The 144,179-nt window shown below is 35.8% G+C and overlaps 2 protein-coding genes across 10 annotated transcripts in view; one reads left to right on the top strand and one right to left on the bottom strand.

Moving 5' to 3' along the window:
• MAPK10 (mitogen-activated protein kinase 10) overlaps window positions 1-13,595 on the top strand; it is a 184,695-nt gene extending 171,100 nt beyond the window's left edge. For 5 of the 6 annotated variants that reach the window (XM_074228604.1, XM_074228605.1, XM_074228602.1 and 2 more), the window contains 2 exons: window positions 7,475-7,613; window positions 10,420-13,595. In XM_074228604.1, coding sequence (XP_074084705.1) covers window positions 7,475-7,613; window positions 10,420-10,435 — 155 coding nt within the window. In that variant the 3' untranslated portion in view covers window positions 10,436-13,595. Of the gene's footprint in view, window positions 1-7,469; window positions 7,614-10,419 lie in introns of those variants that run through there. The other variant, XM_074228607.1, reaches the window with a different exon arrangement.
• A 25,020-nt stretch (window positions 13,596-38,615) lies between these two features.
• On the bottom strand, window positions 38,616-142,109 carry ARHGAP24 (Rho GTPase activating protein 24). Of its 4 annotated transcripts, XM_074228588.1 has the most exons (10): window positions 141,528-142,109; window positions 135,943-136,142; window positions 124,327-124,414; window positions 68,642-68,764; window positions 58,464-58,671; window positions 54,317-54,449; window positions 51,582-51,655; window positions 48,715-48,836; window positions 42,817-43,795; window positions 38,617-39,517 (listed from the first exon to the last, which is right to left on the bottom strand). In XM_074228588.1, exons 2-10 carry the CDS (start codon window positions 136,117-136,119, stop codon window positions 39,274-39,276), a joined length of 2,148 nt encoding a protein of 715 aa, XP_074084689.1. In that variant the 5' UTR covers window positions 136,120-136,142; window positions 141,528-142,109; the 3' UTR covers window positions 38,617-39,273. The 4 variants fall into 4 exon arrangements, with proteins under 4 accessions (XP_074084690.1, XP_074084691.1, XP_074084692.1 ...); XM_074228589.1 differs by lacking the exons at window positions 135,943-136,142; window positions 141,528-142,109 and adding an exon at window positions 125,523-126,138 and having other exon boundaries at window positions 38,616-39,517; XM_074228590.1 differs by lacking the exons at window positions 135,943-136,142; window positions 141,528-142,109 and adding an exon at window positions 124,695-125,502 and having other exon boundaries at window positions 38,616-39,517.
• Between the last annotated feature and the right edge of the window lie 2,070 nt (window positions 142,110-144,179).

The following is a 144,179-nucleotide window of genomic DNA, read 5'->3' as shown; positions in this document are numbered from 1 at the left end:
TCTTTACATTTCCACAAAATAGAAGATAAAAATACTGAAAATAAACTGGGTTTACATGAAATATTCTGTGGGAAACAATGCCTGGATTCAGAATAACAAATTATTTTATTTTATTATTATTTTTATTTATTATCATTTATTTTCTATATTATTTATTATTATTAATTTTCTCATATTATTAATTATTATTTAATTTTATTTTTTTAGGGTTTTTTTTTGCAAGGCAATTGGGGTTAAGTGACTTGCCCAAGCCCACACAGCTAGGTAATTATTAAGTGTCTGGGGCTGGATTTGAACTCAGGTACTCCTGACAAGGTCAGTGTTCTATTCACTGTGCCACCTAGCCGCCCTAAATTATTTTATTTTTCTAATTTTATTATTAATTATACATATGTCATTAATAATAAAATTATAACAACAAAATAAAATAAAATAAAATTAGAAAAAGTTCAACAAAAATCTTAGGGCCAAATGCCTTCACTCAGGCTAAAAAATTTTTACTTCAATATTGCCCTTTAAAAAATTACCTGTTAATAAAGCCACATCAGGACTCTTTCTATTGTACTACATTGCCACTAACAATCTAGCAATATGCAAAAAGTTGCAAAACTAATTTTACTTATTTTTTGGCTTTGCAAGGCAATGGGTACTTGTCCAAGGATACACAGCTAGGCAATTATTGAATGTCAGAGTTCATATTTGAACTCAGATCCTCCTGACTCCAGGGCCAGTGTTTTATCCACTGTGCCACCTAGCTGCCCCTGCAAAAACAATTGATGGAAATAAACCATAGACTTGTTTTATCAAAAATAAAAAGGAAGGGTTGTTCAATAATTTTCATAGTGTCATTATATATAAAATACAAGATTGTAGTGACCCTAATTTCCAAGAAGAGAAGAAAGGTTTAATACTGTCACATTAGTATAATGAATCACTATAATGCATTGAGAATATATAAGAAATACAAAGAAATATAGAAAGACTTCTATGAAACAATTTGAAGAGAAAAAAACAGAAGAGGAAGAATGCCATACACAATGGTTATATGAGTAAAATGAATGATAATGGACAAAGGATCTTGATGGACTTAGACTTAAATGAAACTTATAGACTTAGTAACTGAAAAAGTGTTACTATAATTTATTAATTTAAATATAAATATTAAACCAGTATAGTTACTTGTACTAATCTTCAGTATTGTTTCTAATTAAAATAATTTTTAAAAATCTTGTGTTGACATATCTTAAATGGACTGCAACAGAAATTCTACTTAGATGTCTCATTGTGGAAGGGAGGTAATCATAGATTCTTAAAAACTGGACCAGCAGTGTGCAGATCATGGAGGTTTACTACCAAATGGGAAAAACTTCCAGAACAGGCCCACTGATGGAAAATGTTTGCTTTTCAGGGATCAACCTAGTAAATAAAAAAAAGGCTGTGATAAGAAAGTTGAATAATTTTTTTGGAGGGGAAGGGATATGATAACCAGCCATGGGGGCAGAATATGGGAAAAGAGTTGCTAAACTAAAAATTATATATTAACTCACATCTAGATATATGTCTATTGAATTTCTTATTATAAATTAAATCAGAAGATATAAAGAATTTCCTGCTAAATGAAGGAATGAAGCAAACATTCAGAGAAGCAAAAAATGGAAAGGATAGATTTGATTTTTAGTGTGGCAACAAGAAATGGGAGCCAATTGGTCATCTCACCTTGTTCTGAAGATGATGAATGTTAGGAAACAAAGAGGCCATTTTGAAGATAATGATGAGATTATGTCCCAACATCTACAGAGAATAAAGGAGAGAAATTCTTTGAAGAATTTAAGAAGATCCTCCCAACTAAGTGGACATGACATATGGCTATTGGTGACTTCAGGACTAAAGGCAGGGTAAGCCATACTAGAAAATCTAAGTTGAAGTAAAGAAATTGAAGAGACCAAAGGTCACAGAAGACAGAGGTATGAACATAATGAATGTTTCAAGAAGACTCAGAAAACACCTAATGAACATATTAAAGAACAAAACATCAAACCAAAAAACAAAGGAGATTAGTTCTATCTTAACTGATAAAGTACAACTGGTCAATGACATTTATTTCAGAACCCATTTTCAGCATGCATTTTAGATCATTAGTGTTAACTGGTCTAAATTAGAGCAAGGTAAAAATTGGCTTCAAGTTGGAAGAGTAAAGTAAAAAGTCACTGCATGCTCTTATAGCAACCAAATGTATAAGATGTCAACCCAGAAAAATGAGAAATGGAGAAAAATTGATTCTAACATTGCTATTTCTTAAAGAAAGAACTTTAGAAACTGTATCAGTCACCAGATACACAATATCCTGGCCAGTTAGAAAGACATGGCAACCAAGGACAACACCAGTTTAGATTTTAGCTTCATGTACAAAACATAGAAGGAGAAGAATAAAAGAGATCTCTCAAGTGTCAGGACCTCAACAATGCAATATACTGAAAGGGAAATTGAACCTTAGAGCTCTAGCTAAACAGGGTCATTCTAAAAGAATTGCTCTGATTCCCTCTGTCTCTGTCTCTCTTCTTCATTCTCATCCTCTCCCTACATCTCCCCTTTTTCCTTTTATTTCATGTGACTACTATGATATCCAAACCCATGTTTTGGAAGGTCTAGCAATTGCTGCTTCAGGATTCTATACATGTCAATTCCTCCCTCATATGGAACTTTGCTTACATAGCCCCTTCCCCCCCAAAGAGCTATCTCATTAATTCCTGGAAGTTTTCAGGATTGGCTACATTTGCTAGAAACTTTATCTTGCTAGACCCCATCCTTCCCTATAAACCCCATGGTCCTCAAATGTTTCCTGGTTGGTCAGTTCTATGGGTTTGGTGTTAGCCCACTGTTGTGTCTATTATTATCATTGTGTAGTTTTGTAAGACCCTAGTTTTCCATATGCCAAGGAAGAATGATGAAAGATAAGAAACTAGGAATACCAATACAAAGAAGCATCATTGAACTTGCACATAGTGGTTTTCTCCTCATCCCTTTCTTCTCCTTATTGTTGTGGTTTTATTCCTAGAGTTTTTTTTTTAATTCTCCCACCTTCACTTGTGTGAGTTTAATGTGCAGAATAAAGAACTCTTGCATCACTTACTGGTCTGGCTCCTTTGAGAACCACTTCTAAGTCCTTAAATTTACTGCAACAGAGACAAGTGGGCTAGTGCTTCTTGGTATAAACAAATAGTTTCTGTTAAATGTTGCCATTTCATATTAATAAGTATATTTGACCATACTTTTGTTAATCATCTTCTGGTAATTCTCAAAGTTATTAAAAATATTCACATTTTGGGTTCCATGGAACTCTTCTTGTTTTACAAATGAATAGGATGAGAATTTCTTAGTCAACTGATAAATCCATTCTAATGCTAAATTTGCAATGTAGGGTTCCTGGTATCCTGCCATACTATAAAGGCAAGTCTGTCTAGACAAAAGTATCCAATAAGCAAAAAGCATTCTATCTTTTCTCTTATCCATTCTTGCTATATATTTTTTTCTCTGATCAGGAACAGTTTAATGCTAACTTGGAGGTTAAATTGAGTCACAATGCACAGTTGACAACAGCCATTCTTGTTATATAATCTCATATTACAGAAAATGCACTTCATTTTCTAGGTAGAAAGGTGTGGGAATAATACTTTGAAGAGTGGAGTGGGGAAAAGAACCAATTATTTTGTAGTTCTTGATAAATTAATCCACCAACCATCTGGCGATCTTATATTAGAAAGTTCCGATTCCTGTTGAATAAGAAATAAAATATATAAAAAAAACTATGCAAGGACATGGTAAAACACACAGTTAAAACACACTATTTTTAAAATTATTTTTTTTCTTCTTGGATAAGGGACTTTGAAGTTAGAGCTAAAAGAATTTCTTTCAAGTATTTGATCACTTCTCCTTGTCTCCTGCCCTAGAATATAGATGTTTTCTTATGATAAATCCTGTCAGTTACATTCTAATTATTCCCGTTTTCTTCCCTTTATTTCTCTCCTCCTCCCTCTCCTGTGAAATGCTTTCCCTATATATCCCAGAGTCTCACAGAATGCTAATGATTGACTGGATACTCCAAGGAAACCTGAAATGTTTTAAACCTGAATTTGTTTTAATTCTGTATACTAGGAACCTAAGGCTACTATTTATCAAGAGATAACCTGCCTTAGGATCTAAAAAAAATTGCTTCTGCTCCCAGTTTGACTCACAGTCATTGAACCCCTGTTAATAGGTTCACTTGTCCCAAGAAACTTCATTCATCTTGATTGAGAATTTCTTGTCAGATGTGATTCCCTCTGAGTTAGTAGAGTGATTGGACACTTGCAACATCTAGAGAGTGCATAGAGTAAAATATTTACCTAGATTAATAGCTTTTCAATTCAGTGTCCTCCACCACTTCACTGGGCAATGAGTCATTTTTCCTAAATTTCTTTTGTCTGAAGGAATCTGAATGAGGAAAACATATATAAAGGGTTTAAAAAGAGTGACAATTTAGCTGTTTGTAGGTTCAGGCTATACAGAAAAGACATTTTTTTCCTTGGCATTATCTTAGCCATAAATCATTGACCAAGGCTGGTCAATTTAGGCAGCTGAGCCTACTTCCCAAAATTCCTTTCGGGGAAGATAGAGTTTCTGATGCAAGAACCTTGTGCCCCAATGGGAGGGAGGCTTTTTGGTTAGGCAAACATCATGCTCCTTGACATTAAGGAAAATCCTTCCTCAGTGATTAACAGAAGAAGCCATTTGGTTGAGTTACAAGAATTATGAATGATGGCTAGTGATGGCATGAGTAAGTGTATAACCTCAACCCTATGTTGAGGCAAAACTTGTAAAAACCTATAAAGAGACGTATTAATAGCTCTCTTTGTGGTGAGTCCCTGGCAATGATTCTTGAGAATAAGTTAGAAACTTTGATATATTTATTGTGTGGCAAACCCTACTCTGTATTTTAGTGACCACTCTAGATTGTGCTCCGTGGATATCCACAGTCTAGTCTATGCATGGCCTAGGGCAGATGGTGAGTGAATAAAGCTATCATAGCTCAAGATCACCTCTTGCTTAGATATTTTTCTTTCCTTAGAAACTCACTCTGAAAAGAGACTCTAGAACCATAGTAAAAGAATCTATACCCTGAGACTTAAGAGAAAATGAGTAATGCTTGTTTATGTTTATTTGTTTGATGTAACATAGAGTATATGTGCCATCATTGTTTGTATTCTGTATCCTCATTCAACTGACCTTGTTCCTGTGATCTGATCAGTCAAAAAAAAGAAGCATGAAAGGAGAGGGAAGGTTTTTTGAAGAAAGCTTCCAAAGCAGATAATCTCAGCTCTATCTTCCTAATTTTGATCAAACTGGAAATGGGGAGAGAGAGAGAGAGAGAGAGAGAGAAGACAGGCACATGCATATGTATGTGTCCACATATACACATATCCAAACACACAGCCACACAGACAGAGAAGGGATTTCTTTCCTCATATGAAGAAATTTATGGCATGGCAAACTAAAGAGAAACTAAATTTAGTGACTGAAATCTGTTTAATGTATATTTCCAAAATATGATGGGATTGTGCTTTGAATGTGCTGAAATATTTAGTTACAAGTAAGGATTTTATGGAATTTGAATGAAAAAGGACTCAGACCTCTCCCCCACCCCCACTCCCCAATTAATATACTCTTTCCTTCCCTGAAAAGCGAAAGATTTATCACTTTAGTACAATGGAAGGCAGTTTTACTAATTAGAGAATGTTCTGTCATTAAGGAGAATGAAAGTTTAAAATTGTTGTCTCCCCCGATTCCAAAAGTAGAGGAAAACAAACAGAAACAGGGGCCATTTTTCAGTTTGAAGACTAGAACCGTATCTGGTCCTGAAGCTGTAAACTCTTCTCTGATGATTGGAAAGAAAGTGGCTGTTAAAATAGCAAATAATTTGTGACTAAGCAAAATTTCATTTTAGAAGACTATTTTACCTTATTACTTTCATCTTCTATGAATGATTTAGTAGAATGTAATTGTCTAGGTAAACTGAAAGCAAAACCTAAAAGGTGTTAAAATGGGCTATGCAATTCGAAATTTTAAAGTAAGAAAACAAATTAGAAGCATTCTTTTTTGTGTAATGAGAAGAGCTTTCTGAGATTTCAGCTCTGATCAGTGAAAAGCAAAGTTTTCAGGGAATTGGAGATACATTAGAAAAGTGTGCTAAATATGTGAAGGAGAGATCCAATGAAGAAAAGAGAATCTAATTCTGAAGTTGGATTTGGACATGATTTGAAAGCATAGAGATTCTGGATTCAGTGGGTAGAAGTATTTGAAAGAAAGTGAAATACTTATTAATCTACGAAGAGGTTCAACTCTGTGATTTTCAGGGTTTTGGTTAAGAAAAGAGTAGAAGGTGGAGACCAATTGCACTAATACCGCAAGAATGGACAGGAACCTCAGTTAGAATGCAATGAGAGGTTTATGAAGTTGCTCTAGAGGGTAAGGTGTTTTAAAAATAGAACTCAATTTTGACTCCTCAATAGGAGGAATGTATAGAACCAGTACAATACAAAATCATTATCTTTGCCAGCTGTTAGAATGGGGCACGTGCCAAAGCCCAGGATTTAGGAAACTATTGCAGAACTATTAAAGAAGTTTTAGACCTATTTGAGATGAAGTAAATAGAAAGATTTCCACACTAGTGAACACCACTTGGAGAACTGTGTGTTTCTTTCTCAGGATTTTGGAATTAATTTTGATTTTTCTTATGACCTCCAAGCCTGGTTTGATAGTTTCTCGTATTCTTGTGGATATGGAAGATCTGTATCAATTGCTATCCCTCTAGAAATGTGAGCTATTATTATTTCAGAGAGGATTTATGGTATCGAGAATTAACTAGTTTCAGGAAGTGACTAAGAGTTGGTTCAACTCCCACTTTTAACATGCTGGTTGTGTGACCCTGAGCCAGTCAAATGACATCTCATCATCCCAAGCAAATTTCTAAGAACCTAAGTTACAGATGTGATGTTCAGTTTTCAAGATTTTTAGGGTAAGATTTTGAGTTCCACATTTTTCTCTCTCCCTCTCTGCCTTCTGCTCTCCCCAAGACAGTGAGCAATCTGATATAAGTAATGCATGTACAATCTGGTTAAACCCTGATGCTGAATTACATTGCTGGGGGAGAGAGATGCTATTGCAAGGCAGTCCCCAGTCTGGTCAAAAATATTTGTTTATTTTATTAGGAATCATTTTAATCATTCATCATTTCTCATTGGAGGATAGTTTCCATATATATATATATATACATATATGTATATATATGTATATATATATATATATATATATATATATATATATATATATACACATATATATTAGCATTTCTCCCTGAATCGTGGTCTTCAGGTTTAGGCTAGCGAGGATACTTGGGATTGCAGATTTAGTCATGTTTGTGTTCATTTTCTTAGCACAGGTGCAGCAGTGAATAGCAGTGAGAGCCTCCCTCCATCCTCTTCTGTCAACGACATCTCCTCCATGTCCACTGACCAGACCCTGGCATCTGACACTGACAGTAGCTTGGAGACCTCGGCAGGACCACTTGGTTGTTGCAGGTGACTAGCCGCCTGCCTGCGAAACCCAGAGTTCTTCAGAAGATGAGGAAACTGAAAAGATGCACAACCGTGCGTGTGGGATGTGATAATTAAGAGAAAAAAAGGGAAGGAAGAGAACAAAATCTAAAATTGAAAACAATCTTTCAGCTTGCTTCTTCTGCAGAGTTATGTATTGCAACTCCGCCCAAGTGTATATTTAACTTCTAATTGCTCTGCTTTCTTCTTCTTCTTCTTCTTCTTCTTCTTCTTCTTCTTCTTCTTCTTCTTCTTCTTCTTCTTCTCCTTCTCCTCCTCCTCCTCTTCCTCCTCCTCCTCCTCCTCCTCCTCCTCCTCCTCCTCCTCCTTCTCCTTCTCCTTCTCCTTCTTCTTCTTCTTCTTCTTCTTCTTCTTCTTCTTCTTCTTCTTCTTCTTCTTCCAGTGATGCTTATTGCAGAAAACAACACACACACACACACAATTAAAGAAGCCTTTTCCCATAAAGTATACATGAATGGCTACCAAACCAGCAACCTACGCCCACCCTCTCACTGGCATGGCAAGGTGTTCAGTGACCCCTGCATGTGTCTGTCTTGTATCTACCTGCTCCTTTGGCCCTAGTCAGACGGATGTAGATACAGATCCACATGGGTCTCTATACATACAGCACGACCTTTACATAGAGATGATTTAGTGTCCTCAGTGCTGTCTGGCTACAGTACGTACTGTGTTACTCAGTGGTCCATTTCATGTGAACTCTTACTATGACATAAACCCATCTGTAATATCTTGCCAGCATATAAGCTGTTTAGTTTGTTAATTAAGTTGTATGTCTTATAAGAAGCTTTGTAAAAGGGAAAAAAATTGTGAGTGAGCACTCTCAGATACTTGAAGATAATGTAGCATCCAAATTTGAGCTGATTAAAATGTTATCTGTATACCAGTTTGTAGAGAGGATATATATGTATGTGATGGCGTTTTATAGGGGGAACAATGCAATGGAGGTGTGAATATGGACCACGTGTGCAAGCGTCATGGAGGGCAAGCATCCTAGAGAGAAGCTGAGGTAGGGGATAGGTCTACATCTTAGAGTATGAGCCTCTCAGATAGGCAGGACTCGTGAGAGGACATTTCCTAGTGGTTAGTATCTACTGACTCATGTGTAATAGACAGCTACTATTGAATTGTGATCATCAATGCATGCATGTTGGCAGCGACACTCTGTCCATGTAAAAAAAGAAAATAGTGGGTCTTTCATGGCACTGCATTGTAGAAAGTTCACTATTGTCAACATAGACCCTTTTCTTAATTACTTCGGATCTTCTCTATTTTGTGATCCGTGATTGAACTGCTGTCCCTATCCGGTCAGTGATGGACCAAGACAGGATTTCTAATTTTATCAAAAACAACAAATAATCCTTGTCCCTTTGAGAGTGACAAATTAAGGTTAAAATCTGAGAGATGCAGCATGACCCTACAGGTGCGCATGATAGCTCCCACAAAGACATAAGTGATTCTCCATGATCTATTTTGTGATCTTCCCCTTTTTTTGAACAGTTTTTATAATCTTGATCTATCAATCTAATAATGAAAGGCACAGTTAGTTGTGAATTTTTTTGTAATAAGGATAAACTTGTCTGTATTAACTTAGCAAAAAAGTGATAGCTGCAAAATAGCTATAGCAATATAAGTCCCTTTTAAAAGCCATGAAGTATCAGTGTCAGTGTTAAGCAACATCACCTTACATTAAATGTGTTTTGTAAAAAGTATTTAGAGGGACTCTGCAGAGTTTATTGAATGTCATGAAGGCAATAACAGTGAGGACTTCTTAGCAATAATAGGGACCAGTTATTCATGTAGGTAAGGTAGTCAATCACCAGTTACTCTGCACTTCAGCTTGTTTGGTGCTCATTCGGATGGTGATCTTTCACTGGAAGAAGTTATAAACTCTTGAAATAACCAAAAGACAGATTAGTTAGGGTGACTTCCAAAAGCAATCATTTTAAGAAATGGAAAAACAATAGGAAAAGAGAGAATCCACAAAACTGCCTTAAAAACAAAGAGGGATAAGGAAGCTATCATTTTTTCTTAAGCAATAGTCAACAGGGGAGTCCTTGCCCTTGAAAAAAGTAACTGCCACCGGGGCCTAACATGGCATGTAAGAACAAATGACTAGGCTACAACCTTTCCTGCAGATTCAAAATGGATTCAGAGATATCTGTTATTGTCATTCTGTTTGTACATCAAATATTTCTCCCGATCAACTCTGCAATTCCTGCTTTTCTTTCCTTTCCTCATTCCTCCATTTTCCCTCTTTTCAACCCATTTCCATATTTAATACCCATGAGTTACGCATCCCAATTCTCTTACCCGTACTTTTCTTTCATGAGATTCAACGTGAAGACTACAAACAGCTTTGGGAAGGGGAAGTAAGTCTCCTGAGAGACATCCTTAGGCAATTCACAGTAGACCACTCAGGGAAGTGTTGACCTTCTTTATACAAAACTATGATCATCTCTCCTGGAGTGCAAAAGTGATGATTTTTTTTTCACTCAGGTTAAAAACAAGGTAGAACAAGAGTTTGCCCTTTCCTCTTCTAGTGCTCCCTACACCTCTAGGGCCCAACAGACTTCTCCTGGTTTGAAGCACTTTGAAGTTGCTAGCTTCTATACCCTCTCCTCTGTGGAAACATGAGTTGGAGGTGTTTGTAAGGTTGAAGCTACTTTGGGGGGTTACCTCTAGATAATTCAGGTTAGATAATGTGGCCGTGACAGAATTAGAAATCTTGCTTCTCTCCCATCTGACCATCATTTGTTTCCATCTATTCCAGGATCACCAAGATGTAATTTATTTTTATTCAGCGATTTGTGAGAAGATATTCTATTTCATACTTTACCAAATTCTCTAAGAAGCATTACTTCCCTTTTGCATATACCATTACTCCAAAAGGAAGCTGTTCTCTTTTTCCTGACACACTCGTTGGTCCTAATGATATCAGACCACCTGAATGTATAACCAGAGAAGAAGGTCATGGCTGTGATAGAGGTCTCTAGCCTTGGAGCCTACAGCTGGCACAATGAAGAAAAAAAAACAGCCTTCTTCTGGTGCCTTTAGAGGAATTTGTTTCTTTATCTCATTATGAAGTGGAATCTTACCTAGAATATTGCCAATACTTCCTGGGAGAGAGAAATAAATGTAAATTCATAGGGAAGAGTTAAATTTTCATGATTGTCTGGTATACCCACTGCTTTAATAACTTTGGGGGGAATGTTATGCTCCTTTACCATATGTAGCATCGCGCTAATATTTATGGGGTGAATCTTTGGCCTTTCATCACTATTTCCCATTGTAGAAAAATGAGCCTATAATATTTATTAACTCTGCATCTTCAAGAAAATCTGATGGCTGAACTTGTCGGATACTCTTCATTGTGTGAAGAGAAAGAACATGGCCAACCTCCATTAGGCAAAGAATGACCAGATATAAACTAGACCATTTATTTGAATATTTAGCCCACTTGTTATTGTCAGAAGTAGAAATATTTTAGTTCAGGCTATGAATGTTACCTTTACATCTGATAAAATCAGAAAATGGCCCTGTGTATATGAAATGCATGTATCCTATTTTGGCCTGTCAGGGAAAAACCTGGTTGTAAGTACTTCTTATTTTATTTTGTGGGGTCAAATTTAAATATGAATTACAATAGCTAAACACAGTTAAAAACTGTTTTAACCTCTTAAAAATGGAAGTTGAAAGGAGTTGAACTTTTTGATAGATAGGAATATTGTTTGCTCTTTCTGGAAAGGACATTTTTCTCCATTCCAAGGATCAATTCAGATTGCACACACCAGTGGGGTTTTTTTTGGTTCTGGTTATGTGGGGTCTGAACAAAAAGAAAACTTCCCACTTACCCCACTATACTTTTGAGTTCATCTAGCCCTCTGATGGCCTCCCACTGAGCAGGTGAAATACTTTCTGGAAAAGAAGATATTTACAATGTAAATAGTTGTTTTGATTTTCTTTCCTGTAATTAAAATGTAAAAATACACTGTTTCCTTTGAAGCCAAGTCAGATCACTTGTAGTCTAAACTTGTTTGATCTGGGTTCATTTCCTTGGCCAATCATGTCAAATGAAAGTCCTCAATTTACACATAGACTACTGTATATTTAACCTATCGGGTACATGGGACTTATGGTCAGTATATACTAATAATAACAACATTTTCACCTTATCATATCCATATAATTATAAGACCCATTTTGAACCTGCCTGTAATGCTATCCAATTGGATTTAAAAGTACATTAATAATGATTGAGAACTCTCATGCAGTGGTGTTAGGGGAGGAAATATTTTAAACAAATATTAATTTCAATGTTGGAAATAAGAGAATATATTTGCAAGGTCTATATTATGAGAGCTTGTTACTGTAGACAACATGGGGATAAAAAAGAAATTCATGTTGATGAAGGATTTTTGTATTCTGTTGACTCTTTTTAAATATCTGTGGGTAGCACATGAGACCACGGGGGACTTGGGTTTCTTCAGTTCTTTGTTTTTTTGAGGTAAAAGTCAGGAGGAATTAGTTTCTTCTTGATATCAGAACAAAACCCAATGGCTTTCTAGACTTGTCTTGTGGAGATTTTTGTCTTCTTTTCCAATATTTTTCATGTTAAGACTAGCTCTGAAATTGGTCAGTTTGCTTCATTCCTGTAGCCAATGTTGACCATTTGAATTGTACCAGTCAATGTTCCCAGGAGGGAAATGACCAAGGACAAGATGAATGAATGACTGAGCAGGAGGAAAGGGCTTTAAACATGTGAATCAGATCTTACACAAATAGATGCCTTTCACTGTTGAGACATAGAAATATTTAAATACTTCGGGCTTTTTTTCCCTTCTTGATATAACCCTTCCTCAGCAGACAATTGGAGAACCACACTCATCATGGGAACCATGACCTCAGACAGACCCCATTCTCTTCCTGTCCTAAGTAGGGGGCAAGAAGGTCTTGAGACCAAAACTTTGGGACTTTTTGGCTAGGTCAACAGCAGAAGAGCTCCAGGTTGAGGGACACTCAGAAAGAGGATCAACTATGGGTGAGGGGCTGCTATGGTCAGAGTCTGCTTCTAAGAACCCAATGCTATTGGGTGGGCCAAATTCATCCTCTTTTCTTGAAGGCTGTTTATAACTTCTAGTTTAGTTTGGATCCTTTAAAACGTGTCGCCCTTGAAATAAAACTGTGATGGAGCATAGTTTTAAAGAATAGAGAAACTTGGGAATAAATGCTAACCGCCTGCTTGTGGAGGTGGAGGCAGAGGGGGAGGTGTGAATGAGAAGTACTTTTCCTTGTTTTCTTCCATCTCTCTCAGAGAAACAGTTCAATCCCATCCCCACTGAGTACTTTGAGTGGGTTGAGCCACAAGCCTGGGAAGCTCAAGCCCCATCCACATTCCATTGTCAGCCTCTTCAGATTCGATTCAGAGCCCCCCCCCCCCATCTCCCCTGAGCCTTTCTTCCTCCTACCGCCTCCTTTCCCCATATCCTTCATCATGCTCTGATCCACCAGGAACCTTTTCTGTTGCAGACTGGGATAGTTTCACCCACGCCCAAGATAAAGAGAACACATTAGCATCTGAGGCCATGATTCCCATAATTCATCAATTCCCTAGCCCTCAAGTCAGTCAGAACAGCCAATTACAGAAATAAGACATTTATATCAGAATATATTCTCCTTTTATGTCTGCAAAGGAATAGAACTTCCTCCTCATCTCTTTCTGGGAGGCAACATGGAAGTGAAATATAAAATCAATACTGAAAAAAGTTATTCATAGCTTTTAATGAGGAAGGAAGATGTTAAGTGGGTGGAATGGTAATAATTTTCATCAATGATAATCTTAGCAATGATTAACTACCAGAATGATTTATGTCATTCAGAAGAAAGAAAAAAAGTACAGGCACCAACTTGAAAAAGTCACATTTTTCCCAAACAGTCAATCTGTGCTCCCCAAAGGTATTTGTGAATAAAATAAATATAATTCTATGATTTGGTGTCAAAGTTACATTTCTTAGAGTAAAACAAAAACAAAATCACTGTTTTGATAAACCTAATGGATAAGTTTTCACATTCAATTTTGCTTTTTTCTTCACTTATTGAAGAGAATGATTTCTTTTCCCTGGCACAACTTATATTCTAACTTGATTGGTAGGTTTCTATTGCCTTAAGAAAATTAAAAGTCCTAGGAAAGGAAGCAGTTAAAGCTAAGAAGAATTGGAGGAATGTACCAATGGTGATAGAAGGTGGGGGCCACAGAAGTACCTGGTTTCTAATCCTGCCTCTGACACCTGTGTGATGTTGGCAGAGCTATTTTATGGGCCTCAGCCTTTCTAAATGAGGGAGCTGGGTGAGATATCTGACATCCCTTCGAGGTCTACACTTATGTCTTCCTCTATGATCATATGAATTCCCTTTTCAGGTTGGTGAAAATTTAGCCAGAATATTGTCTGACTGCTTGGTGTTCTCTGAGGGTTATTTAATGAATAAAGTAAAAAGTGACTCGGGGACTCCAGAGCTGGAGGAACAACCGCTAGAGAAATAGAATTCTCCTTGAAATGAAACTTAGTCTAATATATAAGCCTACTTTTACTTAGTACAAAAGATGCATTCCTGAAAAATTGTATGTAAATCAGTTTTTAACAAATAAATCTAATTTAATATTCACAGAGGTAACTGAATTATTTTGGAAAGTGAATAACCACTTAATTTCTTTGAATTCAGTAAATCTGGTTTTTCATATATTGGAATTGCCTAATTATAGGTTGTGTTGGTTTTAAGGCCTGTGGTGGTCCATGATCTTAAGGCACCATTTGAGACTGGTTCTATAAGACCTTCAATTAACCACAGAGTGTGCAATTTAAAAAAAAATCATTATAAATCAAACAGCAGAAGTAGAAATGGACTTGGAAATTAGATACAGCTTTAATCCCCATCCTCTTGTAGCTGTGACAAAGGATTTTACAGTACAATCTATGAGGAATGAAGAGATTGAAGTAGTTGACCTCTGGCTCTAAGATTCTTATTTTTTTCTTCATCTAGTCTGTCTTTTTATTTAAAAATTAATAATCTCCCAAAGTTCTTTTTTTTTCTCAGTAAGAGCTTCCACTCTTAATAAACGCTAATAAAAGGGAGTCCTATATATTATTTGCTTTCTAATTGCCACTTACTATTCAGTTTATTTTTCAGAAGGATGCCTGCAGGAAAGTCGAGGCAATGGAGAATAGTGCAGAAAAGTTATTTCAAAAAGATCTTACTAAATGGTAGCTGGTTGAGTTATCTTTTAGAATTTTATTTTGTCCAGACTTATGATTTACTTAATCAGTGTAGGGACTCTTGGATAAGAAATTCCTAAGAGTCATGCACATCTTCAATGGTTGTGAAATTTAGGGTCTCAGAAAAAAGTTTCCTGAGAAACTGAGTAGTTACTTGCCCATAGCCAGTATGTGTTAGAAGCAAGACTTGCACCCAGTTTGTACTAGCTCAAACTAAGCACTTAATAAATTCTATCTATCTATGTATCTATGTATCTATCTCTCTATCTCTCTATCTATTTATCTATCTATCATCTATCTATATTTAGACCTTGAAGCCAGCTCTCCATCCATTATGTCATGATCCTGTTGCCTCTTTTAGGAAATAATTATGTTTCAAGTATCCATGTTCTTGGCTCCACCTGGTTCTAAACAAGAAGGAGAAAAGGAGGAGGTAGGGCTGATGAAATGGGGGGGTGGAATTCAGCAATCCAAATGACAAAAAATACAAGAGGGGCTTATCTGTCACTCAGTCTCTAGTTTTTCCAAGATAGAAATTTAGAACTACATATGTAGACTTTTTATCTTTGAAAAGTATGTTAAATAGAAGCATTTGCATTTCATTCATTTGTTATTTTATCATTTATTTGAATCAATAATGTGAATGGAATGAGTAAATTCTCAGTAATTCTTTTTAAAACAATGACATTTAATTCCAAGAAATCTGCCATTTTCAAATCTCCCCCCCTCTTTTTTAGGAATATAAGCATGTCCACATTATCAACACATTCATCAAACCCTCGAATGTTTGCCATGACCCTCTAGATAATGAAATAATTTCTATAATTTCAAATAAACAGTATGAATGTTTTCATTACTCCATGATTTGAAATTTGTTTTGATACTTATTTGCATTTCTCTGTTGACCAGAAGAATTTAAATACTGGAAAATGAGCTGAATTTTAGTTTGGGGTAGGGAGGAGGCTGCACGAGCTCCTAACCAGGCCTTGTTTTTCAATGATTAATATGAAGACAGATAAATTGATAATTAACTTATGATATTATGAAATGGGATCAGGTGTCCCGTACTTTGACTCACCAGGAAAGATCACGAATGGCAGTAGGAAATTGGGCAACAATCCCATTTTATTAAGCACCATGGCCGTGAGGGCAAGCAGTATAGAATAGTGAGACAATGCAGTGAAATGCCAGGGGAGATAGAGAGGCAGCAGAGGCTAGAGTTCAGAGGATGGGGTGCTGAAAGAAGGCAGATCGCATGGGGAAGTAGATGAGGGCAGAATATCACATAACCATGGTTTAGAGTCTTCCACCCAATGGACCCTATAGAGATAGAAAAAGGCTAGGGGTCTTTCTTTTATAAGACCTCATTTTTATAGTTTCTTGGGGGAAACAGACCAACTATTCAATAACATATCTAAATCACCTCAAATTTATCAATAAAACTTCACAAAGTTATTTGTACCTATTTGATGTTTTGCTGGCCTGGAACTGGGGAGGTCTGGAATTTATCTAAACTTTACCTATTTAAGGACCAGAAATCTTGACAATAGTACCTAGATGTCCCTTGATTCAACACATATAATCAGATGTGAATTTTGGTTAATATGATTCACTTCTCTATATTATGCTCTTTTGAGCTTAAGGGCAGTTTATATATGATTTTGCAATGTTTTCCTGCAATTATCCCCTTTATACTTGCTATTTATATTTATTTACTATGCTGACCAGAAGGTGGGGAAAGGGAAGAGGAAAGAGGAGGGTGCTCAGGGGTACAAGATGCGATTTTAACTTAACACTCTTCTGAACTCTGCCACTACTCTCTTTTTACCTTGATTCAGTAAGTTAGGGAGAGGGGTAGGGATAGGATCTGAGATTTCATTGGTATAAGAGATGTCCAGATAAGGAACCACCTCTTCCCACCAATGTAGATGAGTACCTTCTCTAACTTAATCTAAGATGTCAGAAGAAGGACTTGAACTCAGACCTTCCTGGCTATCTATCTTCTGCCCTGTTGCCTCTTTAGTAAAAGCAGAAACTAAATATCATCTAACAGAACATTTATTTGTTTACCATTACCTTTAATATCAACTAATGGTACAATCCAGATTTGGGGTAAATCCCTGTAGTGTTGTGGAGATATAATTAGATTTGGAGAGAGAAGACCCAAGTTTGAACCCCAACATTGTTGCTTTCAACTTAGGTGTCCTTTGGAAAGGTCACATAACCTACCTGTCTCTTAGTTTATTCATCTGTAAAATAAGGTGAAGTTTAATTAGGTGTTTTTGAAGGTAACATCCTGGAGAGTTTCTCAAGACTTGTAGAGTTTCATCAATACTTCGAGACCTAGGAACCAGATCTTTTGCAATTCTTGGGTGCCTCCTTTTCCAAACAAAAGCATCATTATGGTTAGACAAGTTTTAAAGGGTGTATTAATGACAAAGTTTATTCAGTACCTGTTTATCATGGTGATGATGATGATGATGATGATGATGTCAATATCTAAAATTTCTGGTTTTTTGCTAAAATCAATTTTATGCTTCCACTTATATGAAATTATTAGTGAGTTAACATATGTAAAGCATTTTGCAAACCTCAAAATACTATATAAATACTAGCTATTATTATTAGCTAGCTAACTAAAATAGTCTGGGTGATGGAAGAGAGGGGAAAGAAAACACTTCTGGGTAAGAAGCCCAGCTCTTATACATGTATTCCATCAAAGACCTATCATAGGCTAAATAATGATCCAGATATCCTAATTCAAATTACAATAGTTTTTTTTATCCAACTCAAGATTTCACAAAAAAGCCAGAAACCTTCAAATAACAGGGAAAAGAATCTTCTATAAAAACTATAGATAAAATAATCTAGAAACCTGACAGTGTTGAACAGAGATGTTCCAGAAATACTTAAAACCTCCAATACTCTATACCCTAGGGCAGGAAGAGTAGAAGATACAGACAAGCAAACTCCAAAGTGGTTGGAAACCATCAGTGAGATGACTATGGACTCAGACCAGGAGTCAAAAAGTACCCAAATAAGGACAGACATGTAAACATTAGAAGTTCTAGAGATTTTGAAAGACTATTAAAAAAAGAAAGACTATAGCAGGGAACTGTTAGAAGGAACTGAAGATAACAGATGTTTGAATCTTGACAGTCCAATAGGACCCAAAATCTATCTATCAGATGAGCTCAGTCACATCAGGAGAAGTGTAAGCCTAAATAAGAGCTCAGGTAATTGAACTCAGAGATAAAGAAAGAGGACAGAAAGGGATAAAGGTAGGTCTATGACCAAGTTGTAGTTCAGGAACTGAGACTAGAGATATGAGTAAATGGAAGAAGTCAGCCAAGACAAAGAAATATTAAGGATCTAGAGATGCCCAAGAATCCAATTAAAGAAGAGACTAATTCCAAGACAATTGCAAATCAAACCTGAGAGAATAAAATGATTCTGTCATTTATAACAAAAGTATTATAATATTTTTGGAAGAGGTAAGGCAAGAAAACATAATGATATTTTAAGTGAAATGAGAAGAACTCTAGAGGCATTAAAAACAGAAGGAGAATAAATAGCATAGAACAGAGAATAGTAAACTTTACTCAAGTAATGGACTCTCTTCAAATAAATGGGTATTAATGACTCCTTGAGACAAGCAATAATAAAAAATAATAGGCAATATTTATATAGTGCTTTAATATTTGCAAAGTGCTTTGTGTTAGCTCATTTTATCCCCACAAAAAAATCTGTGACTTAGATATCTCCATTTTGTAGATGAGAAAACCTAACTATCTAAGGCAGGTCTTAAATTCAGATTTTCCTGACTCTAAATGCAATCCTTTAGCTGTTGCACCACTGCATTGCCTCTAAAATATGAGAACAAAATAAAAGATTTAACAAAAATTCAATATATTTATCAAAAACAGCTGATCAGATAATATTTCCAAGGGAGGAAATATAAGAATTATCAGATACTTTAAAAACAATGACCAAAATAAATATTCTATTCCTATTTCATGAATTATATAAAGGAAAACCACTCAAAGAGCAAAATAAAAAAAAATAGATCTACTGATCACATTCCAAGAGAAACTCTCAGGATGAGAGTGAAATGAAATGAATGAAAACTCCCAGGAATGTTATAACTGAAATACAGAGTTCCTAGGTCAAATAAAAAAACACTTCAAGTAGTCAGAAAATAAAGATTCAAGTACTAAGAAATCAGTTAGGACCACACAAGACTTGACAGCAACGACTTAAAGGAAAAGAAATCTTGTAATATAATATTCTAAAGGCAAAAGATAATAATTTACAATTAAGAATATCTTATCTTACAAAACTGAGACTATTGATATAACATATAATATATAATTAATATTGATATATTAATAACAGAACTATTAGCATTCTTGATTTTTAAAAAAGTTGACTGAAAAGTATAAAATATAACCAAGTAGTTGAGACATGTGTCATTTGAAAGAAGCTATCTGAAATAATCACTTTCTAATGAGGGAAAAGACATAACATTAGTTTTAGATCTTTAATGTTTTCAAGGACCTTTGAGGGAGTTACATGTCATAAACAGAGGATATGATGTCAGTTTATTTTTTTTTTATGGTCCTAAAATATGATAGAAAAGTAAAGGGGGAAAAAGAATACACTAGGAAAGAAAGGAATAAGAAAAAAGTAAAATGAAAAACTTCTTCAAATCAGGATATGAAAGAAGAGTATATACACATGGAGGACATTGGTGGGGGGGAAAGGAACCCCATGAAAACGCACAGATGTGCATGTGGTGAGTGCACACACACAGAGTGTGATGCAAAAATACATTCAATTCAGGGGTAGCTGAAATGGATAGAGCACTGGCCTTGGAGTTAGGAGAACCTGAGTTCAAATATGACCTCAATCACTTAATAATTACTTAGCTGTGTGATATTGGGCCCGAAAATATAAACAACCCCCCCAAATACATTTAATTCATTGGAGAAATAGATGACAGAAAGAGAAAAGTTTAAGGAGGGTAGAATCAGAGGAGGAGTAGATACAAACAAATAATCTTTAACTTTGAGGGGTGAATCAGGAAAGAAATTTGAAGTAGGATCATTATCTACCAGAAATCTCTTCCCTCTTTCCTTTCCTGTCTTCCTTTACTATAGTTTAGGTTAGTTCTTTCTGTAAAAAACAAGGAATCTGTCATGAAGACATGTCAAGTTGAGGTTGTTTTTTAAATCATCCTCCTGTTTGGACTTAGGAAGAGGGTGGATTTGATAGAAAGTCAAAAGTAAATAGTCAGAAGGAATTCTGCTATGGAGAGCCAAGTTGGCTCTGTTGGACAGTATCCAATGAAGTGTCAGATTCTTGTTTGAACTTCTCTTGCCTCCTCCTCTGTTCTTTGGTGATGAAAGCCCACTTACCCTCTGTTTCTTACTTGGAAAAAAACCATAATAAATCATCAAGACATTAATGCAGAACAATTCGTGCAAAGAATGTTGGAGAAGGCTCTCAGGGAAGGTGAAGAAAATACCATTTCCAACATTCTTTGCCTATTGTTGGCCATACTGCAGATGTTGGACTGCTAGTATAATAAAACTGAAAGTCCAGCACATTCAATGATAAAGAAAAGGGTCTTCAGCTTTCAAGGAGTGTAAAAGAGAGAGTTAAGAGGCAACTAATGGATCCAGTAATGGCATAAGTAAAAGGGGCTGTGCTACTGAAGACAGGGACCAAATGGGGCCACCCATGGATTTCTAAGTATAATCTCTAACCCAGAGATTTTGCTGCTTCATGCTGAGAACATGAGGGAAAAATCTCACCTGAGAACCCTCACTAGTAGTAAGAAAGCCCAGGGGTTCATCCTTTAATTTTCCTTTGGAGTATAATTCTCTGGTCCTGCTTCCAGTCCAACTCTCTGAGCCAGGCAAATCAGACCACTACCAACACCTTGACCACTATCTTCCTTCATATACAGGTGAAGACAACCCAGTCTCCTGAACCAAGGGAAGAGCAGGGCCCCCTAAACCCCCACACCTGCTTCCAAGCTAAGCCCCACATTGAGCTGATCACACCTTTCAGACCATTGGCCCTCATAGTCTTCACCTAGAGAGGCAATTCCTTTGGGAAAGGGGTCAGACATCCTTGCCAATGCCAACCAACATATTGGGTGAGTGAGACAGCTTAGCTCAACCAATAAGACATCCTGAGGAAAGATTGTGTCAGGCAAGATAAGTCTGTATGACTTTGACCACTATCTCTTCTCAGATGCTGATAGAGACAGTCCAGGATGTCAAGCTCCAGAGCATTGGAAATAGTGGTGTTTCCAGCCCCAGTACCTGCAACTATCATGCTAGGACTGTGAGATTGCAGCCTGGCAGCACGTGCAGGAGCTATACCCACAGCTACTAAACACCACCCCCTCAAAGGAAATTCTTGTTAATAAAGTTATTGGCTTTGAAGTAATTCAACATAAAAAAACTTTATTTTTAATCAGGGGAAATGGCATTAAAGAAGTATTACTACTTTTCTGCTGCACCTGAAGAACCATAGAGTTTTTCTATTAGATTTGTAACTGAAACCTTTTTTATGTATTGTCTCTCCCACCAGAATGTGAGCTCCTTGAAATTTGGGATTATTTTACTTTTCTAGTTCTTAACTCACAGAAAATACTTAATAAAAGCTTCATTCATTCATTCATTCATTCAGAACCAGTGTTGGAGATGAAGGAATCCAAACTATTTCATTAAACTTCTAACCATCCTAAGTGGAAAGCACATGATGTCTGGTCGTTTATGAACTTCTTCAGGGAAGTGAATAAAGTCCCCTTGCCCATCATGATCTCAGCAAGGTGGCAGACCAGGTAACTTAGGCCCACTGGCCCCGGGGGTGGGGGGGCAGTTCATCCACTTTATTAATATTTATTTCAAAATTTCTGGGGCTAAGGTGAGTCAAAACCAGACATAGTTATTGCCTAGTTATGTCCTTACTTTCATTTTCCAGGACTGTCTGAATCTCCCTCAGACTGCCACATTCTAGTAGGCAAAGAGATGAAAAGGATTGAGTGTTGAAATACAGCATTACACTGATTAGATGATATCACAGTAGTGATAAAACAAGGTGAGCTATGGTTGACGAGGAGTAAAAGATGGAAAACCAACTCTAAGAAAATCCAGGGTCTAGACATCTTGGGCATGTTTTAAGTAAAATGCTGAGGGTGGTAAAACTCAAATTATTTCAATTATAGACTAAAATAAGCTACTAAAATTTGCTTCCCTACAGTTCAAAGAGGAAACTTAGAGGTCTATTGGATATTTGAGAGTTTGGAGAACCTCTATTCATTGAAAGTTTGCCTATTTCAAGTGAGGCCCAGAAAATGCTACAGTTCAAAAAAGATCAAAAATATGTATTTTAGGAAGTGTTTTCCCCTGCACTTTTCTGACCTCTGTCCTAAAAGCTAGGTTGAGCAACCAGAGTTGTGACAATTTGACATCTAGAACTGCAAATTCACCAAGGAAACTAGTCATATACCATTTTTGAAAAACATGTTTTTGAATTCCTGGGACCCAGTAACTGATAATTGAGTGTCTCTAATTGAAGATTATGAATTGGACCTCTCTAATGAGACGGGTTAGGTACAGGAGATCTCTATTATCTGTGATCAATCAGTGCTACCCAAGTAATGCTCTTCAGTCACACAATTCCTTGGATCTAGTCCATAAATAAATAAGAAAGGATTGTTTTTGTACATAATTCTGGTTGTTCATCTCCAGCCCTTCCTTATTCTTTCCAATCCAGGACCTTGCAGACTGGAAATTCTTGTTCTCTCAGTTGTCAGCTTTCATTTTCTATGGGATGATTCTGAAACTCCTTTGCCGAAAGGGCCTGGGGAACCAAGACATTATTTCTAATAACATGGGGGAAGAAAATTGCTACTATAAAACTATTGTGAAAGAAAGGGGATCAAAAAGAGAAAAAAAACAAAGAGGATCTTGGTAATAATCCTGAATCCCTCTATATGGGGATATATTACTTAGCTTCTATCTTCTAAAGGGCAAAGATTTGGTTTCTGCTACCCAGTAGAGCTCCCAGGGTTGGTAATAGGCGGAGAGACTTGGCATCAACTCAATGTGAAACAGATTGCATGGAAGAGGTTTGCCATTTGATTGTTTCATCATATCTGACTCTCTGTAAACCAATTTGGGCTTTTCTTGGCAAAGATTCAGAATGGTTTGCCATTGCCTTCTCCAGGTCATTTTACAGATGAGGAATCTAAGGCAAATAGGGTAAAGTGACTTGCTCAAGGTCATACAACTACTAAGTATCTGGAGCCATATTTGAATTCAAGTTCTCCTGACACCAAGGGCAATACTCTATTCCTAGCTGTCCATGTAAGAGGTATATGATCTCTAATTTACCTATTTATGATCCTAAGATATATATATATATATATATATATATCTGTATATATATATATATATATATGAAGAATTGCTGACTGTGTTGAAAATGTTATCATCTGACCGAAAATGTTATCATCTGACCTTAATTAATATTATTCCTAATATTATTCCTATTCCTATTCCATAAAACCTATCATGTAAAGCAAAGATTAGGCACCACCTGATAGCACTAGGAATTGATGTTTTTAGAGGGTATAAAAGAGATGGGATTAATTTTTTCTACATTGTTTGCCACTTTTCCAGGAGGTCATTAACATTTTGGGTTGTTTATTGGAGCACTTTTAAATTACCCACTAACTACCACTCCCACTGCAGACAATGCCAGACTTCTTGCATTCGCAAAATTAAGAAAGCCATTTATATGGTGGAAGATCCTCTGATTGTTAGTGCCTTGCCAGTAAGAGGTGAAATTTGATCACTACTTATCAATATTTTCCACCCTCATAGGTGCACTTCATGTAGGTTATGCTAGCTCTTTCCCAAAAAGGCAAAGTAGGTTTCCCCAAATTTTTGTTGCTTTAGGGGGTCAAGGTTCAAGCTATGCTGGTGGTCTGGGCATATTGATGTGTCATCCTGGCCACTTCAGAGCATAAAAGTCCCAGCCACACAATTTACAGATGAGGAAATCAAAGCAATCCATAGCCATATGAAAAAAAATGCTCTAAATCATGACTTATGCAAATTAATGCAAATTAAAACATCACTGAGGTACCACCTCATACCTCTCAGACTGACCAATATGACCAGAAAGGACAATGATCAATGTTGGAGGGGATGTAGGAAATCTGGGACACTAATGCATTGTTAGTGGAGCTGTGAACTCATCTAACCTTTCTGGAAAGCAGTTTGGAACTATGCCTAAAGAGCAACAAAAATGTGAATACCCTTTGATCCAGCAATACTACTATTGGGTCTATAGCCTGAAGAGATGATGAAAAAGGGCAAAAACATCACTTGTACAAAAATATTCATAGCAGCCCTGTTTGTGGTGGCAAAGAATTGGAAATCAAGTAAATGTCCTTCAATTGGGGATTGGCTGAACAAATTGTGGTATATTATGTACGTAATGGAACACTATTGTTCTATTAGAAACCAGGAGGGATGGGAATTCAGGGAAGTCTGGAAGGATTTGCATGAACTGATGCTGAGCAAGATGAGCAGAACCAGAAAAACACTGTACACCCTAACAGCATCATGGGATTGATGATCAATCTTAATGGACTTGCTCATTCCAGCCGGGCAACAATCAGGGACAATTTAGGGTATCTGTGGTGAATACCATCTGTATCAAAAGAAATAATTATGGAGTTAAACATGAAGGTTAATGGGGTGAACTTATCCATAAAGTAAAAGAGGAAAGCAGAATGGGACTGAAAGGAGAATCCAACAATGGGTGATTTATAGGAAATACACTTGACATTATTATGCATTAGGAAAACTCAAAAAAACAGAAAAGCAATCATAATCTCAGAAAAGGCAATGGTAACAATAGAAAAAGATGAAGTTTACTGGAAAATACATTTAAAGGGGGGAAGAATAAGCGTTTGTTAAGTTTTACTATACATATATATACATATATATATATATATCAGGTATTATAAATATTAACTCATTTGATCCTTACAACAACAATGTGAATTAAATGCTATTATTACCTCCATTTTACATTTGAGGAATCAGAGGCAGACAGAAGGTAAGAGATTTGCTCTGAGTTTCTCTGCTTACTGGTAGGGCCTGAAGCCAGATTTGAGCTCAGGTATTCTTGATTCTAGGCATAGTCCCTCTATCTACTGAGTCACATGTAATGGCATGATAGACAATGAAATAATAATTATATTTAACATAAAATATTATAGAATCTAAATATTTAAAGAAAACCTAATAAAATTATAGGTAGAAAGAAAAATTACAAGTGTAGAACTCAAAGTAACTTTTTTTTAGAATTTGATGAATATAATAAATATAAGCCAAAAAAAGATTGAAATTCTGAAGCATTTTTAGAAAGATTTTATTTAGAGTTTTATAATTCCCCCCATTCTTGCTTCCCTCCCCCCACCCCCCACAGAAGGCAGTCTATTAGTCTTTACATTGTTTCCATGGTATACATTGATCTAAGCTGAATGTGATGAGAGAGAGAAATCATATCCTTAAGGAAGAAAAATAAAGAATAAGAGATTGCAAAATTACATAATTAAGATAACGTGTTTTTTTTTCCCAAAAATTGAAGGTGAGAGTCTTTGGTCTTTCTTCAAACTCCACAATTCTTTCTCTAGATACAGATGGTATCTCTATTGAAGGTACCCCACAATTCTGCCTGATTGTTGCACTGATGGAATGAGCAAGTCCATCAAGGTTGACCATCACCCCCATGTTGCTGTTAGGGTACACAATGTTGTTGTTCTGCTCATCTGGTTTAGCATTAATTCATGCAAATCTTTCCATGTTGAAGAGCATTTTTAAAAGATATGATAGATTTCTGGCAATTGCTTAATGAGAACAGAAAGAAGTTCACATATTTTCAGGCTGTATATGGCACTTCACCAAAAATTGATGACTTTTAAAGAATATTCATCTTGGAGTGGCTAGGTGGTGCAGTGGATAGAGAACCATTCCTGGAGTCAGGAGTACCTGAGTTCAAATCCAGCCTCAGACACTTAATAATTACCTAGCTGTGTGGCCTTGGGCAAGCCACTCAACCCCATTTGCCTTGCAAAAAAACAAACAAACCTAAAATAAAAAAATACATTAGTAAAGAATATTCATCTTATTGAAGAATAAAACCACACATATACAGAAAAAACAGAAATATTCTAAACATAATATTTACTGACAACAATGAGAAGAGACTTTAAGAAGGATTCAAATTTAAATAGAGACTAAATAACATAATCCTAAAGCATTGGTGGGTCAAAGAACAAATTATAGAAACATTTTGGGAGGGGCAGCTACATGCTATAATGGATAGAGCACTGGCATTGGAGTCAGGAAGACCTGAGTTCTTGGGCAAGTAACTTAACACCATTGCCTTAAATAAATAAAAATTTCTTAAAAAGAAATATTATAAGAAAATCTCACTCAAAAAATGACAATGACAAGACAAGACGCATCACACTAATTCTGAAGGGTAATTTTATATCTCTAAATATGTTCATCAATAAAAGAGAAAAAAACAGAATAATGAATTAAGGATGCAATTAAAAAAATCTATATAAGCAATCACAATCACTCTAGATAAACACCAGAATGGAAATTCTGAAAAGTAAAGAGATGTACAAAATTAAAAGTAAAAGCAAAACAAAAAACTAAATTAATAAACAGATGCTAGGTTATGCTTTTTTTTTGGTTCTGGCAAAAAACAAGAGAGTGACACCAAGTTTTCCATATCAAATATGAAAAAGGAAAGTCAAGAGCAAAAGGAATAAAATTATTTTGTCCAGTTTTGCACCAGAAAAATTTAATACAAAATATATGAATATTTATGAAATATAAAAATATTTTGACAAAAATAAGGAGAAATAGAAAAGTTAAATAACTAAATCTCAAAAAAAGAGAATTTGGACAAGTTAAATTCATTCTTTTGGTTTCTCTAGTTAGACCATTCTATCATCTGCAAAAAGCAAAAATTTTGTTTCCTCTTTGCCTATTTTTATTTCATGATTTTTTTTTTCTGGTTGTGTTGTCATCACTAGTATAATAGACATCTTATCAGAAAGTCCTTTAACACTTTTTCCATTATATATCATATTGATTATTGATTTTAGAAAGATACTACTTACTACATTGAAGTGAGATAATATTCCTAGATTCTAATTTTGTTTTATTTTACAGAAATATATTTGGGGCAGCTAGGTGGCACAGTGGATAGAGGACTGGCCTTGGAGTCAGGAGTACCTGAGTTCAAATCTAGCCTCAGACACTTAATAATTACCTAGCCGTGTGGCCTTGGGCAAGCCACTTAACCCTACTGCCTTGCAAAAAAATAAAAAATAAAAAAAAAAAGAAATATATTTGAATTTATCCAAAAGTACAGAAAGGAGCAAAATTTGACCAAAATACAAAACCCCATTTCAGAACCTGAAACTGGAGATCTGAGTAAACAGAAGAGATTATAAACAACGAAAGCTTACCATGAATTGGGAGAAACCCAAGAGTTAAACCTAGAAGAAAAGGTCCAACAACAAGTCCAAATAAAACATCAGAGAAAATAATGGTTCAGCCACAAGAACTATAAAAGTCCCTGGACAAAATTTAACAGGAGATACATAATACAAGAAACAGATGGAGATAAAAGAAATGCAAAAAAATTAATACCTTAGATAGAACAGACAGTGGTTAACCTTAACCAAATACAGTACTCTCCAAAAAGTAGAATACGGCCAACATAAAGCCACAACTCCATGAGCCAATAAGAAATCATGACAAAAACAAAATCAGACTGAAAAAAATACAGAATAAAATGTTGAATACTTATTTCAGCATATTGGAAACATTCACAAATGCACCCTAAGAAGACTAGAAGCTTTGAGACAAGATGGATAGTCAAAATTTAGTCTTCATTACAAATTTCTTTTCTGTGAAATTTTAAAAGTTTAGAACTTGGTTCTTGCTAATGGATATAATATTAAATCATTTTTGGTTTTGTTTTTCAACATTATTGTTTGCCTCAGATAGAGGCTTCTCACTCTAAGCTGATTAATAATGAATTCTTTTTTCTTACTTCTTTTCTACCTAGGAAATTTGGCTGCCCTTGATTTGTGATACAGATCAAGAATATGTTTAGATTTCTTTGGAATACTGCTTCTGCATATAAAAAGAAATTGGTATTTAACTACAAATTGTAGGACTTTAATGCATCTACCATGCCAGGAAATTCTAGACTTGTTTAATAAAGTTGAAATCCTAGTTAATATTCTACAACTTTAATTCAACTTGGTAAAATCAACTTTTATTCAGTAGTTTCTGACTCTTTGTGATCCCATTTGGGATTTTGTTGGCAAATATATTGGGAGTAGTTTGCTATTCCCTTCTCCAGTTCATTTTACAGATGAAGAAATGTTGGAAACAGAATTCAATTTCAGTATCAGTCAGGTCTTCCTGAAAACAGCCTCAGAATTCTAGTCACTGCATTACCCAACTTGGACTGAATGCATAGTGATTGTTTTGCTACTGGCCCCCCAGAGAGCACATTATTAACTATTTTCCCTGTACAAACGTTGAAATTGCTTAAACTATATATATATGTATTATATATATGTAATGTACATTGATAAAATATATTAATTACCTATTACTTATCTAGTATTATTGTGCTAAATGACAAAGAGGAATTAGAATAGTTATATACATCCTAATTGTAACAGTTTATTTATTTGGTTGCAATAAAGAACAAAACTTTTAGTCTATAAACAGAAAAAATTATGTAATCTCCAAAATACCTAAGCACAGAATATAAAAATAGGTGTCATGTTTTTTCTTTAAAATATCATAAAATTTCATTGTTAAAAAGAGGTTATGGGTTTTTCTAGAAAACAATATTTTGACCCATGTTTAAATAACTGATGGTTTTTCTATATTCAAAGGTATTTTTGCCTCAATATTTCTTTTCTAAAATGTAGCAGTAGCTCTTTGATATTCTATCATGATTCCCTGTTTTCCTTCAATTGTAGTGTTCTGTCTCAACACTAAACATACAATGTAAGAAGTATATGGGTTTGAAATCAAAGGACATATAAAATATTCAAAAACTAATATTTGAAGACAGATACTCTGTTTTCTTACAAGTACTAATATTTTGTAAGTTTGTTTATAGAGCTGTCAGGAAGTTGAGATGTTTGGACAAAGTGAGCCCACTCCTCTTGGGATATTGGAGATGCCTCTTCCCTGGGCTCTAAGATGCCTCAGCACTCCAATCTGTGCTTCCTAAGTCCTGATCTGGCTGCATTTGCTGCATCTTTATTAGGATGGCTTGACTGTTGGTATTGGGATGCCTGATCCAAGTGGTTTCTGTGCCAAGGCTCCAATTTGACCTTGTTTTCTGCTATGCCTTTGGCAGGTTGTAGCTTTGCTGACCTACCGGGTTACGGCAAGCACTCCACCCTGAATGCTGGTTTAGCCTCGTCTTTTGGTGTAGATTTCAGTTTCTTCCTGTCTAGGCCTGTCTCTGCTCTAAGTGTCCATATGATACTGAAAGTCTTTTTATGCAGGACTCAGCTGGATGGAGCAATTTTGTTTTTAATCACTGTTCTTACTGGTTAACTTTTAAAGTTTTTCCAAGAATATTTGTGGGGAGATTTGGGCTCTGTGGATCCTAATATAGCATTGTCTCCCCATATATCCTCATTTTAGCTATTCATTTATAAAATTAACTTCTAGATGATTGTAATCTACTTCTTAATTCCATCCATAGCTCATTTTTAACATTAATCATTTAAGTCAGATTGAAGTTATTCTTAAATGTATACCTTATTCTCAATTTAATTTTTTTCTTTAAACATTTTACTAATTTTTTTTTGTTTTTTTAAATTTTTCAAGGCAATGGGGTTAAGTGGCTTGTCCAAGGCCACACGGCTAGGTAATTATTAAATGTCTGAGGCCAGATTTGAACTCAGGTACTCCTGACTCCAAGGCCAGTGCTCTATCCACTGCGCCACCTAGCCACCCAACATTTTACTAATTTTGAGCTTTGCTCTAACAAATTGATAAATGGATTTAAGACATATTTTTCAAAAATGACTCCTACATTAGTAATGAGTCATTCCCTGGCTTTTACAATATACCGATTGTCATTTTTGTCATGTTATTTGGGTGCTTGCTATGTGTACTAACTATTGATTCTTTTCTTGAAAATTCTTTCCATGGTGTCTAAGTGTGAGACTTCCACATGACTTTTCTCATTCCTTATTTTTGGTATATATTTTTCAGCATTGTTTTTACTATCCTCATCCATTTCCTTTCCATTGGAAATCACAGAGTATCAAAATATATACTGACATTTGGATTTTACTGTGCTCAGGGGAGACTTTCTTTATCTCTTCATCCTCTATAACAGATGTTTGTACATAATTTCTATTTTCTTTTCCCTTTATTTATGTTTTTGTCATTCATTATGCCATTTAAAGGCATACTGTCCAAGAGCAGGCAGGAGATAATCCTAATGTAGTCTGCCTTGGACAGAGCATATCTGGAACATTTTGTTCAGTCCTAATTTCCACATTTTAGGAGGAACATTGATAAATTGGAGGGTGTTCAGAAAGAAGGGCAATTAAGATAGATGGGTCTCTAAAGTCATGCCATATGAGTTTGGTTAGAACTGGGATGGGCTTGCCCATCCAGGGTTTACCTGGAAAAGAGAAGGGAACCTCAAAAAAGTAACTAGGAATTCTGACACTTGGAACAAATTCCTTTGGGGCCTAAATAACAACATAGGAGGGTACCAGGGGAGATGGTCTGATGCTGGTGAAAGGGTTTTTTTGGTTTTCTATCCCTCCTCCAACTTCCTCCTTTAACTTGTGTCTATGACCTTACTTCCTTACTTTGTCCCAAAGCATCTTTTTTCCTCCTTCAAGTCTGGCAGAAATGTAAACCGGCAAGAAAAGGAAGAGAATAAGCATTTATATCTTCCCAACTTGTTGTTGTTGTGTGTCCTTCATTTTCAAAGAGGACCATGACATCAGGGAAGTGATGATGCCATGTCATGCAGTTGAATTGGATTTGAGAGAAGGGGACTATGCTAAGTCACCAGCCTCACTTTCTCCTCCGGAGCCATCTGGGTCTAATGGCCAGATATGAATCAGGATGACTGGAGATGATCTTGCATTGGAGGCAATCAGGGTTAAGTGACTTGTCCAAGGACAGCTAGTAAGTGTCTGGAGCTGGATTTGAATTCAGGTTCTTTTGATTCCAGGGCTGGTGCTCTAGCCACTGCACCACCTAGTTGACCTATTAAGTGCCAGTGTTAAGTGCTTTCTACAAATTTGATTCTCATAACAATCCTGTGGGGGTGGGTACTATGATTGTCCACATTTTACGGTCAAAGAAACTGAGAGAAACAGTGGTAAAGTAATTTGCCTGGGGTCCCAAAGTTAGTAACTACAACCACACTTGAATTCAGAGGAGGAGATAGGTTTGAGGACAATGGTTATGACACTGCAAAGAGAAAACATACTCTACCCTCAAATATCTAGAGAAAGGTCTCAACTGTCCTTCTGATCCTCCCCCTCCCCCCTCCCCACCCCAAGTTATGGCTTTGAATTATCTTCAAGTATTTGGAAAGGTATTCAGACATGACTGAACTATTTAGCTCAGTTGGTGATGGGACAATTTCAATCATCATTACCCATACTCCAGACTCTAAGTTATCCATATTTCACATCCTTTCATGGTTTACAAAATGGTCCTCATCCAGAGTATTGTATTCAGTTCTGGCCAGTGAATATGAGGATGTCAGCTAGGATGGTGAAAGACATCAAGTCAAGGCTATATTTGGTTGGATTGAAAGGACCAGGGAAGAATGTCCAAGTTTGAGAAAGAGAAGACTTGGTGTGGGGAGGGAAGTAGGTGAAAGGGTTGTTAATAACTGTTTCAAAATAAGTGAGGGGCGGCTAGGTGGTGCAGTGGATAAAGCACTGGCCTTGGAGTCGGGAGTATTTGGGTTCAAATCCAGTCTCAGACACTTAATTACCTAGCTGTGTGGCCTTGGGCAAGCTACTTAACCCCGTTTGCCTTGCAAAAAAAAACTAAAAAAAATAAAATAAAAAAAATAAGTGAAAGGGATTTGACTTATTCCTTTTGGTATTAGCAGCAGACAAAGGTCTGGCTGCTGTGTGACTTACTTTATCTCCTTTCCCTTTCATAAATAGGTCAGCAGCTTATATTCAAAATGGCCTCATTTATTACTGTGGCATAATGTTTTCTGAGTTAATATTGCTCTTAGCAAGAATTCAGCAAACTTCCCTTGAATCAAATGCATGGTGTCTGATACTTTCTGGGGCTCCAAAATTATGATTATCATATCATTTGTACTAGCTGAGTTCTCCCCAGTTTTCCCATAAAGCTCTAGAAAATGCACCAAACTGAGTCTCAGTTGGGAAATTCAAGGAAAAAAAAATCACGAGTCATTTTCCCAGTCTGGGGCTGCATAAGGAGATAGAGAGGTATGGAGATGCTGGGGATGGAGTCCAGTAGGGAAAGCTAGCGGGGCTTTGCAGGGCAAGGACCGTTAAGATGCTGAGTAGCAGGGCTATAACAGAGCCTAAACACACACCAAGAAGTCTGACCTTGTGCAGGGCATAGGAACAGACACCAATGGGCAGCTCAGTCACTCACTACACAATTCTAGCTCACAAATCTATAGCCAATGGAGGAAGAGTCTTGACCCTAGGGGTAGTTTTTCAGGGTGAGGCATTTCAACAAGAATCAAGTTCAGAAGCAAAGAGCACCTGTTTAGCTCTACATCCCAAGAATGTAATAGGGTCCAGCCTGAAGCCGCATGGAAACATCAGGGTAGAAGTTTCAGGTTAAAGGGAGCCTTCAATTCTACTCCTCTGAACCTGCAGAACTTTCCAAATGGCTGATAAAGGCTAAGCAGTCTTATGAAACTCCAAGCAGGAGCAAGCCCAAAGTTATGTTGGTTTGACAAATCCAGATCAGTAACTTTCAGAATTCAGATTAGGAGAGCAATGGTCAGACTTCTGGAATAATAAAATAATAAAATACTCAAAACCCACAGAGAATGGCACAAAGAATAAAAAAGGCCCATGCTTAGTCTAGACAATTTCCACAGGTGTACATAAAGCCTCGTCCAAAAATAAAGTCTGAAGCCAGGAAGTAGGCAGGAAGAATGAGTAAATTTAAAAAAATATCCTATTATAAAGAGTTATCATAGAGAAAGTGATGATCAAGACACACACTCAGAAGAGAATGACTGCAAAATATTTACAAATAAACTCTTAAAAAATATAGCTTATGCTGTATTCAATGGCAATTCCTGTAAAAAGATGAAGCTAGAATTTTAAACCAGAATATATACAAAGATGAGCAGAGAAATACATTTCATTAAATAGGGAAATAGAAAGGAAAGGAGAAAATGAAAAGGAGGAATAAAAGGGGGGATTAGTATTAAGCAAGTTGACTGAGGAAGTTAGATTGAAAAGAGGAGTCTAAAATAATGAGAATCTATTCTTGGGTTCTGAGTGAATGAAGAAGAACAAGAGGAGGAACACCGTAACAGAATCAGATTATACCAAAATTAGGGCACACTAGTAACTGAACTTACTCATCCTGAGATTTACCTTTTCTACCTTATAAAGAGACTACAGGAAATAACATAAAAAGAAAAAGTATAAGAGAATAGGATGAAGCAAAGTATACAATTTATGACCAAAACTATGAATATAAATGAAATAAGCTTGTCTACAAACTCAAGAGGATTAGAAAGCAGAAAGTATGTTTATAAGAAACCTATTTGAGGGGCAGCTAGGTGGTACAGTGGATAGAGCACCGGCCCTGGAGTCAGGAGTCCCTGAGTTCAAATCCGGTCTCAGACATTTAATAATTGCCTAGCTGTGTGGCCTTGGGCAAGTCACTTAACCCTATTGCCTTGCAAAAAACCTTAAAAAAAGAAACCTATTTGAAATGAAAAGATTCACAGACTGCTAAAATAAGGGCTAGAATAAATTCTACTATGATGTGGCTGGAAATTTAAAAGTTAGTAGTCTTGATCTCAGATAAGGCAACATTAAAACAGACTTAAAGGAGAATAAGGAATTATATTTTCCTGAAAAGTACAGTTTATAATAAATTATTATCAGTTCTAAAAACATGTACTAAATGGTATATCAATTAAATATACAAAGGAAAAATTAAATGAATTATCAAAAAAATAAGTAAAATTATGAATGGGAGAAGTTCATCCCTTACAGACTTAGATAAATTTAACCAAAAAGCTTAATCAATAATTATAAGGAATATAATTTAATATTGAAATAAAATGAAATATTTTAAAATGTAAATTATTTTAAAGTATGATAAAAATTATATTCAATAAGAGGCCACTGAAGAAACAATTAAAACTCATTAGAGACTAAATAACATAATATTTATAAATCACAGATTCATATCACAAATCATAAATCACAGAAACAGTCAGCAACTTCAATAAAGATAATGCCAACAATGAGATAATATATGATCATTTTGGGGGGTGCAGCCAAAGTAGTTCTTAGGAGCTATTTTATATTTCTAAATATTTTCACCATTAAGAGAGGAAGAATAGACCAAAAAACTGGGTTTATAACTTTAGAAAACCCTAGAAACTAATTAATTGAAACTATATATATATGTTAATATATATATAATTAAACAACAAAATGGATATCCTGAAAAATCAAAGAAGAGTTTAACAAAAATGAAAGCAAAAAAAAAAACATCATGGAATTAACAAATAAAGTTTGAAGCTACTTTCTTGAAAATCATATAGAGAAATCATTAAGTCTATTTTTAAAAGGAAGAAATCAAACTGTTTATTCAAAATGAAAAAAGATTAATTCATAATCAGAAAAAGAAATTAGAAATTATTTTGCTTAAACATAATACCATTAAAACAATCTAAGTGAAATGAATAAATATTTACTAAAATATAAAATGTGCAGAGCAATTGATCAAGAAACAGAGGACTCAAATACCCTGATTTCAGAAAAAGAAATTGAACAAGCCAAAAAAAAAGGCTTCCAATCGAAAATAATGGACCAGATGGATTTATAAGTGAATTCTAAAAAGACTATAAAGAACAATTAATTCCATTACTACAAAACTTGTTTGAAATAGTAGGAAAAGGAACCTTATCAAATTCCTTTTATGACACAATTATAGTCTTGATACCTAAACTAGGGAGAATCAAAAATAGAGAAACTATCAATATCTCTGGGAGAAGGTGTGGATAGTACTCTGGGTTCAAATACAACCTTAAGACATTATAGCTGTGTAATTCTGAGTAAGTCACTTAATCTTTCACTGCCTCAGTTTTCCCATCTATAAAATGAGAATAATAAAACCCTACTTCATAAGGTTGTTATGAAAATCAAATGAGACAATATTTATAAAAAGCATCTTACAATCATGGTTTATGTTTTAGTCAGTCATTTTTCAGGTGTGTTTGACTCTTTATGACCTTATTTGGGGTTTTCTTGGCCAGAAAACCAGAGTGGTTTGCCATTTTCTTCTCCAGTTCATTTGATAGATGAGGAAATTGAGACAAAGAGGGTTAAGGGACTTTCCCAGGGTCACACAGATAGTGTCTGAGGCCAGATTTGAACTTAGCAAGTTGAGTTTTCCTATTCATTGCATCATCTAACTCTTTACATATAGTAGATGCTTAATAAACGATTTCCCTTTCTCTATTGAAAGATAATGCATATAGTAGATGCTTAATGTTTATTCCCTTCTCTACTGAAGATCAATGGAAACTTTTTAAAATAAAATATTAGCAAGGAAAATTAACTAGTAAGGAAAATATTAGCAAACAACATATCCCAAACTTTATACACTTTAACTAGGCTGAATTTATACCAGGAATGCAGATCTGGTGTAGTATTAAGATAATTACAAACATATTAATATCTACACCAACAAAAATCATATGATTATAATAAAATGCAGAAAGTTTTTGACAAGATGTAAAATCAACTTCTCTTAAAACATTTAAAAATATTAAAACAGATTTTCCTTAATAATTATATTTGAAAGTCACATTATAATTTAACATATAATTATACCACTATAGTTATGATCATGAAATGTAGATAATTATTGTAAATATTATAACATCATTAATATAAAATTAATATATAAAACAAATAGCATCAGTATCTATAATGGGGATAAACTAGAGGCCTTTACAATACTACCAGAGATGAAGCAAAGGTGTCCACTATCACTATTACTAAGTGACAGAGTACTAGAAATGCTAGTTATAGATAAGACTCAAGAAAAAGAAACAGGAATTGAAAATAAAGAAAAAAAATCACTTTTTTTAGATATTATGGTTTAATTGGAGAACTCTAGAGAGTTAACTAAAAATAAGTAAAGCAATTAACTTTAGCAAAATTTATATAAACTAAAGTCACATAAGTCATCAGCTTGCTGTGTATTACTGATAAAATAAAGAAAAAAGGGAGAGAAATTCCCTTCACCATAGGTTATACATAGTAAAAAATATTTGAGATTTCTTTGCCAAGACACACACAGAAATTATATGAATACAAATATAGGCAGATCTGCATAATGGAAGAAATATGAATTGCTTATGAGTAGACTGAGTCAAAAATAATAAAAATGGCATTATTACCCAAATTAAGTTATTAAGTTTCATACCAAACTACTAAAGGATTACTTTATAGAGCTAGAAAAAAATAATAAAAAATGTTATTTGGAAGAATAAAACACCAAGAATCTCCAGAGAACTAATGAGCAAAAAAGTGGTAAAGAAGGGGAGGTCCAGCAGTCAAATATATTACAAAGCAACAATTCTGAAAATGGAGAGGCTAATGAGTGGAACAGATTAGGAATATAATATACAGAGGCAAATAAGCACAGTAGCCTAGAATTTGATAAAGCAAAGATTCCTATTATTGATACTTATTATTCAATAAAAACTGTTGAGAAAATTATAAAGTAAATTGACAGAAACTAGGTATATAATAGCATCCTATACCATATGCCACAATAAGCTCAAAATTATATATAACTTAGAAACAAATGGTAACACCATGAATAAGAGGAACAAGGAAGAAATTACTTATCATGGATCACAGAAGTTAATACAAATAATTTTGATATATAAAATTTAGAAGTTTGTGTACAAACAAAACCAGTGCTGCTAAAATTAGAAAAGAAGCAGAGAATTGGGTAAAAAAAAAATTGTTGCTAGTTTCTCTGATAAAATGATCATCCCTAAGCTATATAAGGAACAGAGTGAAATTTGTAAGAATACTAGCCATGGGGGCAGCTAGGTGGCATAGTGGATAAAGCACCAGCCCTGGAGTCAGGAGTACCTGGGTTCAAATCAGGTCTCAGACACTTAATAATTACCTAGCTGTATGGCCTTGGGTAAGCCACTTAACCCCGTTTGCCTTGCCAAAAAAAAAAAACCTAAAAAAAAAAAAGAATAGAAGCCATTCCCCAAATTATAAATGAATGAACATGACAAATGAGAAATAATTCCTCAAATGATAAAAGGACATGAACAGGCAGTTTTCTGAAGAAGAAACTCAAGTGAAAAACTGCTCCAAATCACTAATACTTAGAAAAATTAATTTAAAACACACTCAAGTTTTTACCTCATATCTAACAGATTGGCAAAACTGAAAAAAAAATAAAGGAAAATGATAAATGCTAGAGGGGGTTGTGGGGAAATGGGAATTCTAAAACATTTTTGAAAGAGCTGGGAACTGTCCAGGCATTTTGGAAAGTATTTGGGAACCATGCCCTCAAATATTGTTAAACTGTGCATACCCTTTGATCTAATTATAACAGTATATGCCAAAGCATACACAAGATATTTCAAAATAAACATAGTATATTCCAAAGATGTCAAAGTAAGAGGAAAAAGATTCATATGTACAAACATATTTGGAAAAACTTTTTTTTTGTGATTGCAAAGAAGTAGAAATTGATGGGGTATCATCAGTTGCAGAAGGCTGAACAATTTTATGTAAATGATGAGACAGTTTAAGAAAAACCTGAGGGGTGGCTAGGTGGCGCCATGAATAGAGCACCAGTCTTGGAGTCAGGAATACCCGAGTTCAAATCTGGTCTCAGACACTTAATAATTACCTAGCTGTGTGGCCTTGGGCAAGCCACTTAACCCCATTTGCCTTACAAAAACCTAAAAACTAAATCAATAAATAAATAAAATAATTACCTAGCTGTGTGGCCTTGGGCAAGCCACTTAACCCCATTGCCTTGCCAATAAAAAAAACAAAAAAACTAAACTAAACTAAAAAAAAAAAGAAATGAAAAACCTGAGAAGACTTTTATGAACTGATAGAGAAATTAGCAGAAGCAAGAGAAAAAATATATAATAACAATATTATAAAGGCAAACAAGTTTGAATGTCTTGGGAACTCTGATTAGATGTAACTAACAATAATTCCAGAAATGTGCTACCTAGCACTTGACAGAGTTGAAGGATTCCAAATGCATATTGAGATATATATTTTTTGGATCTAGCCAATAAGCACACTTGTTTTGCTTTATTATAAATCATTTTAAGGAGAGTTTTTATTCTTCTTTTTCTCTGTAGAGGATGAGGAAGTACAAGGGGAGAAGACGAATTTTGCTGGTTTAAAAAAATTAATCAAAAGAATTCATTGAATCTCAAGGTTTTTCATATAGGTTATATTTTATAAAATTATTTACATTTTTTTTGTTCAAAGTCAAACTGCACAAACACAAGTTATCATTTGACTTTTAATCATTTACAATGTATGTGTATGAACATGCACAAATATAATTTTCTTATCTTCATTTCCAGCAAGATGAGTCATAAAATAAATCATTGAAATATAATAACAAAAGTAGTGTACTGGAAGAAAATTTGATAGAAAATTCAGTTGATTTGCCATTTTAAATACAACTTTCATTTTTAGATGACTTTAAAAAGGACTATATATACATATATCAGATTTAAATACTTGACAGTGGCTTGTAGGAGTCTTCAGGAGTAAAGCACAGCTTTGATTAGTTTACTTTGAAAGGGCAGATAATTTAATATACAATCTTTTTTTATCTTTCCAAGATTTACAGTCCTGAGTGTTGTTATCATTCAGGTTACTAGATTATAATATAGTGTAATATCCCCATTGCAATTCCTTCCTCAAGTTCAACCCAAACAACAGAGGAACCTCATTGGATCCATATAGTGTTGTCTCTTTCAGTTCTATGGGATTCCACTGTCAGTTCCCCAAATGTAGAAAAAAACTGCTCCATTTCTTTCTGTAATATATCATTTCTTTTCTCTGCATCTTCTTTTGCTCTCTCAGCATTTCTCATTTTGATCTCTACCATGGTAAACTTTTTCCTCTCCTGATCCAGTTCCTCATGGAGAGTCAGCATTTCCATTTCCAAGGTCAAGTTTCTTTGCTCCAAACTGCAAGGAGGGAAAAGGCATAGAATGTAGTCAGTAAAATGGAGAAGGGATCAATGATCTTGCACAAATAACACAATGCTTAATCTTCCCCTCCCCTCATATTCCAGAAGAAAAAATTCCAGGAGGTTTGAGTGTTTTGCTTTAGATGAACCCAAGTCATTTGAATTCCAGTGCTTAAAGCTACTAGGATTTGGTCTAGGCTTTCTCACAATTTTCTTATCTGCTTTAATTACTGAATAGGTAGGTGTTGCCTCTGACAAACTGAGACCAAAGATTTTAGCTTAAACAACAGGCTAAGATTTTCCCACCGCAGCCAGGGTCATATCTCCAGTCATCCTAACTCATATCTGGCCACTGAACCCAGATATCTCTGGAGGAGAAAGTGAGATTGGTGACAACATAGCACCCCTTCATTCAAATCCAATTCACATACTTGTCATGGCATCACCTCCCTGATGTTAATGGTCTCCTTTGAGTATGAAGGACAAGCAATAACATTAGATAACAAATCAGGTTGACCTAGTTTTCATCTGCAGAACTAATCTTCTTTTAAAATATATTATTTTGCTTGGTTTCTTTATATTTTACATGGTGTTGGAACCTTATTATCAATTTGTTCTTATATCTCTGTGGAGCAGAGTTTAAAGATGGAATGACACTAACTATCATGTAGTCAGCTATTCGCAAGTCAGAAGAGGATACTGGAGTAATTTCACCTGGATCATAAGGCTTCTCAGGAAGGTGAAATTTCAGGGTTTTTTTATCTTTAGGAAATGAAAAGGATAAAGTCTGAACAAATACAGCTGAAGGATATATTTGCTAAATTGTAAAGGAAAAATAATTAATAGGGAAGCTATTTGATACTGGAATTCTTAAATTCAATGTTAGTAAAAGTTATTCCTGAACCTTTTCTAATCCATCCCCCAGTTCCATACTATTAAAAAGCTAATACATCAAGTGGCCTTTTAATTCCATCTGAGGAATTAATCTATTACCTGCAATTGCATATAGGATCCTTGAGTTGAGTAAACAAAGAAATTGTAATTTAAGGTCTCTAGAACTATTCCCAAATACTACTGTTTTAAATTTATTCCTTCTACTTCTAGGAATATCATTTCCATTTATGACTCTATGTGCATGTGTTCTTATTCAGAATAATTATAATAATTATCAATAACAAATAATTATTATTATATAATAATTATTAGATTCTTCTCTACCCTCTTTAAACAAAAAGTTGTATTGGTGTACACAGGAGCATCCATCATTCCTGATGACAAAAGGTAAAATCATTTACTTTCCCCAATCTGTAGTCTCATGATGCCTAAGGCCAGTAAGAGAAGGAAAAGTGAATATAATAAAATAAGGAGCCTTAGAATTCTTTCCAATTCTCAGGTATGGAAACTGAATTCTGATAAGTTAAATGTTTTTTTCAAGCTTTTACGGCTATTTAGTGTCAGAACTGGAATCCAAGCTAAACCCAAATTTGTTGCTTTTTCCATTGCATTCATATAATGCAGCAAACTCACTGAGTCATAGTTTCCTTTCCTATAAATTGGTGATAATAATATCTGAAGTACCTACCTCATTGGATTGTTATGAGTCTCAAATAATATATTATTAAACTTTACAAACTTGAAAATGCTATCATTACTAAAACCAAAATTAACACGATGCATACAATAATCTTTGGTCTTCTTAGCCCAGGCCTAAATTTTTTGGAACCTGGGGTCAATTTTGTCCCCAAATCTGTTTTCCCAGTTAAAGTACTATTCAAATGCCCAGATAAATAGTTCCATAAGGAAATTCCTTCCTGGCATTTCTTAGGAAATGTATATATTTCTCAGAATCATAGAAAAATAATCAATTGAGAAATTAGGAAAAAATATGATTATTAAAAGCTAAAAATCAATATAAAGACTCAATTGTTTCAAAGGAACATTTGGACATCGTCAAAAGCAAGAGACAGAAACCCTGACATGCAAAGTTAAAGGTTAAGGTTGATATATTTGGAAATTGGGAAGAGAAGTGGTCTTTATCTAAGCAGATAAGCTTGCTTATAACTGGTACAATGTTTAAGTGTGTATATTCACAACCCTGTCTGCTCCTGGTGGGTCATTCTTTAGATTTTTTTTTTTTGCAAGGCAGTGGGGTCAAGTGGCTTGCCCAAGGCCACATAGCTAGGTAATTAAGTGTCTGAGGGGATTTGAACTCAGGTCCTCCTGACTCCAGGGCCAATGCTCTATCCACTGCTCCCCCTAGAGGCCCCTGGTAAGTCATTCTTGTAAACAACACAGTAGTAAGTCTATGTGCATAATGTGTTTTACTGAAATTGTATGAGTAGTATTAAAAGATTAACAAATTTTGGAAACAAAATAAATTTGTGAAGTTTTAAAAGTTTAAAGTTTTAAAATATAGCAAAATTGTCAATTTAAAAAGTCTACTTTGTCAGGTTATATTCAGATAACTTAATATTCAGATCTCTTAGCAGGGTTTTCTAAATATAACCTGGCATTTGGGGGTGTTTAAATAATCATTATAGGCTACATTTATTTACGAATACTATTATGTTCAATATTTTTATTTGTTAAACAAGTTAAATAATTCCATAAGAATGAATAGGAAGAATGTTGGAAAATAATATTAAATACGTTAAAAGGCAAAAGAAATCATTGAATTCATTGCCAATACTCTTACTGGTTCATACTAATAGTAAACCTTGCAATTATTTTTATAACTTTTTTTTAACAAAAAAACCTCTTAAACTTTTTCCTATAACTATCATGGAAAAAATGAGTTATTGATTATTTTTATGGTAAGTCATTATTATTTAAAATAATAAATGTTATGAAAGTACAGAATAACTTATAATTTCAGAAATTCCAGAGAAATCCCAGAAATGCTTGCTTTTTGCTTCCTAAATCTCAATGATTAATATCTGTCAGGAATTCAGAAATAGTAGCCCAGATCCATTGCAAACATGTCTAGTCTGGTTATGAAGATTATCCTTTCTCTTTGTTCTTTATTCTGGCAATTTTGTCTAAGAAAGTTTTTAACACTAATTACTTTAAATAATATAAAACATTTTAACTTTAAGAAATGAGAGTCCAACACACTTGACTTTATAATTTTATCATTGTTGGCAATTACTTCTACTAAGAACAATCAACCTAACTCTTCAGCCACAATTCCTCTTGGTTCTGCTTTTTGCTCCTTCCTGCTCTTGGCCTCTCTCTCCACAGAGTCCCCCCAACCTTCCCCTAGAATCCCTGGAGGCTATGTTTACAGATTCCACCTACCTTTTTATCCTGGATTCATATTCTATTTTCTGTTTATTGATCTCCTGCTTCAGGTTAGAAACCAGGGTGTGCAGAGCACTGGGGCTGCTTGGGTCAAGCCCGGCAGCATGGCTCCTGAGATCGCCCACACTCCTCCTCTTCTCCAGTTTCTTCTCATCATCTCCAGAGTAGGAGGGCTCCTCAAGGGAAGACCTGTCCAGGAATGGCCCTTCCAGGTTTGCGCCACAGAAGTCATGGTCTGCACAGGAGGTGGAATGATCAGAAAGAGAGATTTCCCCCAAGGAGACCGAGCAGGCAGCGCTGTCCAGGCTCTGCTTGTCCTCTGGGGTCTCCATAGAGAACTGCTGATGGACATTGTCATAGGTAGAGAGCCTGTTGGCATGGTCCAGTTCTGCTGGCTCTCTCTGCCTGCTGTCCCTCAGGGTCACGTAGCTGTTGGGTGTCCAGCTGGGGCCTCGGCTGCTCACTGGGCCTCCAAGGGGGTCAGCGCTCCAAAGGCCCATGCGGACTCCTCCATTCTGCACACTACAGGTTCCCATCCTGGTACCTGCCCCTTTGATGGAAGTTCTTCTAGTCTGCAAACTTCCACTGGAAGAGTACTGGCTTTTCTCACCACTTTCGGTGTTGCTGCTGCTAAAGGATCCATTGGTGACTATGCCACTACCTTTATTAAAGGCAGGATTTTTTTTCACGGTGAGAATAGGACTCTTGGAGACGTCACATTTGTGCATGATGGTCCCTGGTAGAATGACGTGGGGCCCACTGTCCATACTAATTCTCTGAGGAGACTCAAGCTTCTCCCAAGAGCCCCTGATGTTTGTGTCTTTGCTATGACTGCCCTCCTTATTCTGTAGCTGGTTAGTCATTGGTTTCTTCTGAACTCTATTGCTATTGTTGGACATGACCTCTACATCTCTGGAGAAGAGTTGCTTGTGTTTGCCAATCATCACAGACATCAGTTGTTGGACCACAGCAGTTCCTGGAAGAAAATGGCAAACGAGTAAAACGGTTTAGAGAGAATATTGAACCTTTCCCCTGTTGAGTGTCATTCACTCGCTGTGAAAATTGTGAAGGCCAGTAACTTAGTTGTTAAAGAAAAGAAGAGGTAGATTTAGGAGATATGTTTGATTTGACATTTGAAAAGGAGTCATCAACTCAACATTTCAAGACCGAAACAAAATAGATGTCCATCGATTGGAGATTGGCTAAATAAATGGGAATGCATGAGTGTGGTGGAATATTATTATGCTGTAAGAAGTACAGAGATTGGAGAAAACACCTCCTTACTCCTCTGCACTGGTACAGAATACTGACTATAAAGTCTCCACCCCCATCCCCCACTCCCACCTCCATGTAATGATTAGTTTTTCTGAATTTTTTTCCCCTTATTCTTCTTTTTCTTTTCTTTTTTTCCTTTTGGAAAAGATAGCTTGTTTTATTTTAAGTCTTCTCAAAAGGACAATGGGGAAGGATAACAATTTAGGTTTCTTTTGAATATTTTTGAAAGAAGGGTATTTCCATTTTAATAAGGTATATCACATTAAGGAACAGGCAAAACCAATATGCTAAATGCAAATTTTGCTTCTGTGTAGGAATTCACTTTGGAAACTTGAGTTTTAAAATAGGGTTTTTATTAGTACCTTAATATGCAATGCAGAGGATCCCTGAAATGTTCCCATACGCTTTAAATAATGTTAAATGTATTTTTAAAAACTCCCTATATTTATATTCTCCAATTCTATATTCCATGGATTATGATGAAGGATATGACAGACATAGAATCAAGACTTCGGAAGGTAGCAAAAAGACTGCATGTGTGTCTTCTTTTTATAATAGTAAAGGATTAGTAAAATAGTTGTCCTTTGATAGGAGAATAGCCACAAAAAATAGAACTATAGTACATGAATATAAAGGGATATTTACATGGAGCAAAAAATAATGATGAGTTATATGAAGTGATGTAGTTTCTAAGCTGGTCTGGGTTTTTTCAAACAGATTTGGAGGTTGCAGAGATACTATATCATACTTGAACTGAGTCACATGGGCCAATTTTGAAGATTTTGTCCAGGCCATTTCAAGATTTAAGTGTCTAGACTGGTCCACTGCAAACAAACCTAAGGTGATACCCAATCAACTTTAGGCAGATTTGGGGGCTAGCCCTGACCTTCTACGGGCAAGTTCAATTTATCCAAGCCCAGAACTCCATGAGGAAAGCCCAGGCCATCTCAGACTCAACAGTTGGTTCTGGGCTCACCCGGGAGGTCACAGTTTGCAATAAATATTAAAAGTCTCAGCTAAAACTGGAGTATCTGAAACAAAGGACAGGAGGGAGGCAAGATAGAGTGTTCCAGACAACTTTTCTTCTAGAGAAGGCACAGAAAAGAATATCAAGATGTAGGCTGGGTTTTGCCTCAGAGGTTGGGGGTGCTCTAGAACAGGACATTTTGGGTAGAGTAGGACTTTTTTTACAAAGAGGAAAAAGAAAGTCAAGGGTGGGCTTTGGCAGGAAAATATCCAACGTTAACAGCTTTAAAGTTTGACCAAGAAGAGTCAGACTGTAAGTCAACGTGCCAAATATTTTCCAGTGATAGAAATTAGGCAAGCATTTACAAAACAAAGGAGCTCCAACATCAAGGTCATGCCGCCATATCCAAAAAGGAACATCATTGTCCACTGCTAATATTCTTCAAACATACATTATGAAGAAAGGGGCAATGGAGACCTCAACCTTTGATCCCTCCCCTATTATATCCAAGCTATTTCCAAATCTTGTCAGTTTTACCTTGATAATGTCTCTTGGTTATCCTTCTCTCCTCTGATAATGCTATTCACCACTGTAGGCCCTCATCATCTCACACCTGACTATAGCAATAGCTGCTGGTTGGTCTCCCTGTCCCAAGAGGCAGAAGTGAGAAGACAGAAAATTTCCTGTCTGGCTCAGTCAGCAAAAAATCTGGAGTTGGGAGATGAGTTAATCCTCTTGGCTTCCCTGGCTTTCTTCAGAACACCATCACTAAAATTTCACTTTCTATGAGAAGCTTTTTCTGATTCCACTTAATTTTGGTCCTTTCTCTCTTCCAATTACTTCCAATGTATCGTTTCTATATCTTATCAGTACATAGCTGTTTCCATACTGTCTCCCCTATTAAACTGTGAACTCCTTAAGAGTAGAGATTTTTTTATTTGAAATTTTTTTCTTTCATTATAGTCCCAGTACTTGACATAGTGGTAGTAGGTGCTTAATAAATAAATTAATAGAGATTCCAAAAATTTTATATATATTCCTCTCTTCATATCCTACAATGTTTATGGAAATATTTATTTTATTTGATGTTTGTTAACTTCAAAATTTTTTGAAAAGTCAAAAAAGTTTTAAAAAAAGAACATGGAGGACTGCTAGGTGGCACAGTGGATAAAGCATCAGCCCTGAAGTCAGGAGTACCTGGGTTCAAATCCGGTCTCAGACACTTAATAATTAACTAGCTGTGTGGCCTTGAGCAAGCCACTTAACCCCATCTGCCTGGCAAAAACCTAAAAAAAAAAAAAAAAAAAGACATGGAACTCTCTGTGGCTGTATTCAAAATCCCTGTTTACTATAGTGGAAACACATTAGAAAACCCTCCCTTTTTACTTCAACATAAACATTAGGAAATATTATCTCTCCAATCTAAAACACTTTCTGTACTTTTCCTTTTAAGAGAGTGGGAAGAACAAAAATTAAGGCCTTCCTTTGAAATGAAGTAAGGGTGTCAGTTGAACAACTCTTATCTAGATAATATCATTGCTTCCCAACCCACTTGAAGTGACTGTTTCATGATCCCACCCAAGAAAGTATTCTCTTTAGCATTTAAAATATGGGTCATAGGAAGGTACTTTTTCCAGTCCTTAAGGGGAATATACCAGGAAGGAACTGAGTAGCTAAGAAATATTGATAATAATAAAATGTATTTTGACATTTTCCTTGTCAAGATTTCTAGAGATGTTACCTAAAATTTTCTAGAGGCAGAGAGTCATGTTAAAGGACAAGGGGATTATGCCATTATGCCAGTTTGAATCTCTCTCTCTCTCTTTCTCTCTCTCTCTCTCTCTCTCTCTCTCTCTCTCTCTCTGCTAGAAATGAGCTGGCTGTATAGTAATGATAAATTAATATTGTTTCCAGACTTGAGCCTAAATCAGAGAAGATTATTGTATTGATCTCTTCCTCCTTTGGTACTATTTAGACAGAAACTCCCTTCCTGGTCACTCTTTCCCTACCTCTGCTGTATTCCCTATTAATCTATAAGATCTTTGAGATCAGGGTCAGCTAAAATGCTATACTGAGTATTTGCATGCCCAATATCTGGTATTATCTTTTGAAAATAGAAAGCATGTAATAAATTTTTGCTGAATGAATAATTGGTTTATTCCACCATAATTAGGCCATATCTGGAATACCATGTTTAGGTTATCGCATTATAAAAGAAACAAGGACAAGTTAGATCATATTGAAAGAAAAGTAAATAAGTTGGTAGGAAGAGCAAAGATTATGCCATATGAGAATCAGGGGAATGTCTAACCTGCCAGAATTGTCTAATCTACAAGAAAAATTTCTGAGGCAGAACTTTGAGCCAACCATTTATTAAAGGGACCAAACTTCCTTCAATGAATGGGACTTCAGATCTTTTCATGATCTGAGATTCTCCCTATCCCCAGGGCCTTTCTTGGGGCTTGATACTCAGACTCACAGAAGTAGCAAGATCCTTATTGGTTGATAGAACTTACTCATGACCCTCCAGGAGAGACAGAAATGATGAATCAGTATGGGCGATACAAAAAGGACAGGCAAGGCAAGGATGATCTCCACCAACTAGGTGGTGATAAGATGGGCCCCTTCTCAAGTGGGGCAAGAGGGTGGTTCAGAGATACAAAACAAGAGTTAGGGGACTTTTTGAAATCACAATAAAATAACTCATCACATTGGGTATAGTCAAGCACCCATCACCCTAAGGGATGAAGGTCCTCTAGTCAGCATTCTTGTGGTTAGTCAAGTCAACTTTCTAACCAATTTGTGAACAATGAACAGTGAATTTATAGCTTACAATTCAAACTTTGAGGCCTAGAAATAAGATAGGCCTAGCCTATCTTACCTCATTATCCCTAGATGTAATATGTATAAAAATGTATTAGCATATGTAATTCATGTACAGATATTTTTAACTAGATTTACTGTTTATTTCTAGATGAGCAGATCACAAATAATTGCTAACAATCATCTCTCTGGAATTACACTGATTGATAAATACATATCAGAATAAAATAGGGGTCTAATAAATCATTCCCCTTAAGGTCTTTAAGAAGCATAACAGCTATCTTCAAAAATTTGAAAGGCAAGGTGATTGACTCCGAAGGGCAGAACTAAAAATAATGAATGGAAGTTAGAGAGATTCCGTATGTAGAAAGATGCCAACATGAGATCACAAGTGTGAGGGAAAACTTTGCTTCCTAATATTTAGAGAAATCCAGTACAGATTGGACTACTTCTGTTGGACTACTACTATTGGAGACAGCAATCTGTTGTCATAAGAAGTCTTCTAGAGGAGGCTGGATGACCACTTGTTGAGGAAGGAAGGAATTTCTTTTAAGCAGTCAGGTGCTGCAGTGGATAGAGAGCTGGTCTTGGGATCAGGAAAATCTGATTTTTAAACCAGTCTGGGACATTTACCAGCTAGGTGACCCTGGGAAAGTCACTTCACTATTGTCTGCCTCATTACTCCTCAAAAGTATTTTTCCAAGAGGTAAACCAAAGTCAATAAATGAAATAACTTTTGATTCCTTTATAAGTGAAAATTATATGGGACAAAACTTATCCAGGATTTTGAGAAAGTATTCTAGAAATAGATAGGATTTTCTTTTACTCACCCTCTGTAATGGTTCTGGGGTCTTCTACTTTGGGACGCAGGATGCTGGAACCAAAGACACTGGCCAAGTTCTGCACACTCGTTTTGTTAGCACTTGAATAGGACAGGACTTCATTCAAGAAGCTGTTTGATGTCAGAAAAGAAGCCAAGTACAGAGGGATTAATGTTGTTAGTGGAAGATCATGGATAGTGTATCATGAACCAAAAACCCATTAATCTCTGGTCGTTTTCTATTTCCTTGTTATTTATAGACAAAGCACTAGGGGGAGCATAGCACTAAAAGATGACCAAGTTAGCAGATTTAATGAAGAATAAAAGGGGGAGCATAGTACTAACAGATGACCAAGTTAGCAGATTTAATGAAGAATAAAAATATACAGTAAAAACAGAGATAATATGCCAGACTATTCCTGAACTACAATAAGCCCCCAACCCCTCAACTCTCCACAGGTAAAATAGCCAGGGGTTAAACCTGTGTGTCATCTATCCTTCTGGATGCATATGTTTGGAGGTTTTCCCTTTACATCTTTCATTTACTCTCTTCCTTTCCAAATTGTTTTTAGCTCTACAAAAGCTTTAACCAATTATTTTGATCCTTGGTGATGTGTGAGAAAGGTGCCTTAAGCTGATGTCAGACCAAAAAAACCATGATGAATTCAGACATTTGGGGTTTTAGGAAAATGTGTCCATTTTCATATATTTCCTACTATTTGGGAAGTCTTACATACACACACACACACACACATTTACATATATCTTAACTCTAATGCCAGACTAAAGTTAAAAGTAATAATTCCTTCTCCAGAAGCAAAGGCTAAAAATCAGCTTAAATCTATTGATGGGAAGCCAAGTGGTACAATATATAAGGCTAGGAATCAGAAAGACATATTTCTAAGCTCAAATTTAGTATCAGATACTTACTGTGTGACTTTGGGCAAGTCATTTAATCCTGTTTGCTTCAGTTTGTTGTTGTTTTTTTGGCAAGGCAGTTGGGTTCAGTGACTTGCCCAAGGCCACACAGCTAGGTAATTACTAAATGTCTGAGACTAGATTTGAACTCAGGTCCTCCTGACTCCAGGGCTGGTGCTCTATCCACTGCAACATCTAACTGACCCCTGCTTCAGTTTGTCATCTGCAAAATGAGTTGGAGAAGGAAATGGCACACCATTCCCTGGGTCTCAAAGAGTTAGACATGACTGAAACAACTCAACAACAACAATTAAATCTATTTAACAACCACAAAAAGGGTAAAACTAGATACTTCTGCTTGAAAGACAAAGAACCTTTGCTTTTACTTATTCACAAATGTCATACTGCACAGATGCTTCCATTAATCTGATATTTAGGAACAAAAGATGTGCCATTAAGATATATATATATATATATATATATATATATATATATATATATTGCAATGGGAATATTATTGATAATAATTTCATTTTTGGAATTTCTCACTGCTAAATTTAAGATACAATCTCCCCATTTATTGCCACAACTGATAAAATATTGTGATTGGGGATATCCATGTCAAATCCTACTCTCCTGTATCTGATCATCAAGCCAAATTCTCAGCCCCTCGTCATGGGTTTTAGTTTATAGCACCATTCCCTTTTTTAGACAAGTGGCATGTTTCTGAAAAAAAGCCAAATTTAAAAAACAGGTTTAAAAAAAATAAATTGTATTTTTAAAATATGATGGTAAAATATTAAAGAAAATACTCCAGTAAAATGTTTTTCACTTCCCTTGTTGTAGGGATTGAACCTCAAGGAGGTCCAACTTCTGCCATCAAGGAGGGGGAACTTGATTGGGGCAGGGGGTTTTGGTGGGGTACACTTGTCAAACCAAGCTTTTCCTGGGTGAGTTCAGGGAGGAGAGAAACCTTACATGGTGCAGAAACATAAACATTTGCTGGATCTTGATTTTTACTATTAATAGATTGGGAAAGTAGGGTCTAATGATCCTTCTGACCCTTGGGATGTTAGGCAGAAGAAATCAGAAAAGTTACCACAGGGCTAACTGGTTTATGGCGATTAACCATTCATAATAATAGCATTGCTATTTTGATTCTTTGATTTCTGTTCTTCCTTTTGGTAAGATGTTGACCCTCTAATGGGAAATAGGAATTAGGCTTAGATTATGACCACTGTGAAGTACCTTAGTTGTATTCTCCTGGCAAAGGAACCTTGTTATAGAAATCCTACTCTTTACAAACACAGCTGCAAACTTCTGGTGTATGTGCTTGCCTGAGGAGCTAATAAAGCAAAGCAACTGTCTGTGCGTTATGAGTGAACACCTCTAAAGTCAGAACACTCCAAGTCCTTGGCAGGGCCAAGAAGAGTTGTGACCTGAGGATGATGCTCAAGACCCATCGCCTAGAAGGCTCTGAGCAGAGTCACGTTTCTGAGAATTCCGGTGCCACAATTTCTGATCCTTAATTGAAACTTGTCCTTGTAGAATGATCTGAAATTATGAGATGTACCAAACCATGGTGTTAAAATGTTAACAGAAAGGAATATTACTTCTTATAATAGCTCTTTTTTATGGCTAGATATTAAACTACTGAATTCTTTTCTATCAGTGTATCTTGTTTTAGAGTGATTCACTGTAAGGCTGCACTTTACCAGCTCCTTATCTTCCTAATAGAAGCAGGAAAAGGAATAGGAAAATCCAATAAGAAAAAAATAGAAGCTGGAATGGACTTTAGGAACATTTAATCCAATCTCTTTATTTTACCAAGGAGACAATTGACAATTCTCAGAGGTTAAGTGACTTACTCAGGTTCACACAGTATATTAATAACAGGGCAAACAGAGAAAATTAGAGACCAGGCTAATGTTTATAATCTTTTTTAAAAAAAGTTTTTACCTGCATATGTACTTGAGGAGATTATAATTAACCACTGGTAAATTTTTCACCTGCTTCTCTAGTTCTTTAACTCCCTGTGTAGGAAAGAAAAAGGAGATTAAGTATCTATTTTTTCCAGAAAAAAAATATTTGTTTTATATATACTTAAATTAAAACCTATGGGTAATACATTTACTTTCTTTTTTTTTTTTGCAAGGCAGTGGGGTTAAGTGATTTGCCCAAGATCACACAGCTAGGTAATTATTAAGTGTCTTAAGTCGGATTTGAAACTCAGGTCCTCCAGACTCCAGGGCCAGTGCTCTATCCACTGCACCACCTAGCTGTGCTATTGTACTTTCCTTTTATTCCATTTCCAGGAGGATTTATTTTGGGGGTAAAAAGGGTATCACTATAGACATTGTTGTAGATTAAATTCTGATTTCAAACAAATTCAAACTAATATAAACTCAATGTAAAATTAGTGCAGCTGAACTATTTGACTAGTGGGTATGGCCTGAGCTATGACCGTAGGATGGTGACAGTCATTCTATCTTCCCCTTTAAGTTGCCTACATACAATCAGCCTATTTTAGGCTGAATCATTCTATTGTTGCTATACAACAGATGTGGGGTTTGTTTTGTGTTTGTTTTATTCTCATAATTTCCTTCTCTTTGTTTCCTGTCCTTTTCTTAAGGGTTTGGTTTGCTTCTGACTAATCCTTCTCAGTCTACCTTCCCTCATATTCCTCCCTCTCCCTTAAAGAAAGCCAACTAGAGATCCTCCACCCTTGTTTCGCTTTGTTATGACCAAGCCCAGCATGGTGGAGGTGACTCAATTATATGGAAAGTGCCTAGTTATTTTTGTTGCCCTTCTATCCCTTATCATCCCTCTATTGTCCAACATGGGGAGATGACCATGGGCACCTGACCAACCTGTGACTTGCCTTTCTACCAGCCCCCATGGGAGTGCCCACCAGGACTTTCTGAAAGGTCAAAATAGATCTGTAATGTCTGTTCATTATCCCATTTGTCAACCAATGGGATTCTTTGTTTTGTGTAGATCCTAGTGGAGGGCCAAGAGCAAAGTTTACCAACCAATGAGATTTTGTTCTTTTTTTAACTTGCTTCATCTGTATTGTCTGAGTATCAAACACTAAGATCCTGGAAGAAGAGGGAATGGATCCACTTTATTAGAGGGGGATCATGGGTCCTTTAATAAAAGGTCAATGATTCAAAACTCTCCTCAGTAGTTTTTCTTGCAGATTTTTTTCTTTAAACTATGAACTTTGGGTTTTTGTTTTAATATTCCTAAGAGTTTTCATTTGGGGCTTTCTTTCAAGAGTTGACTGATAGATTCTTTCTATTTCTACTTTATTTTCTGGTTCTAAAGTATCTGGCTCTCAAGTAGTATAGTGATTATTATATTGTCTTCTTGATCCGTTGTAGTTTTCCAGTATGAGATACCTTATACTTTCTTCTGGTGTTTGAAGTATTTTGATTTTGTTTTAATATTTATTAATGTCTCATGGAATCATCAGCTTCTATTTGACTCAGTTAAAGTTTTAGGAAGTTATCTGCTTTGTGCTTTTTGTTCCATGCTTTCATACCTTTCATTCATTGCACATATACCTTTCATTCATAACTCATATTTTTTTACTCTTATTTTGTTTCAAAAATAATTTTTGGATCTTCTAAAAAATCTCTTTCTTTAAGTTTTCCAGGAATTCTAGCTAAACTTATGTCTGAGAATTTGCTTCAAAGTAATTTATCTTCTGGGTTGTGTCTTGACTGTCACTGTCACCAAAATAATCCTTTTTGGTGGGATTATTTTTTAAGTTTGTGCCTTCTTCCAGCCTACTTTTTGATTTGAGACATTAGGGCCAGACCCTGGGAACTTATGGGGATGAGGGTGACTATCTGGGATGAACTTCTATTCTCTTGGGTCCTTCTGCTGCCTTCTTGGGATATTGGGATTATTCTAGAATCTCATGGATAACTCAATGCAAGTTTTTGGAGTTTCCAAGTAATATTATCCAGGATGAAGTCTGCTGCTGTCCTTCTGGTCTGGATTCTGGAAGTTCCTGCCTCACTTTCTGATCTGGACAAGATTCAGAAGGTTACTACTAGAAAGCAATAGTACTTTGAGTTCCCCTCTGTAGTGAGTACTTCCTCAGCAAGCCCTGAGTCTATAACCTAAGTATAGAACAGAACTGCTGGATGGTGATTGTTCCTGCCCTGGGCTCTAGTTCAAGAACCCCTAGGGAACTCTTCTTGCCTTGGAACTTCCTGCCTTGTTTCCCAGCCTTGGATCATTTTTGGTTCTTGGGCATTAGAATGTTGTCTGCAGTGAACTCTTGGCCAGATTGTTCCCAGTGTCCTTGTTTGTCTTCTTAAGCTGACCTGGGTCGAAAAAATAACTCACTGTTATTTTTTCTCAGATTTCCCAATCAGTAATCATTCAGGTACATCAGGTACCTGATAGAGAAGGTGTATTATACTTCTTTCTGGCATTCTACCATCTTGACTCCCTTAAGGGTGAGAGCACAACAAACCAAAAAGTGGTATCAATATTTTGAGTTAGAGCCTGAGATCAGACCCAATTCATGTGAGCCCACAGTTTAGGAACTTTCACAGAATATTGCATTGAGATGTACAAGAACAATTTAAAGCAATTCAAAGATCAGATTATAAATTAAAAGTTAGAAATACTGACATAAAATCCAAGACATCTATTTTTAGAATTACTGTTAAACTTACCATTTCTTCTTCTTTACTGAGTAAATTGAAACAAGACAGAAAATCTTCATACATTGCATAGGGGATGACTGGTTCTGGAAGTTCTTGGAGATATAATTGGAGAAGTGAAGCCACTGTGTGCACATCTGCGTTACTGCAGAGATAAAACATTAAATTAAAGATACTTTTCAATGATGTGATGCACTCTTTACTGGGTTTGGCCTACTAAAATAGCACAGTGCAAAAACCATAGTTTAATTGAAAAGATCCACAAATATAGATCTAGAAAAATGAAAATTAAATGAGATGGATTTCTTAGAAAGCCCACAAAAAAGGCTTATAAATGCTGCTTGATAACGAAAATGTTATTTCACAAAGATGAATTTATTAAGATCAAAAAATAGAATTTCATAGATTCTAAGCATTATCTCATCTAGGAGAGCAATGAGCTGAGTTTTTATTTCTAAAAGATGCTTAAAGTCAGCTGACAGAAGTGATTCTCGAATAGGAAAGCACACAGCTGAGTGTCTGAACCTTCACAGCATTAGATAATGATTCCCTGAATCCTCCGGGGACCCTCATAGCACTGAAGAGGAAATGTAGCTTTGCCCTGAAGACTAAGATTCTCATTTGAGTGAGGTAGGACTCTTAGAATGAGCCTAGTTGGGCAATAAAGCCATTTTTAAGTAGGCAGTCCATGATTCCATTTGCTTATGCATTACAAGCTCAAAGGAAGACCCTTTAAGACTTTCTATAATGCAGTATCTTTGTCCCCGTTGGAGACCCATCAGGCCTGTTCTGTTCTTTTTCTGCCCTCTATAGAGACTTTCTCAGGAGGGTTAGGGGTATTTCTTGAAAATGTTCCTAATTTGAGATGACTATTGTTGTCTGTAAGAGAATATATAGATTGTGGCCCGTTTTTAAGGGAAGCCTCTTTGTGTCTTTAAAAGGGACCTCACCACCATCTGACATACTGGTGATATGTCTCTGTCTACCATGATGGAACCATCTCTAGGTCTTCTTCTTAAAGCCTCACTGCTATTTGAGATAAGAAAGCTTGCCTTCCATGGACCTATGAGGCTGAAGCAGCAAGAAACATCCTTTGCCTAAAAAGTACAGACTCAGTTTCACTTAACCTTGCTTCTCCCAGGAAAGTTCTTTCTGTAACTTTCTATAAAAATGATAGATCAAACCTATTCTCAAACCCTGTGCTGGATCATCATTTCCATTCATTAATGCTAAAGTTTATTACGTGACCTCTACCTTTCCAACTTGCAAATATAGTACTATACCCAGACCTTATCAGCTATTCTAGAAAGTTCATTTGACATTGGTGAACCAAATCCCCAGCAATATACTTTGCCTGTATTTTTTTCAGTTATTTTTGAATGGTAGAATAATTCTGGTAATTCACAGAAAACTTCTATAGGATATCTCTAGTCCTCACTCCTTTGAATAATATATATTTAAAAAAAATTCCCCTAATTCTCTTACTCTGATCTTCATGAAGTTTATAAAATTCTCCTTATTAAATATTGGTTCTCTTTCATATAACAATAGTTCCTTGTAAATACTGATTTCCACAAATTATCAGTATTTTTAAATATTATATTCATTTCCTCATAATGTTGCTCCAAAGAATCAACATATACCTAGTCACCAAAGAACAATATCATGTGACCAAACTATTTGATAAATTCCAGAAATTCAAATTAGAAGCACTGATCATTGTACAACCACACAAGTAGTTACAGCAATCATAAAAAGATGCTCTCCACAGAGGATTGAGCACCAGCCCTGGAGTCAGGAGGACCTGAGTTCAAATCTGATTTCAGAGACTTAATAATTCTCTAGCTGTGTGACCTTGGGCAAGTCATTGACCCCCAGTGCCTTAAATAAATTAAAAAACTAGATATAAAAAAGATGTTCTTAGGCAGAGATCAGAACTTAGATTTTTTTTGATAAAAATGATTAAAATATAATACTTAATAATATTGGAAGTCCTGTTTAAATGAAGCTAAATAAAACAATGTAAAATTAGCCCAACATTTAAATTCCCAAATAGGAAAAGGAAAGGAAAAAAATCCCGAATGAGTCTAACTTGTAACACTGTAAAATTATTAGCTTATTTTATGTCTAAGAGCAATATAAACCCCTAAGATCCATAAGGTCATTTATGTAGCTTTAAGTAGTTTCTTTTAGAAAAAAGTTGTAGGTAAAAATCAAAATTACTTCAAAACTCTAGAGAGAAAAATTCCCAAATTTCAGACAGAGGTTTGATTTCTGCCTAATTTACATTTATATCTATTTCTGTTTATGTCCTGGCTACTCTATGGTTGAGGCAAGATGCAGATAGTCAAAAATATTTGGATAATGAAGCAACAGATTAGATTATTGTGAATATATTAAGGTAGGAGGGGAAGCTGGGGAGGGGGGGAAATATACCTTTTTTGGAACTTCTCTCAATCTTTGAGTTGGTGGTTGTTACTGGTGGTGTCAGTCCTGGTCTTCTGATCTCAGATACCTTTAGAACTGACAATCATCCTCTGCTTCAGTCCAGCCCTACTTTCTATTTCTCCTTTCACTGGTCACCCTAGGGCTTCTAGATAAACCCCATTCTTCCTTTTCTGCTTTCAGACCCTCACAATCCCTACGTGTTTCTTATAGTGCTTACATAATGGTTTTCATTGATTCATAGGGGTAAAGGTTCTGCTCTGATTATTTGCTTCAAAAAGAGCAATTACCTTTATGTAGAATGGAATAATCAAATGTCCCAACTTTATACTAAACTTTGGTCAATTTTTACCTCTTTACAATCTTGTGAAAAATAGAATCTAGAACATTACTTTCCACCATTCAACCCACAATTTGCTCTACTAGGTCAAGCCCCTCTAAGTTTTCTTCTCAGTTTCTGTCTCCTTTTTCAACTTGAGTTCCCCCACTGGAAGAAGTTATCTCTCCCTTTAGATTTGACTGAATGGCCAAGTAGTGAATTCTCTTTGATACAGTCCTCCTATCACCATTGCTGTCATGGAGATCAAGGAACCAATAAAGTTGTTCTTCCTCATCTCAAATTGAAAGTCTTTTCAAGGCTGACCCAGAGCACAGAATTCTCCCAGATTTTATCAAATCAAGGAATAGTAGAAAGAACTCATTCATCATTGGGCACACCAAATTCATGCATAGAGATATATAAATAGATATGTGTATTTACAAACATTTCTATGTACACAAACATATAAACACGCATATAGATAAAATAGATAAATAGACAGACAGACAGATGGAGGATAGGTATTAAAGTAATCTAGAAGCAGAAAGAAAATGTAAGGAATTATTATAAAGGACTATCACAGAAAAATGACACTCAAATGAAGAGATGATGTGGGAACAAAGTGTCTGTGTATTGTTTGTGTGATTGGTACTGCATATATTTGTATAATGAGTTGGACCTAAAATTGGGCAGGAACAAAATGAGTTTGGGTTGCCTTTGGGAAATTGCACTTTATGATCCCCAGCTTTTTCCTGAAACAAAGACCTATCTTTTCATATCAAGTTAGAGACATTAGAGAATCTCCCCTCAAGTTCTCAAGCAAGGCTATTCCTAGGATCCTAAAAGGGAAACAAGATGAGATTTTTAAAAATATAAATAAACTTTTCTTACTCTTGAAGCAAATTAAATACTGATCCATCTGCTAGGTGTTTCCATGCTATGAGGACTTGGTAGCATTTCTTGTTTGTTTTGCTTGAAGAATATATACGTCAAATGTCTCATCTGGTTCCAGATGGAGTTGCATTCCTCCTTTGTCTTTATACCTTTTTTGTAGACAGTTGTTATCATGTTGTTTCCCATATTAGACTCTAAGCTAATTGAATACAGGGACTGTTTTTTTTGCTTTTCTTTATATTTCCAACACTTAGTACAGGGCCTAGTACATAGTAGGTTCTTTTTTTGTTTGTTTGTTTGTTTGTTTTTAGGGGTTTTTTTGGTAAGGCAAACAGGGTTAAGTGGCTTGCCCAAGGCCACTCAGCTAGGTGATTATTAAGTGTCTGAGGCCAGATTTGAACCCAGGTACTCCTGACTCCAGGGCCAGTGCTCTATCCACTGCGCCACCTAGCCACAGTAGGTTCTTAATAAAGGCATGATGACGTTCTTTTTTTGGCTTACCTGTCAAAAGATGGCTTCTCTCCATAGTCAAAGGCATCCCGTAGTTCTTTCACAAGATTAGCCTGACCTGAAAGTCGAAATAGGCCTTCTTCCTTTAGCCCCAACTGCCGGATAAAATCCACACATTGTTCCACTAACATGGGTACCAGGAAGTTCCCATATCTCTTCTCAAAACAGACTGTTTCTTCCAGTTTCTGTCCAAATATACCTGGAAGGGGACAAAAACAAATGTCTCTGGAGTTAGAGGAACTAGCTTTGTTTATTTGTCTGAATGTTAACATATGAAAAGGAAATTAACTATAAGCAGCACTTCATTTGTCTATAATTCATAGGTGTCCTATGAATTTACTTATATAGCTCTTCTGATCTGCATTGCCCAGCAAACACTTATCAAGGGCCACATATAGAATTCAATATATATTTATGATTACAATGTAACCCATATTATCAATGAGTATGATTATAAATGGTAATAATGTAATATAGTATAGGTTTTACACCTGGTCTATCTCATCCCAAAAGATTGTTCATAAGCAATTTCAAAGAGATCATCATCACTCATCAATTTTCTCTAGTTTTCTAAAGTGGGTCCTCAACAATTGGGGAATCTCTGACTAAATTATAATATATAAATATGACAAAATAATGTTATACTGAAAGAAATTATGAATATGAAGAATTCAGGGTAATTTGGAAAGATTTATGTGATATGATGAAGAATAAGGACAAATGACACAAAGAACACAAGAAAATACAAGAAAATAGCAACATGCCTCAGAAATCAGATTAATTCCTGAGATGAATACTTATATAAGAGGGAAAGAGGGTGCCTCCATCCATCAAGCAGAAAGATGGTAAACTGTAGGTATGGAATAAGGTATATAATGTCATAAATGTCCAGTATATTGATCTATTTTACTTAAATATCTTTTATAAAAAAAGAATATTTGAAATAGAGAGAGAACAGTATAAGCTAAGACACAGAAATATGAAAAAAGAGCATAAATAAAGTTTATTTTTTAGAAGTAGCGTAGAGACAGTAGCTGGGTCATAGTGCTGATCAGCAGGTCAAAATGCCATATTTAAATCCATTAACATACACATATCTTATACTTGACTGATTTTCATTATACCCAAACCATCTCATGTAGTGATAGGAAGGGTGGAAGGAGCTGAATTTTAAACCTTGCCTCTGACCCTTCCTACTTGTAGAATCCTGTGCAAATCTCTTCAATTTCCAAGGGTTTCAATTTTCTCATTTGTGAAATGAAGGGATTGGACTAGAGGGTCACTAGGGTCACATTCAGCTATAGCAATACAATCTCATGCTCCGAGTTTTATGTTATGGGATTATTGGTTTTTTTTTAATAGAGAACAGGAAAGGGGTGGCTAGGTGGCGCAGTGGATAGAGCACTGGCCCTGGAGTCAGGAGTACCTGGGTTCAAATCCGGTCTCAGACACTTAATAATTACCTAGCTGTGTGGACTTGGGCAAGCCACTTTAACCCCATTGCCTTGCAAAAACCTAAAAAAAAAAAGTATCTCTATTATTTATAGGCCCAACACTCTATCCACTGCATCATCTAGCTACTCCTAAAGGAGCTTACCTTATAATGGGGGGAAAATAACATATAAAAGAAAGTAAAGGGGATTAGGGGAGAGGGTGAAACTGAAGGTACCTAACTGAAAGTATTTTAAAGAGAGTCCCTGAGAGTCATGATTATAGATTGGAATGGAAAGAAATCATGGCTGGTGTGAGTCTCCTTCTTAAAATGGGGATATGACCCTAGGCAAGTCACTTAACTGCTCAGAATCTCAATTTACAAATCATATCATTCTTGGAGCTCTTTTTTATCTTCATAAGTAAAACTGGGGGGAAAGAGCTAAGATATACTAGAACATATATATATATATATATATATATTACATTGTGGGAATCTGTAAGAATATAAATTTTACTATTATTTATAGGGGCGGCTAGGTGGCGTAGTGGATAAAGCACCGGCCCGGAGTCAGGAGTACCTGGGTTCAAATCTGATTTCAGACACTTAATAATTACCTAGCTGTGTGGCCTTGGGCAAGCCACTTAACCCCATTGCCTTGCAAAAACCTAAAAAAAAAAAGTATCTCTGATATAGTAATTAAAAGGCAAAAAAATCACAATTAGTGGAAGAAAAAGGATTATAAGTGCAAGTATTTTTGTGACTGTGAATTTTTAATTTAAGCTTTTTTTTAAGAAGGGATTATTTTATTTTATTCTTCATATTATGCATCCAGGGTCATTTCCAGTTTTCCTGATCCATATCTGGCCATTGAATCCAGATCTGGCCATTGGATCCAGAAAAGAGAGTGAGGCTCAGCTCTGCCTCACTTAAATCCAATTCACTTGCATCATGGTAAAACCTTTCTACCTCCATGTCCTCATTGAGAACAAAGGACAAATAACAATATCACTATCACTTAGCACCATGCTGGCCTATAAAAGGCATTTAACCAATCTTTTTTGATTAAGTGATTTTGAGAAACTTTTGCCCCAAAACCATTATGGTTAACTTAATGTTTTAAATATGAAAACATATAGATGTTTTAATAGAACTGTAAACATTTTATTATATTTTAACCTTTTGTGTTATAAAAACACTAGATTGTTTTGTGAAAAGAATAACATGGCATGAAATATGCACACACACATATATAAAACAACAACAAATATATGGATATATTTATTTGATGTTTAAAAAGTTGTGGGGGAAGTGTTGCTACATAAAGTTTAGAAATCACTTGCTGAGGAAGTGGCATGCATCTGAGGTGAGACTTGAAGGAGGAGAAAGTATATAAGAAGGGAATGTACTCCAATATTTATATCATAGGTATGGGAACAGGAAACATGTATGAGTCAGAAAACAACTCATAAACTTATATACCTGGATTATCAGGTGTGTGAAGAGAAATGAGATATCTAAGTTTGGAAAGACAGGTAAGAGCCAGATAGTGGAGGATTTTAAATGTTAAGCTAATGAATGGCAAATGGAAATCACTGAAGACATGTCAAAATACAAACTACTTCTCAACAATTGGTTTATTAAGGGAAAAACGTGTGGTAAAGTAAATGAAGAGATTTGTAGAGAAACAAAATTAAGCATTGTTTGACATACTCATAGAGTGAATCAAAAATGAACTCTAAAAAATACTAGCTTCCATTTAAGTTGTGATTTTTCCTTCTCCTTCACCTCAGTTCCAAAAATACTTTGTTGGTATTGATTATTTCCTCTCTATTCTTTGAGGTCAAGATTGTATTGCCAGTGGTAGAGATGAAAACTATTTCAAAGAATTAGATTGGGGAAGTATTGGTGCCAATGCTTCAATTCTGGGATTTAGCATCTCCTGATTTCAAGTAGTCTCTACAAATAATTGTGAGACCACAGGCACTGTGGGTGAGTAAGACTAATAAATTTCACATTGAATTCAAATATTGCCTGTTTGGCATCTCCCAAGAAAGCCTCCTCCACTTTGGAATCCCTAAATATAGGAATGTTCTTCCTTTTATCAAACCTAAATTTGCTTTTGCAAAATCCATTCGTGGCTCCTATAGTTTTCAGGGGCCAAGTCATTCATATCATTGAAGGCAACTTGGTTCAAGGAATCATCACTGTCTAAATGTGATCTCTTTCCCTTATTAATACCCTTCCTATAAAAGGGTGCTCAGAACAGTATCAATATTAATGTAAAGAGTGGAGACAGAGAACAGAACTTTCAATCCCTACCCCGCCACAAATCCCTCTCCCCATCCACACACCTTCCACCTCTCCCCAGCTTCCATTTCCCTCCCTGCACTGACCACTCTTTCCTAGTTTTTTGGTCAGCAGCACATCTAAGATACATACCTTTTGTGCCTTTGACTCAATTGTTAATAAACATCTTAAATCACTCAGACACCTAAGAACTCAATTGGAGACCTTCTTGACATTGAACTATGATTGATGATTTTACTTCCTGAAATAATTTTGCATACAAACAATTTGAGACATCACAAAAGAGTGTGCTAACTTTTTTACAGGTAGTTCTAAATCTAAGAGAAAACTCAACTGAAATGTGTTAAACTCTTATCTCTCTGAGCATCTATCAAGATATTTCCTGATTACTGTAGTACAGCTGAAATAAATGATTAGCTTGGGGTAACGAACAGGAATGAGGCATCAGTCAAAGTAGCTCCAGCCCCATCTTCTACCCTGAAGCCCATCTGCTTGATTATAATCCTCCAGTCACTGGATTTGAAGACTAGTAATATAGATCCAATCAAAGGAAAGGCAAATTTATAACACTTGAAGTGATTCATGGACACTTCCTTCTCCCCCTCAAAGAAATCTCACTGTGGAACTGACAAATCAAAACACAGTTTTGTGAATTTATGTTTAATCCTTTACTTAACACTGAACATTCCTGATTACAAAAAAAATAAGCAACATATTTGAAAGAATCACTGATAAAATAGTTTCAAATATAACTAAAATAGTTGCAAAATATGTTCTGCCCATATCAGATGTTATTGATATCAGTTTCCACCTATAAAATATCCTTAATATGCACTGCCATTCTTCCTTTGTGATTAAGTAAAAGAATGAGATGATTTAATGGGAAGGACATTGGACTCCTGGAAGTACTATATTTCCAGATATTCAATATCATTTGATAGGATTTGAAAAAGAGGTGTATAAGGAAGCATGGCTGGGAGATCTTTTCTTTGGACTGGAAATGTCCTCATTGGCTCCTCACCAATCTGAAACAAACAATCACAATAGCTAGCATTTATATAATGATTTTAGGATTTGCAAAACACTGATCACATGTTATTTTACTCAATCCATACAACTGAACTGTGGCATATAAAAAGTTAGAAAGGCATATTTTTTGGATAATTAATCATTTTATTAAATATTCTAGCAAATAATTAACAAAAGAGGTCAGTGGTATTACTGAATACCAAAGACCCCTCATGGCATTCACTCAACCTTGAAAGAGTTGGTGTTTCTGAGGGTGACAATCAACTCTGATAAGTAACAATATTACAATAAGAGGTGGACCTATTTTAATTAAAGTCTGGGAGACTGGATTGTGATCACCCTCAATCTCAGATCACCCCCAGCTTCTTGCAATCTGGATAAAGGATCTATATCTCTCCCAACCCAAGCAGGAGAAGAACACAATGAGCTTCCTCACTTCGGGAGTGGGAGAGCCTGAACAAGAATGAGAAGTTGATTCAAATTCATTATCAGCAAAGTCCTTCAGATGGGGACTTGATCCAAGATAGGAAGGGGAAAAACCTTGGATCTCCCCACCACCACCAAATTGGTTTTTTAATGACCATTTCTCTCAGAAGAATTGAGATTGGGAGAGACTGTGACATGCTCAGCTAATAAATGTCTAAAGCAAGATTTGCCCTCAGGACTTTCTGGACTCCATGTCTGGGATTCTCATTCTTTGAGACAAAACAAATAAGAAGAATCAGGAATGAATCTTTGCATGGGACAACCTTTACGCCAAATAATGAGTGGAAGAAAGGTGATGAAAGATACTTTATTAGAATAAATATGTGGTGCTGGGGTACCTAGAAATTTCCCTTTCACTTTCCTGACTTTCAAAGACACAGCAATCAATGATAATGCCTTCCCCACTCCCATTTATTCTTCTGTATTTTATGCATGTATTTGCACCATTTTAAGCTCAATCAGGGCAAGGACTATTTCATTTTTGTCAATGGCAAGTTATTCAACAGATTCTTCTATTATCTAGAGATAAGCATTAATTTGAAATAGAAAATAATAATCATTGTCAAAGTAAATTGAAATTCTTGAAAAAAGAGTCTAATAAAAAAGGAAAACTCACTTATCCATTGGAGGAAAAAAAGAGTGGGAATTTTGGTAAATGAAATAAGCAGATTTCCAGTCTCCTTTTACTTATTAGTTCTAATCTTTTTAAGTCAAACTTTATGAGTAACAACATTTAACTGATATGAGTCTTAAGCACCCCTTCTTGGGGGTGCTTAGTGACTATTGATAGCTGAGTTAATTGACAGCAGGGACATGCATTAATGGCAATAAGGAGATGGGCAGAGGTGAGGAAGACCCTACATAACATACAAAGGAGTTGCTGAGCAGATGACTATATGAAGTTGTACATAGATTGTTCAAAACTTTCTAACTATAACTCAATTCCTGGTTTCTTTTAGAAAACTTCTTATAAGAGGGTTGGAATTTGTTGAAGATGCTACAAATGCAAATCACATGTTCTAGAGACATTTTTGATTTAGATTCATTTTCTCAAAAATAAAAAAAGGCACTTAAAATTTCCCCCATTCCTTATCACCATTAAGTTTTCTCTGACTTTTTCCAGTGACAATTCATTTTTTAATTCATTTAAAAATTATTTATTAAATTTCCTCAAGAAAATTTCACATTTATCAAGGTTTCTGAAGTAGAGAAAATAAGGCAATCACTGATAGAAGCAGCCCCAAAGCAGCAGGAAGGTTGAGGAGCTGAGGGAAAGACCTAGGACACAAGCCAGGATTTGGAATAGGGGTCAATCCTACACCTCAAGACCTCCCCCATCTTCCCAGAGGCTTGAAGACCAAGCTACCAATGACAGAACTCACGCTGATTGCCATGGCACCAGTGTGACAGTATTCTGAACTGCTGGGATAAAGAAATGAGGTACAGAGGGATAGAACAGGGCTGTGCAACACTCCACTCAACTTGAGGTAAAGAGCCCAGCAGCAAGTGGGGCCAGTTCTGTCCATCATAGTCCACCATAAGTCACTTGGGACCCCCCCCCACACCAGGGGCCTCAGGGCAACATCAGTGCAGCACCAATTTAACAGTCAAGACCTGTATTCTCTGGCACAAGAAACCTGAGGCAGTGCCCTTTCCACTTCAGGAGCAAAGTTCAAATTTAAAAGAAAGGGAAAAAACCAAAAAAGAGAGCAAGAAACAACAAAAATAGCAACAACTAAAGAATCTGACCATAGAAAGTTATTATGGTGACGGAGATGTCACAAACTGTCTTGACACAAACTCAGAAGGGGACAACACTGTCAAAACACTTATAGGGAAAATACCAAAGAAAAATAGGAAATGGTCTCAGTCCAAGAAAGAACTCATGGAAGAGCTCAGGAAAAATATTTTAAAAGAAGTAGAATACAAGCAATTCCCCAATTGACAAATGGTCAAAGAATATGAACAGGAAATTTTCAGATGAATAAATCAAAGCTATTTATAGGCATATGAAGAAGCACTTTAAATCACTTTGGATTAGAGAAATGCACATTAAAAGACCTATCAAATTGGCTAATATGACAAAAAAGGAAAATGATAAATGCTGGAGATGTGAAAAAACTGACACTCTTTTTGCTGCACCACCTAGCTGCCTCACCAATGTTTTAGGAAGAAGGGAGGGGAGGGAGAAAAGTTTGGAACACAAAATCTTGTAAAAGTGAATGCTACAATTGTCTTGCATGTAATTGGAGGAAAATACTATTTTTAAAAATCCCTTATTTTTTAAAATACATTTTCAGCAGTAATTGAGGGCTTAGAATGTTCTATAAAAATGAGCAAATAGCTGTTTTAAAGGGGGAAAAAAAAGCCAAGACAAAAATGCCTGAGACATAATGCTGAAGGAAGCTGTTCTAGGTGAAAAACAATGACACTACTTTATTAAGTAGAAAAAACAATGAGTTCATTGGGGTACAAAAGATTAAGAATTTTTTAAAAAATGAAAAAAGTAGGAAAGAAGGCATCCCAATAGTGCTTGATATCAAACTATACTAAAAAAACCATTTGGTACTGGGTAAAAAAATAGAAAGTTTAATCCATGAAATGTGTAGGTATAACATACAGATATGAAACCACAGCCTAAGATCCCCAAAATTGACATATTTATATATGTGTATGACATAGCCAACATTTGAATTATTTGTGTTGCTTGATCATACCTGTTTGTAATGGATTTTATTTTACTTGCTTTTTTTAATTAAAGAGGAGGAAGTGAGGGACTAGAAGAAAATGTATGCATACACAAAAATAAAATTGAATTGAAATGACACAAAAAAGTATAATAATGGCACTTTTTCTATCAAGAATTTCTGCTGTTTGCTGGGGTTTCTTTTATATTACTGCTTAGCCTTTGATGCTCTCTATGAGTTCCTTCTCTTTTCTTCCAACTACCAAGGGCTCCTTAAGAGTCAAGGCATACATAGAACAAGCCTAAACTCCATAAGGTGGTCCTTGGCATGTTGGGAGGAAAGTCTGATGTGGAGGCAGGAGAGGTCACTTTGCATCCCTTTAATTCTCCTCTCCTTTTTTGCTCAATGCAAATCACCAAGGGATCCCTAGCATTGCAACTCTAACTATAGGGACTCTCCCAGCTGTTGTACCCTCTGTTTCTGCCTTTGATTCTAGTCAGTCGCTGACACAGGCAATAGTTTCAATCATAGGCACAACAATGTGAAGGAGGGAGGAGATTAAAAAAAACCTTCCTGCTAAGTACTGCTAAATAAATCTCCTTTAATAAATTCTCTTTCCCCTTGAATGACCTTTTTGCTTTAATATTGAATGTAAGCTACCAGGAATCTGGTCTGAATCTGGCACAGCCTAGAAAAACCTCACATGCATCAACCTGGCAAAACCCAAGAGTGACAATTGTTAGAGAGGTTTCAGGAAAATAGTCATGATGGCGTCCCACTGATGGAACTGTGAACCTATAAAGCCATTTTGGAAGACAATTTGGGACTCTGCCAAGAAGTTCATAAACTATCTATCCATCCTCCAGCAATCTTGCTCTTAGGAATATATTCCAATGAGAGAAGGAAAAAGACATATACATATATATATATATATATATATATATATATATATATACTATAAGAAAATGGCTAAAGAATATAATGAATATAATGAAACTGTTCCACAATAAATAACAAAACAAAAGGCAAGACCTGTATAAACTGATGCAAAGTAAACTGAACAGCACTGAAGGAGTTTGGGGCACTGGTTATGAGTTAGGGTTTGAACAGTAAAAGAATTTCACAATGACATACAATTCAGGGTGATGAGGGACAGATAAGTTTTATTTAGCAAGTGCAAGGTTATTGCATTATGACACTACTCCTAATGGATAAAGAGCTAGGGAAAAAAAGCTAATATATATATGTATATAGAGGGGGGGGTCAGGGGATAGCATGTTGGGAAAGGTGGAAGGGGCAGAGAGAGCAGACTTAGTGCAAAAGGTTACAGTCAGGATTTTCAGGGGAATAAAGGGTCATTTTGGAAAACAAAGAGCTAACAGTTTATTATCATGTTGAGCTTTCTGCCTTGATTTCCCTGTTCTAGTGGGATCCTCACTCCCCTTCTTCTGGGTGATAGTCCCTATCTACCAGACAGAAATAGAATACACAGGTGAGTATTATCAAGTCAAGGTCTGGTACTTGGGGGGACTTGTAGCAGATTTCTCCCATGGGGTTAACTTTGTTTTCCTATAAACTATTTTGCACAACATCAGGATAGCCCATGATATAGTCTACTATAGAAAGGCACAGAATTTAACTATTTGCCTTCTGGCTGGTATTTCCATGGCAATAGAACCAGGAGACCAACTTATACATAACAATATTATAAAGAAAAATCATTTTGAAAGACTAGAAAAGGTTGGAGAAAAATCACAAAATTCTATCAACTAGAACTATAATACATACATGTATTTGTGTATGCACACACATATATGTGTGTTTATATAAATAGAATAATGTAAATAATCTCAACTGAGCCCTAACTATGGCATTAATTATTCCTACCACATAGACCTCTGTTTTTCCAAGAGAAATTACTTTGCAGAAAATTATCTCTTTTCTTCTTTGGGGATTTACCTCACTGTATTTGGCATGGTGAAGGTGAGACTTCTCCCATCTTCCTGGAAGTTCATTACTTATGTATATGAGCATCTATCCTCTCCATACTCCTCATAGATCACAGACATCATTACACAATTTTCTATATTCTTCTTTTTGAAGCAGATGCTGATATCACAACAATAGCCTCTGATCTGATATGGGAAAAAATTGCATCAAAGAACTCTGGCATAGAATTTTTTTTTCATCCTGCCTGCTTTATCATCATATTTAAATAGACTTACCTCCACCAAAAGGTGCCCATATGACTCTGCGAATGGACTTCATCCATTCTTCCATGTCATTCTGTGTATTCGCCATGAGGAGGTAGGTCTCATGGTTCGATGTCATCTGATGTTGATCTCGTCCTATAAAAAAAGGAACCTATAAGCTATCTCCTAGATAAAATTTTGCCAAGATAATTATTGTCAGAAAACCTGTACTATGCCAGGGTCTAACAATTCTGTACAGCAAGATATTATTTATCCTTCTCTACTTTGAGTATAAGTATGCCATCCATGTTTTTATCTAAGTCACTTATAAAAATAATTAGAAAGAGCCAAAGCCAGAAACTTGATTTAGAAAGCAACTATCTAAAAAAAGTAGATCTCTAAAAAGGAGAATAATAGAATTTGAATGCAAAAAGTGTAGTGACAGAAAGAAAATTAACTAGTAAAAACAAAATCAAAACAGGAACAAAAAAGGAGAGCTCTATAAAACAAGAATGCTGAAATTGAAGACAGGGTGTAAAGTTGTAATCTAAAAACTATATATCTGCCAGAAAAACAACATTAAAAAAAATACATGAATACCATGCTTTGGAAAAATCATAGAAAAATTGCCCAGAAATGTTGGACACATAATACAGAGTTCATGAAAGAATCTACAGAATAACAGCAGGGAAAAAAAAACAAATAAAAATATATTGTAATCAACTTCCAAATTATTCATTTTAAAAAAGCAGGCAAGGTGCCGTTAGGTGACACAGTGGATAAGAGCACAGGCCCTGGAATCAGGAGGACCTCAGACAATTAATAATTGCCTAGCTGTGTGACTTTGGGCAAGTCACTTATCCCCATTGCCTTAAATTAAAAAAAATAAAATTAATTTTTAAAAAAGCAGGCAGCCAGGGAAAACATCTTTTATATTCTGAGTAAATAAATGAAAATTTATATTATTGCTCTTATACTAACTAAGCAAAAGACAAGTAATTCTTTCAGAAGTTCCCAGAAGTGGGAAAGTGTTCAACATACAACTTTGTTAAAGAGAAGCATAAATAGATTCAAACAGCAGTACAAAACTAAGAAATAGAATGTATATTTTTATGCAGCTAGAGATAAACATGGCTGGTGGAGGATAGGGAAGTCTCTTTGTTGGTTTTCAAATATTTCTTTTAAAAAAACATCATCTGAAAATCATTGATAAAGAGGGCTTCAGTGAACTAAAGAATTAAAAGAACAAAAGTTGTGTGAGGAGAAATCCAATAAGAAAGTAGGAGAAAGATTTAGTATGCCATAAAATAGAAGTATTTCATGAAAATTTCATTCCTCTTGATGGAAGTGGGAAATCTAAGAAAAAAACAGACCAAGGATTTTTAGTTAAGATAGCAAAGTTTAAAAGATCTCCTGACAGTTGTTTTGCTCAATTGCTTCAGTTGTGTCCAACTCTTTGTGACCCCATTTGGGGTTTTCTTGCAAAGATACTGGAGTGGTTTGTCATTTCCTTCTCTAGATCATTTCGCAGATGAGGAAACTAAGGCAACTGGGGTTAAGTGACTTGTCCAGAGTCACACAACTAGAAAATGTCTGAGCTCTGATTGAACTCAGAGTTTTCCTGACTCCGGGTCCAATACTCTATCCACTGAGCCAACTAGTTACTTTGTTTACACATAATGGTTGGTAAATTATTGCTCACATTATGATGATAATTCTTATTATCTAGCCTTAATCTCTCTCCTGAGTTCCAATTTGCATCTCCAACTGTCTAATGGGCTGGATTTCATATAGACATCTCAAACTCAACATGCCCCAAACTGACCTTATTATCTTTCCCCTTAGACCCTCTACTCTTCAGAGTCGGTCAAGAACAACCCAATCATTCCAGTCACTTGGAATTGCAACCAAAGCGTCATTCTCAACTGCTCACTCTCTCTCTCTCACATCCTTTCTGTTGCCAAGTTCTGCTGTTTTTACCTTCATGACAACTCTTGTATATACTTCCTTTCTTTCCTCTGATGCCACCACCAGTCTGATGCAAGACTTCAACACCTCAAGCCTAGTACAAGCCTGGACAACAGTCTTTTGGTTGGTTTCCATCCTCCACTCAACTATGAGAGGATCATCTGAAAAGTAGACTTGAAGAGTAGTCTTCTGTCTGCTAGACAATAAACCTCAGTGGCTCCCTATTATCTCCAGGGTGAAATATAAAGTTCTAGAGTTGGCATTCAAAGACCTTCATAACCTAGCCCATTTCCCACCTTTCCAGTTTTCTTATATATTTACTTGCTATCATGTATTTTGGGATACAGTGACCCTGGGCTCCTCCATGTTCCTTGAAAAAATACCCTCCATTTCCTGACTCTGAGCATTTTCAAAGTCAATCCCTTATATATATATGTTAATTTTTATGTCCTCATCTCAATTTCTTGGTTATTGTGGCTTCCTTCAAGTCCTAACTTAAAACTCATCTTATACAAGAAAACTTTTTCAGTTTCCCTTAATGCTATTATCTCCAATTATAGCACATTTATTATTTATACAGGCATTTCCCCCATGAGACTGTGAACTCTTTAACAACAGAGACTGTCCTTTTCTTTTCCTTTGCATTCCTAGTGTTCTGCATAATGCATACAGAAAGTGCTAAATAAATGCCTGTTGATCAGCTGGTTGACCAGCAAAGCATACATATAATTCTCAGTATTCCACAGCACCTTTAGAAAAATTTATCAAGTACTGAAGAATAGAGGGATCATAATGTAAAAAGGAAGAAATAATATATTTTATAGAATAAAATTCAATTAAAATAATAATAAAGGATATATGTACCCACGCTTAAATGACATGAAAATATAAATTAAAAAATTACAGAAAATAAGTAATTATTTTAAAGAGAATGATAATAAAAAAATATATATAAAATTGAAGGAAAATTTTATCTCTGAAAAGTTATATTTACAAATAGAAACATTTACACACTATTGGTGGAATTATGAACTGATCCAACCAATCTGGAGAGCAATTTGGAACCAAGCCCAAAGGACAATAAAACTGTGCATACTCTTTGATTCAGAAATACCATTACCAGATCAATATCCCAGAGAGATCACAAAAATGGGGAAAAGACCAACATGTACAAAAATATTTATGCTCTTTTTGTAGTGGCAAAGAATTAGAAATTGAGGGGATGTTCATCAGTTGGGGAATGGCTGAATAAATTATGGTATATGAATATGATGGAGTACTATTTTTCTGTAAGAAATCATGAGTGGTAGACAAAATTACTGTAATCAAGATCAAAAGAAATGTAGTAAATTGGGAAACAATTTTTACAACTAGTATTTCTGACAAAGGACTCATCTCTACAATATATAGAGAGAACTGAGTCAAATTTATAAAAAAACAAAAACAAAACAAGCCATTCAATTAACAAATGTTCAAAGGATATACAAAGGCAATTTATAGATGAGGACATTAAAGTGATCCATAGTCACATGAAAAATTGCTCTTATAGAAATGCAAATTAAAGCATCTCTGAGATACCACCTCACACCTCTCAGATTGGCCAATATGACCAGAAAGGACAATGATCAGTGTTGGAAGGGGTGTGGGAAATCTGGGACATTAATGCATTGTTGGTGGAGCTGTGAACTCATCTAACCTTTCTGGAGACCAATTTGGAATTGCTCCCAAAGGGCAACAAAAATGTGCATACCCTTTGATCCAGCAATACTACTACTGGGTCTATACCCTGAAGAGATTACAAAAAAGGGGAAAAGAACATCACCTATACTAAAATGTTCATAGCAGCTCTGTTTGTGGTGGCAAAGAATTGGAAATTGAGTGAATGTCCATCAGTTGGGGGGGGGGTGGCTCAATAAACTGTGCTGTGTGTTTCTGTTTGTGTGTGTGTGTGTGTGTGTGTGTGTGTGTGTGTGTGTGTGTGTGTGATGGAACACTATTGTTCTCTTAGAAACCAGGAGGGATGGGAATTCAGGGAAGCCTGAAAAGATGTGCATGAACTTATTCTGAGCAAGATGAGAGGAACCAGAAGAACACTGTACACCCTAACAGCAACATAGGGGTGATGATCAACCTTGATGGACTTGCTTTTTCCATCAGTGCAACAATCAGGCAGAATTGTGGGGTATCTTCAATAAAGAATACCATCTGTATCCAGAGAAAGAATTGTGGAGTTTGAAGAAAGACCAAAGACTATCACCTTCAATTTTGGGGAAAAAAACATGTTATCTTAATTATGTAATTTTGCAATCTCTTATTCTTTATTTTTCTTCCTTAAGGATATGATTTCTCTCTCATCACTTTCAACTTAGATCAATGTATACCATGGAAACAATGTAAAGACTAACAGACTGCCTTCTGTGGGGATTGGGGGGGGACAGAAGCAAAAATAGGGGGAAAAATTGTAAAACTCAAATAAAATCTTTCTTTAAAAAAATCACAAGTGACCAAACTACCGAAAAGCCTAGAAAGACTTGCATGAATTGATGCTGTGAGCAAAACCAGAAGTACACTGTTTCACATTAAAAGCAGATTTGTAAGATGATCAACTATGATGGACTCAGCTCCTCTCAGTAGTTCAGTGATTAAGGACAATCCTGAGAGACCTGTTAGGAAAAATGCCGTCCACATCCAGAGGAAAAAACTATGGAATCTGAATACAGAGCAAATCATACTATGCTTACTTTTTAAAACTTTTTGTGGTTTTTCTTTTTTCTCGTGGTATTTTTTTTCTCCTTTAGTTCTAATTCTTCTTTCATAAGACTAATACAGGGGTGGCTAGCTGGCGCAGTGGATAAAGCACCAGCCCTAGAGTCAGGAGTACCTGGGGTTCAAATCCAGTCTCAGATACTTAATAATTACCTAGCTGTGTGGCCTTGGGCAAGCCACTTAACCCCATTTGCTTTGCAAAATCCTAAAAAAAAAAGACTAATACAGAAATATGTCAAACATGTGTGCATGTGTACAACCTATATTAGATTACTTGCTGCCATAGGGAGGGGAGAAGGAAAGAAGGGTGGTAGAAAAGAAGGGTGGAACTCAAAAGCTTACAAAAATTTGAATGTTGAAAACTATCCTTGTGTATAACTAGAAAACAAACAAACAAATAAATAAATAAACAAACAAACAAACAAATAAATATGTGGCAATTAGAAGAATAAGGGGATCACTGAAACAAATTTGCAAGTAAAAAAAAATAATTAACACCACCCCCAAACAACTACATGTGACTGTAGCTTGAAATCAGAGGAGAAATAGGGAAAAAATGATGATACAAAGACTATAGAAGTGATAAACAAAATGGAGAATTTTTTTAAAAGGCAGCAAAACTGATAAAATAGTAAGAAACTTAATTTAAAAAGAGAAAAATCAAATTAGTAAAATAAACAGTGAACAATATAAATTCACATTAGAGGAAATTTTCAAAATTATAAGCAATTACTGTATATAATAATATGCTAGAAAAATTATGAATTCAAAAGTAGAAGAGTATGGAAAGACTAACCTGTACTAAAGTCAGGAAAACCTGACTTCAAGTTGGGCCTCAGATGTTTATTAGTTGTGTGAACCTGGGCAAGTCACTGAACTTTGATTGCCTCCAAAAAAAATCATAGATGAATATCTACACAACATATTCAAATAATAATATGCCCTCATTGAAGTTACCCTCATTTTATGTATGGAAGACTATCATAAAACTTTTGTACAGATGTGCAAGGTGGCCTATAACTAGGTAATAATTGATCTTTTGGGGGGTGGAGCCAAGATGGCGACCACAGAGGTGTTCTCTCTTAAAACTTATAAACTAAAGACTCTAACTACATTTTCAAGAGACAGGACCCACAGAGGGATCCAGTGAGGCAGTTCTCCAGCCCAAGGTAACCTGGAAAAGAGCAGAAAGGCTCTACTCCCTGGGGTTGGAGGGGTGGCCCGCCAGAGCCAAGAAACTTCAGCCTCCCAGAGGCAGCCCCAGGGCACTGGCCAGGGCAGCCCAGATCCAGAAACCAGAAGCAGGAGAAGCAGGAGCCCCCAGGGCATGAGCACTGAGCCTAGGGAGGGGAGTGGAGAGAGACTGTCGAGGTCTGTCCTCAGTCACTGGAATAGGACTCTGGGGCTCTGACCACATTCAGATCCTGATCGAAATCTAGGCCTCCCATAGAAGAGCTGCCCCCCCCACCTCAGCCCCATGGCAGAGGGGTGTGCTTATGGTCATTCACAGACCTGGAGGGAAGACAGAGCCTCACACACAGAGATCCTTGTGGAGATGTCCCAATAATACTCAAAAGCTCAGGAAGCACCCCAAAACCAGGCTCAGGCTAGGGAAATGAGTAAGCAGAGAAGAAAGAGGAACACCATTGAGAAATACTTTGCCTATCATCCCAAGAAGGATCAAAACACTCAATCTGAAGATAAGGAAGCACAAGCTCCTGCATCTAAAAACTCCAAGAAAAACAGAAATTGGGCTCAGGCTATGACAGAGCTCAAAAAAGACTTTGAAAATCAAGTGAGGGGGTGGCTAGGTGGTGCAGTAGATAAAGCACGGGCCCTAGAGTCAGGAGTACCTGGGTTCAAATCCAGTCTCAGACACTTAATAATTACTTAGCTGTGTGGCCTTGGGCAAGCCACTTAACCCCATTGCCTTGCAAAAACCTAAAAAAAAAAAAATCAAGTGAGGGAGATAGAAGAAAAATTGGGAAAAGAAATGAGAGAGATGCAGGAAAAAACATGAAAAAGAAGTCAGCAGCTTAGCTAAGGAGATCCAAAAAAAAATGCTGAAGAAAATAGCATGTTAAAACCTAGCATAAGCCAAATGGATAAAACAGTTCAAAAAGTTATTGAGGAGAAGAATGCTTTAAAAAGCTGAATTGGCCAGATGGAAAAAGAGATAAGAAAGCTCTCTGAGAAAAACAAATCCTTCAAACAAAGAATGGAACTGAGGGAGGTTGCTGATTTTATGAGAAATCAGGACACAATGCTTCAAAACCAAAAGAACGAAAAATTAGAAGAAAATGTGAAACATCTCATTGAAAAAACAACTGATATGGAAAACAGACTTAGAAAAGATAATTTAAAAATTATTGGAATACCTGAAAGTCATGATCAGGAAAAGAGCCTTGACATCATGTTCAAAGAATTACTACAGGAAAATTGCCCTGATATCCTAGAAGCAGAGGGCAAAATAGAAATGGAGAGAATCCACCGATCTCCCCAAGAAAGAGATCCCAAAAAAACAACCCCCAGGAATATTATATCCAAGTTCCAAAACTCCCAAGTCAAAGAGAAAATATTACAAGCAGCCAGAAGGATACAGTTCAAATATCATGGAGCTGCAGTCGGATCACACAGGACTTAGCAGCAACTACATTAAAAGCTCGTAGGACTTGGAATATAATATTCCAGAAAGCAAAAGAGCTTAGAATGCAACCGAGAATCAACCACCCAGCACAATTGAATGTGCTCTTCAAGGGGGAAAAAAGATGGATTTTTCAATGAACCAGGGGAATTTCAAATGTTCCTGTTGGAATGGCCAGAGCTGAATAGAAGGTTTGATCTTCAAATACAGGAGTCAGGTGAAGCATAGAGATTGGAGGAGAAGGGGAAAATATGAGGGACTTAATGATGATGAACTGCATGTATTCCTGTATAGAAAAATGATACTGATAGTACTCATATGAACCTTCTCAGTTAATAGAGCAGGTAGAAGGAGCTTTTATAGTTGAAGCACAGGAGAAAGCTGAGTTTGAAGATAAAATATGGTGTAAAAATAGAGTCAATAGAAAAAAGGGAAATGTAATGGGAGAAAGAAAAAGGAGAGGAAGAATAGGCTAAGGTATTTCATATGATAAGACTTTTCTTTATTATAATGAGCTATTGCAATGATATGGAAGGGGGAAGCAAGGGGGGAATAAGTGAATCTTCACTCTCATCAGAGGTGGTTAGGAGAGGAAACAGCATATATACTCAATGGGGTATAGGCATCTGGAGTAAGAAGGAGGGGGGGACAGGGGGAAGGGGGGGAATGTGAGTGATGGAGGAGAGGATGGACCATGGGGGTGGGGAGAGTGGTCAGATATAACACATTATCTTTTTTACTTCTTGCAAGGGTCTGGGATTAGATGGCCTATCCAGGACCATAGGGCTGGTGGATGCTGGGCCTAAGGGGTGGTGTGTGAGCTCAGGGCCTCTTGGCCCCAGGGCCGGAAATCTGTCTGCTGTGCCACTCAGCGACCCTACAGCAGAGTCAGTGAAAGGAGAGAGAAAATATAGTACATGGTAGTGGAGAAATACGAAAGGAGGGAGTTGCAATCAGCAATGGCAATGGTGGAAAAATATGGAAGTAACTTTTGTGATGGACTTATCATAAAGAATGTGGTCCAGGGCAGCTAGGTGGCACATGGGGCAGCTAGGTGGCACAATGGATAAAGCACCGGCCCTGGAGTCAGGAGTACCTGGGTTCAAATCCAGTCTCAGACACTTAATAATTACCTAGCTGTGTGGCCTTGGGCAAGCCAACCCCATTTAACTTGCAAAAAAAAAACCTAAGGAAAAAAAAAAAGAATGTGATCCACCCACCACAGAGCTGGTGGTGTTGGAACACTGACTGAAGCATATTTTTTATTATTATTATTATTATTATTATTATTATTATTATTATTTGGGGGGTTGCAGGGAAAAATGGGGCTGCTTGGCTTGCCTGGGGCCACATAGCTGGGTGAGTGTTGAATGTCTGAGGCCGGATTTGGACCCGAGTGCTCCTGGCTCAAGGGCCAGTGCTCTATCCACCACCTGGTCACCCCTACCATTATTATCATTATTATTATTATTATTATTATTATTATTATTATTATTATTATTACTATTTTATTTTATTTGGGGTCTTTTTGTTTTTTGGGGTTTTTTTGCAGGGCAATGGGGTTGGAGTGGCTTGCATGGGGTCACAAAGCTGAGTGATTGTTGGGTATATGGGGCCGAATTTGAGCTCGGGTGCTCCTGGCTCCAGGGCCAATGCTTTGTCCAACTGTGCCACCTGGCCATACCTACAATTATTACTATTATTTTTTTAATGTTAATTTTAATTTTTTTCTCTCCCCTTTACTTTATCGCTTATGCGGGTCTATATTTTGGGGGGAGGGGTATTATGTTTACTCTTAAACAAGAATATTTTATTACTGTATAAAAACATTATTTGTACAAAATAAGAATAAATAAATAGATAAATAAACAAATAAATGAAAAAATAAATAAACAAACGAATGAATGAATGAATGAATGAAGAAATAAAGAAATAAATGGATAAATGATCTTTTAGACATCAATTTTTCTTAGTACTTAATAAGATCCTAGATTTTTCCCTCAATGACTTTGGTATCTTCCCCTCCTTCTAATGCTTTGTATACTGGCCACTCAATGCCCTCATGATTGTATCACCCCCAGTAAGGTATCCTTTCTTGAACTGCTATTTACTTTCTATTTTCTCATCTAAACATTTCAGGGTCTGTGCTGCTGGGGTCAAAGAGTGGCAGTTATACTATCCTTGATTATTGATTTTTTTTTCCCACAAATGCTTCCATTTTTCATCCTTCCATTGTCATCCTTGAATGCCCTTGTTGTAGCTTTGTTTAGTTTGATATCTAGATGAGTTGTCTTTAAACTGGTTTCACCCTCTACTTCTTATTTCTGCTTTGAGACAATAGTGCTCATAATTATTCATCATCCTCTTAGTAAGATTTTACAGGCCAATTTATATTCTAACCCAGTGTTATTTTTGTCAGTCACCTCTCTGTGTTTGGCAACTAAGTCTGCTGTATAGCTGACTAAAGTGTTTTGTAGGTCTTTTTGGTATCCTTGTTGGTAATGGTAATTATTTCTTTGTTTTAATTTCTATTGCAAATATTATAGTTGACATATTTGTTGTCCTTTTCCCATTTGGTTCAAGGTTAAATGTTTTAAATGAAGTGTCTTTCTTATTATTCTTTTCTCATTATTCCTTCTTTCCTCTTCCTTCTTCCAAATTTTGATCTGAATTCTGACAAGCCAAAGCCCCGAACGCAGAAAGCTCTTGGTTTGTCCTGTTAAAATGTAAGTAATGTCATTTATTGAGGCATTATTTAGGTCTCAGCCTCTCCAGTGCCTACTATTTTTTTCAACTATAGATGCATTAGGCTCTGTATTATCAACAATTTCTATCTCCCATTTCTTCAGGTGAAACATAATTTTTTTATGCTTCTACTTGTTTCATTTTTTTCTACCTTTGCACTGAAATTACAAAGTATCAGAATTTAAGTTGGTTTAATATGGAATATCTTATCAAGTTCTTCATATAATCGCTCTTTCATTTTATACTCTATATTATTAGTGCAAAAACCAAAATGTATCCTGCATTCTTAAGCCAAAAGTCCACAGGCAAAAAAAATGTCAGAATATACGGTTATCACATATTTTACTATGAGGGAAAATATACACACATGCAAAATACCCAAATTTATGAAGCAAGATAAAACCAATCTCATAAGAAAGAAAAAGGGGTTTTTTGCAAGGCAAATGGGGTTAAGTGGCTTGCCCAAGGTCACACAGCTAGGTAATTACTAAGTGTCTGAGGCCTCATTTGAACTCAGGCATTCCTGACTCCAAGGCCAGTGCTTTATCCACTACACCACCTAGCTGCCCCTCATAAGAAAAATTAAGTAAGTCACAAATCTGCTGCCAAAATGGGAAAAACACTTGAAGCAGGTAGGTTTCTATGTAGACACTTTGTTGTTTGTTGTTCAGTCATTTCATTTGTGACTCACTCTTTGTGACCTGTTTTGGGATTTCTTTTTTTTTTTGGCAAGGCAATGGGGTTAAGTGACTTGCCCAGGGCCACACAGCTAGGTAATTATTAAGTGTCTGAGGTTGGATTTGAACTCAGGCACTCCTGACTCCAGGGCCGGTGCTTTATCCACTACGCCACCTAGCTGCCCCTATTGATGTAAAATTTTAAAATAAATTCCTTTCCAGAAAACTACAGGAAGAGTCACAGAATATTTTTTACTATGACTAAATTGGACTTGTAGCAGTGATGGTTGAACATTAGGAAAAGTAATTAAACATAATTAATTACATAAATGATAAAAATAATAGTGAGATGATAGTAGCTAATATTTATGTAATGATTACTATTATTTCTGTGCTAAGTGCTTTATAAATATTATCTCCTTTCATCTTTATAACTCTGAGGAGTAGGTACTATTATATCCATTTTACAGATGAGGAAACTGAGGCAAACAGAAGTTATGTGTCTTATTCATGGTTACACAGTTAGTAAAGATCTGAAGTCAAATTTGAACTCAGGTGTTCCTGACTACTTCCTGGTGCCCTATCCCCTGCACCACCCAGCTACCCCCATTATGAGATTATTTCTACAGACTCATTTAAAACCTTTCACAAAATGCAGCATGCTTTTAGGTTTAAAAGCATAATCATGGGAAAGTATCTCCTCTAAAATGTTCAATAATATATGTCTAAAACCAAAAACTAACATTTTTACAGTAAGGGATTCTAGAAATTTTTAAAATACAAACTGGTATGAAGCAAAAATATTTCTTCTTACCACTATTTTTTAACATAACTAGTTTAAGCAATGTGATAACGAAACCCATTTAAAGATATAAATATTGACAAAGAAGAAAAGTAACTGCAAAAGACATAAAATATCTGGGAGTTAACTTTCTAAGAAGGTGAGATTTAAGTAAATATAGAATACCCATTGCAAAAATAAAGATAATAATTGGTGAGATAGTTCCTGCTCATGATTGGGAAAATGATGGAACTCTAAGCAAGACATAATATTTCTAGACAGTATTATATTAAGAAATAAATATCAAAATTATTTGGCTCTTATTAAAAAAATAGAAAAGTAGATCAATGAAACTGTACAAAGAACCTCAGACACTTAATAGGTCAATGGTTGGTAAAGTCAAGAATATTTGCTATTAGGGCATCAAAGAATTTCCTCTTTCTGGGAGTTTCTAATTACTGAGAAAATAGAAAAGCATTTGGGAAGAAATCAAATTTACATCAGCATCTTAAAAAATATATAATAAGTTTAAAATTAATGTAAAAATGACATAATTAAGAGAGATGAACTCAAGGAGTTACCCTTAACAACTATTATTAGGGAAAGGATTGCTTTTTAATGCATGTTTAATTTTTTTTTAAGTTTTTGCAAGGCAAATGGGGTTAAATGGCTTGCCCAAGGCCACACAGCTAGGTAATTATTAAATGTCTGAGACTGGATTTGAACCCAGGTACTCCTGACTCCAGGGCCAGTGCTTTATTCACTGCGCCACCTAGCCGCCCCTCCCTCATCATTTCTTATAGTGCAATAGTATTCCATTACATTTATATATCACAGTTTTTCAATCATTCCCCAATTGATTCCCTTCAACTTACAAAGGCTGCTATAAAAACTTTTATACACGTAAGTCCATGGTAGAGAAAGAATTATTAAAATAAGTATAGAATAGCTCATAAAAGATAAAATTAACAAAGTGAACAAGTACAGAAACTTTTCTGTTAGCAAAATAAATGCAAACATAATTTTTAAAATGGTCTAGTGGGAAAAAGTTACACCAATTTGTGACCTCACTGATATCCTGATCCTTTTAGAGAATGAAGGACAAACAGTAGCATTATTATTTCTTAATAGACTATTAAGGGCAAAAAGTTGTGTAAATAATCAGTGGCCATTATATTGAAAGCTTTTGCTTATTTTCCTTTGTTCTAAGTGAAGGTAATAACTAAACTGGGTTTGTATTTTCAGAAATGACCATAATATGGCCTAGTGAATAGGGCACTAGATGTGCAGTTAAGATCCAGCCTCAAACATTTTCCACTTGTGAGATCCTAGGAAAGTCACATAAATTTTCTCAGTTCCAGTTTCTTCATCTGTAAAGCAAGAATATTAAAGGACCTACCTCATATAGTTATGAGGATGAAATGAGATACTATATGTAAAACCTTTTGTAAAGTTTAAAGCATTATATAGATATTAGCTAATATTATTATATTAAAAGTGATTTTTCATTCATTTTGAAAATAGTATTTTTTAAATAAAATTTCATTAAATCTTAAAGTCCAAATATCCCAATTATTTCTACAAAAATAATTTAATAATTTTTATTTATAATAACCCAATCTACTTAAAAGCCTCCTCAAAATATGAATGGAAAGAACTAAATCACAATACATTTTCCCTAGAGAAATAAAGCAATTTGAAACCATAAAAGAATGACTAATGTTTGAATTCACTGGGGAAAAGAAAAGACTCAACACTTTCATGTATTTTTCCCTATGAATTTTAACATTCAATCATTACTTTATGATTTCATATGGCTTTATTTCTCTAACATAAGGAAAATTACATTCATTGTCTCTTTATAAGTAGACTAGAATGTTCCTCCTATCTCTTCTCATGCTGTTTTCAATCATTTATTCCACTGCTGTTGTTTTTCCCCCAGGAAGTCTAAATTTGAATTCAAAAATACTTTCTGAAAATGGAATCTGGGACACTGCCTATTTAATAAATGAATCATAAAATCAATAGATGTTAAAATGCCACATATACAGAAATATAGCTAAGGAACATAAAACAACTAATCTATGCTACGTGCACATCAACATGACTTTATGCATTTTAATAAATGCTTTTAGCCTCTCAAAAAACTGGCACAAGATTTACTAACCAGTTCTTGCTACTGAATGAGGAGAAGGTTTAAGTATCACTTCTATCTGCCTATAACTCTTAATTCTCTTTCTTGATAAACAGAAACATCTATTGAGTATCAATTTGTACTTGCATGCTTTCCCTACAAGTATACTGAGCAATGAATTACTTCCCCTTAAATATTTCAAGAATCAGGCTTATAAAGCCAAACTCATCAACTAACAAAATGTGCATTTTGGACTCCTATATTTCTATTTTTTAACTGGAATAATATGTTAATGAAAATGTATCTAATTAACTAATGGAATTATGAAATGGACACAAATATGACTAGTTCTTTGGGTACTCACAGGGAAAGATTGAAATGGCAATAGGGAATATTGCCTTAAGCACACTTTAATAAGATACAGAGGGTATGGGGCCATAGGATGAACAAAAGACCGGGTATAAAGACAAAGTATAAAGATGGGGTTGGGGGTGGCTAGGTGGCACAGTGGATAGAGCACTGGTCCTGGAGTCAGGAGTACCTGAGTTCAAATCCGACCTCAGACACTTAATAATTACCTAGCTGTGTGGCCTTGGGCAAGCCACTTAACCCTATTTGCCTTGCCAAAAAAAAAAAAAGATGGGGTTGAGATGGTAGAGGAAGGAAAGCAGTAAAAGGCAGGGAATGGGGGGAGGGAGTTACAGAAAATCTGTCATGTAATCATAGATTAGTTGGAATGCTCAACAACATGGACCCAGATGGAGGAGAGCTCGAGGGGCAGAAGTTTGGAGGCTACACATTCCTTCAAGATTGTAAGCATCACTGGGTGTTCTACTGGTCTTTCTGTGGAGATCTGGCTCTTATGTGAGACTTACATATCACAGGACCAAAAGGCCCTGATAGCAAGGTCTAGCTGGCTTCCCCTGATTTAGCACATAGTCTCAGGATGTGATTTTGATTAGTGAAATTTGATTAATTTGATATTACAAATTATGCTCCTTTGATCTTTGAGACATTCTCTGTGTTTGTGATTTCTAGGTTCTCCTTTGTATTCTTTCTTCCTGCTATTTGCTACTTTATATTACCTTATTGTTACTGTTGCTGCTGCTATTGTTTGTCATTTGTTCATGACAAAGACCATGAATGACACCAGGGAGGTGATACTATCTATGGCTTGCAAATGAATTGGATTTAAGGGAGGGAGGGCTGTGCAAAGTCACCAGCCTCTCTTTGTCCTCTCACCCCCTCTGGTCCATTGACCAGATATAGATCTGGAGATGGCCCTGGATACAGAAGAAGACCTTGGCCTTTGTAAGCTAGAGTCTCTAAAAGCTTTCAGTTTGACTTTATACTGGCTACTTATAAACTTATTATACTGATAAGAACAAGCAGCGGCCCAGGGAACTGGAACAAGAAACAATTTCAACATAATAAAATGACAGTAATTTTGCAAAGCATTTACATATATTACTCAGTTTTAGTCTCATAATAACCTTGGGAATTAGCTGATATTAGAAGAGGTGAAGTGACTTGCTCAGGTCACATAGCTAGTAAGGGTCTGATGTAGATTCTGAATTCAGGTCTTCCTCTCTCTATTTCTAGTATTCTATAAAGCAGAACCAACAAATCAACTTGTACTTCAAACAACTAGTCATTCCTTTTAACGCAGTGATTCTTCCTAGTATTTTATTCCCCAAATATCAACTTAAATACATATTTTATGAAATTGTGTTTTCATTGACATGCATGTTTCTGCCATGTGTTTTCACTGTTAGAGTTTTCCATAGTTCTGCTTAATATTGTGAAGCTAACATTGTAACTTAGCACTGTCAATGCGAATGTCCATTCCTTACTCTAACAACCCATTTTTAAGAATAAATCCATTCTTTGATATATTGTATAGTTTGTTACAGTCTGCTCATACCCACCATATCTACTACCATTTTCTATTACCACCATCTCTTACTGTTGCTGAGTGACATTCATTGATGATTCTTCAAAGATGACATTGTCTTGTGATTCTAAGACCTTTAGAACATTTTAGGTCATTTTTTTCCAGGAGAAATCTCAGGTCATTAAAGTAATTCTGTAATTTCCCCAAAACAATCCAAATTGCTATCTTCTTCCTGCTTATTTCTATTTGCAATATCTGTCTTAGATAGATTTACTAATAATGAGTTCAACAGGATAGTATGGCATAATCTGGACAATAGATATTCTTCACCTATTTGTCTTTTCCTTTGTGAATGGTTAAGCCTAACTCTTTGAGTTGTTATGGATCTTCTCCAAGGGGTTCTTGAGTTAAACTCAGTCCTGGATATACCAATAGAGAAGGGAGAAATAGACTAATGAGAACCAAGATGGGGAAAGTAGCTGAATCAAATTAATTTACATAGAGAAGACTTCTACAGGAGGCAACACAACAGGAGAATTTTAAGGGACTGATTGATTCACAAAAATTACACAGATGTGGGGGGGGGGACCCTGAATCTTACTAATTTATAAAAAAAAAAGATGCCTGAGAGAACATCAACAACTGCTGAACACTATGCCTAGTTTCCTGAAAATGACCAGTTTGAGTAGCAAAATCCACTGCTGCTCTATTTGTAATGACAAAAATATTTAGAAACATCCTTTAATAAATTGAAAATGGTTGAATAAATTACATTATTATAATAAATTATAATTATAATAAATATTAGGAATAAAAATAAAATAAATGATAGAATAAATTTTATGTTAAAGCATATTAATATATTTTACAGTTACTGATAATTTAATATGGTTATAATAATATATTACTATTATAATAATATTTTTATTAGAAGACTATGAGGCATACAAGGAAATACTAAACAAAATTCTTCAACATGAAAGTAGTAGAACCATAACTGCATATATTGCTTGCAACTATATAGAAGGAAGGGAGAAAGGATAGGAAGAGATGGTGAGTTCCCCAGAAGGGGACCTAAAACAAAAACATCTTACGCTTTTATACACTATTTGCTCATTTTTTTAAATTCCTCTTTGCTAAATACTAAAAGTTTTATGAGCTTCTTTGATTAATTAGTTATTAAATTTATATTGATTTTTAAAGATTTATCACGTGGTTTAAAAAATCATAAATTTTCACAAATATTTGCCCAAGTGAAAAAAAAATCATTTCTGGAGCCATCTTTTAAGAATCATATTTAAATTCAATAAAAGAGGAACAGAAGAAAATTAAACAAAGAAAACCAGAAGCTACCTTCATTCCCCTATTATGGTATTAAGGTAAATTGCTTTCTTTTTTCCTCCTAATGCTTTTTCTGGGCCATAATTAACTAAAGTCACCATAGTGATTAAGGCTGGAGAATTTAGTGAGGTGCTCCAGGACTATAAAATGTAAATAAAAAAACTTTACAAGTGACAAAAGTTAAAAAGGAAAGAATTCAGAAGGCTAAAAAAAATGATAATTTAGGGGAAAAAATGGTTCTTCCCTCCTAATGACTGGAGCACTCTCCTTTCAACTTCTACTTCAAGAGTGTAAGTCCTTCATAGCCTCTAAATCACTGTGTGTATTTAATGCATACACACACACAATATATATATATATATATATACATAGACATATTACACATATATGCAGACATATTTTTGGAGAGAGAGAGAGAGTCTGAGAGTGACAGAGGAAGAGGGAAAGAGGCGAAAATGAAAGAGAAAGAGAAAGGAAGAGAGAGAGAATACTTATATGTGAACATGTTGCTTTCCTCTCAACAGAATTTAAGCTCCTTAAATACCACTAGTATTGCCTCCCTTTTGCATTTGTATTTTCAACATGGACCACCATGAACACATTTCCTCGACATGGATGGATGGGTCCTGAACCTGTGACTTCTACGGTACAGAAAACTTCCAGGTTAGGAAATTCTTTGCTTCCCTTTGGAAGTCCATACCTTGTCTATCCTTATCACCTAAACAGTTACCAGAGCACAAGAAGTTAATTGGCTTGCTAGGTGCTGTCTCTCCAATTTTCTCTTAATTGCCCAATCCAATGGCCATTTCTCAGTCCTCCTCTCCATGACCTCTCCATAGTCTTTAACACTATTGATCACTCTCTCCTCAATACTTTCTTCTGCTTAAGTTTTCTAGACAATACTCTCTCCTGATTCTCCTGCTACCTCTCTGACCACTCCCTAGTTTCCTTTGCTAGATTTTACTCCAACTCATGCTCTCTAACCATAGATATCTCCCATGATGCCATCCTGGGTCCTTGTTCCATACCTCAGCAATTCACATATATTAAAGTATCATTTCTATAATAATGACTATCAGAGCTAACCCCTCTCCTGACTTCCAAACTTATATCTCCACCTGCCTATCAGGCATCTCAAATTGTAATGGCTAGTAGGCATCTTAAACTCACCATGTCTGAAACTGAATTCATTATTCTTCCCAAAAAATCTATCCTCCTTCTGATCATCCCTATTATTTTCTAAAGGACCAAGCCTCCTCTTCACCTAGGTTTACAACCTAAGTGCCATCTTTGACTTTTCACTCACATCCCCTACATCCAACCAGTTGTTAAGTCCTATTCTTTCTACCTTCATAGTACCTCCTATACACAGCCCCTCTCTTCTGAGACTTCCACTATAGACAGTGGTCCATCATTATTGCATTATTCTCTCACTTAAGTTTCTAAGCCCAATCCAATTCATCTGCACTCAGCTATAAAATTAATCTTCCTAAAACCTGGATCTGACTGTTAACATGTTTATTTAATAGGCTTTAGTGGCTTCCTATTACCTTTAGATTAAATATTAAAGTCTTTGGTTTGGCATTCTAAGCCCTTCAACCTGCCCTCTACCTTTCCAGTATTCTTACTCCTCTAATGTCCTCGATGATACAATGACCTTGGTCTCCTTATGCTTCTTCACATCAGTCATCCCATTTCACACCTCTGCATTCTCACTGGCTGTCCCCCCATATCTGGAATACTCTTCCTCAGCATTTCTGCCTCCTGATTTCCCTGGCATCCTTCAAGTCTTAGCCAAAATCCCACCTTCTACATGATACTTTCCTGAGACTGTGGGGTAGCTAAGGAGGTGCAGTGGGTAGAGCACTAGCCTCAGGAGGACAGGAGCTCAAATCTGGCCTCAGACACTTGATACTTACTATGTGAACCTGGCCAAGTCCCTTAATCCTGACTGCCTCACCTCCAGGGCTATCTCAAGTTGCCCTGATTCATATCTGGCCATCAGACCCAGATGGCTCTGGAGGAGAAAATGAGATTGGTGACTTAACACAACAGCCCTGCACCAAAATCCAATTCATATGCTTGTCATGGTATTACTTCTCTGATGTCATGTTCCCCTTAGAGAACAAAGGACAAACATCATCATCCTGATACTATACATTCCTATAAATTCTAGTGCCTTCACTCTGCTAACTATCTCCAGTTTCAAGGTCAAGTTCTCCCTCTGCATCTCAGGTCATTTCCAGTCAACGTGACTCTTGTCAAGATTCCAATGACTCTGGAGGCGAGTGGGGCTGAAAACTCTGTGCAGCTTAGCCTCACTTCATTTCAACTTACTCCCAAGTCAAGATATCACCCTTGTGATATCAGTGGTTCTATCTGAGAAACAAAAGACCAACAACCTTTCCAATTTATCCTGTACATGGTTTGCATGTTGTCTCCCCCAGAAGACCATGAGCCCCTTGAATACAAGGGTTTTTATTCCCTTTCAGGTATCCCCAGAACTTAACATAGTGCCTCCTGTTGACTGACTTATTTAACTAGTGTGCTGCTGTGTGAGTGGAAAAGAATAGCTCAAAGATATCGTGGTGATAGAAATGACAAAACTTGTCCACTGCTAAGTATGTAGGGTGAGTGTAGAGTCCAGGATGATTTTGAAATTATAAACCTGAGTTAATGGAAAAATGGTGGTGTGCTTGATGATAATAGGTAACTGGAAAAAGAGTAGGGAAAACTACTTTTTTGAGGGAAAGCTAATGAGTTTTGTTTTAGACATCATGGGTTTGAGGCAGCTATGTGAGAAATGTAGGATAGCTAGGAGGCCTGGAATCAAGAAGACCCATCTTAATGAGTTCAAATCTGACCTCAGGAACTTATTGATAGTCTAACCCTGGGCAAGTCATTGCTTCCATTTTTCATCTGTAAAATAAAAAGGAAATGGCAAACCACTCATATCTTTGCTAAAAAAAAAAAGCCCAAATGATGTCATGAGGAGTTGGATATGACTGAAAAAGAATATGTGACATTAAGGTTTAAAAAAGGAGAATGCCGTCACTAGCAAAAGGACAGGGAGCAATGAGGAAAACATCTCTTCCCCTCCTCTCCAAGTCTCTATCAACTATTGAACTTTCCTTTGTATATAGATCTATGCACAGTATAAATGAATCATATGCATGAATGATAAATGTGTTACATGCTTTTTTGAGTTTGTGCCTCAGTCATCATTTTGATTAGTTTCATTCAGACTAACAGAGACTTGATTCCATCCTGTGACTGTTTTGCATAGCTGTGTAATTTTAATTCAGTCACAAAGGCTATAGGGTAGTTCTTATTTTGTGACTGTCTATAGAAAATAAAGTAATTTTCAGTTCTTCCTTTCCTACAATGCAGCTCTATGTGTAGGTTAACTCTATTTTATTTACCTGAGCATTATATATATTATTATATCAAAAAGAAAACAAAATGAATTCCTTAGATTACTGGATCCTTTGGATCAGATAAAAAGAAATTCATGAGGTTGCTTGATTCATTCATTCAACAAATCTTTACCAATCTCTTGCTATGAACAGACTTTCTCTGGTCCTGGTCTGAAGTCTGGACTATTGCACTAGCCACCTAACAGGTTTCTGCAATGGGTTTCTGTCCCTCTCATATTCATTTTCCACAGAGTTGCTTGAATGATGGTCTTAAGGCCCATATCTAACTATGTTCATTTCTGAAAAATTCCTTAATAAATTCCAGTGCCTTTTTGTTATCTCTACCATCAAACAGAAATTCCTCTGTTTAGCCCTTAAAGTGTTTAACATCTGGTTTTAACCTGCCTTTCTAGGCATTATTTTCTATTATTCTTTTCCATACACTCTATACCACAATCAAAATGATCTCCTTGTTTCTCATATGTGAGACAGCTCATCTCCCTTTTCTTTGCCATTGCTGTCCTTCCCACCTCTCATCCCTATCCAAGACTGGAATAAATATCTAGCTTTAATCAAAGTTCAGTTCAAGTACTCCCTTTCTATATTTCCTGATTCCCAAGTTTTTACTGCCTGCCTCCCTCTCATTCCCCAACCCATTACCCTATCTTGAATATATTTAATTCCTTGAATTCCTTGAATTTATTAAGGTTCCTGAGTCTTAATCACATAACTTTGGCATGATGTCACTCCTTAGTGACAAACATGATTAATTATAGATATTATAGATCTACTGGACAAATATATATGATATATATAACAAATATATGATATAAATATCATAATTTTTCCAGTAGATGTTATTAGAGGAACCTCAGATTTGCTAGATTCAGAAATCTCTTTGGAGGTGGACATGTGTTCTGGCTTCTTTTTTTGAGTGATACATATCTTGCTAGGATGACATGGGAAAATCCTGACCGTTCCCCAATGCCTAGGCATTGTTAACGGGGAATGGCATTACTAAGAATAGCTAAGAATGAGGATAGACTCAAGTAACTATAAGAGTTTTAGAAATAGTTCTGCCCTTCCTTTTTTGGACCCACTTCTAACCCCACTCCACACCCAACCCACATATTTTTCTCACTTGGACTGCATGGAAAGAGATAGCATTACACCTCCACTGCCCAGAACAATGTCAGACAGCAAGGAATCAGAATCCATGTCTGTCTCCAGTGAGATATTCCAATTCAGCAAAACAAGAGTTTCCCCAATGACCCCGATACATTGTTAGGCACACATACGTTGTCTCCTAGAATGCAATTAAGCTTCTTGAGGGCAAAGAGTATTTCATTTTTGTCTTTTTATTAAAAGAGACTAGGAAAGTACTTAATAAACAGTGATTGATTGAAGGAAATGAGCTAGGCGCTGAAGAAGAAAAAGCTAATACCTGCCCTCTGGCTCTGTTTACTGGAACTTGGTTTTTTTGATGTAATCATTAGGAAAGGAGAGGGAAATCCTTCCATTGTTAGTTCATTATGGAATTCAAAAAGAAAATTCAAAACCACTTTCATTTGGAATATGTAAGTTATGTTAGGAGTCAAGCCATACAGAATTAAAACTATATATTACTGAATTCCATGATTCCATGAGGAGGGGATCTAGGAGTCTGTGAATGTAAAGTCATAATCTTCCCTTTTTCCAGGTCAGAAAGAGTTTTAAGTACAAATTTTCTTATGCCCAAAACATACTTGTAGGCAAGGCAAGCTACATAGCTTATCTCTACATAAATGAGACACTGTTGGTCAATAGTCTTGGGAGTAATGACCCTTCTTCAAATTTTTGGAATCCTTAAGAAATTTGAGTACTATGCTTTGATAGTTGACTTACAACTCAAATAACCCAGTTTTTATTTTTTTTTAATTTTTTTCTGGTTTATTTATTTTATATTATTATAATAATCTTGTTGTGAGAGAAAACATAAACCCCCTTCCCCCAAAAAAAGATGAGAAACTTCAAGAACTGTGAGAGAAAAAAATGTGCTTCAGTCTGTGTTCAGATTCCAATGGTTCTGTCTCTGGAATGAGTTGCCTTCTTTATCATAAGTCCACCAAAGAAGTTGCTTCACTATTTTCCCCAAAGTTGCTATTACTAATTGTATTTTCCTCCACTCTATTCCTTCCCACTCTCATTTATTCTATTCTCTCTCTCCTTTCATCCTGGCCCTGTCCAAAAGTGTGTTGTATCTGAGTACCCTCTCCCACGATCTTCTCTCTCTTCTATCACTTATTCCCCCCTCTCCCCATTCACCCTTATTCCATCCCTTTCTTCTCATTTTTCTCTAGGGTAAGATAGATTTCTATACCCTATTAAGTGTGTATGTTATTTCCTCTCTGTGTCATTTCTGAGGAGAATGAGGGCTCACACATTCCCCCTCACCTTTCCCCCATTTCACTCCATTGAAAAAGCTATATTCCAGCTTTTAACAAAAACATTGGAGGGAAATTTTAAAATAATAAGAGAAAAAGAATGATAAATTTAGAAGGTTTTGTTCATTGTCATATTTTAACAAATATAGAGATGTTGGTCTAATTTTCATTATATTACTTCATCTCTTTATTCTCCAGATTTATAATATACAGCTCTCTCTCAGTGAGACTAGTAATTGTTCCTAACTTACCCTATTTTGTGTTTGCAGGACTTCTGGGCACCTAAAATTTGAGGAAATTATTCACATTTGTTTGAGTCATTTGTCTGAAAATCAGTTTAGAAATCATACAGTCATACGGTCTCATTTTTTGAAAATCTTACTTTTAGCTATCCACAGTCTATGAAAAATTGCTTTAAATCATTAATGATTAGAGAAATGTAAATTAAAGCAGCTCTGAGGTACCATCTCACACCTATCAGATTGGCCAATATGACCAGAAAGGACAATGTTCAATGTTGGAAGGGATGTGGGAAATCTGGGACACTATTACATTGTTGGTGGAGCTGTGAACTCATCCAGCCTTTCTGGAGAGCAATAGGGAATTATGCCCAAAGGGCAATAAAAATGTGCATATCCTTTCATTCAGCAATGCCACTACTGGGTCTATACCCTGGAGAAATCATGAAAAAGGGTAAAAACATCACTTGTACAAAAATATTCATAGCAGCCCTGTTTGTAGTGGGAAAGAACTGGAAATTGAATGAATGTCCATCAATTGGGGAATGGCTGAACAAACTGTGGTATATGTATGTCATGGAACACTATTGTTCTATTAGAAACCAGGAGGTATGGGAATTCAGGGAAGGCTGAAGGGATCTGCACAAACTGATGCTGAACGAGATGAGCAGAACCAGAAAAACACTGTACACCCTAACAGCAGCATGGGGGTGATGATTAACCTTAATGGACTTGCTCATTCCATCAGTGCAACAATCAGGGACAATTTTAGGGTATCTTTGATGGAGAATACCATCTGCACCCAGAGAAAGAACTGCAGAGTTTAAACAAAGGCCAAAGACTATTACCTTCAATTTTTTGTTAAAAGTGTTTTATGTAGGATATGATTTCTCTCTCAACATATTCAATTTTGATCAATGTATAGTATGGAAACAATGTAATGATTATCAGACTGCCTTCTGTGCAGGGATGGAGGGAGGGAAAGGGAGGGTGGAGGAAATATGGACTTTGTAGAAGGGTCAAGCTCAAAAAGTAGTCATAATTTCTAAATAATTTTAATTGATATGTGGCCATGGTTCAAGTCATTTATTTGACGTTCAACATTTGGAGGAGGCTTAATATGGGCTCAATTTCATTTGAGTAACTTTCTTTATAGGTAGGGAATGATTATGCTATTCTTCTCAGGAATTTGTTCTTGTTTCTTGATTGTATACAGTGGGGAGCTGGCAAGAGTTTGGAAGAGGAAAGATACTAGGTCTTCTGGCTTCCAGTTTTAAGTAAAAATGCTGCGCCAGGGATATGTGTAGCCTCAGACAAAAAAAAATTTTGATGGATATCTTTGTCTATGTAAATAATTTGATTTAAAATGCATTACAAAATTCTAGGACTTGTGTAAGGCATACTGATGGATCAATATGCTATAATGTAAATTAAAGTAACTACAAAAAATCTAAAACATTTAATTTTAATATAGTTTCAAAAATGTTTTTATTGCATTCAAAATCTTCACTACCATGTGAGATGGAAATCACTTGATCTCTGTTTTCTTTGTGCTGTAAATGCACAACTTGAAAATATAGAACAATTGGCTATGCCAAGACAAATTATTTTGGGACAAAAAGAAAAAGGAGATAATTCCATAAAATTCCATACCTACTTATAAACCTATTAACCATTCATTGGTGGTTTGAGTAATTACTGTAATCCAGGCCTCCTTATTTCTCTTTTGCAAGGAAAATTTATAAAGATTTCAGTGTTAGTTGAATATTTTCAACCTTATTATGATTATATTTTCATTAAAATTTTTGCTTTTTTCAAATGTCATTTTCAAATTTAAAATTATATACATGTGTGCATATGTATGTGTACATAATTCTGGTGCCCATCCAAATGAAAGATGTAATTTTACAGACTAAACAAGCAAAGAACAATTTCATTATGCTTAGCAATAACATGACTCATTAAATTGAATTACATAGAGTTAGATTATTTAGGAATCATTTCTATTTATACTTTATATATATTTTATGTTTTTAACTTATTTATATTTTATTTAACTAGGAATATGTTTCTGGAATCACACACATAAACAGAGGAAGTGAAGTAATTTTTAAGGTATAATTATTTCCCCCTATTTTCAATTCTGTATAATTCATCTCTTTATTTCAATCAGTTTTTTTATATTTACATTCTCCATTTCTTTCTATGTGTATATGCATGGAAATATGGAAATATTTGTGTGATTGTATAAATGTGCAAATACACACACACATATATATATATACATATATATATATATATATATATATATATTCTTCCATAATCTAACAATATTATTCTGTTCCTTTGGTCATTTCTATGTACTATGAATGTTTTTATATAAATATAGATATATAGATATATAGACATCCAAAAGATGTATTTAAGATTTATACTTTATATTATTGTGGTTTTCTGTTTGTGTGTGTGTATGTGTGTGTTTATGTCTATGGCTGATTTTGACACACTTCTTAATCCATTTTGGCCTGGTACTGAGAAAACATTTTTTACACAAAGATATTCACCATTTGCAAATAACTTTTATATTTCTGGCCACATTTATAAGTATACTGGAACCAAATATTCTTTATTCTTAAGCAATTTTTAATAAGTAAAGAAAATAAATTTTTAAATGTTTGCAGACTTAAACATAGAAGTCTTTTTTTTATATCATGAGCAAGTAAGACCCCACAAAACCCTCTTCAGAGGTCGACTCATTTCATGTGTGGATGAAGCCAAGACCAATACGAGATTCCTATTTTGGGAAAGCATTACAACTTATAGTTGAAGAAATCGAAGCCGTTTTTGAGTTAGCCTGGCCATTCTGAATATAGAACAGATATATCATTTGACAGCAGCAGTTAATTATACCTCTCAGACCAGCCTGGAACACCAAATCTGACAAGGTCTAGAAATGTAGAGGGCATGACCACAAATAAGGGTTACCAATAAATCGAATTAGTTCCTAAATCGAAGATGATAAAATCCCTCAAAATACTAAAGACAAACAGGCTGTCGATACCTGCTCAGGTGCTTCTAAGTGAAGGTCAAGGCTTTTCCTCTGCTTTCCAATCCCAGCTCCTACTGAAGGCCCCTGGAGGCCAGGGAGGCAGGGTAGGTGCAGCTGGTGCAAGCTTCTTGGTGCTGGCACATTTGAGGCAGCCTCTTTTATTATCTCTTGGCTCACTGCTATTTCTTCCATGACCCCATCACCCAGAAATGGAAACTATAACCTCTCTTTTTAGTATCTGTGGGGTCTGAAAACAATTAACCTTAGGCTGAAAATACTGTTCCACACAAACTGTGAAGTGAATTCAAGCAGAATAGGAACAGAGGAGGGCAGGCAGAGCCAAGGAGAAATCCGAACCTCCCCAGGCTAAGGTTTCTCCAATGGGAATGAGTTCTATAAACAGATACTAAGGGGAGGCCAGAAGGGCTACAAATCTGAAAAGCCAAAAAGAGTGATCATTACCAAATCCTACCTGTGCTAATACTGGGCTACTGGCTCAGGGGTTATGATAGCAACTTTCTCATTTGGAAGAGAAATCAAGAAACTGTTTTGAATCATCTTCCTCAGGTAATACAACTAATGTACAGAAAAATCCTATCAAATTATAGTATCTGTCCAAATCAATATAATCCATGTTAAAAACAAAATCAAAAAGGTTCCTTCCAAACTAGGGTGGTTTATCAAAATATACACATATATTGTGTATTTTTCCTTTGAGGATCATAGATGGAGAGCTAGAAGGAATTGGGAGGTCTTCTGTCAGTCGATCAAGAGATTTTTATTAAGCCCTTACGGTGATCAGATGTGCTGAGCTTTAGGTACATAAAGAGAAACAAAAACAGCTCCTGCCTTTCTTTTTATAGATAAGAAAAGTGAGCCTCAGTGAGATTAAATGATTTGCCACCATCACAGAAGCCAGCTCTATTGACACCAGGACACGTATTGCCTATTTACTATTGTTCTCCCCAACTGATGTTCTCTGAATTTGAATCCCAACTACAGATTTCATTTCTTCCTTCAAAGGGCTTATAAATGAGTATTACTGAACAATGAAACCCTCAGCAATTAAGGCTTATAGCATTTCCCAAAATAAAATCCATAAATTATTAACATTCTGAAAGTCACCGTCTCTTGGTAAAGTATTTCTCTTTTTTTACAGATTAATGGACATTCATTGTTTTTTCTTTAACTTCAAGTTTTTTTTTTTGACAAAGATGTTGCCAACTCTCCCACTCACTCCAGTATTCTTCTACTTAATAGTGGGGGGGGGCAGACTTCTCTTGTACTATTTTCACCTTCACCCTATGATTTCTGCTCTTCATACCTCTTTTTTGTTTTGTTTTGTTTTTTAGTTTTTTGCAAGGCAATGGGGTTAAGTGACTTGCCCAAGGCCACACAGCTAGGTAATTATTAAGTGTCTGAGGCTGGATTTGAACTCAGGTACTCCTGACTCTAGGGCTGGTGCCACCTAGCAGCCCCCTTCACACTTCTTAAAAAAAAAAAACAACTTGATAGGCAATATCATAATCTATTTTTTTGTTAGTACAAAAATGTTCATGTTGGTGAACAAATACAGAATAACAAATAATTATGGTGATAACTAGCATTTATATAGGAAATTAAGATTTGGAAAACACTTTATAGAGTTATCTCATTTTATCCTCATAACAGCTCTGAAGTGTTATTATTATTATTTTCATTTTACAACAAGTAATCACAACACCACAAGACTTATGTGAAAACTAAGTTTAGAGCAAGAGGAATGAACATGCCTGTGGAACCCAAAGAGTTTTCAGTCCTTATAGATGTTTGTATATTTACAACAGTACCACAAAGGGAGGAGAAAACAGGAAACGCTATGGTATGGGAGAGGAAAGGTGCAGTAATCCCTCTTGAAGGGGAGGAGCACCTTTTTTTTCCCTTGGGAACTGCTAACTAGACTGTGAAGCTAGGAGAGTCCTCTTATCTGCAAAGGACTCCAGCTGCACAAGTATTATCCTAGCCTAGCCCAGACTGGCCGGCACCTGCCGGGCCTCCCAAGGACACACAAGGAGTCCACCTTGTGGTATAATAACAAATTATGTCAGCTCAGGGGGAGCTTTGTCCTTGACACACTCCTGTGTACTCTGGGTCCAGTGTTTCTGAAAAATATAACTCGAAAAGACAAGTTCAGGGGACTTCTTAACAGGTTGGGACCCCCTGATGTCTAAGGCCAAATATGAATTCAGGTCTTCCTGACTGAAGGTTCAGCACTCAATCTGCTGTGCTACCTAGCAGCTTCCTGAAAGAAAAAATATTTAAAATAAAATGCATATGGGGATATAGCTGGATAGAATAAAATATGATAAGATAATAAGTCTCTAGGAGGCAGATAAGTGGGTGAGTTGGGCTTTTACATTGGTGTGAGGGTGAACAAGGAAGCAGAGTTCACAGACCTGAAATTATTTGGTCTGATACTATTTCTAAAACCCAACATTGTAAATAATTAAATAATTTTTAGAAAAGATGCTATAGCAAATCAAGGTTTGGAAAGCACTTTATAGATATTTTATCCTCTTAACAACCCCGGGAGGCATATATTTATTTGGTATCTTCATTTTACAAATGAGGAAATTGAGTCAGACTTGTCCAGAGTCAAACAGCTACCAAGTGGCTGAAGTTCGATTTGAACTTAAGTCTTCCTGACTTGAGGTCCAGCTGGAAAGATTAGGAAAGTCCTCCTCCAAGAAGTGGCTCTAGAATTGGGGTTTGAAGGAAGCTACAACAGTAAAAAAAAAAAGAGAAGGGGAGGACCCCATGAAGATGGGGTATCACATATGGGCAAGTTGGCCAGTTTGACTGGAATGTCAGAGTGCATCAGTGGGAGTAATGTGACAGGATGGAACAAATTTTGAAGGATTTTAAATGACCAAGGAGAATGGGGATTTATCTTTGAGGTAAGAAGTCCCTGGACCTTGTATTTCTGTAACTATTTTACTTAGCTGCATGTTATATACTTCATTATTAAGTACAGGTTAGCTATAGTTCAGGTCCTTGGTGAAATCTTACTCCATTCCAGCAGGAAAGAACTTCAAAACAGACTTTATCAGAGATTAAAGAAAATAGAATGAGTCCTAATTTTAGAAAATCCTTTCTCATTCTTTAATGCTATGGTATCAGCTGTGGAATATGCATTATTATTTTGTAGTATCATATTTAGCCTCTAAACACTAAGACTTATCCTGTCATGTCTATTTTTTCTTTATCATTTACTTTGATTTTTATCAATTATTCCAGTGACACATCATATTTTTCATATGATAATAGAACATAATTTTTGAACTGAAAATCACTTTATGGTTTTCCAGAAGAAATTAATTCATTTACTCTACTGGACTAAATAACTATCATTGCTCTGTGTATGTGTCATGTGTCTTAGCACTCAGGGTCAAATGACTTGTCCAGGGTCACAAATCTTGTACATGTCAAGTGTCTGAGATCTTATTTGAACTTAGGTCCTCTTGACTGCAGGTACTATTTACTATGCCACCTAGCTGCCCATTGCTTTCTTAACAAAGCCAAATTAGGGGCAGCTAGGTGGCGCAGTAGATAGAGCACCGACCCTGGAGTCAGGAGGACCTGAGTTCAAATTCGACCTTAGACACTTAATAATAATTGCCTAACTGTGTGACCTTGGGCAAGTCACTTAACCCCATTGCCATAAATAAAAAAAATTTTAATTTAAAATTAAAAAAACACACAAAGTCAAATCAAAGTAACATAGTAACATAGATTTAGGGTTGGAAGAAACTTTAAAATCAATCTAGTCCTCTCCCCTACTGAAATAGTTTTTATTTTCTGGGTCTCTCTGATATCAAGAGATGCTAAGTGATCCGGTTTCTAATTTTTTTTTTTAATAAAGAGCCTAGAGGAGAGTGGAGTCAATATGATGTGGGAGTACAATAAGCTTTCCACCAACTCCCAAACAGTTCTGGAATATGCACCAGGCCTGATCAGGAAATACAAGGGAAAAAAATCACAGTGAGTCATTTTTCTAGCCCAGGTCATGTAAGGAAGTAAGTCTGCCGCCAATGCAGATGGAATTTGGTCAGAAGGGTATGGAACATAATATTTCTGCCCTGAATATTGTGTAGCAAAGTAGAGAGAGGCTGAATAACCAGCATCAAAGGACCTAACTTGTTTACAAGGCAGGTACCGACCGGCACCCATGGCTCATTACCCAGATCTGGGTAATAGATTGAGGGTGGACTGAGGAGGGGATCTATACATAACCAAAAATCCCCGTGCTAAACTGTGAGGGAGGCAGACAAACTGGGAGCTTACAGCAGACAAGGAGCTGAACAAAGTCATGATGCCTCTTATTATCTCATCCATGTGGTAGTTTCATGAATAGGGACAGAGATCAGAAGTCAGAGAAAGATCTTGTGGGCCTTCTCCAGTCCCCCTTCTCTGCCCCCCATCCCTCCCTCTTTCTCTATCAAGACAAGTGGAATTAAGGATAATTCTCCTTTCCTAAGATGACTACCTAACCTCATGCTGTACCAGAGCTGTTTTCTCTTAGAAAGTTCTCATGGATAACTCAAGACCATCTTTTGGTTCAAATTTCAAGATAGTTCTATCAGATTCAAGAGGGAATGTTTGTCCCTTTGAACTACAAATTCCAAAATATTAATCAGGTCTCAAAGTCCTATTTCTATAAAAAATAATGTTTCCCTGTACACTGTTCCTGGTCCACCTTGACATTTTAGAATCTAAGTTAAAAATGATGGGAAGTTCACAAATATAAATACTAGCTCTTCAGCTACTGGTAGCCAAGAGCAACGAATGAGTTTGTTCTCTTCTTCAACAGAGTACAACAATGATGTCTGACAGCTTCACATTCTGCTGTGATAAATCAACTTGATGAATCTGAATTTCTAAGCACAATACAATTCATCTCCATGGGACCAGTAATTTCCTAAGAAAATAAATCCAAATAGAAAACAGACAAAGAAAATAAATGGTTTGTTTGACCTCAATACTTACACAGTCATAGAAGATAATAATTCTGAACTAGCACCTCAAGAGGACCCCACCCTGAAGCTCAGTCCCTACTGATGTTAGTCATCTACTGAACTCATTACTCAGTGATTAATATTCTTCTACCATGTCATACCCCCCCCAGTGATTTTCCATCTTATACATCTTTACTAAAACTCCAATCTCCATCCCCACCCCAAAACCTGCAATCCACTCAGAGCTACCCACCCTTTCCATTGTCTTCTCTTGAAGGCTTGCTCCAAAGATATCAAATTTGCTTTCATCTTAAATCTTTTCCTTTCCTTCTCTCTTCATCTTGTGGCTCTCTAAGACACCTGTCTTCTTTCTTTCTCTTGACACAGTCATGAGAACAGGTTACACTCACTCATTTTCTTGATTTATTGCCTGAAGTGGGGGAGTTGGGATACTTCTACCTACCTGTTGCCACTGCCTTGTACTTCCATCATTCAGTAACTTCTCTTTGAGGGGTCCATAATCTATAAATACCAGTCAATCAAAATTCTGGTAACTATTGTCCATCAGCCTGGAGGGCACTATCCTTCTGTCCTTAGCACGAAGTCTTTTGAGCCTGGTCTCATACTAGAGAACTTCAATATACATATTGATACTCCATCAAGCAATTAAACACTTCAATTTATTTATTTATTTCACTTCACCTACTCCTCTACTCCACATTAGTTACACACAGAAGGTCATAACCTTGATCTTGCTAACATCACCTTCACTTTCATCTGAACTGGTCAAAGAAGCAAAGAACATATGTAAATAGTTGGGTGTGGAAATATATTTCACTTGAACGCATTCCTCATTCACCATTTCTCCTTATAAAAATTGAGCATGAAACAGAGAAAGAAAAATATAAGAGAATAAAATGGAAGGATTTATACAATGAATATATAACTATGTAATGAGAACAGGATGAATTTATCTATAAAATTGAAAAGGCTAGCAGAATAGATTAGAAAGTAAAATCCAATGATATATTAGTTTCAAGAAACACATTTAAGACACAGAGATTCCCAGACTTAAAATAAGGGGTTAGAACAAAATCTAATATGCTTTGGCTGAACTAAGCAAAAAAGGCAACATGATCATGATCTAAAGCAAAGTAAAAATAGACTTAATTAGAAGAGATAAGCAGGGAAACTGGAAGATTACCATGAATAATTACTTAATATCAATATTAAACATATATGTATCAAATGGTAAAGCATCTAAATACTTAATGAAAAAGTTAAATGAGTTGTAAAGAGTAATAGACAGTAAAAACCATAATAGTGAAAGATCTCAGTGTAGCCCTTTCAGACCTAGACTATCTAACAAAAACAAAACAAAACAGAACAAATTAAGGACCAGAGCATATCATAAGTTGTATGGGATAAAACTGGTAATTACTGAATGTAAATAGAAAGTAAAAAAGAATATAAATAGAAATATTTTTCTTTTGTGTATAAAACCTTTATAAAAATTCACTATATATAAGGATAGAAAACCAAAAAATGTAGAAAAGCAAAAACAATGAAAAATATTTTACAGACTACAAAGGTCATAGAGGTTGTAAATTTAAAGGAAAGATTTGGATACAGATAGTACTCTTACTCTACAACTAAGGTTGATTCCACTGCAACATGTCCCAAAAATCAATCAGAAGCTTAGGAAATATTTGTTCCAGGCCATCAGCCCAACTTCCCTAATAAAATGTAAGCACATATTTTTAAGCTTTAAAAATTAAATCTAGAATATGAATGAGTTGTATAAGAAACTACTATGTATTTGACATGTTTATTTTCTTCAGTCATCAACTGAAAATTAATTGTTTGTGTGTAAACAATGAAACAGTGAACTATTTTCAGTAGTTCAAGTTTCTACTGAATTTCAATAATGGGCTGATATTGAAATTTTCTAAACTTCATCATTTTTGTTTGCACTTCCCCCTTTTTGAGTCTAGAGTTCAATATAACAGCAAAGTGCAGATGAAGTTTTCTGGTAATGATCCAAATAATTATATGGCTGGCTCAAAATTAAGTTTCACTGGCTAATCATTCAATATTCTTTTGGAGTCAGTTAATCCAAATAAGAAATATATATATATATATGTGTGTGTGTGTGTGTGTGTGTGTGTGTGTGTGTGTGTGTGTGTCTGTATCATATAGATACATATAAATTCTATAAAATGTGACTCAGTGTTTATATGTTTAGAAACCAAAAATGAAGAATATTAGATTCCAGATTGTAAAATGCATGACTTAGGAGCAGATTCAAGATGGCAGAGTGAAAAGAAGCATTTTTGCCTAGCTTAATCAGCACAGCTATTCAACAGTTAGCTGAAAAAAAGGTACCAAAATGAATTTTGATCAGGAGAGTCAAGATAACATCATAGTGAGTCACTGTCTAGCTTAGGGAAGCTTAGGGAAGCTTAGGAAGACAGACAGAGAAGTCTGCTGATGTTGGATTTGGGACTGGACACAGAAAGGTGGCAGCAAGGATGAGGAAAAGGAGCTGAGACTGATCACACAAGGGCATAAAGAGATCCTAAGGTGCCATCGGGCATCTTTGTCACTCATTTCCTATTTCCAGATCAAAATCCAGGGCAGAAAAGAGTGACAGAAAGTAAACTTGGGGGTCTGGCTGAATATTGAGCAAAGAACAAGTTCCAGAAAAGGAACTATGTGGTGCTGAGTCTACAGCATATCTGAAACTCAGTTCTAGCCTTTAATATAGCACATAAGCCTGTGGTAGAATAACCAGGCCAGGAACCCAGACCAAAAGGGAGCCAGTGGTTCTACTGTTCTGAATCTGCAGACCAACAATGGCTGAAACTCAATGACACACACAAACCAATATATCCAAGTGTGGGTCTGAACTTGCAGGGTTAAGGCTGGGAGAGTGACCGACACATTCCTCCCTGGACCGCACTGCTTAGGAAGCAGTAAAAACTTGCAGGCTCACAGACCGAGTGATAAAAGGTCCTAAAAGGTCAGAGGCTTAGACTAGACATCTCCCCTAGAAGTGAGCAGAGCCCAAAGTCAGGAGGATGACTGGAAAAATGAGCAAATAAAAAAAGAGCCACAGTGGGAATAGGGACATCAAGACAAACCAAGAAGAAAATGACCCCCCAAAAAACAGTAAGTAAAGCAGGGGGGGGGGAATGTGGTAGGTTGTAAGTCCAACAAGAATTTCCTAGAAAAGAAGGAAAATTTTTAAAAAGTAAATAGCAGCTTTAAGTTTTGAACCTAAAGGAATTCTTCTTCAAGAATAATATGGGATGGAAAGTAAACTTGAAAATGAGTCAGTAGAAATGGGTCTGAAATTCAACTCTGACACTTGCAACTGTGTAAATATATTCAAGTCACTGAACCTATTTGATCCTCAGTTCTCTTGTTTAAACAACAGAGACAATAAGACCTGTAGTATTCACATCACAGAAATAGTGTGAGGATCAAATGGGATAGTATTTGTAAATATCAGCTATTATTATTATAATATAGTGCTATTGTTGAGCTTTTTTGCAAGATTGATCCCTCTCTTAGTCCAGTATCACATGTCCTGGATAACATCCTTTATTTTACTTCTTATATTCAAGCACCATGGCAGCTTGATCTGTAGGGTCAGCTGGAATTGAGATTCTTCCGAGATCCAGGTGTTCTATGAATGGCAACTAAATTATATCACATTGGTTTTTTTTAAAAATGCTTTTTAGGGAGGTGACTAGGTGGCACAATGGATAGAGCACAGGTCCTGGAGTCAGGAGTACCTGAATTCAAATCCGACCTCAGGTACTTAATAGTTGCCTAGCTGTGTGACTTTGGGCAAGTCACCTAGCCCCATTGCCTTAAATTTAAAATAAAGGTTGTAAAAATGGCTTTTATATCAGTAACTACCTTGGGATCTCCTAAAACACAATGTAATTTAAAAAAAATGATTCCAGGGGCGGCTAGGTGACATAGTAGATAAAGCACCGGCCCTGGAGTCAGGAGTACCTGGGTTCAAATCCGGTCTCAGATACTTAATAATTACCTAGCTGTGTGGCCTTGGGCAAGCCACTTAACCCCATTTGCCTTGCAAAATCCTAAAAAAAAAAAAAAAAAAGATTCCCTCTAGCCCTCTTAGCATCCTCTAGCAGAATTCTAGTCCTAGTTCATTAAGCATCTGTGGCTACTCTCTGGATATATATCTCTATCTCTCACCTATCCATCATTCCATCTAGACTAATTGTGATGGACTGTTGATTCAGTTATAAGTAAAAATCTTATCAACATATTTTTTATATCTCTCTTATGGATAATTAATCTCTTTTCAATGACAATGGACTTCATTTAAGGGGAGGTGAGTTGCAGGGCTCAATAGAACTGGGATAATGTTATCTATAAGAAGGAACATTTGGTGACGTTCTTACGCCAGTCTGAAACTGATCTATTCCTTTCAGGGTTGACTGTATGGACCAGGATCTATACCAGGTCTTCATATATAGATGTCCCCACCTCTCTTCATGGAACCTGAAGGCCTCCTCCTTTTGGATATTCTACACTCTGAATGATACAGGACCTATTGCCTACTCTTTGGTTCAATTTATTGGTCACAAAGGCAATGAAACATGATAATCACAGGGGAATAAAACTTTACCATGACCAAAAAAGACATTTTTTAAAATAAGTAATAAGGAGTTGGCACACACTGCTTTATAATGTATAAGGTCTGATCCTCTTTTTTATATATATGAGGAAACAGGCAAAGTGTCACAGAAATCACAGATCTGGTTAGTAATAAAATGGAATCTGACAAAAACCTTTAAAGAACTGTTAGTATTACTGGCCTTTCCTCAATCCTCAGTCTCCTCACCTTCTCTGCAGTATTTGAAATTGTTAATCATTCTCTACTCCTTGATTCTCCTTCTTCTCTAGATTTTCAGGCACTACTTTCCTCTGATAGTTCTCTTCTTGGGTAAACTTTCATCCAAATCAAGTCCTCTAATTGTAGGAGTCCTCATTCTGGGCCTCATTCTAGGCCTTCTTCTCTTCTTCCTCTCTATTTATTCACTGGGTGACATAATCAGTTCCCATGGATTAAATTACAATTTCCCTGGCAATTAGTACCTATCTTACCCCAAATTCTGCTGACCTCCAATCGCACATCTCTAACAGTCTTTCAAACATCTTAAACTCAATATGCCCCAAACTAAATTCATCTTTCCTTTTAAATCTTCCTCCACTCTCATTTGTCCTATTACTGAAAGGAAAGCATCATTCTCCCAGGTCCTCACAAAGTTCAAGTCTCCTCCCCCCTCCCCCCAAGGCCCATCAATTTTTCCTTTGTAACATCTGTCCAGTATTCCCCCTTTACTCCTCTGAAAACAGGCCTTCCTTGCTTCAAGGTTCTTATGTGGGTCAGCCTGCCTCCAATCCATCGTCCATTCAGACACAAAAAGTGATTTTCCTAAAGCATAGGTCTGATTGTGTCACTCTATAACCCAATAAACTCCAGTGACTTCCTTTCATCTATATAAATTCTTTTATTTACATTCAAACCCCCTCATAATAGCCTAGACCTTGAGCCCAGTCCAATGATCCTGGCCTCCTTGTTGTTCCACAAACAAGATACTCCATTTCTCAGCTCTAGGTATTTTCTCTGGCTGTTCCTCCAAGCCTGGAATGCTTTCCCTCTTCATCTCATCTCTGCTTATTGACTTCTCTGATTTCTTTTAAGCACCCTCCCACCATTTTCCACAAAGATCCTTCCCCAATCCCTCTTAATTCTAGTGTCTTCCCTCTGTTAATTATTTCCTATTTAAGATGCATACAGTCTTTTGAATTTATTAGTTTCCTATTCCTCAGTTCATAATATTGTGAACTCTCTAAAGAAAGGAACTGTCTCTTACCTCTTTTAGGACAGTGCGCAGTCCATGATAAGCATTTAATAAATATTTATTCATTGATTGATTGATTATTATTTTTAACATTACTATTATTAGATTGTTAGTAGTTTATTATTAGGAGAAAAAATGGGCCATTCAAATGAAAGAAGCAAATATATCTCTCTTGGGTAGCTTCATGCCTGTTGTTGGGAACTGCTTGTTCTGATGGATAGTTGGGCCAGTCTTTGTGACTCTACCTTGAATTTCAGTCCTAGGAAGAAAGGTGCCATCCTCCAGAGAAGCTGTAGAGGGCAGCATTGCTTTGCAATTTGTTTGTATTGACCAGCCATCTCCCTAATTGGCTCATACAGATGTACTTTTGATGGCTTACTTTTTAGTGGGCTGGCTTACAATGCTAATATATGTATTGGGGAGGTGCCATGTTTAAGGTTTTTTATGTCACTTGAAAAATTCTAAAATTCTGCTTTCTAAATTTCCAGATAGTTTCCTATAAAATGTTAACCCCATTTGTAACACATTTCCTATCCTTTTGATTAAATTCAATAACCATTTGTTGAGAGAAAAGTATGGTCAAAGTGCTGTGTAAGATGCAAAGATAAATATGAATATTGATCTTTCAAGGCAATACCATGGCAGGAAAAATGTAAAAATTTAACAATAGATCTTATTGTTATAATCATCAAGCATCTCTGAACTACTATAAGGGGATTTAAATCTGAAGGACTCCATTGCTTTGATTTTACTGTTTTGAATTTTACCAGTAATTATCAATTTCCTTGCCCAGGCAATTAAGATAAATCAGTTTTTAGACTTCTCATCTTTTTGTTAACTGATTTACATTCATGTATAAGACTATGTTTGCATAGTATTACATCATAACTAAATGAAATGAGGATAGTTTATATCCTCAAATGTATAATAAGATAAAGATGGGATAAGGATGTAAAAGTTTTCATTTTTAGTGGAGAAAACTTTATTTTGAAAAATCAACAAGATTAGACTGTTTCTAGTTGAAAATTGAGACATGTTATTGACTTTCAAATGTTTTATATTGAGAAAATAAAGAACTCATGGTAACTATGCTTTAGAAGCTTAAATTTTCTGTAGTTAAACCAGTGGAAAAACAATTTTTAAAAAACCATGTAAAGATCATTTTCCTAACTGATAAATTTAAATTTTTATCCTGAAAATAATGGGAAACTACTGTATTACTTTCTGGTCCATTTGAATATCCATAGATGCCTAATTATACAAATGCCTAAATACATAGGCTTAAGATATGCTTTAGTTATTACCTTTAGGGACTGTCCATAAAGTCTTAAGTTGGATTGAGAATTTTGCTTATAGAATTTATTTAATTAGTCATTAAGAAACATCTAAATCATGATTGTTTTTAATAAAAGTATAAAGAGGAAATAAATGCTACTCATCTCCTTTATAAAAACAACTTAAACTATTTTATCTGGAGGTACATACATTATATGTACATACTCTAAGAAAGAAGAAGAGAAATATTTGTGGTCCTCAAGATGACCAGAAAGAGAGCTCCCTGCCAAACCATATAATAGATCAGGAAAGGTTCAATGACATTTTTAAAAGCATTAACTTGTCACTCTGGAAAACAAAGAATGATTCAATAAAATGCTATGATTATAATTAATATTTTTACAAATAATTTTAAAAAAGAAAAACAGAAAATTCAATAGCTTATCTGTACAAGATATAGGGGTAGTAAATATAGAATTTGATATTCTCTATTATTCACTCAATATCCTGAACAAAGATGTGCTGGTATCAAGACAATTCGTCATTTTTGTTCCTCGTTTCCTAACTCTCCTATTTTATTGAAGACACTACCATTCTACCAGTCACCTGATCTCAAAATCCAAAAAACATTGACTTCTCATTGTTTCTCACCCTAGTCATCCCTTATCAAGTGTGTTGTCAAATTCTGATGAATTGCTTTCACATCATTCTTCTCTCCTTTTACACAGACCCCATCCTGGTCTATTGCAATATCCTATTGGTTGGACCCTCTGCCTCAGTGTCTCCCTATACCAATTCACCCTCTGGAGATTCAGCTACCAAAGTGATTTTCCTAAAATTGAGATCCGATCATGTCATCTCCTTCAAAACAAACACACACACACACACACACACACACACACACACACACACACACACACACAACAATGATTCCTATCACCTCCAGGACAAACTAGTCCCTTCTTACCTTTCTGGTCTGTTGACTCTGATATACCACGTTTTGAAAACATGAATATGTTCTGATGCTATTGATATATTAGGAAACAATTAGAGCATAACTTGAATTTGAGATTTGGACATTTTTAATTTTATCCTCCAGAAATAGCTAGGATGAAGAAAATTGTACCACTTCATAATATCTCACACGTGACAATCTTTTTGACACATTTCAACAAACAAAATTCAAGTCTTTTTTTTCAAGGTAAAGAGTTACCTAATTGTCAATAATTAGATATTGTTATAAGAAAAAAAGTGAAGTTGGGAGGTTATCACATCATATTTTTTTCTTTATATTCAAAGAGAAAAGCGCAAATGACTTTTCACTGGTTAGGTCAGGTAGTTCCCCTGCCCACCTAATGTTTGGCATCCATTTTTCTCTATACTATGTACATAACAATCCAACTAAGTTAATACAAAAAAATTCTCCTTCAGAGGGCTAGAAGTTACCTCTCAAAGTCACTGAAAGAGGAAAATTAGCTCCTCTTGGACTCCTCACTATGTCTTTGTCAATCTACTTGCACTGAGAGAAGTTAAAATTTTTTAAATTGATAAAAAACAGTCTTTCATTTTTTCAAAGTCATTTCACAGAATATCACCATATAGATATTTTCCTGAATGTAATTCATTTTGGCATTTAAAAAAAATCACTATTTTCCTCTCTTTCTTATATCTTCTGACAGTTTCAGAAAGGAAGAAAAACTTTCTCTTCTTGTCACATTTCTGGGAAATAACCAACTTCTACAGAAACTTTTGATTTAGATTCTGGATAAACTCCTCTGCTCATATAGGATTTATGGATATCAAAGTGGATTCTACTCTATAGGAAACTCTCTAACAAGATGGCCCTAAAGCAGGTCTCGGACCCCTCAAATGGAAGGTGGAGGAAGTGTCTCCACTGCTTGGGAGTGAGCCAGGGCTGAATTATTCACCTGCAAGTGCACACCTATCACCATGTATTTATTAGTGGGTCCACTGCACATTGCAGCCATTAATAGGATGGCTGAATTCCTGCCCCCGGCTGAATCTCTTCCACTTCTGTTGATAGAAAAGAACCACAAAGCAGAGCTAGGAGATATTACCCAGTGGACAGAAACAGATTACCATCATGGGCAGGCACACAGCCCAGGTGTTGGGGAGTTCATGCCTCAGAGAACCAGGGAGATAGTGTAAAGGCAGGCCAATGGGCAGTCAGTCTGGAGTCTTTCTTCTGGTCTCAAGGTGAAGAAAAACAAACAGCCAGCAGACTAAGTCAGCTGGAATGTGATCTCTAATTTGCCCTTTATCTTTCCAAAGCATTAAAGTCTTCAAACAAAGAGCAACAGCAGCTGCAGGCCTCCCTTACTCCTTTTAAGCCCTGAGGGGAACAGACTGGCTGGGAGACAGAAAGTGCCTAGGGAGGGATAATACAAACTTTTAAAGGCACTTCACTAGAGGGGGTGAAATGGGAATTTTTTATTTCCTTTTATTATTTGGGACTCAGGACCATTCCTCCTGCAATTTTGGGTTAGCTAAAAGGCTGTTTTAATAATAATTTAACCTATGGAAATGAATTTAACCTGACTAAAATATGACCCAGGAGACTGAAGACCTTAAACATATTTTAGAGCAGAAGATAGAGGAAGAATCTCAACTGTCTTTGACTCTTAGGCCACATGTAAATCATCCTTCTCAATCAGCTCATTTGAGAACTCTCTAAGTGTAGTTTAATCTATAACGGGGGTTTACCTAGAGACTGTCTTTCCATGGGGGATGGATGCAATAATGACTTGTTTAACTCAAGTGTTCAACTTTTATGACACTAAAGGAAGTGTGGGGTTATGGGATTAGGTACACGATTGTAAAATGGAAATAAAGTATTTTGTCAATTTCTCTGGTGTAATTTTGATGTAATTTTTTTTTTCCTATAATAGAACCTGTAAGAATTCTAATCAGGGAGAACTTGCAAGAATTCTAATCAGAGAACAGGGTCTCTCTGGAGCTTAAACCCATGTTTGAGCATAAGATTAAAATCTAAGGTTTTACCTCAAAAATGTTGGCACGGTGATAAATAGATCTTTGGCAACAGTTACCACCACAAGAACTTAGAGAGGAGGATTTCTCTGATAATAAATTTGGTGGCCACGAAGGGACAGGCAGTTCTCTGATGTGTACAAAACTATATTTCTGCTCAAAGGTTGATTTTCTTGGAGTGTGACCTCCTTTAGACTTTGAAATGAATACTAGTCCTGTCCTCCTGGTACTTCAATCCAGGAAAGAATTCATCCACTTCTTTTGATGAGATTTTGGTACAATTTAATAGAATGGTCTCCAGGAAGGTTTAAGGGTTTTTTTTTTTGGGGGGGGGGAGCCCTTACCACCTTTGCTGAAAACACTATAAATATCCTGATCTCTCTCTGCTCATAGTTGTCATCTTTATCAACTGGCTTCCACCTATGGGTATATGGTAAATCCTGGAAAACAAAACATCATGTCTAATCTATAATTTCTATCATTTTATTTTAACTCTATGATTTTTAAGGTTTACAGTCTGAAGGGTATATTCACTTTGGAAAAAATTTGAAGGGGAAAACTCAGGAACGTCATAAAGACTGTGGTTCAAAAAAAAAAACCACAGAAAAAGAAGTTTGTCTTCATGTATGTCCTGTGCTGTGTGTACCTTGTTCTGGTCCTCCTGACCACCATCTCCCCTTTCTTCCCTCTAATCAGTGTAGTAAGGTTCTAAATAGCCTGTATAAAGGAGCAATGGCAGGAAGTAAAATTGAGTCTTTCTATTCCAGTGGTTATATTGATTCAAGTCATGGAATTAGTGAGGAAGAAGCAAAGACCACTTCCCTTTAAATTCTGGGGCTGGACTAAAGGTAATGAAAACCTTATAAAATCTCTTTTGGGGTATTTGAAGCAGAGTTGACCATGAGTTCCAACAAACGTTTGTGAGGTTTATGGATTTTTCTTTCTTCCTTCTGGCAAGGCAGCATTCTATAAGGAATATTATAGTGCTAGAGATGAAATTTAAAAAATCCTAGGTTCAAGTCTTGCCTCTGATATTTGCTAGCAATGTGCTGTTGTGCAAATAACTTCTTAGCCTCCATCTCCTAATCTACAAAATGAGGACTGGAGCAGATGGTTTCTAAAGCACTCCCCAGCTCTAAATGATCTAAGAAGACATTAAAGAACTTTTAATGATGTTTTGTTTATTCTGTTTCTGGTTGAACAGGTGGATGTTGTTTTGAGATGATTCCTTTGTGAGAATACTGTTTTGTTGTTTTATTATTCTTTGTTGGTGAGATTTTTGATATATGATCCTGTAAGAATCTTTTTAATCATCTCCACCAAACTACTGTGCAATCTCTATCTGACTGTTTAATTACCTCCACTGAAATGACAAGGGACAGCTGGTCTGAATTATCACAATCGTCTGTCCCCAAGAGAAAAATCTATATTTCTTTAAACTTTGGAGAGTCACCACAAGCTCATAATGAATGTTTCCCAAGAACCCAGTTCCTTGGGGTGGGGGTGGGGGGCATGCCTCTCTTCTCTGATCTTAGATCAGCATTTTGACTGGCCTGGCAGAGCCCTCTTAAAAGTAAGTGATGTGTCAGGGGCAGCTAGGTGGCCCAGCGGAGAGAGCACTGGCCCTGGAGTCAGGAGGACCTGAGTTCAAATCCAGCCTCAGACACGTAATAATTGCCTAACTGTATGACCTTGGGCAAGTCACTTAACCCCATTGCCTTGTAGGAAAAAAACCAAAACCAAAATAAAGTAAGTGATGTGGCTTCAAGACTGAAGAGTCACTCCATGTATTTAAAAGGGGGAGTAGTTCAGCTTTTTTTTTTCTATTTCTTATTGTACCTTTGGACAATCGTGAAAAGCTAGGTCATCTTACATGGTCAAGGAAATGAAATGTGATCATTGGAGTCTTCTAGGAGCTAATCTGTACTGTCATTATTAAATAATAACAGAAATAGTGCATAGATATTTGAGAAAAACTTAGTTACATGACTACAACTATTGCTGTATTGATTTATTCGTGTCTGAAATGGCAAATTACTTCAGTATCTTTGCCCAGAAAACTCCAAATAGGGTCATGAAGAGACGGACAGGCTGAACAACAACAAAAGTCCTTTTAGCCACTTGCTTATTTCCTCTCAATAGAAGGAAAAGATGAGCTGTCACAAGTCCTAATAATAATAATAATAATATTGGCAGTGAGGACAGAGGCTTGGGAAATGTGTGGGTCTAAGTGAAAGGAGTCATTCTTGAGTAGGAGGCATGGGGAGGTGGCAGAGGGGGTGATTTCCCCCTGGGAGATCATGATCCCTTTGGAGGCTCTTGGTGATGATGCTCCCAAACCAGCTAAAGTTGTTTAACAGGTCAGATGGTTTCAAAAAGAGAGAGATTATTAATCTAAAGTGAATCAAAATCCCCTAGAAACATTGAAAATAAACCCCTTGAAGAAGATATCTTAAGGAAGCTATGCCTATTTCATAAGCATCAACAGGGAAACTGGTCTTCCAAAAACAGCCAATGAGTCAAAACATCCTCATTCTTACTGGAAGAGTCAATCCCAGATCCAGAAACAAGCATTTCTGACAGTCATCAGGGTCAGTCACTAACCACAAATCAAGATCCAAAAGAACAAATCAGTGCCAATCTTGTGCTGCATTACTGGCCCTCTCTGGGATCTTCTACCACCTCCATCTCAGGGTCATCAAAGACACCAGGAGACTATTTCTCTATGTCATCTTAGCAATCTCACTAGACTTCAAGAATGGCCAGAGACAGGGGCAGAGGTATTCTCTTTTGAAAGGCCTTCCTGTTCAGTGACCAGTCAGGAAATCACCTTGTCTCAGGCACAAGAGTCCTCCTTCAGTGCTGAGCCACACTTGACTCCATTCTCCGAAAATTCCCAAGATCCGTGCTGGCACTGGGAGAACTAAACTAACAAAGCCGGACACCACAAGCCCTGTCCAATCACTCTCCTTTGTGCTTTTAGCTTCTTACTTGGTCCCTCAGATGACCAACTGTGCCGCCAGAATCTTCAACCACTCGAGGCCGTTAATACCAGGCAGCTGCTTCCTTTAATTCCTGCACAAGGACTTCAAGTGTTTGATTCTGTAACTAATGAAGATTTAAAAAACCGTTGAGAGATGTTCAAGAGCTTCAAAGGAGGCAGGGAGAGAGTCTTATATTTTCCCTTTTGACTCATCTTTAAAGTAGTCCATGTTTTACTATAAATAATCAGAAACCTCATCTATCTTGCTTTGTTTTTGTTGTTGTTGTTGTTAATATTTTTCCCTCTTCCCCAGTTCTTTACAAGTCCAGTTTGGGGAGAAAGCATAGAAATGCTCTGTCCCATTCCTCTTAGGCTAGCATAGATTTACAAGTCTCTTTTCTCTCTCTCTTAAAATATAGATAACTGCTGCATTTCCCAATAATATCTCATCATAATCAAAAATCACTGACCCTCCTTTCATTTTTAAAATTGAAATTTTTGATGAATAAGCATATCCTTCTCTACATTTCATTCTTATTCCACCTCCTCCAAAAAAACAAAGCAAAATTTCTATAATAAATGTCCATTGTCAAACAAAGCAACCACATTGGTAAAATTATGTATATGTAGATATAGATAAAATATACACACAAATACATATATATATATATACATACAAACACATATAATATTAATCTATATATAGTTATATACATACAAACATATATAATATTAATCAATATGCATATATTATATATACATATATTTAAGCTTTATGCTGCATTCTTAAGTCTTTTACTTTATTGTAAGCAGATCATGTCATGCTTGGTCCCTTCACTGATCAGTGTTAAGTCTTTCACAGCTGTACGTATTATGTTCTTGCTGTTATATAAATTGTTCTGGTTTGTGTCAATTTACTCTTCATCTGGTCATACAAATCTTTCCAGATTTCTAAAAACCATTGCTCCTCTTAAGTGTTTTTTAAAACAATTAACAGAAATCTATTTTCCCTCTCTCCTACCTTCTAATTAGGAAAAAAGAAAAAAGAAAAGTTCCTTGGAAGACATATGCAGAGTTAATCAAAACAAATTTCCTACTGGTTATGTTCAAGAAATATGTCTCATTCTACTCCCTGAAATATATTACCTCTCTAGCAGGAGAAAGATGACATGCTTCATAGATCTTCTGGAATCATGGAAGGTCATTGCATTGATTATTGTTCAATATCATTGATTATTTTGATTTAAAAATTTCAAATATTCCTGTCCAACAGACTTCAGCATTTTATATAAGAAATCATTCATAACAACAAAGTTGCATTTATACCAAAGATTCAGGAATTGTAAAACAACTAGCAAACTAATCAGTATAATTATTCTCATGGCAGCTAGGTGGCACAGTGGATAGAGTATCAGATATGGAGTCAGGAAGACTCATCTTCCTATATTCAAATCTATCACTTAACAAGCTGCCTCAGTTTTCTCATCTGTAAAATGAACTGGTGAAGGAAATGACAAACTACTCTGATATCTTTGTCAAGAAAACCCCAAATGGATTTTGAAGAATGTCCATGAAGAATTGGACATGACAAAAAAAAACAACTGAATAACAGTTACATTAAAAAAAAATTCAAAACCACAGGATTATCTCAATAGAGGAAGAAAAAGATTTTGACAAAATGCAACACCCATATATTTTTTAAAAAAGAAACCTTTTTAATATCATAAAAGTAACCATATAAAATTGAAAGAAAACATCTTATGTAAATGAGGATATACTAGAAACTTTGCTAATAGAAGAATAAAACAAGGGTGTCCACTCTTCCTGCTACTGCCTAGGTAATAATAGCATTTACAAAGAAATGATCTTTAATTCTTTTATAAAAAGAATAAAGAAAGGCAAGGAGAAGATGGAATTAGTTTATTTTGCCAATGATATGATAGTTTCTTGGAAAATCCTAAGGAACCTACCAAGACACTAACCAAGACAATAGCTTCAACATAATTGTGGTTACAAAACAAATATACCAAAATCAATAGGATTTTTAAGTAATAATAACAAAATACAAGAGGCAATAATAGAAAGGGAAATCCAATTAATAATAACCAAAATGCATAAAGATAATTTTTATATTCTATTACAAAGTATTGCTTAAATAAACAATATTCAGTGTTCAGGGCTACATCATGCATCTTAGTTAAAATCACAATAGTACTAAATGTAATTAACAGTCAACGCAATACTTATCCATCAAAAAGATATTTTATAGAAATCGATAAAACGGCAAAATTCTTTTGGAGAAACAAAAGAGCTATTATATCAAGGAGAATAGCAAAAAGAAGTCAGAATGAAAGGGAAATAACATTTCTAGACTTCAAACAACAGTCGTCAAAACCATTTAGTGCTACTTAAAAGAGAGGGAGAAATGAATGTAGAAAAGTGCAAAGGTAGAACAATAGAACAGATTAGACAAGGCAGAACCAGAAACAGTGGACCTCAATAACTATGGTGATCACTTTAAAAACATAGATTACTTAGGAAAGAATTCCTTATTTAATTTTTAAAAACCTACTGGGAAAACTGGAAAGCAGTCTTGCAGAAATTAAAGCCTAGGTCAATACTTTATACCATATAGTGTAAATGGATGACCCAAATATTAAAGATAATACACATCTAGCCCAATCACTTCATATGATGGGAAAGACAAGGATATTGAGAAGAAAAGAGATACTCTTTTTAAAGTTTGATTTTTACCCTTAATCCGTTTCCCTAAAAATAGACCTTTATTCTTCCATCTTAACCACTTTCCCAAGGGAATACGTCTGGAAAGGGTATTTAAATCCGAGATATAGTTATTACTTATATTTCTATTTGAACAAAAGGGAAATTGTTGTTTTTTATATGATTATAGGCCTGTAAGTTTGACTTTGATTCCTGAGAAAATTCTAGAATAGATTATTAAGGACAAGGAAGTAAAATCATATTTACCAAGAGCCAGCATGTCTTCAAGAGTAGGTTACTGAGTCAATTTAACTTCATTTCCCTTTCTGACAGGATTGCTAAACTAATACATGAGATGAATGGGTGTGTAGATACATATCTATCTACCCACACATATACATATATATGGGGGTGGGGAGATTACCTAGATTTTAGCTAAAGTTTTGATAAAATACCTCCTATTCTTCTTTTGGAGAGATGCAGAAGAGACCAAAATGCGATCAGATAAAGTCAGAATTGAATAGCAAGAACAAGAGTGGACTTTCTATGTTAACACAGTAGGAGGTCTCCTGAAGAGGGCTCTGAGAATCCAAGCCTAGCTGTGAGCTATTTAACATTTTTATCAATGACTTGGGTAAAGGTTTAGTAGGTGGCCTAATCAATAGATCTGCATTTGGAACCAGTTAACACAAGGGTTGATAGTACCAGGATCTGGCTTGAACATTGAACTAAGTCTAATAAAATGAAATTTAATGGTGTCAAGAGTTATGATTTTATATTGATTAGTATGATAGGTATAATAAATTAAATAATAATTTCATTTCTAGAGATCCTTTTCACAGCAGGCTTTGGACCTGGGAAAACAGTGAAAACCAAGTAACAGAAGTCGTGCGTCCCTCACGACAGGTCCTGCCCTGAATGGTGCTTGCCTGTGGTAAGGGAAACGTTATCAGCATAGCTTGTACTGTACTGAAACCCCAAATGATACAATTAACCTGGTTGCTAATTGTTGTATTGCCCAGCTGAGGGGCTTGTCTTGGGAGATCTGATTGTACAGTCATCCAACTGCCCACTTATGGTCAAATATAAAATATACGGCTCTACAACACAGCGGAGCTCCAAGAAATGAAAGAATTCCATGACTTGCAAGTCAGTTCCCTGCAAAGTAAATAATTAATAAACCATTATCTGACTTACTGGTTCTCTGTATCTAGCCTGCTCTGTCATGACCAGATTAGAAACAACTCAGTAAAAACTTGGTTAACTATAGGAATAAATAGAAAGTCTTGTACTTGGGTTAAAAAAAAAAACATATCAACTTCACTAGTATATGATAGAGAGGAGGCCTGGATGAATTGCAGCTGTTTGAAAAATATCTCAGCATTTTTGAGAACTGCAAGCACCATTTTATGGAACAGTCCAGAAGCTAATGTGATCTGGGGCTACAGTGAAATGGGGGCTGGCCTACGGCATAGGGAGTAGAGGATCCCTCTGTGCTCTGTCCTCATCACATTCATCTGGAATATTGGTTTTTGTTCTGGAATTTAAAGAAAAATATTGATAAGCTGATGTTTCCAACAGACCTGGAGGAAAGTAGGCAATGGAATAATTGAGTAATTTGATGTTTCTATGACATATTAGGAGTAGTTGAAGGAACTGAGTTTGGTTAGCTGGGAGAAAAGAGAAGTCAGGACAAGGGGATGAGGTTGAAACAACATGAATAAATGCCTTCCAAGTGGTTGAAGGATTCTCATGAAGAGGAGGTATTCAGTTTATTCTAGTTAACCTCAGAAATAGAATGAGGAGCAAGCCATGCAAATTACAAAGGTGCAAATTTATCCCTGAATTCAGGAAAAAACAACTCCAAAACTTTGTAACAATGAATTCAGACTGCAAAGAATTAAAAAAAAAAAGAGGAAGAAGAGAGGAAGTGGAGGTACTGACTGTAGACTGTTTTCTCGATGAGTTTAGCCATGAATGAGAGGAGAAATGTGAGATGACAACTAGCATCCAAGACATTATGAGAAGAGTTGAGAATTACCCACTTAGACATTCTGAGAAGGAAATTAAAAAGTCACCCATAATTATGAAATGTTAGGCAAGAGTCTCAAGAGTACATAGTTAGAGACTGTGCTTTCCTCAGAGAAGTTAAAGAGAAAAATTGATTGAGCGAAGTGAAGAACTGGCTAACAAAGAGATATCTAAGGCTGAAATTTTGATGTGCTTACTGCATATTTTTTTTTAGGTTTTTTGCAAGGCAAATGGGGTTAAGTAGCTTGCCAAAGGCCACACAGCTAGGCATTTATTAAGTGTCTGAGTTCAGATTTGAACTCAGGTACTCCTGACTCCAAGGTCGGTACTCTATCCACTGTGCCACCTAGCTGCCCCCTTGCTTACTGCATATTGCTGCATATTTTATTGCAGATTCCAGAAGGATAGTATAGTATAAATATTTTTATAATATGTATTGCAAGTCTAATAAAAATAATTTTAAACAAAAACAATATTTTATACTATTGAGAATAGACACAAGGTAAAAAGAAGAGGCAGCAACTGAGACTCAAAAATCTAAGCTCCAATTAGTCTCAAGTGTCTAAACACAAACGATGAAATTTTAGACAACACAAAAGAAGAAATCGACTTTTGTGCAAGAGGTCAAATTTGACCTGAAAGTTATGACTGAGATATGGTGGAATGAAACCCATGACAAGACAACATCGCTGTGTGTACAGTTTATTCAAAAGACAAAGGAAACTACAACAATGGAAGGAATGAATTATTACATACCTAGAAATTCAAAATAAATTTAACAAAATTATAAAGATCCAGTAGGACCTGAATGAAGAAATATAAAAGGCCACTTCCCAATCCTCCCCTTCACGGAGGTGGGAAGTCTGTTGGTGTTACACATTGAACACTTTCATACATTTTTCAATGTATTGATCAATTGTGCTGATTTTTTTGCTCTTTAAAATTTGTTACAGGGAATGGCTATCTGGGAGGGACAGGGATAAATGAAATAACATCAAAGATGTAAGAACCAGAAAAAGTTCACTAAAAAAGAAATAGGAAAAGTGACAGAGGTGAGGGTAGGGGTTGCTTTGAACATTAGGAAGGTATAGTATTCCAAGACAAACTCAGAAACAAACCCACAATTACAAAGCACTTTTCACACAAATAAAATCAGATTTAAACAATTGGAAAAGTGTCAGTTGCTCATGGTTTGGTCAAGCTAATATAATAAAAATGACAATTCTGCCCAAATTAAATTGTTTATTCAGTGTCATGCCAATCAAACTACCAAATACCTATTTTACCAAGCTAGAAAAAAATAGTACCAAAATTCATCCGGAACAACAAAAGGTCAAGAAAATCAAGGGAACTGATAAAAAAAAATGTAAAGGAAGGTGGCCTAGCAGTACTGGATCTAAAATTATACTAGTCATCAAAACTGCCTGGTACTGGGTAAGAAATAGATTAACAGACCAGTGGATTAGAATAGTTTTAAAAGAAACAATAGTAAATGACTATAGTAATCTACTGTTTGACATACCTAAAGGAGTAAGCTTCTGGAATAAGACTCACTATTCAACAAAAATTGCTGGGGAAAATTGGAAAATAGTATGGCAAAAAATAGGCATAGACATCTCATGTCATATACCAAAAGAAGGTCAAAATGAGTACAGGATTTAGACGTAAAGGGTGATACTATAGACCAATGAACAAAATCAAGAAATACTCTATCTGTTGGCTCGATGGAAAGGGGAGAAATTTATGACCAAACAAGAAATGGGGGACATTATAAATTGCAAAATGGTTGATTTTGACTATATTAAATTAAAAAGCTTTTGTACTAATAAAACCAATACTGCCAATATTAGAAGGAAAACAGAAATCTGGGAACAAGGTCTCATTTCTAGAATATATAGTGAAGTGAATCAAATTTATAAGGTTACAAGTCATTCCCCTTTGATACATGGTCAAAGAATATGGACAGGTAATTTTCAAACAAAGAAATCAAAGTTATATGTATAATATTATGAAAAAATGTTCCAAATCATTACTGATTAGAGAAATGCAAATTAAAACAACTTTGAGGTGCCACTTCACACCTATCAGATTGGCTAAGATGATATATAGGGGAAATGATCGATGTTGGAGAAGTTGTGGGAGGATTGGGACATTAATGCATTGCTGGTGGATTTGTGAACTAATCCGACCATTCTGGAGAGCAATATGGAACTATACCCCAAGAACAATAAAACTGATCTTATCCAACAATTCCAATGCTAGGCCTATATCCAGAAGAAATCATAAAAAAAAAATGGGACAAGTACCACATGTTCCAAAATATCCATAGCAATGGCAGAATAATGACAAAGAATTGGAAACTGAGGGTTGCCCATTGGGGAATGGCTGAACAAGTTATGGTATATGAATGTTATGGAGTACTATTGTTCTATAAGAAACCATGAATGGTTTCTAGAGAAGCATGGAATATATTACAGGAACTGATGCTAAGCAAAGGGAGCAGAAGCACGAGTTGATCAAGTTTGATGAATATAGCACCTTTCAGCAGTTCAGAGAGCTAGGACAACCCTGGGAGACCTGTTATGGACAATACTATCCACATTCGGAGGAAAAAAATAAAACAAAACAAAAACTAAACTAAAGAATCTGAAAGAACACTCCATTCACCTTTTTTGTTTTTGTTTTTTGCAAGGCAATGGGGTTAAGTGACTTTCCCAAGGTCACACAGCTAGATAATTAAGTGTCTGAGGTCAAATTTGAACTCAGGTCCTCCTGACTCCAGGGTTGGTGCTTAATCCACTGTGCCACCTAGCTGCCCTGACTCCATTCACTTTTTAAAAATTTTTCTTATGCTTTCCTTTCTATCTAATGGTTTTCTTCCCCCCCCCCCTTAGTCCTAATTCCTCAAAGAAAAAATGTCTAATCTGTAAACATGTTAATTGCAAATGTATTTACAATATTGACCAGGCTGTTAGTTGCTGGGGGGGGGGGGATTATGTAACTTATAAATATGCATATGAAGAAACCTTTGTAATATATAATTGGAGAAATAAAATATCATTTGGGGGGAAAAAGAAGATATAATGATGGGAAGAAATTCAGGAAGACAAAGATACTGGGTGGTACAGGGAGATTTCTACCAAATGGACAAAAAAATAAATACCATGCTCCAAGATAAAGAATTTATAGGCAAAATTTTAACTTTGGATACTGAGTCTCAGAGAAACCAGGTTTAGAACAGGGATTCTAGAAAACTGGCAGATACGAATTGTGTAGACACATATCTGTATAAATTTGAGCCAGAATACACACTATAGGTTTTAAGAGAAAGTTGTTAGTACAATTAAAATGTAGTATAGTTGCACTTGTACTTTTTCTGAAAAAGGTCTTAATTTGGTGTTTATTTTATATTGTTACTCAGTTGATTCACTGAAATGAGTTGAATCACTAGTTAATAATTAATACATCCTTAACGGATTGACATTTCACCCATGTGTACACACGCAACACTCTCTGTCTCTCTCTGTCTCTGTCTCTCTCTCTCATCAAAATGGAGGTACTTGTATTATAATGGCAAAGATGATTAAGACAATACCCTTTTTGTCTGCCAGAGCAGTGGGCAGACCTAAAGTCTACAGGGTTCCTTTATTGTAATTTTTGTTGTTGTTATTGCTTTTGGGGTTTTTTTTTTGCTTACTCTGGAATTCTAATGTCTGCAAATCATTTAGAGAATGTGAGTAGGAGTTCTTTATAGTAAGAAAACATACTTTTCTGCAAAGAATTAGGTTTGTAAACAAATGAGGGGGGAAAAACCATTCAACATATTTGTAGAAACCATAGTTTGTTTTTTAATTACTATTTGTCCTTTTTTTAAAAATAACTGGATTTTTTTCATTTAGATGCCATTTACATGCATTAAAAAGCCGAAAAATATCTCCCCAAAATGTTTTTCTTTAAAACTTTTTCTTTCTTAGAAGCATAGTTTTAGAAAAGCTCCTCTTTTCCAATGGCAGTGCAATGTTATCATAACTAATTAGCATTTAGTAAATATACTAGCTGAATTGAAAGGTAGTTTCACAGTTTACTTTAGAAACTTTAGCAAACCTAGAGGTAATATAAAGAGCAAACATTTATTCAGGGCTTGATCACTTACTCAGGATTTTATCCACATTATCATACTTAATTGTCATAACAACTTTATCCTATAGGCAGGCAAGCTCTGATCATTCCTAATTTATAGAGCAGAGAAACACCGAGATGATAATTGAACTGTAAAATAATCAAATTGGACCATACTCTCTCTAAGGTCCTTTCTGACTCTAACTTACAAGATAGATTATTTTCTTTATTTTACTTTATTTTTAATTTAATAACTAAAATAAACATTTTCATAACACAGTATAATAAAAAGACGATTGTATACGAAGTTTTAAATCTCCCATTAAATATAAAACAAAATTATCATGGAAATTTTTTTCTTACCTCTTTCCCTTAGAGATGGCTAACATTAGATACAAATATTTATATGTAAAATTATTCTATACATACTTCTATTAACAAGTTCTTTCTCTTTATGTAGATAGCATCTTTATATGCTTTTTATTTATATAATATTATATATATATATGACAATATAAAGATAATTGTATATAAAAATGCAGGTCTACTATGTACAACTTGCAATTCCTTTCAAATTTACTACAAAATTATCATGAACATTTCTTTTTTCTTCCCTCCCCCCAACATGGTTACCATTAGGGTGGGTACACACATACACACACATACACACACACACACACACACACACACACACACACACACATATATATGTATATTTATATTTATATATTCATTTATTTGTTTATGCCTATTTTTGTATATCTGTATATATACTAATTTCATATATACCTATGGATGTGTATTTTATACATATAAGGGATACATACATACATACATATATATAGACTATATTATTTTCAAATGGAAATATTTTCACTAGAAGCTGAAGTTTATTGTAATTAACATTTCTTGAGAATAGATCACATACCTTTACTATTCCATTCATAATTAATAATACCAAGGAATTATGCTAAAATTCTTAAAATGAGAACCATATATTTAGGAAGAATTATCCTGCAGGGCTAGAGGGCAATGTAGTCTTTCCTATTGTTCCTTAGGGGTATGATTATAAAAATATCTCTGGTCTGTGTTTACCTACCTGTATGTCATTAGATACTTTAAAAAATTACTGTAGAGAAAGTCAGAAAAACGGTCCTTGTGAATATTGTGTTCATTTCTGAGTGCCACCATTTAGTAAGGGCATTGACCAAAGAAGGGCAATCAGAATTTTGCAAGGTATTGAGTCAAGAACATGGAAACGTTCAACCCAAGGAAGAGGAGCCCTGGGGAGGGCGGGGCAGAAGAAACATGGTTGTGTAGAAATGTTTAAAGAGCTTTCAAATATTTTAAGAATATGGAAGAGGTGTTTGATTTGTTTGATTGAAACAGAAATAGCATAGTGGTTGGAAACTGCAAGGAGGAAAATTAAATTTAATCAAAAGAAAAAAGCTTCCCAAGAATTAGAAGCATCCAGAAATAAACCTGGATCTACTTTATAAGAAGTCTTCAGGTGAAAAAACAAATGCCTCTTTCTGGGAAATAATATAATGGAGATTCTTTTTCAGGTACAGGTTGGCCCAGACAACTACTGGGGTCCATAAAAACTCTGAAATTACATGTTCCTGTAATTTCACATTCTGTGATTTTAGTACCACTCCATGTGATTCAGTGAACCTCACTCTAGATTTATGGTTAAAACATATGAGAGGTTTATAGCTGAGCTTTGATATTTACTCCCTCTATGACCTTAGGCAGATCATTCAACCTCTGTGAAACTCAGTCTTATAGGTTATTTCGAGGAAATATGAGTTAATTAATATCCAAAAATCATAGCTTATTATTCATTTGAACAAATTAAACCAACTGATGATTTATAGTAAATATATCAACCTGGAACTGAGATGCTTAATAAAGTAAATAAAAATATAATACAACACAGATAATGTTAATTTGTGGTTTTCTAAGTCAATATACTGACATAGGGTTCTATTTCCATTTGAATTTGACACCATTGACCTAGAACATCTAGAACCCCGCCTCCAACATTCATATCTCACCTTTTTCTTTGTATGACTGGAGTGGCTCATTTGAAATGAATGAAGATTTTTATATGGTGAGTGATGGTAGAAGGATGCATGACTCTCAAAAGAATTAAGTATGGAATCTGAGGACTTCCTGAACTATTCCAAACATGGGAAAGGGGTGCTTTGAGAGTAGAGCCAAAAGGGAGATTGCTCTAGGAAAGTGTCCTCTGGGACCTGATACACAGGAGTAAATAGTATGGGTAACCTTGCTCCCCAGAGACTGTGTCAACTAGCTTGTCAAAATTCTTTTCTCACCAGCATTGCCAAAATAATAAATGTTTTCAATCTTCCCTAAAGACACAATGACCTACCTGCAAGATAGGCATCACCTCTACTTACAGTCCTGTCCTCACTCTTTAAAAAGTATATTTATCAAAGCACAAACTAGGCTTTCCTTATTTCCACCACTTTTCTCTTTTAAAATTAAATCATTAATCATCCAGAGCCTCTATTGCAGCTAATCATTTGTGATTTTTACTAACATAACAGAGAATGAATTAATGAAAAGTATCCTACCTGGAACTATTTCAAAAAGGAACTGTCCTGGGCTCTCTTCATTGTTAGGATGCTCGATAACTTTATTTCCAGGAAGCAAAATGGTACCCTAAGGAAATCAATGAAAAAAACATGAATCATTAAAAATGGATATTCTGTTTCTATAATATATTTCAGCAGACACTCAGATTTTTCCCATTGTGCCCAATTAAATGAAAGTCAGTATTACAAATAGATAGACAGATTGGAAGGAGGGAAGGGCAGAATGGAGGGAAGGAAGGAAGGGAGGGAGGGGGAGGGAAGGAAGGAAGGAAAGGAGCGAGGGAGGGAGGAAGGAAGGAAAGAAAGAGATAAGTATATAAGCTATAGCCAAGTTAGCATACATTTACCTCTATATTCCTCAGTATTCTCAGTGCTTTTTAAATATAATCTTACAAAAATTGGACACTTTCTCACTTTCCTTCAGAACTGTAGTATAGTTCTGCTTAAGTAAAGCTCCAAGACTTATTATGAAATAAATCTTTCTTTACCTCTTTCTCTTTCTGCCTTTTTTTCCTCTGTCTCTGAGAGTAAGCTCATTTTGATATATATTGCAGATGTAATCTAGAGTCTAGCCCACCATTAACCCCGGGGGGAATTGGGACTATACAAACTAGGTTCAATTTGGAAGCTCATTCTAGAAGTCTTGTTTCTCTTTCTGGATCATTGACTGAGCTAGCATTACACCAAGAAAAGCTAAAATAAATTTTCATGGCACAACTCACATCTATGTTTGCCCAAGTTTAGACAACAGGGGCCCCTCTTCTTGAACAATGCATGCTAGACATGGGAAAATATTTCATTTCACAGAAATTGCATAAAACAAAAACGACTCATAGCAGCTTATAAACAGATACAGAAAAAACATCAAGTACTCCTGAAGGAAACAGAACTTAAGGTTGTTTTGTAACAACCCTTTGACATTCTGGGGAGTCCTTTCTAATGGAGTTCAATGCAAGTTTCAAAGCCTGATGGTATCACTCCGAAGCCTAGACTTCTCCCAGAATAAAAATGACTTTGAGGTTGCTGAACAGAGACATTCTCATGGGGTCTGATGTGCAATTCATCATAATAGAGAGAAAGGGGTAGCAAGATCTAGCCCCATCCCCCATTTCCCTAGGCCAAAGTGTTGGCCAACCAGCTGAGCACTATCAACCTCCAGTTGTAAGAAATTATACAAATTCATAGGCAGCTAGGTGGTCCTTCAGCTTCCAGGGGAACATTGATGATCCACTCATTCTCTTTAGGACTTTGTGAAGACAGATCTGTTGCCACAGTCACCTTAGCAACATATCTTCCTCCTTCAAACAGAACACTCTTGAAGTAATTCCCCTCTAGAAGGGTGAGTTGGTTCACACATGCTTGTTTTTGTCATGGACTTTTGAAGGCATTCTCTCAAGGTCTCCAACTGATTATAGATTGAGAAAGTCCATTCATAAGAACTCCAGTTTCTCATCAGTGATCAGAAAATGTGGATGGACATATGGAATTCCCATATGCTCAGAGCCTCAAAGAATCATTCCCCAATGGAAGAGACTGACAATGGGTACCAGTTTCCATGTCTTCTCTACCAGGAACACTTCCTTAAAATATGGTCCTTAATGTTTTCCATTGGATAATACATCATATGAATAACTTAGGGATGTTATTGGTCAACTCTGAATCTCAAGGATGAAAGAATTTTAGGTAAGCAACACAGAAGGAAAATAAAAACCAAGAGAGAAAGATAAAAAACAATACAACAGCCCCTTGAGGAAATGACTGAATAGAATAGAGCAAAGACAAGAAACCTCAGGTTTCTCCCCAGTTCCTCTTTGGAAGGACCAAATTCAAAAATCTAAATAATCTGGTCCATGAGGTGAGTGATGTTGAATCTTTATAGCTCACAGTGGATAGGCCTGGAAGAAATTGCCCCCTCCTTCTGTTGGGGCTCAATAGGCACTTTAGCTTCTCCCTTCTTGCATGAAAGCAAACTACCTCTCAACAATACTGCCCAAGGTAGCTGGTGGCCCAGAGGCCAGAGCACTGCTCTTGGGGTCAGGAAGATTTGATTTCAAATCAGATCTCAGAGCTTATTAGCTGTGTGACCCTGAGCAAATCACTTAACTTCTGTTTGCCTCAGTTTCTCATTTGTAAAATGGGGACACACTGGAGAAAGAAAACCTTATGGACAAAGTCCCCAGGCTCACATAGAGTCAGACAGGAAAGAACAACAACAACAACCCCGTGAGCTTGCCTTTAACCCTGTCCATATCAATGTTAACTGTGCTGGTATCTGTCATCTGCCCACTCAGTTGCCTTTGGGGCTGCCACCGCTGGCGCCTGCCTCCCACCCACTCTGCCAGGGTCCATTGCCAGCTTCCTGTGCCAGGGCTGGCATGCTGTCTCTAGTGCTCTCAATGTGCCCTTGGGGCAGGACAAGTGCTGCTACTTGGCCATGAGCTGGGCTGAGCCACCACCTTTCTGGGGTCCCTCTCCCTCAGGACAAAGTGGCTGTGGGTCCAAGCACCATCTGCTGACTGACTCTCCAAGCATTGGAGTCTGCCTCTTTAGTCTGCCCAAGGTTCCTTGCCTCCTTGCCAAGGGGTGCATGCCCTCGGGTCTCTGGGGCTACAGCCCAGGCCTTTTCCTGCCTCACTAGGCTGCAACAGAGACTAAGACCAAGACTGAACCACTGGGTAGCTTAGGCTGGGGCAGAAGCAAGACTCCTGACTTGTTCATTTCAGTGGCACAATAACCAAAGACAATTCTAGAAGACATGTGATGGAAAATACCATCCATATCCAGAGAAGGCTATGTGGAATTTAGATAAAGATCAAAGCTTACTATCTATGGTTTTTAAAAGTTGTCTTATGTATAATGATTTTTTTCTCTTTTGTGGGTTCTTTTTTTCAATCAGAAATCATGATTTGATTCTTCTGTACCTATATTAGATTGCTTTTAGATTTCTTTCTGTTGGGGGAATAGGGGAGGGAAACAAGGAAGGGAGAAAAATGTAAAACTCAAAATCATGCAAAAAATGATTATTGAAAACTACCCTTGCATGTAGTTGGAAAAATAAATAAACAAAATATTTTTTAAAAGAAAAGAAAAATTTACCTGAGTCATCTAAAGAGTACCAAGAAGTGTTCTAGACTATCTCAAAAATAATAATATGGAAGATGGAGAAGGTGACCCTGGCCCAGACCCAGGGATAGGACAACCAGCTGATAAATCTACAAAGCACTTCAGTCCCCAAATGTATGAAATTAGACAAATTTAAAGCACTGTGGATAGAATTCTGGGGCTGAAGTCAGAAAGACCTGAGTTCAAATCCAACTTCTCACATGCCCTAGCTGTGTGACCCTGAGCAAGTCACTCTATCTCAGTTTCCTCAACTATTAAAAGGGGAACAAAAACACACCTACATCACAAGGTAGGTGTAAGGATCAAATGAGATTATATTTGTACAGCACCTAGCCTAGAATATAGTGGGTGCTTAAAAAATAATTATTCCCTTCAATCCCAACAGTCTACCTCAGTTTTCTTTGGGGTACAATTCTTTATAACACTGATTACCTTCACATTAATCTCTTCTTGTTTGAAGGCCACAGATAATTTTCTTTAATTTCACAGGGAGTGATTAACATCTCATGGTAAAACAATCTCCATCTCTGAGGGGCCAGGTGGCACAACAACTAAAGCACCAGCCCTGGAGTCAAGAGGACCTGAGTTCAAATCCAGCCTTAGACACTTAATAATTACTTAGCTGTGTGACCTTGGGCAAGCCACTTAACCCCCACTCCATCCCCCCAAAATAAAAGATATCACCAGAAGCATGGAGACCAATACAGTTTCATTTTCCTCACCATCCCCCATCGCTCTCTCCAACCAGATCATTCCATTCCAATCCTGTCTAAGGAAATTGCTCTGGGTCAGGCTTAGCTAAGGACAGATCTCTGGTAGTTTAGGTTCAATAATGGAATGAAATGATACATTTATAACTCATTTAACAGTGAACAAAAGATTTCCTTAGTCAAAGTTGTAGAAGGACATTCAATAACATTCTCCTACCTCTGAGTTGCCAGTGGTCTGCCAGTCAAATATTATGGCTTTATTGTATTTAAGAAACCAGAAAGTGATGTCAAATATCCAAAACCTTTAGCTGCTTGAGCTAGTTAAGCCTCAAGGATGGTCTTAGTATAAATTAAGGAAAAGTTAGCCTAATTTGCATGCATGGGGACAAGACATTAGTATTTTATTCCCACCATTTCATTCATGTTCAGAATGCAAGCCTACTCAATTGGATGTTAGTCTATCTTCTTATGATCCAAGACGAAGTAAAAAGAGAGACAGAGAGAAACAGAGATAGATAGATATATAGATAGAGAGAGAGAGAAATATATATAGAGACAAGACAGACTATATATATATATATATATATATATATACATATATATATATATATATATACAGAGAGAGAGAGAGAGAGAGACAGAGAGACAGAAAGACAGAGACATATATAAAAGATATACTTCATAATTGGCAAAATGTAAAAATAGTCAATCTTGGAGTGGTTGCAAGAAGACAAACACACTAATACACAATCAGCGGAGCTAGAAATTGGTCCAACTGTTCTGGGAAGCATTTTGGTATTATATTAAAAGAATTATTGAAATATCTATTTCAGTATTCTTTAACCCAGAGACTCCACATATTAGTCATATATCCTAGGAAAGAAAAAAAAGATCTCATAAACATCATGATATCTATAGGACACATTTTATGCTAGTAGAGATCTGGGGAACAAAGGAGATGCTAATTAATGACTCATGGTTGTATGTTATCAAAATGTCATATGAAATGACACATATGAAGTATTCAGAGAAACACGGAAAGAAGAAGATGATCTGATATTGAGTGAAATGAAGACAGAATCAAGAAATGATATTCACAGGGGTGGCTAGGTGGTGCAGTGGATAGAGCACTGGTCCTGGAGTCAGGAGGACCTGAGTTCAAATTCAGCCTCAGACACTTAATAATGACCTAGTTGTGTGGCCTTGGGCAAGCCACTTAACCCAATTGCCTTGCAAAAATTTAAAAAAAATGATATTCACAATGATTAGAACAAGGTAAATGGAAATGAAATAGAAATGAGCAAAGTGTGTGTGACTACCAAACACACTTGGTCTTGGAGAAGAGTAAAAACGATGAACTTCCCTTCCTCCATGGATAAAGTTGTGGGCTATGGAGATGGATTATTATAAGTACTGACAGACAAAAATAAGCTTTGTTAAACAATTTCTTTATCATTTCTTTTAAAATCTTGGTAATGAGGAATGGTAGAGGAAGGAAGTGCTACCAGAAATAAGATTCCGTGAAAGCAAAATGCACCAGTAAAAATATATTTTAAAAATAAGAATCAATGCTATGAAAAATCAATGGAAAGAACAAAAATCTAATCTGATTGCTTGAATGACCAGAATAATTGTAATTCACTGTCTAGTTATTTTAGTATGATTCTTTCATTTTGAACTCTTTTTTCACTTAAAATGAGGACCCAGGGTTTGCTTTGTTGACTAGTGCTTTAAAACTCCTTGAGAGGCAATCCAAATTGTTAATGATTATGCTTCAATGGATCTATCATGTCATCACTGTGAATATTACCTTTAATGATACAGATCACAGTTATCCCAAACCTCCTCATTCATGTTATTCTTATCCATATCTTCTCATAAATCCTCAGGCAGTTAAGATATTAGAGTGAATGGGAAGATGAGTTCCAGTCTGCATCTGCTGTTTAACTGCATAACCCAGAGACAGTCACTTAATCTGTCTGCCTCAACTGTAAAATGAGGATAATGTTAGTACCTAGATCCCAGGGCTGTCATGAGGGTAAAAATGGCATAAGGTTAGAAATTACTTGGCATAGTATATAGTATACAGAACCCTTTGGAATTCTAGCAAAACTCCTTTTCAGATAAAGGTTTTAAAATGTATAAAGTAATATATATATATATATATATATATATATATGTATATATATATATATATATATATATACACATATGATGGAAAAGAATTAAATTATATTGAAATAACAATGTAATATTTTTTCTCTACTTCAGTTCACTTTAACTGCCTGGACATCCTTCCTCTTTTTTCTAGCCATGCATCACTTTGGTGATATTTTTTGGTAATTTTGAAGTTGCAGTTCTTTGGCAATAATAAGCAGCAGCATACTTACGCCCACCATCCACCCCACCATTGCCCTTTGGGTGACTAACAACTTTAATTCTTTGGAGACCTTGGCATTCCATGATTTGCAGCTAAACAACATCACCCAAAGAATAAGATGGTAAATACATGGGCCTTTGTTGCAGGGAGACACTGGAGGTCATTCAAACCACTGCAACATTTCCCAAGGCAATCTGGACTATTCTCCTAAATCTTTTTGGTTTGAGTCTAGTTCCTTGTGGATCTTCATTATCTGTCTAAGCTATATTGACTGTTAGACCATGTTCCATTGGCCATACGTGCAGCTACATAGTTAGAAGTTGTCTAGACTGCAGTTATTATGGACAACAAACATTTATGTCTCCATAAGAGTGTTAAATAGCTTTGATGGTTATTGGCCTCCTTATTTTATACTTCACTTGATATTAACAATCAGAAAGTCAAAGATAAAATAGAGTATTTATAGTTTCCAAGAAATCCTATAGATTTTTTTAGGTTTTTGCAAGGCAGTGGGGTTAAGTGGCTTGCCCAAGGCCATACAGTTAGGTAATTATTAAGTGTCTGAGACCAGATTTGAATCCAGGTACTCCTGACTTCAGGGCCAGTGTTTTATCCACTGTGCCACCTAGCCGCCCCTAGAAATCCTATAGATTTTTAACATAAGTATTGGAGACAATTTGAAGAATATCTTTGATGGCTATTTGTCTCCCTATTTTATACTTCACTTGATATTAACCATCAGAAAGTCAAAGATAAAATAGAGTAATCATTTACAATTTTCAAGAAATCCTATAGATTTTTAGCATAAGTATTGGAGGCAATTTAAAGGATAACCTTTAAATAGTCAGTATATGCTGCTGAATCAATTTTTTCCTAGTAACATCAACATTATTTTTTGGCCAGTTGTGGTTGTGGGTCACCACTCAACATTGTTGGCAAGTTTTGGGTCCTCAGATCTACACCATAGTTCCAGTTTCTTATTAAAACTATCCAAAATCTCATTTGAAACTGTTTATACTGTTCTGTAGACTATCTCTGGTAATAGCTTGCCTGTTCCCTTCTCATGCCTTCATGTATATAAGCTAATTTTCATTCTTTAAATTGTATTTATCAGAAAATAGACAAGTTGGTCAGTAGTTACTGATATTCTCTTAACTACTTTTGAAATAAAAAACAGAATCTGCAATTCTTGCAAGCATTTTTGTATCCTTCATTATTCAGATATTATGGGAATTTAACCTTCAAAACTTCACTGTACCAGTACAAAAGAGACCTGAGAACAAAGTAAATGCTAATTAATGACTTTTGGTTGTATATTATCAAACTGCCATATGAAATGACACATATGAAGTATTCAGTAATCTTAGTGTAGACTAACTGCTCCTTCCATTTTGCTTTCTTTATTGCTATTTCTGTTTCCCCATATGGTACATTTGGGATTATTATGGCATAGTACAAATGTAAAAGGCTCAGTGGAGTTAATCAATGGAGTAACAGTGGTTACTAATGGGGAAAAGTTACAAAAATCTTTCAGGTACTTTCAATTTTTTGCAAATTGTGTCTCTCCCCCTCCTTCCCCCTCCCCCAGGGCATACCCTCTGTGTATTCTTGATTTAGTACAGTCAGTCTTCTGGCTTTGTTTTTTCAGTGATGCCCCTACTTCATAAAAAAAAAATGAGGGGGTGACTAGGTGGTGCAGTGGATACAGCACAAACCCTGGAGTCAGGAGTATCTGAGTTCAAATCCGGTCTCAGATACTTAATAATGACCTAACTGTGTATAGCCTTGGTTAAGCCACTTAACCCCATTGCTTTGCAAAAATCTAAAAAACAAAAACGAGGACTATGATGTTCAGTCCAAAAATTATGGCTCCTCCACAGAAAATAATTTCTTTTAAAAAACAGAATTATTTCCCTCTTTCAATTTTTGTTACCTTTCTTATAATCTCCTTTTCAAATGTTCTTAAATTTGTAAAAGTGGAAAAAGCATACTATGCTTCTGACATTTACAAATAGAAAGAAAATATAATTTCAATTTTCTGATCTAAAGTAACTTTGGTTTAATTTGAATCAGAAAATTATGAATCTTTTTTAATGATCAATTTTGAGGAAACAATGTCCTTCATATACTAAAATCATTTTTCTTCATTCTTATGAAGGCTTAACCAGATTCTTAAGAAAGCAGCTTCATTAGCTCAGGAGTGATACTTCTCTGGAACTGATTAGGGCAATGGTCAGACTAGAATAAGAGTTTCTTTGGATTTATATTATCCTTTCTCAATCATACTTGAGTCTCCAAATGTTTATGTTTCTCGTTTTCTTAGTTTCTCTTTAGTGATAAATATGTATGAAAATTCTAAGAGATAAATATCAGGCCTTGGCTTTGACCTTTCCAACCAAGCAGTAGGAATCTTTAGTGCCCTTGAAACTGAATTTCTTTGCACTCTAGTTTTTAATAAAGATTTTTCTTTGCTTCACTATGACATTAAACTACACAAAAGGGTAACCATTCCACATTGTTGACAAGTTCAGATCTACTCCACATTTCTAATTTCTTATGGAAACTATCCATAATCCCATTTGAAAACTATTTATATATATATATATATATATATATATATATATATATATATATATATATATATATATATATATATGTGTGTGTGTGTGTGTGTGTGTGTGTGTGTGTGTGTGTGTGCATATATATTAGTTGTTGATAATAAAACAAAATTCTTATTTTTTATACCTATTAGGTATCAAAATATTTAAGCATAACAATGACATCTCATATCATTCAAAAATCAATGTGAATTTCTTCCTCTATGTTAAAACTCTTTTTATTTTCTTTTCATCATTAACAGTTCTTTTATGAAAAAGACTGTAAAAAGGCAGATGACCTAAGGAAAAAATCCTCATCTTATCCAGGTCAGCATTGAATAGAACAACCAGTCCAAAGAGCCTCTGACCAAGGAGCAAAAAATGGCCTTCCTACTTAGAGTCCTTCCTTTTCATGACAAAAAAAGAGACAGACAACTGAGGATGGATTCAAAGTAGAATCTTTCCCCAACTAGTAGCAGAGGAAGGTGAACATCCCTGAGGAGCTAAATCGATCATTGTATTTCTGAAGGAAAGGGGGCAGTGAATGTGCAATCCAAAGGCCTGGGCATACTGCACTTTATCACTTGGCACCAGTGTGAAGGATACCATATAAATTTGAACTCTGCCTCTTTCTATTTTTTTTTCCCTTCCAGAATTTTCTGATCAAAGTATCATAATTTTCAATTTCCCAATGCCAGTGCTAGTGGATTCTGAAGAAGCATTTCATTTCCACAATGATTCCAAAGCAGGGTTGCACAGTTTTTTTTTCCCCCCCCAAACTATGAGATAAACTCGCTTGACGGGGAAGAGGGTGAAGGGAGGGGTGTTGGTGGTAAAGGGTGGAGGTGAGGGGTTGGTAGTGAGGACGAGCCACTGGCAGGTGCAAAGCAAGGGCTAAAATTATTAAATGTTTTTGAGTACTACTCCCACATAAATACCTAATTTTTTTTTCAATGGGTAAAAAGTTCAGTCATCAAAACTGAGACTGATAACACATTAACTCCAGTTGATAATAAATGAGTGTGGAAATTAATTAAAAGTGTGTGTACAAAGTTAAATTTCAGTAATTTATGTTAAAACTTGATACAGGCTTGATTCATGATAAATTCAACCCCTTGGGCACTCTGTGTACATTTCATATTTCACCAACAAGAATTATGGGTAAGAAGCTACATACAGTTTTTCAAGTTGTAACAAAAGCAGTTAATTTTATTAAAAGTTGATTTATTACATTCCTCAAACTACTGTTCTATCTTTGGTGGATGCTCTCAAATGTTCATTAAGTAAACTTACCTGATATATTCAACTAGTAAAAATTAAAATTAGACAAGGCTCCTTCATTATTTTGGTATGTTAGTTATCTAAAACTAAAGAAACAGTAGTAATTGTGCTGGGCACCAAAGAAAGCAAGAATAAACTGGAACTTCCCTCTACTTCAAATTATGGTGCATTACAGTTATCCATTCCAACATCACATCTTTCTCTATCATGGTTTCAATTGTGGAATAAGAAATTAAATGACATGCAAAGGCCAGTAAATGACACAAAAAGAGGTTTTAGAAATTCAGAAATACATAAAATATATGTATAGTATTGGATAATATCAATCCAAATTCTACAATAAGGTACTATAAACATCAAAGAAATAGAAAAAATTAAACTTCTTCATATCCGTATATATGCAAATTTCTGTACATATGGACATATGCACACACACTAGTTACAAGGTAACTTTCCAGAAGATAGTATCATCCATTTGTGGGACTAGGATTTTATCTACCTATCGAAAATATCTGGAATTCTAAGAAGAGAAGATGAACAGGGAGAGCATTGTAAGCATGAGGGAACGGATGGGAGATGGAATATTTCCTTGTTCTGCATGAGTAATGGTAAGGAAGCCACTGCCGTTTGTCCTTTGTTCTCAGCGAGGACCAATGACATTAGGAAGGTGATGCCTTCACTTACACGTGAGTTGACTTGAAGTGAGGCAGAGATGCAGAGTCATCAGCCCTACTCTCTTCTCTGGGGTCATCCAGTGGCAAGACGAGAGTCAAGACGATTGGTGATGGCCTCCCAAGAAAGTCCAATGTGGTTAGACTAAAATGCATGAAAGGAGTAAAGTGTAATAATGCCAGAAAGATAGGAAAGGATGAGGTTGTGGAGAGGTTAAAATACCAAACCGGAGAGTTTATATTTATTGGGTCACCACTGGAGTTTTTTGAGTCAAGTGATAACAAGGTCAGGAGAGTGCTTTAGGAAAATCACTTCAGTGGGTATATGGAAGATAGACTAGAATGGAAACATATTCCAAGCAAGGATGTTATTTAGATACTGCAGTAGTTCATGGAAGAGATGATGAAAACAATATTAATTTAGTGAGTGGACAAAATGGGATGTATATGAGAGATGTGAGACAGAGACAATAATATGAGAGAGAATGGGGAATCATGGATTGCCCTGAGGATCTGAACCTCAAGGTCTGGAAGTACAATCATGGTCCTGCCAGTGATAGACAAGTGTCTAAAAAAGGAGGGTCTTGGGGAAAAGAGAATGATTTCTGTTTTGATCCTGCTAAGTTTGAGATTTCTGAAGAACATAGGTCCTAAGAAATAGTTGGTGATGTAGGATTAGACCTCAATAGGGTTGAATATATATATATCTCAGTATTATTTGCAAAATTATTGAAAACCCAGGAAAGCTGATGAGGTCATCAACTAAGATACTATAAAGCAAAAAGAACAAAGAGCCTAATACAAAGTTCTGGGATACATCTCTTTTTACTTACCAGTGGTCTTGTTTCATCTTTATCCTTGTAGTAGTAGAGTTGGTCTCCCTTGAGCACAAACCAGTATGTTTGCCACATCTTAGAAAATCCTCCTTGTTTTCTCAGCCATCCACATATGGCAATAGCATACCATCCTGGGCCTTTTTGGGGACTCTCTGGGGAGCCATTCCTCTCCATGATCCTCAGATGGATGGGATGTCCTATTTAGCAAAACAAAAGAGGAAAACAATGAGATACTTTTCTGTTTTTCTTTTACATTCCTAAAAGATGACTCATCAAAATTGAGCAGAGTCAGGAAAAAAAAAACAAAACCAGAAAAGTTTGACATCCTGACTTTTTTTGATCATAGTTTTTAAGAATTCCACTGAATCTTCATTTATCGCTCTGATCTCTTTTCAGATAATTATTTCACAGTTTTCCCCTTTTTTTAATCTTTTTTTTTTTAGGTTTTTGCAAGGCAATGAGGTTAAGTGGCTTGCCTGAGGGCACACGGCTAGGCAATCATTAAGTGTCTGAGACTGGATTTGAACCCAGGTACTCCTGACTCCAGGGCCGGTGCTTTATCCACTGCACCACCTAGCCGCCCCTTTTTTAATCTTTTATAACAGGTTTATTATGTCTTACTATTTTATAAAGTCATTAATTTATGTTCCACGATATTAGAATGCTATATTCCAAGATCTCCTATCATTTATAGTAAAAGTTGCTTTTTGTTCATTCTGTTTTACCACTTTCAACTATGGTGGTGTACTGTTAACAGAAGAAACAGTATAAGAGGATATGAAGAATAGAAGATCACAATTTATAGCCATAAAGAGACTATATGATGTAAAATAAAAATCTATGAACTAATTCAGAAAAGAAAACAATCAAGTGCATATTCTACCAATCATAAACAATAAAATTATAATTAATAAAAGGATCTTTATAGAAAGAAATCGAATTTGAATGCAGACAAAATAACTTTAACTCAATAAATCCCAGAAAAAAAATAGATAAGTGCATCAAAGAAATAATAACCAATGAGACAACATACTAAAGCTTTTGTGATGCAAGTAAAGCAATCCTGAGGAGAAAATGTATCTCTCTAAATACTTCCATCCATCAACAAAAGAAAGGAAAAACAGATTTATGAAAAAGGAATGCAACTAAATAAATTGAGAAAAGCAATAATCAAAAACCCCATTAAACATCAAAAAAGAAATTCTTCAAGTCAAGAACTTAAAAAAATTGAAAGAAAATATTAAATTGCTAAATAAAATGGAATGTTTTTTAAAAAAATAAAGAAAAAATATAAAATATTGAACTCTAGTGGGAACATCCAGAAAGAGAGAGGGTAGAAGAAATCAAGTCATTTATGATAATTCTTTGGATCCGATAATGATATTAGCTCTAAATCTAATAATATTATTTTCTAGCCCATATTTCTTCATGTTTCCTACAAAAATTATACAAGAACCATTATCAGATTTTTTCTTAAGTGTAGCTAAATCTGGCAAACTACTAGCAATCTAGAAACTCTTTTTTAAAAATAAATTAATCAACATAGGTGGTATTTCATTTTCTTGGGAAAGTCATTTTGACATTTTGCTATCATTGCTTCCTTTTCTATATGCTCCCTAAAAATCTCTATGTTTGCTTTACAGTTTTAGGTGCATTGTCATTTCCTCTTTGGCTATATATTTAATGTTCCCAAACCTACTAAACCAAAATATTTCACCCTTGCCATCGCTCTCCCATATGCATTGTCTCCCCCCATTAGAGAACAATTTCTTGGGCGGGGAAAGGTCCCTTTTCATTTTTGTATTCAGATCTTCAGCATTTAATACAGTTCTAGGAGCATACAATTAATACTTTTTTTTCCCCATTCAACTCATTTATTATATGTTCTTAGAGGCAGCTAGGTGGCGCAGTGGATAGAGCACTGGCCTTAGAGTCAGGATGACAGGAATTGGAACCTGACCTCAGACACTTGACTCTTACTAGCTATGTGACCTTGGGCAAGTCACTTAATCCTGATTGCCTCACATCCAGGGCCATCTCCAGTCATCCTGATTCATATCTGGCCACTGGACCCAGATGGCTCTGGAGGAGAATGTGAGACTGGTGACTTAGCATAGCATTCCCCTCATTCAAATCCAATTCACGTATTTATCATGGCATCACCTCCCTGAGGTCACGATCTTCTTCGAAAATGAAGGACAAACATGATTATTATAATATGTTCTAGAATTTTGGCAATAAAGTCAATCTCATTGACCTCTTTCTTCATAAAATCTATACTCTTTTAACATTTCTGAAAATCAGGACATTAATTTCCCAGTAGATAAATAGGCAAAATTTTCAGAGGAAGTTTTCAGAGGAAGAAATCTAAACTATCACTAGACACATGGAAAAACTGCTCCAAATCACTAATAATTAGAAAAATACAAATTAAAACCATCCTGAAATACTACCTCATATCTACCAGATTGCAAAAGAAACAAAAAATAAGAAATGCTAAAGGGGCTGTGGGAAAGCAGGTACATCAATGTACTATTGGTGAAACTGTGAACTATCTAGTTATGTTGAAAAGCAATTTGGAAATATGTTTGCTTTCAAAAACTATTAAAAATTTGACCCAAAGACACCACTACTAGATTCATCCCCATAGATCAAAGAAAGAGGAAAAGGATCCATATGTACATAAATATTTAAAGAACATTCTTTTTATGGTTGCAAATTGGAAACTGAGGGGTGCCCATCTATTGAGGAATAGCTAAACAAATTATGGTAGAGGAATGTGATGGAATACTATTGTGCTGCAAGAAATGATGAGGGGGATGGTTTCAGAAAAACCTGGAAAGACTTGCTTGTTCTGATACAAAGTAAACAGAACCAGGATACAATGTATACAAGAAAAAGAAATATTTTATTTACTATAAAAATAAATAACTTTGAAAGAATTAAGAATCATGTCCAACCATGATTCCAAAGGACTCATAATGAAACATACATTTTTTTTGGACCTAGCTAATGTGGGAATTTGTTTTGCATAACCATATATATTTGCATGAGTTTTATTTTTCTTGCCCTCTAAATGGGTGGAGATAGGAGACAAGAGGTGGAGGAGGGAGATAATTCAGAACTGAAAATAAGATAAGATTGAATTTTTAAATAAACTTAATCAAGGCATCATGTGCCCATCTCTATTCCTGCATAACATTCTTGTTCTCAATGATCTTGCAAAAATAGCAGTTTAGTTCTTATAGCCTTCAGTTCCTTTTATTTCTAAAATTGTAATGATTGGGGCCAGATGTTTGGAATTCACGAAATGCACAAGGAGGCCCTCTTAATTCCTTTTTATCTTTAGTATAAATTCTCTTAGTCAATTTGTTCCATCTTTTCCAGCCTAAAGATCATCCTCTTGGCAAAGAAAACAGAAACCAAAAAAGAACCACTCTCTGACTTCAGACATAATTGTACAGCCACCTCAAGTAGCAATTCTCTATCTTCTTTGAACCTCATACTTTCCCCAGAATAGCTTTTAAAAAAAACACTTCTTAATTACTCTTATTTTCCTCATCAGCATTAGCTTTTCCATGCCTTATAGGATTCTATTACCTTTTTTTGTGTTCATTCTCCCCTGTTAAAAATCTGTCTTCTTTGATGAGTTCATTTTATAACTGCATCCTTTTGTTTAGATAACTCTTTTTTTTTCCTCATCAGAAATACTTTCCTGTGTGTCTTCAGTATTTCGTTCCCATAACTTCTGGATTGACTTTCTCATAGAACTTGTAGTCCATAGAACTCAGTTCTTTTCCCTAAATGCTTTGAAATCTGTTCCCCCAAATTACTGGAAGATGAGTGGAAAATTGTATTCTTCTTCTCTAACACAAAAGATTCCAGTTAGGGCTTCACAACCACATTTACTTCTACTTTGAATTTTTTTTACCCTTGTATTATCTCAGATAAATATGAAATTAAGATAAATTTATATGACCAAGAACTATTCTCTAATAAAGTGCTCAAAAGAATCACAAATTATCAATAACCCTGAATGACTATAAATTCACTAATAAAAAAAAATCCAAACACTCTAAGGTGTCACCTCACCCCAGCTAAATGGAAAAGAACAAATATAGAAACTGATAATATTGGAGGGGCCATGGGAAGACAAGTAATTTAATTTATTGTTGATAGAGTCATTCTGGAAAGCAAATTGGAATTATGCTTAAAAAAGTAATTAAAATTCCCCTACCTTTTGACACAGAGATTTCATTGCTAAGCATACATCCCCCAAAAAGTAAAAATCTCATGAAGATAAAAACAATTAATAGCAGTACTTTTGTGACAGCAAAGAATGGGAAACCAAGTAGATGTCCATGGATTAGGTAATAAGTAAGGAAATTGTGGTACAAAAATATAATAAAGTAAGAAAAGACAGCTATGGAGACTTGAGATAAACAGAGGAAACTTTATGTATGATGCTGAGGGAAGAGAGCAGAACTAGAAGAATAATATACACCAAGACTTCAACAAAGTAACTGGAAAAACAACATGAACCTGAATTCCATGTAATTATAGCAACCAAGTCTGGTACCAGAAATAGTTGAAAAAAAAGCACTTTTGTCCCTTCTTTGAAGATGATAAAGGATGAGGGTAGAACATACTATTCTGGCAAACATAGTCAATGTATTTTTTCATTTTTCTGATCTTTCTTTTTTATATTTGTGTTATAAGGGATGGTTTACTGGGTAGCAGAGGAGGAGGAATATATTTAGAATTGATTGGGATATAAAAACAAAAGGCATTTGTGAAAAAGTTGGAAGAAAATAAGCATATATTTCAAAAGACAGTCATATTCTTGACTTCTGATTGAATATGAACACACAGTATCTTCAAAGAATCCATAACTTATAGAAATAATAAAGTACGTATATAATGTATAACAGATATAATATATGATATAATATACATAATACATAACATGAGCCATATTATAATTTGGAATGTTATATAATATATAGATAAAATATATCTAACACATAGCTATACATTCTATTTAGAAGCTTGAAAAATTATTCTTTCAGATATCCTGAAACTTAGACTATATTACTTTATCAGTCCCATCAGAAATGAGGAAAAACATTTGAACTATCCAGAAAAAGTAATTTCTTTAATCAGAATCTCTTGGGTAGCTTTAAAATTTAAAAAGATACTTTACTTCTTTTGGTATAAATCAAAGAATTATAATCAAATAATCAAAGAATTATAAATACCACTCCATGAGGCCATCATCTTGAAAAATATTAGCCTCAATATTAGTGAAAAACTGAAAATTTGATTCATATACCTCTATTTTCTTTTGCATGTCAGATACTTGTGCTATTATTATCTCTATAAAATTGGAAAAGCACATGGTTTCAGAGTTTGGAAATAATTTTTAAAGAGTATAGCAGAAGGGACTTCCTGTTAGTCCTCCCTTCTCTAGGTCCCCTGCATGAGCATGCATTGTGATCCAAGATAATGTCTGCTTCTTTATCTGCAGACTTTTTCCTCCCTGTCTTTCCTTCCCTCACAGATACAATTGTCAGTCCACATACCCTGCTTCCAAGAGCTGCGTTGCTAGGTCAAGTGGAAAGAAACGAAGTCCTTTGAATTTCCACAACAGGAGAAATGAACTTGGTCATTGCATACCAGCAATTTCCCCAAAGAAATCTACAACAGCTGTCACGGCAGTGAACAATTGTCTTGGGTGCCCCTCGTCCTGGTTCCTTCACTTTCTTTTCTTCTCTTCCCTTCTTCTTTGCTTTCCTTGTTTCAGCCCAGAAAATTCAAATCATTCACAACAAAGTCTCAGCCTCTTCAACCCGGCCTTAGCAGTGCAGAGCATGGAGCTGAGAAAGCCTAGCAGTTAGGCAAAGAATTAACCAAGAAGTTAAAAAGAGTGATTGTGTGTGAATGAGTAAATATACAGTATGAGACACTGGAACAACTGAGCAGGGCCAGTCCTCAAACAACAGTCCCAGGTTTCAGATTTCATTTGGCAACTGGCAGCTTCCCCACACCCTCAATGGATGACTAGGGAGTCCAGGAGGATCCCTTCCTCAGCGAAATAGCTAACTGGTCAGCTATCCCCAGAAGCTGGAGTGGCACTGCCCCATCAGCTGACCTTGGCTCCGGACTGTTAACTATTAAATTGCCCCCTCTGCACAGTTTGGCAGCATCCTTTCCCACCTGGGCTGGACTCTGATAGTCCACTACACACCATACTCCCAACTCAATTCCCTTCCAAACAGTGCCACTCACACTTCATTTTCCCCATTACTCTATCCAGATTAGGAATTTTTATGGAAGAGTCCATAGGAAAACATGTATAGAGTTCAGAGTCTGAGTGTGGATTGGAAAAAAAAATTACATTTTTATTTTTACTCACTTCTGACTGAAATTTAGCATTTCCATTATTTATGAATGTTGGCCACAAAATATTATTTGGAGAAGGGATTCATAGGCTTCACTAAATTGCTAATAGTTCTATGACCTACAAAAAAAGGCTAAGAATCCCTGCTCTAGATGAGCTTATTTATTCAACCTTAGCTACCCAGACATTACAACTAAAAAGCTGTGCCTGAAGAGATAAAATAAATAGTTTGGCATTTCTCTAGTTCAAATAATCAGAAATTTCAAAATATGATAACTATTTCCTTTAAAAGTCCAACCAGGGGGCAGCTAGGTGACACAGTGGATAGAGCACTGGCCCTGGAGTCAGTAGTCCCTGAGTTCAAATCCAGCCTCAGACACTTAATAATGACCTAGCTGTGTGGTCTTGGGCAAGCCACTTAACTCCATTTGCCTTGCAAAAAAACCCTAAAAAATAAAAAAAAAAATAAAAGTCCAACCAGCTCACAAATTTGTGTGCAATGAAAAGGATCATAAAAGTAATTAGTTTTTTGAGTTTTTTTTAAACTTGTATATCTCTAGGAATTATTGCAAGAAACAATGAGAATTTAGAATCAGTTCATTAGGTTTCTAGGATAAAATTAACACCTACCTTCTAAGATTGTTGTGAAGATCAAATGAGATAATAGTTATAAAGCAGATTTTTTTAGAGGCAGTTTTTAAATGCTAGCTATTTTAGGATTCAAAGTCTCCTTCCCTCTCCCCCAACAGCCCCATTTTATTTTTGGTCCAAGATTACAGTTTTATCTCTGTACCAAGCTCTCTCCATAAAAATTTCTTTTTATTACTTATAGCCTTAGTTACAGGAGACAGAGTATATAAATGATTTGCCCAGGTTCACACAGTTACTCTTTAGGCAACTCATAAATCCAGGTTTTCCTGACTTTAAGACCAATTCCCTAAACACCAAATAAGTAATTTAATCTGTCTCTCTGACACTAGGTAAAGTTCCAGTCAAATTATGTATGGTTGTGGCTTCTTAAAGAAATGAAAGCAAACTACTATTTCAATGAACCATTTCAGAATCCAACAAATCTAATTTCTAGTTGGAAACTCCTAGAGAACAAGATAAGGAGAAGCGGGACCAAGAGTAACCTTCAAATAGAAAGCTCCTTAGTTCAGAATAATGACTGGTCATTTTTTCCATGACCACATTCTTGGTTCCACTGCCTTTCCCCCTTCTTCATCCTGGTATGAGGCTTCCCCGACAGGGGGTCCTCAGTTGGACAAGTTAAAGGTTGACTTTTTGAAGATTACTATAGCATGTGGAAAGAACACATCATTGAGAACTAGATCAGATTTAGACCTGGAAGAAGACTCAGAATTGTTAAACTCATTTCAGAGGTGATGAAACTGAGAAGCTGAGAGATGAAGAGATTTAGCCAAGATCACTGGAATTACAAAGCATTAATCTGGTAAATAAAGTTGTTCTTTCCCTGGGGATAGTGAGAATTCCTTGTCAGAGCAAGTTGCTGTTATAGCTCTGTATTCTCCTTAATGCTAGTAAGCTGGTATAGTATAAATGACTTAACAGACATGAGCAACTAAATTGCACAGTGAAAAAGGTTCTGCTCCTAGAGTCAGAAGACCTGAATTCAAATTCTGCCACAGATACTCACTAGCTGTGTGGCCCTGGGCAAATCATTTAACCTTCACTTATCTCAATTTCCTCATATTTAAAAAGATGATTTATAAGAGTTCTGTTAAACTGTAGTATCAAATAGAAACAGGGTCACTAAATCATATATAATGATGTATGTAGGCAATATACTTAGAAAACTACATATTACATTTTT

This window comes from Macrotis lagotis, chromosome 3 (assembly GCF_037893015.1).
Source record: "Macrotis lagotis isolate mMagLag1 chromosome 3, bilby.v1.9.chrom.fasta, whole genome shotgun sequence".
NCBI lineage: Eukaryota > Metazoa > Chordata > Mammalia > Peramelemorphia > Peramelidae > Macrotis > Macrotis lagotis.
Note: the sequence above shows the minus strand (reverse complement) of the source record. Positions and strands in the feature narration are given on the sequence as shown.

Coding starts and splice junctions, on each gene's coding strand:
- ARHGAP24 (XM_074228588.1), bottom strand. CDS start 136,119: ATGGAGAGGAATGGCTCCCCAGAGAGTCCCCAAAAAGGCCCAGGATGG. Junction 68,765..124,326: donor CCTTTTTGAAATAGTTCCAG/GTAGGATACTTT, acceptor CTTTTTTTATAG/GACGAGATCAACATCAGATG. Junction 39,518..42,816: donor TATGAATCCAGGATAAAAAG/GTAGGTGGAATC, acceptor CCCTCCTTGCAG/TTTGGAGCAAAGAAACTTGA.